Raw genomic sequence first — 129,233 nt, 5'->3', positions numbered from 1 at the left:
TGAGGGGTTGTGCGGTGGGTTTGTGAGTAGGCAAAGGGGTAGAGCCGGTTTTACTGATGCCGCCTTTGACACTCCAGTGTCGCAACAACGTAAGAAATTGTGGACCACAATCACACGAGGGTTGCAAATGGGGCGGGCAGAAGAGCCCACAGTGTACACTGTACACTACCAACGAAACGACGTCACCAACTGCTGAAGCCAGCATAATGCGCCTCCAGCCCAGTACGCTGCGTTCGAAACGGGCTGCGAACGGTTTGATTTGTGGTACCTTCACGTTGGGCAACTACCCACGCGCATCGTACTGCAATGCAAAGCGATCGGGGACACTCCCGGCGTACACGTGTATGGGTGCAGGCCTCATTCTCCAATTCGGTTGTTCGGTGTGCTCAGTTTCTTTCCCTTTTACTGCAGCGAAAACCACTTGACCGCCAACGGACAAACACACACCGTTCGAGTCCCGTTCCATTCATGCGCAAGGGCAGGTCAAAGTGGTGCTTATTTTCTTCATGGTTTCGCTCTTCGTTTCTACCCCCTGTTTTCAGTTCTTTTTGTTTTATTATTCGATATAGTTCCATACGAACTATCCCCACCGACTGCACGCATGCATGCATGTGCATGGGGGAAATCGAAACGTTTTTGAGCCTGCCATGGCGCGCACTTAATTCATCTGTTTTGTTTTTACGCTCAGTAGCAGCAAACCGTATCGGTCCACTGTAACGTGTTCGTAACGGACGATATTGAAGAAAAAAACCAACTGCACCACAGAAATCACCTGAAGCAACCGAACTTTTGTTCCTCCAGGCAGTGTGTTCTGTTTGGAGGTGAATTTCGCTTTAAAGTTTTCAATTTAACTGCGAAAACCCATCTCGCATGCAAGGACGCCTCACGCAAGGTCCACAGTTGTTGTTTTTTTCTCTCTGGGTGGGCGTTGTCCAGGTCGCCGTCTGGACCGGTCTAAACGATGTCTAAACAGCCGATAGGAAATTCAAAAACTAGGAAAACCCTCAACGGCACCCCTTCGGCGTGTCGCATCGGAATTGAATGTCCGGGGGCCCGCATTCTGTACGGGTGTGCTGGTAATTTAAAACACTGGTCTCATGCGGAACGCAGCGGTCGCAGGGTGCGGCAGGAGGCTAATGTTTTCGTCGCAACATTGATTAGAAGGTCGGTTACATGAGGGAAGGTAGTAGCAGCACGTTAACATGGTCGTTACTCGGTTGTTCCAAAGATACAGAAGGTTGAAGGGTGCGCTATTGCTTTGACTGATAACTTTTCGTTTAAAGTCTTTTTGGTGAAGGTTAACAACGACAGTTAAATTGTGACGCTATTCTAAAGTTTTTTTTTGCCAAGAGAACCAAAAACGACCCTAGAAATAGATCGGGAGTGTACTATGTAAATTAACAAATGAAAATGAAAGTTTCTCAATAGTAGAAGTAATATTTAAATTCACTGATAAAGAGTTTCCTAATATGCTGGTATAGATTCTATATCTATAGTGGCTTTGTAACGTCGTGTAAATGACACATCGCTAGGATGTTTATGTATCTTTCTGGTCATAGTGCTCGGCACTATGACAGTAATGTACAAAACCGCTTTTAGATATTAACCTTTTTAGATATTTTTAAATTTGAAAAAAGATCCATGGTTTTACGGAAGTCCTAGTTGTCTGCTTCCCTTTTTTTAAGGTTACAACCACTTAAACTTTTGAGACTTGGCTTTATTCAGATTAGTGTCGTGTGAAGATCAGAGCTACTAAGATTGTCAGTATCGGGCAGGTGATGATCACCAAACTGCTTTTGATGTTACGGTGTTTCAAATCTGACTCTCATCTCTTCTTAACTTAACGACCTTCTAAAGTCATGCCTGTCTTTTATGGCTTACTAGCCTTAATTTTATCACTTAGCCGGATAGTCAGTCCTTGCTACGGAGGATTGTTCCGGATGGGATTTTCGAACGGTCCTATCGTAAGAAGACCAATACCCATACACCACCGGCCGCACTTACAATATTCTTATATTCCATACGCTGACCAAGAGAAAGATCCCTTCAATGGGCTGGTTAGCTCCTGTTGGTTTATCATGTCATGAGAATGACACTGGACGATTATTAAACTACTCAAAATTCTGCCATTGAATGCGGTATTGCCATTTAGCAGAGAATCAACTTTGTGCTTGCCTGAAGCTAAGCTAAGCGACGAACTCGGAACCTTCATGCATTGGACCCATTGAGACTCTGCTTCACCAACCCGTTTAGATGACACTTTCTCACGGCCAGCTTCATCCACTTTGAAAAGTGAGCCTCATTGAACGTTACAAAGTCATTCGAGCTGCCTTTGATGAAGCTTTCGAACATCCGAGACCGAGTGTAAAATGACACCCGTTGGCATAGTTTATTACTGCCAACAAACGCGTCTCTGCCACAGCCAATTGTGACCCAACGTGCTAATGCCCCTCATGTACGGCGAACGTGAGCCTAAGCGCAAACAGTAACAAGCGGCCAGTGCGGCGATAGAGGTCTTCGAGCCGAAGCTTACAATGTTGTTCAAATCGGATCAGTACGTTCGTACGTTAAAGATAAGCCGTTTGTGATACGTTTCCTAAACGGTCCCGGCATTGCCAGGGCTGAGGCACTAGATCGTGGTGTGAAGACTCCTACTTTTTTTGTTGTTGTATTTTGAACACGGAACTTAACCCAAAACTGTGTACCCCATCGTGCCGGGGGTAAAGGGATGCTGATAAGGTTTCGCCCGAGAAGACCTAGGCCGAAAGAAGCCTAGCCCTCGCATCGTAAAATCCCGTAGTTTGGGTTATGGAAATGTAAATAAGCTGCCCCGTACGCCCGAGATAATAGGAACAAGCCAGCACAAGGTAGCGAAAAGATGACGCTTTCGGATGATTATGGTGATTCTGAACTGTTTAACCTTCGTTTGCTGTGGCCGGAGAAGATTCGGAACCAATAGGTGAAGAGACATACCAACTCACCATTTTATGTGAATAGGAAGATTAGTTTTGCCTGCTCACAAAACTACACGCACTGTGGGCAGGTCAGGTGTCGGGTTTCACCACTGTGTGAAGACACTCTCTCACGCCTTCGGGATGCACATTGCGGCACCAGCGTGCCGACCTGCTGTGGCTGTCAGAGGGCTTCAGAGTCAGGGGGAAAATCCCATGCACCGCTGCTTTTATTATATATCACCCTTGAACCACCCCTACCTGGTGACCTTCTCGACGTCTTACCTGGCAATCTCTTTTATGATCGACCCTACAACACCACCATAATTCACATAACCCGGACATCCGGGCATACGGCAATACCCTGTAGCGGAAGTGTGAATCCGTCCTCCTTCGCCTGCTCGAAAGTCATCCGACAACAATAAAACACCCCCCAAAAAAAAAAAGGATCGACACTCACACACACACACCACCGAAAGCTTCAACCAAGCAAACATGTTTATTCAGCTAAATATTGTAAATACGCATCATTACAAAGACGATGTACGTGTGTATGTGTATTTTGGCGTGTGATGTATTGCGTGAGCTCTTGCGTGTGTGTGTTTGAAGGAAGAAAGGAAACATTTTGTGTGTGTTTTTTATGCTTTCAAAAATACAACCCAAAAACACATATCGCGGCACGATTTCCGATATTAAGTGCCGATCGAAAAATTACACGAAATGTACGCGAGAATCTTTTTCCCATTCTGTTTTCCACTGTCTGTTCCATTCCTGCTTGATTTGGCCTTCCTGCGGTATTATTGCACTCTTTCCTCGTTTCCTCCGTTTGCTACTACCTCTGTTTCTGTATTCTCTACTGCTGTTTTGTTTGCTTTCTTTCCCTAGACTTTTCTTTGTTTTTGTTTTGTTTCGTCTTCGGCATGGCATGGGAATAGAAGAGTATTATTATTATCATAATTATTATTATTATTATTAGATGATGATAGGAATTTGATGGGCGGCATTTGGTAAAACCGTGTTACACTGTTTCTGTCTCTCTTTCCAATTGTGGTTCGGTTGTGGTTTATCTCAATTTGTTTCATGTTTTGTTTTAAAGGTAGTTCTTGTTCACATTTTGTTTGGCGCACTGTTTCTTTTCGAAGTTCCTGTGTTATTTTTTTGTTCCCTCCCAAACTGTGGAGCGGGAAAACAAATGTTCTTTTACAAATTTTCCAGTACTATTTTGCACCTTATTTGTTATTTTTTCTTCCCCTCTCTGTTCGCTCGTGATCGTGATCGTACGCGGGGGTGTATGTGTTGGTGGGGATGTTGGTAAAAGGGTTTCCCTTTGCTGCGTGCTGTCCATTTCTGTATGATTGTACTGAGCAGTCTGAGATTGTTTTATTCGTTTTAATTTTTTTTTGTTTCATTCTTGAGCGAATCATTCTTTGTTCTGCAGGTGGGAAAGATAGATAGATGGGTGGGTTTTAGCGCTCGGGACAGTTTGATGGAGTTTGTTTTGCCAAAAATAGTTGCACCAGCCAACTCGAGTCGAAAGCGCATTGAATACACTTTCGGGAACAAACACAGTGGCATTGTGAGACATTAGTTGGTAACAGGAAACAAACGCTCAAGTTTGCTAATGTGCGTGATTTACATGTGTGAATGAGATCGTCAAAAAAACGGACAAGTAAACAGGAAAATATCTCACTCGCTTTCACTGTAGAATGTAACAAATGGTAATAAACAAAATCCTTCCTAACATAAAACTACAATCAAGCATGAAGAGCTGCTAGCACTGCAACGTGCTTCACGTTTGCCTTCATTATTACACACAATAACAAGCTTTCCAAGAATTTCGATTGTGTTCCACATTTGAACTGCTTCCTTCCGGTTCCGAGGGCGCATCAGCCTGTCAAGTGATTAGTCCTCACGCGTTTCTCACATTGTCACGGTGCATTTTCAAGTGTTTTCATCCGCTTTTTCTTCACCTATTCTCTTCCTATTCCTCGTTTAAAGTTGTGCATGTGTGATTGGTTTTCCTTGCTCTCACCATTACCGTTTGTAGCGCCACACATCATCGATAAGATCGATACGCGTAAAGCTGATTTCACGGTTCAGCCAACATGGTTTTAGTGCTGTGTTTTGTGTTTCTTTGTATGTTTTCCTTGTTTTTTTTTCTTCTTCTTGGGATTACTGCAGTGTATTACTTGTTCGGTCGTTTGTGTTAGTGTAGATTGTGATGCATCGTTCGTTTGCACGTTTCCTAGTGGCAACTTTATCACATTTCTATGTTTTTACTTTGGCTTGACTCAGCAAGGGAGAAAACGTGTCGAAAAACGAAAAAAAATTATATTAATTTGTGCGAAAAACCACATGAGCACCTTGCGCAACATGGTACTCAATAACTGACGCATTAGCGTTATCTTTAGCAGAAATAATGCGCACTCGTTTTGAAGTTTTCGACTGAGGTGCGGGTGTGTAGGTGTGTGTGTGTCTGTGTGTGTGTTTATGTATTTTCGAGCTATGGTAAGAGTTTGTACGAACCAACCATTGATCGTACTGATCCAAGCTTCTTATCTGCTGGTCGCATTTTCCACCGTCCTTAGGACGACGAACCGCACACCCTTAGAGCACACAATTTGTTTCGGTGGGTATGAGCATGATATGGGGGGAGTCCGTGGCCGAACGGTGGGAGGGTGCTCCAGACACTCGCACAGCGTTTCCCGTCATTTATTTACGCAGGAAGGAAATTTTCGCAAACCCAACAGAGAGAGATAGAGAGAGAAAGAGACACACACACAACAACAAACCCTCAACGGTAAGAAAACGGTAACCTAAAACCAACACAAAAACGGAAGTACTCTGTTGTTCCTGTCACGTTTAACGGCTGCAGTCCCGCGGTTTGTTCATTCATGCCGTGCCAATATAATAATCAATATTAAATAATAATATGTATATATATATATATGTATATTGTATGTGTATATATATAAATATGCCCATCCGGCTCTTCGGCGGCTTGACAATTGCTACGACAATGTTATAATATGAAGCACGGGTTTGTTTTTCCCATTCCGCTCGTGTTGATTTTTGTTTGTTTGGGTTTTTCTTAATAGCCTTGCTTTGCAGTGTTTGCTTTAGAAACGTTATCATTTTCCGTTCTTTTCTGTTCTGTTCTTTGTTTTTATGTTCAACTGTCTCGCTATACTAAACTGCTCTTCCGGGCTAATGCACTAGCATTTTGCGCGCGTGTATAATATAATATTGGTTGATTTCTTCGCCAGTTGTGCCGGTCTCTTGAATGCTTTTCCTGTTTTATTTTGCTCTTTTCTCTTTTGTTTGTTTTGTTTGACTTTGTCTTTTAACTGTTTTGTTTCTTTGTGTCGCTTTGAGTTCGTGTCTTGGTTGTTTTTTTTTCTTCAAATTTTCATTGCATCTTTCACACTAAGCCAAACTTAAGCACAACTATACAACAATTGCTGCGTATGTACAAGTTCTGAATGCAACACTTCTAAATGCTCTAGTTTCCTGCCCGGAGAAAACCTAAGTGAAGCGAGCCTTAGGGGGGATTAGTGATTAAGGATTGGATTATCGTTTAAATGGCGTGCTAGCGTGAGTGAGTGTGTGTGTGTGGGTGAGTGTTTGTTGGTTGGGAGCCCGGTTCGAAACGTTCAAACTCAACTCAATTCTATTGCAGTACGAACAGTGTTCCGAAGCAAAAAACCGATCGGCCGCTAGGTATTTTGTTTTTAAATGTATTCGCTTGCATTTCTAGTGCAGGGAATCGGAAACTATGGCCTCAAATGTGCGTTTTACTTGTACAGTAATGCTGACGGGCACTTGGCTACTTGAAAGTGTAACGCAAACGTAATGCGAAAGCAAGGTCTAAACGACTATTAACATGGGAAAGATGGCTCTCATACGTGGTAGTGTGTGTCTGTGTATGTGTATGGGTGCGTCTTTGTTTCATGTCCTTGCACCTGTCTACTTACGGTTTCATTTGACCTCGACTGTTTGATTGCATAAATGCAGGGGCTTGCGACCCGATACCGTACGAGTGCCGATTGTTCGTAACCTATAAATTGGTCGCATTCTCGTCACTTCGACCGAGATATCTTGAGGAACTAATGACAGTTCCAATTACGCTACCGGAATTGGTGTTAAAAATGAGTCACTTATGAATGATGTAAACAGAATCCAGAAAGGTTTCTTATTTTTGTTACTTGTTACGTTTGGCTTGGAAGGATTGGTATACAGAGTTATTTCAACTCTGGCTACTAAGATAGGTGGAGTCACTTTTGGATTGTCAGAGGAGAGAATCTTTATAGAGAATTCACTTCCTAACCGATTGTTCGATCCGGGAACCGGGAATTGTTCAATCAGGCGAAGTGCCTACGGACTAACAACTGCTCAAGTCTCAGTAGGTATGTGAGTACTTAAGTGAATGATAAATGAGTGTTTAAGTAGTAGCTTTAATGCAAGCAACCTTTCGCACTTGGATATTCGTAATACCTTTCCAAGATGGCGGATACATCAAATAACTAAATGTGAATCTTTCAAAGATCCATTTCCATGTAAGATAAAGTTCAAAGTATCACTAGCAAGCACTATCCCGGTAAGTAGCCATGTGATTAGCTAATGAAAGCACACACACACGCGCACATACACACACCAAGGTGACAAATGCCATTAGCACGATTCGAGTTTGCTTGCCCCAGTTCCGTAACTACATACAATCTTGTTGTGCGTGTGTTGCTTTGTTGGTCACTTTTTGCCGAGCCGGTTGTAACATTCCTGCTGTTGATAAGCTGCACAATAGGTGTAGAGGTTCAGTGTAGTGGGAATGTTCCTTACGCCTGGGTTTTTGTCCGTACCTTTACCTGTTCCGTCTACCATAGTTTCCTACCGGTTCCGCATTTGCCCCCCTTTTCAAGAGGTTTAACGTTTTATGTGTTGTCTTTTTGTTGCTGTTGTTGCTGTTACATGCCATACCACGTTTTACATCACTATTATTGATTTCTATCTACGTTATTGTTATCCACGAATATTTGTCTGTTGGGTCGGGTCGGGTCCCTCCGCCACAACTCCACACAAATGGCCGCCACCTAACAACACAGCTAATGTTTTGCATATATTCTTACTTCAGCGTTTACTATTTTCCTGCGCTTTGGTTGCACTGTTTTGTTTGCGTGGTTTGGTTTGGTTGTGCTAGTTTTCTGTTGCTGCTTTTTTTTCTTGTTTTGTTTGCCACTGCCGTCTGTCACATAATACCACAATTTCTAATCATCACTACCGTTTGGCTGTCTGTTGTATTTTTTAGGTTCGCACTTTTGTCCTACGCTTGCAAGTTTTCCATCAATCGTTTTTGTGTGTTTGTGTGTAAAAAGGCGAGAAGCTCCAGCTCTTGTGAGTTTCCTTTATAGTTTTTTTTCAATGAGTGTGTGATGTTTTTGTTTTTTTTTGCTGTTATAATTCCATTGTTTTGTGTCTTTATGTATTTTGTTACAATTCTTTTACCGTCTACTTGCCCACAATCGTCGGACCGCGTGTACTGTTTGTTAATGTTCATTTTTTTGTTTACTTTAGTCGTTTTGTATCAAATTTGTTATCCATCTTTTCTAAGTAGGCCAACCACCAGCGTCCTTTTTGGTGGGAGACCGGGAAAAAAGAGCTTGAAACACTTACACATAAAACGGCTGGGAAAACTGAAAGCAACTGTTTCCTCGAGGGGTCACTTGTTCTCCTCTGTCACTGAATGTTTCTACTTGCTTTGTTTTCCAAATGTTTTCTAATGTTTTCATTCGTTAAATTGATTATGGTAGTTGTTTCCCTAGTTTTTTGCGTTTTATTTTCTCGTTCGAGTTTTTTCTCTGTTTTTTTATCTGTTCTGTCTTCTTCTTCCAACTTGTGTGCTTGAACATTGAAAATTGATGCCTAAGGTGTCAGCAATGTTTTTGCATTGTCTTTTACTTTACGACTTGACTTTATTTCAGCTTCGCCTCCCTCAACTACTTTGTCGCTAACGTTGTATAGTGATGAGTTTTGTATTATTGAATTGGTCTTTTGCTTTAGTTAATGTTTAGATTTTTACGTTTCCTAATGTAGTGTTTCTTCCCTTTTCTTCTTTGACTTGTTGTTTTTTTTCTCAACTAATTTGTTCGCTTTGCTTTTCGCTTTTGCTGTTGTGCCACAAATTTGGTTCCACGTGTTTGGCGTGTCCTACGTTGTGTAAGTGTCCTTAGTTTTTGTTTTGTCTACGTTGGATGATTGATTGTGTAGTACGATGATTTTGTGTGATGTGTGATGTGTTTTTGTGTGTGTGTGTGCCTAGTTGTGATCCAAAGGAATAACAAAGAAAATCGATTGAATATGTAAATACTATCTGTGCAAAAATAGTTGTGTTCTTTTATCATCCCTATTTGTTTTGTTTCTTTTCTTTTTGTTGTTGTTGTATTGAATACATTGTTCGTGTAGAGATAGGTGGGTCATTTCATCAATGTTTGTTTTTTTTTTGTTTTGTTCTTGTTTCAATAACTTTTGTAAGTATCCGTTCTACCTTCATTTTCTCATTTATTCTGCTACTACTTTTGCTTAGATAAAAGAACTCCCCATTGGAATTTGTGGGGATTTCTGGAATTTTCTTAAAGGGGCAAACAAATTAACCCAATCCGCCGTTACGATCGTGCATGGAGCTCGCAAAGCTTAGCTACTTACGACTGCATTTAAGCATCTGCGTCCATAAACAATGAAAACAAGCCTTTGCGCTCAGTGCATTGTCCATAGATGCAAATTCTTATACAATAAGCGGCTGTTAACGGACGGTAGTCAACAGAACAAACCAAGCGAAGCCTCTCGTCTAAAGTCACCCATTACTGGAGATTGCCCAAAAAAAAAAAGATGGCGACGGGAAAAGGTAAAAACACATGGAAAGGACATCCTGCAGGAGGGGAGAAGAGCCTGATATTCGAGATACTTCCGTGTGACACCATCACGGATGTGCGTGTGTGTGTCGTTGTTCCCCTCCCTAAGGCCCTTGATTGATTGTTGATTCACACTTCAAACGAACGTCATCACCTATTCCCCAAAAAACAGACGCCAATAACTGTTAAACCAGAGTCAGTGTAAAGCCAGCACCGATGATGATGATGTTGTGTACCGGAGAAGGGTGGGTGATCCTTGTCCACAGCTCTACCAAGCGAACTAATGATATGGACTGTGTATTGCAGCGTCGAAGATATGGCGCAGGGTTTTCCTCCTTTGTTTTTGTACAGCCTGATATTAGGGATGCGGAAATACCGATTTTCCACACCGTCCGTTTCCGATATATAGGTTCTCCGAAAGTGAAGACAAAACAAATAAAACGCGCAGCGAGGTATCGTCGCGCAGAGCCTATAAAACTCGCCCTTCATCGCAATGAGTGTCTACGGTTAGACGTTCGATTCGATGACGAGCGGGTTTTATTTCTGGTGATTTCAGTTGTCCACCTCGTGGCAAACCTCCATATAGTCCGGATCGTGCATAATGTCCTTGATCATATCCTTCAGCATCGTGTACCGGGGGAAGATTGGGTAGATTTTGGAGTTGCCATACTCGGACTGTAACAAAGGTAGAGGTTTATTACAGGGACATCTCACAAAGGGCCGTAGCCTCGGCCTACCTTCAGCTCTCGAATCAAGTTCCTTAGACCGGTGTACTTTTTCAGCAGACGATACAAATCGTTTATCATCTGCGTGTTTTCCTGCTCGATCTGTGCCGTGGTCATAGCTGTAACGACGTGTGAAACAAGTGTTAGTGAGGGGTTTTCCGACTTCACCCTGCTGCTGGCGCACTGGTTCCTACTTTCGAGTCGCTCCATTCGTTCGCGCCGTTCGGCCGCCTCCTCTGCCAGCTTGGCGGACGTCTTCACACCTTCGCCCGATTTTTGCGATTTCTCCATAATGCTACAGGCACGCAGTACGAAGGCCGGAACAGTTTCTAGCTTTTCCTGCTTCGGGATCTCGACCAGGGTCCAGTACTGCGTTTCCAACCGGATCACATCCTGTACGAGAGCAATAGTCAACAGATGCCACAACACACCGGAGAATGCCCTAGACCTGGACGGGACCTTACCTTAATCATGAGCTTCAGCATCGGATAACGATTGAAGATGTTACGCTGGCTCTTGGAGTCGCCGTATTTGTTCATCAGGTTGACCAGTGCCTTCTTGGCGGTATCGTACGATTCCTCCAATCGGATACGGACCGCTCGGAGCCGTTCGTTCGTCTCGATCAGTTCTTCACGGCTCATACCACCTGGATTGGGTTGATGCGTATGACATTGCACAGAAGAGGCACGATTAGTAGATTCTTGACCATATGAAAATCTATTCACCGACCGATACTTACTCGGCGAACCTTCATCCTTCACATCTTGCACTATTCGTCTGACGCTTTGTGTAAATTTGCCAACTAAATTTGTTGAAGCTACGAATGATCAATGAATATTTACGCTATCAATTGGAATACTATACACACGTACAACTACATCAAACGCTAGTGAGGTTCCTTAAACCCGTTCCTACATTTACACCCTACTCTATAAAGCTACAAATAGTTGAGGATACTTCTCTAATCCACTACCGCTTCGTCACTAAACAACCACTCTTTACCCGAAACGTTTACTCACCATAATGCTTGGGAGATTCTGGAAAGATAAGTACAAAGTCGGTTAGTAAAGTGTGGTACACATGTGTCAGATGCAGCTGTCAAAACAACAGCACACGTCGCTACTAAGCGACAGCTACTAGATGGGTCAATCAGCATGGGGACACAAAGTTGACATGAAATGAAAGTACAACGGCTACGAAACGATACAAAAGGGCTACAGGGCAACTTACAGAGTGTGGTTGTGTAACTTTCGGTATTGTCAATTGTTCGGCCTAACAGAGTGACTGTGAGAAAAAAGGTGGGTGGAGTGGTGTGTCTTGTTGAGTGGATCGGAGTGGAGTGTGTCCGAGTGTGTGGTGTGTGCTGCGAAAAAATAGAAGAACGCTGGAAGAAGAGAAGCTAACCCGCCCCGGGGAAACCCATGCCGGAATGAACGCTTTCGGCTCGTCTGCGACCGAGAACACCGCGCAGGTCGTATGTAAATGGCATATCTGTTTCGGTGGTACATTGTAGAACAGTGGTACAACGACCCACATATCACTTTATGGCAGAGATAGTCACGAGTTCTGAGGCTTCGTGTTGGCCGCTCTGTCTCTGAGGCTGTGTGCCATAGCGAACCTTTCTCAGCGTAGGTCAGTATCTTGGTGCCAGCAAAGACGTTGTGTCTGTCGCCGGTGGTTCCACCACCACCACCGTGTTCGGAACCGGCCGGTGGTTTGCTTTTCGTGCGCTGCTTTGCATTCTGGCCGGTGGCCGACGGTTGCGGTTGTTGAAGGTTGGCACGCTCGGTGGCGCTGTCCGGCCCGCGGAAGAACGCATCCACAAAGTCCCCGGTAAGGTCGGAGGATAGATTAGCGGTGAGATAACGCCGGTAGTAGTGCTCCTCGGCGTACGTGTTCCCGATGTTGATCTTGTTGCCGTAGATGCGATCGAATGCTTCGAAGACGAGTTCGTTGTTGAAGTGCTTGGTTAGGCGGGGACGCTCCCGGAGGCCCAGTTTGTGCAGGATCTGATGTTTGATCGTTTGCAGCAGTATCACCTCGATCGGAGGGTTGCTCTTGGACGAGCCCGATTCGGACCCCGGCCCACCGGGCCGTCCGGTGTCGTAGAAGAGCCCGTTGGCGTTTGCGGCGATGCGACGGTTGTAGAACTCCGACAGCACATCCGTCACCAGGAAGATGGTACTGAGCACGATCTGTGACGTGGGCTTCAAACCTTCGTGCTCCAGCCCGAACTCGTACACCTTCCGGTTGGTGGATAGCAGATTGTTGAGGCTGCAGCCGGTCGGATGGAAGTCGCGCTTGGTGCGCTGCGTGGACAACCGCTCCAGCCGGCGCAATTCCGTCTCCTTCCGCAGCTTGCATAGCTCCAACAGGACGTTCGGATCGAAGCAGTAGAACGTCTGCTCGATCGCGTCCGCTTCATGGTGCGTTGTGCCGGTGCGCATGCAGCGCCCTTCCAGCTGCTCGTCGTACAGTGCGTACAGATCGCTTGCCAGCCCACCGGCATGGCTCCAGGAACAGGTCACGTTGGGGGGAAACATTGGCTGCACCACCACGGACAGCTCGGTCGGTGCGTGTACCGAAAGGCCACGATCGCTGCTCGCTTCTACCGTTAGCTCGTACGGGTGCTCGTGTTCCTCCACGATCAGGAAACACTCCAGACATTCGTCCACCGTTGTGCGAGCACCCGTATCAGCTCGACAGGCTCCGATTACCCCGATTGTGACCAGTAGCAGCAAGCCGCCGGTGTAGCAGGTGACAGCAGAAAGCAGTCGTAACCATTTTTGGCGCACAAGGTCCCAATATGGAAGTTGCCTTCGGAACGGTGCTCCAGAAGCCCAGTCGCAACCTAACCGTGTGTTCCGTGTGAGTGTGTGCGTGCGTGTGTGTTCGTATGTGTGTGTAGGTGCGTAGAAGTGTGGTTGGCATGTTTACCAATGGGGCAAACAGCGACCAACGCAAACGGAAGACCGAACAGGGAACCAAGAAAAGAAGGGGAAGAGAAAGAAACTCATGAAAAACATACACACACACGCACACTGATACAGCAGCCAGGTTGGGCACATTTGTTGCGTCCCGTAGGAAATTAAGCGAAAATAAATAAACACACACACTCATACACATACACATTCGCGAATCAATGTGAAACCATACGAAAAAGCATTTCCCCGGCTTTTCCTGCCGCCTTCTCCCTGCCGTGGGGGAGAAGGGGAGGCGGATGGAGGTCATCGACATAAACGACACGGCAACACGGTGATAGACAACTCACCACCGGCATCCGAGGATCGCTGGGAAATGCCGCGCTTCATGTCGTGCTTGCCCATCTTGGCGGCCAGCTCGTCGCGTTGCAGTTGCTTCGAGTTGCGTCGACCTGCGGCCCGCGGTTCGCCGGACGTGGAGTAGGAGGTGGTGGGTACCAGCGACGACGACGACGACGACGACGGTGGCTGATGTGGCCGGCGGGAGGACTGCGAGGTGCTGGAATGCGGTGCGTCTGCTTGATGCTGCTGCTGATGCTGATGTTGCTGCTGATGCTGTTGCGGTGAGGGTTTGGAGGATGTTGGTTGCGGTTGTTGTGGGCAATGTGGCGGCTGTTTGCTAACTTTCCTCGGATAGCGTAGTTTTCTTCCGAACCCTTTATTAGGGTAGGTTCTATACTATCGGTTAGCTTTGCGGACCCAATCTAGGTTAGACTCATTGTTGTACCAGATGCCTGGAAGGGAACCGGGGGGAAACAGAACAGTTGTTACTGGTTGCATGCAAACAAACCCCGGCCTGGGCACAGGGCACACCGGGAAGGGCATGGTGAGTGACAGCGAGTGAGAAGTGGAAAAGCGCTACGCACTACGAGAATGATGGTTTGTGACCAAGCTATTCTAAAGGATTATTGATTCGTCGTCTACTACCATCTTTGTGTATCCAAAGTTGGTCTATCGCTAGCGCAGCTCTACACTAGCTGCCAGTTTGTGGAAATTTTATATTAATTGTTACGCAACTATTTCAGTATTGCCTAAGGGAAAATGGAATGTTATTATCTAATCTATTCCCGCATCACACTCCTGAAGGTGTTCGAACTTCAAAAACCCCTTCGTTGCTACAACGCGGCACTGGTAACGTGGAACTACACGGGTTTTACTCAGTTCTTAAGTGGTTCTAACGAAAAGTAATGCATTCATGCTTCAAAATTGCTTGAGTAACGAACATTGGGAATGATTTTGATTAACATATTCCAATCCTCTGAGCACACCTTCAACGTATTGCTTCTAAAAAGCGGATCACATTTGTCTAACAATTGTTTTGCGATGGTGTCACTAATCTTCACGCACCTCGGCTATTGGTTGGCAATTCTTTATCTATTTGACTAAATGCTAGATTGTTGATAACTATAGTAATGTATTTTAAGCTATATTATCCAGATAGTTAACTCGAGGTTCTCGATATTGAGAAGTGATTCACGACCCTCGGTGTTGTATTGGACCTCATGACGAAGTACATAGACCATGGGATATCTTCATTGGTGGACTGTCTAATAGTTGATGACTTCGACTCACAGTTGGATAGTCAATTCCAGGTAATCTTCAATAGATCTTTGGAATGTTTACTTAGTTTTAAAATTGGTGATTTCAGAGAAGTCTTTCAAACCTAAAGACTCTAAAGACCTTAAGATAGGGAATGAGTCAATAAAGTAACAAATAAGTATAGCTCATAGTCGTATATTCAATTATTGAGTAATCTTGAATACATGTCTGGAATGTTCAGCTAGTTTTAAATTGGCGATTTCAGGGAAGTCTTCCAAACCTAACAACAGTAGCTCAAGAGTCAATAAAGTAACAAGTAATATGTAAAACATATTGTCATGAGAACCCGTTTTACCGTTGTGCTTGATGAATCTTTAGCGTAGAGTCATTCATATGATTTTTTTAACGAGGAGTCATTCAAATCAGGATCGAATCTCAAAAGATTCATAAATCCTCAGAGATTCGGTAACATAATTTTGGATTGATGTTTTATTATTTTTACGTCCAAAATAAGAAAGTTTATATTAATGAACTTATTATTAGCATTGCTAGCATCCATAAATAAAGCTAGATAGTTTCAACTAATCGAGTTGAATTGTATTGTCTTCTAAAAGAACTGCAGTAACTACTTTGAGCTTGTTGTGCCATTTCTATACACAATATTACACCCTTGAAATAATCGTATTATAAATTTAGCATCCTAATTTCGATTGTTGTAGTACATTGTTCTAAAGGGCAACGTATGCAGATGAAACCCTTCCTGCACGTGCAACGTACACTGAGCAAGATTTGTGTTCCAAAAGTGTGACCCAACATCATCATCATCATCGTTATCATCATGATTGTGAAGTGCAGAATAGACAGAAAAGAAAACTTTTCCTATTACTGACACTTCATCAAACATTTAAAGCACAAACAAGGCACAAACTTTGCGCATACACACTCACACACGTGGTATTTTTACGGAAGCTTTCCATCGAACGTCACCTCATCATATTCCATTTTTGAGGCGAGGTGATTGGGGGGGAGTGAGTGTGCTTATCGAAGTTGTTCGCTCTCTAGCACACGGCAAACAATAATATTAACACTAACACTAATAACCAACAAACCTCCTGGCGGCACCTTTCTGCCTCTGGAGGATATGCAAGTTTTTTTTTATCCAGGATATCCCAAGCATCCCAAGCCCCTAGAAGAGAGGGGGGAGGGAGTGATAAACACGAGCCCCATTTCCACTTGATTTGATGTCCACTTGTTCCGATCAATATAAGGGTTGTTGAAAGCGAGGACGTCTTGTTCTCGCACAAAAACATCTCGACATCGCGTTGCTTTGGCGAAGGGACTTCGTACGTACGGTGACGGCGGTGTGTGAGGCACGTTGAGTGGCCCGGGGCCAACCGGTGGCCTGTTATTGTTGGGTGAAGCCACAAAAACCACGGCCAACAATTTTCTCCCGAAGCCAGAAGGTAAGTAAAAGTACTCTTAAGTCATAATGGGTGTACAACAAGGGTGTGGGTGTGTATTTATAAATAGTAGAAGAGAAGAGGCCATAACCGCGGATACCAGGGACGCGGAACCCCGAAGAACGGGGAAGGGATTTAGGGTAAGGAAAATCTTTGTCGTATTCAAGAGGTGACCTAAAAAAACGTCCCCACCCTCCGCCTCCCCCCCTTCCGGATAGTATCCTTCGCTTAGGAAACACCTAAGTAGGCCGGTTCTGTTAATGGTGTGATGTCATTTGTTTGCAAGTTTTCTCCCCACTACGAGACCCATCGCACGCCTGCCGTTGCAAAATTTAATGTTTTATAACATTTTACGGACAAAACGAGAGAACGAAGGAAAGAAGGAAAAAACACGAAAATGTAGCATGGAAATTTTCATCACAATTTTCCCGCTCGTCCTCTCCGCGTGCTTCTTCAGCATCTTGCACACCGCGGGAAGGCACTAATCCCGACTCTAAACTAATCCGACGGAGCCCGCTCGATCGATCTGTCATCCGGTGTTTCCCCTTTATCTTTTGTTCCCACAGCAACCGACCCCACCACCACCCCTACTAGCGCGCTCCCTCCCCCCACCCCCCTCGTGTTTTTCCTAAACCTGTCAGAAAGCATTTCCCAGCAATATGCCATAGGCTGCTGCGAACTCTGGGCAGAGCAAAAAGGGCTGTCTGGAATGTCAACCCTGGGAACATTTCGCAAAATGAGCGCACACACACACAGAGAGACAGCACAGATATACAGTCTTGAGCTTCACACAAATAAAAAACCGGTACGTGCCTCCACTTTGGTTTGGTGTCTCTCGTTAAACTCCCATTCCTGTCCTTCGCCATTCCACCCCCGGGACGTTCATCCGCAAGAAAAACCACACCGCACAATTCGATTGAAAGCAAACTCTCTCTCTCCCTGCAGGCCTACCGCAGCAGCTATGGGCGCACTACTAGGACTGAAAGCGGCAGATGAAAAACCGATGAAGAATTGAACGGAACGATGGCTTTGGTAGCCAGGCAGAGGGTGCAATCGTTTTTCGTGGGGGGAAACGGAGCCGCGCAACCGGTACGCGGTGTCAACGGCTACGAAAAGACCGAGCAAAGGCGACACACCGAACGCCTGCCGAACCGAGATGCGATACGGCAGATATAAAACAAAACGAAGCGCACACACTAAACGGCCAACACAAATGCCATTGACAGCCATTTCTTCAAGCTCTTTAGCTTCGGTACGGCTCAGGCGGGCTCAGGCGGTTGAATAGTCTAGCCTTTTGCTGTTGCTTGTGTGGTGCTGGGTGTGTGTGTTTTTTTTTGTTGGTGTCCTCTTCTGCGTCCATACTGTACAAACGGAAAGCTTACGATGAACTTCAAGGACTGTCGGAATTGGAAAACCTTCATGTCGGGAGTGCAAGCGTGCGGTAGGACATTATTTCTTGTTTGGGATTTTGCTCCCACACTGCTCCCTTTTGTGAAGCACGGCAAACATCCAGCCAAGCAACATGCACACACACACACACATACAGAGAGCACCATAGCAATCGGCGTCGACAGCGTTGTCCTTTGGAGTAGGGTTGCTTCCCTTCAGCCGAGCCGTATTCGTGTCCATCCAGCAATGGGCTGCAGTCATCGTGGCAGTCTCCGGTAAGCAAGCGGTTGCTTTTACGCTTCCAATGTCTTTTTGCTAATGCTACTACTGTGCTTTTATTCCAGCAGGAAAACGGTCATCCTTTCCACCACGCAGTCTCGGGAGGCGCCGCGCGGGTGATGCTTTCGTCAAATTGCATGACGAGAACAACAAGAGCCTTTTTGTGCTGCGCCCAATTAGGAAAAGCAGATGTACAATGTTTGTGCCCCCGCCGGTGAAGTAAGGACAGCACGATGGGGGAAGCACTTGGCACTCGTTTGTCTGGCCGTGTCCGATGTCGGGGATGAGCGTTGTTACCGGGTTCCCACCCGTTGGATGCTACCGCTTGGAGTCGTTGGCGAGAAACAATGATACACGCGCACAGACAACAGCGCACAGGACATGGTTGCATTGAGCGCCCAGGTTGACAGCACCGCACCGGAATGAGTGAAGTGTGTGAGGATATTAAAAGCAGTATCACATACTGTGGAAACCGGAGATAGTGCTCGCATAGAGCGGCTGGGATGTGCCGGTGTGGGCGACAGGCATCCAGGCTCGTTTGCTGCCAAGCGGGCTAAGCGCACACATGGTGTCACAGGTGTCAATATTTCATAAATTCCTTCACCGAAGCGATACAGCACGCGTTGACACTTAGCTCTTTGTGTGGTAGGTCGCCCGAAGAGTGCAATGGAAGAGCACGTGCGCGGTGTATGATTAAAGAATTATCAAAGACACACTCCCAGGGGCAAAGACACCCACCCACCCCGGGTTTGGTGTGTTCCATCGGGGCTCTATGCTCACGTTCTAATATAATTCACACACACACACACACACACACACTGTATATAGAGCCAAACTCTGGCAGCGAGATAACAGCCCATTTCCACGAGAGCGAACGGCGAAACATGCCGGAATAATTATTCCAACCTCGCCAAAAGAAACTCCAGCGGGCACGGCAAGTGCGCCGGAATGCGAAACCGCCCCCATATTGCATTGCGTTTTTCGGTCTTCGGCCCTGCAACACCCGTAACCGATTGAAGGTACAGCAGCAGCAGCGGCGCCGTAATGCAAATTCAACCCCGGAACGTCAGACTTGGTGATGTGGTGATGGAATGAGGCTCCTGGAAGCGGATTAAATTAATTAAATCTCACACCTTCTTCCGGGTGGATGGGAGAGGGTGATATTGTTCCGTGCCTGTAGTATTGCATCCAGAATCTCGCCTGCACGGATGGAGGATTGAACTAAAAAAAAAATAACGCAAGAACAAATGAACCGTTAACAGAGTTTTCTTCTTCTGTTTTTTTAGGGCTACCAACTTGTGTGTCTCTACTACTCTACTTAAACCACCTGTCTGATGGGGCTATATAGAACTGACATAGTTCCAGTGCTCACGTACGTCTATGAGACACGATCTTTTTCCAAAACTGATGAAACCCTCTTAGCTGCTTGCGAGAGGAAGATGCTCAGAAGAATGTTTGGTCTGGTATGTGTTGGAAGAACAATGGAAGGAGCCGCTGCAATGTCGAACTCTGTGAGCTTTACGACGCACTCATTGTTGTACAGCAAATAAGTCTCGCCATAGAGTAGAAAAGATTATCCTATGGGCTGATTACGTCATGAAAATAACACCGAACGACCCAGGCCCGTATAGTCCTTTTAGGTCCTCCACATGAATAGAGAAAGTGTGGTAGACCCACTTTGAGATGGAGTCCAGAGTTGGCAGACGACGGCACTCGACCGCGAACGGTTTAAAAGACTTCAGCAGCAGGTCAAGACCGCGATGCGACCAGTAGGTAAGTAAATGCATGCGTATGACTTCAGCTGCTACGGTAAGGAGGACTCATTCGCGCTTTTACAATGAACAAGCACCCGGCCGTAGAAAAATAAATATTCCTTTTGCAAGCAGCTTCCAGATTGCCAGATTTGCTCATAAATCCATCGGCCACCTCGGAGATAATGGTACCTTTGGGGTATAAATAGACCCCGCCGGGCAAGGCATTAAAATCTGACCACGGGCTTCAAATCGCACGCGTGATCGAGATCAAAGCGGTGGCTGCCGTGTGCTGCACGGCGGAGGGTATCCAGGGATCAACTTTTATTGATGTCCTTCCCTTTTCTGTGGCGTTTATATTGCCTTCCGGGCTCTGTGGGATGGGGCAGGAGTTGCAACATGCCGTGTGTGTATGTATGTAGGCTTTGATTATGATCCTTTATGAGCGGCCCCTTCGGAAACAGTAACGTAGCAGAAACAGGAAGCAACCAACAGGACGGACGATTTACTGTCCGGTCACTCGTCAAATTCCACGACCCATCATATGGGGTTGGTTGGTGCTTTTAATATTGCACTGCACCACGTCCATATTTGTCAGCGCTTACATAACGGACGCCTGTGTTTGTGTGTGGGTGGACTTTCTGGTATTGCCTGTCCGGGGAGACTAGGTGGACATCACCACCATCATCCGAAGCAGCGGTTGCTAATTCAAGCACTAGATCGCCCGTTTGCATGCTGTTACCTCGTCGCAACTAATGAACTTTATCGGTTGGAACAGGCCGGCCCCAAAATGGTCATGGAATGTCAATATGCATGTGTGTGTGTGTGAGTGTGTGTGTTGTGCATGAGAAAGTAAAGGAGGAGCAGCACCAATAAAAGCTCTGCCACATCAAGGGCCGACACATCGTAACGACGCCTCCAGGCCATGGACCACACAAAACGAAGCTATTTGGAGGTTATGTAATATTCGATCCTTTTAATATGCCCGCGCTTCCTACTTTTATCCATTCTCATCTTTCCCAACCGTTTGGTTCGTTTCAGAATTCACGAGCACACGGCTCATTACTTTCGGCGGGCTATAGCTGTGATGTGGGACGGGTCGCGGTGGGGGGTGGTGCGTGGGCCAAAAACGGGATGAGAAGCTCGCGCCGCCGGCCTGGGAGGTACCGAAATCCTCCATCCCACTCAAAAGGGGAAAAAACCTCCCCCGGCCATGACGGAAAAGTGCAAAGAAATCAATACTTCAACACCACCGGGTCTCTGCTGGCAGTGAGTCCTGGTTTTGAGTGATCCGTTTTTATTCTCGTTTCTTCTCTTTTTTTTTTAGCCAGAAGAACATGATAACCTCATTTCCGGCTAATTACGGCAACCGTGCGACGAAACGGAAAGTTTCCACGAATCACCGGGTTTTCCTGCACTTGGCTCGGAGGCCTTTGGTTATTCCAGCCTTGCTGAAGAGCGCAAAGAGATGGAGACCTGGGTGGGGTAGTCGGGCGGAAAATCGGTACGATGAAAATGGCGCAAGGTGCGAAAATTATAAACACGATTTCCCCTTGTCGGTCAGACGCTGATGACAGGCTAATGGGGTGGTTTGGGCTTGTTTTTTTTTCAAGGCCCGGTTTTGTGGATTCGGACCGTGTTGTTGGTTTGCCCCAAAATCGATAACTAATTCAAGCGGAACTGAGCATTTCATCCCGCTGGTGGTCGAGGTGGGTGAAGAAGGGAGCGGGAGGGTGAAAATGAATTAACCACAAGATGGATTTGGGGTGGAGCCGGGTGGCATGTAGGCTTGAGGGGGGGGGGGGGGGGGGGGGAGAGATATTCGTTTAAAATTCTGGTCGTAACGGTTGTCGACAACAACGCGGCTACACACACACACACAGACAAACCTCGAACTCGGTCACTACACTGTTGCACCGAAACCATCGTCCTTTCGTCGGCAATTCCGAAGCGTTGACATTTACGGGAACCATTCGGACAACGTGACGGCCGATGTGCCTTCGAGCAACAGTTTAATGAACAAGTTCGTGTTCCTGTCCCGGTTTAGCTGTCCCGGCCAAAACCCGTTCCTCCCACCCCGCATTGCAACCATGGTAACCGTGCGGAAGTGTCAGTTTTGCTATCTGATGGCTGTGCGAAACTTTGTACGGAACGGAACCGGAACCCGAACGCTTGTACATGGACACAGTGGCCGTTACGGCGGAGTGCTCAGTAATAACTTCGTTACCATGTTTGGTGTACAAGCATCCGGGGGCCGACCATTGGTTCTGTGCCCGAAGCGGACTAATCAGATGATAGATGAAGTGAACATCAACTGATAAAGCGCCTAGTGAAGTGAGGTAGATACGGTGCAATCTAGGGCGACCCGAAAGGGAAAAAGGACACCCCAGCGAGTTGGAAGGAAACGGTGAGCCGGGAAACAAAATATGGATAAGGTTAGATGAAACGGAATGGAAATGAATTTTGATCAGGCTCGGCAGTGAGAGCACGAAAAAGAATCCCACCGGTGATACGGCTGAACAGAACGCCGTCAAAGAGGATCTGTAAATTGAATGAAAGCTCCCGCATACTAAGTACACGAGTGTGTGTGCGTGTCCCGCTCACGGGTTGCTTCGTTTTTCTTCCGCGTGTGGGAAGCAGACAAATTGCAACCAGGAGCCAAACCGTCCAACTAAATTCGTGGCCACTGTCACTCGTCCGTGTTGCTGTGTGTGTGTGTGTGTGTGTGTGTGTGTGTGTGTGTGTGTGTCGGTGTACCGGGTCTTTATAGAGCACGGTTCGAGGGCGTGCTAGTAGCATATTCATGTATTCATTTCCATCCAAATGGATGGTGGCGCGCAACGTGTACGCGGGAGGGCGAGGCCGGCCATCGGAGCCTCCACCCCGTTCCCCGGGGGACGAGATTGTGATGTGAGATTTTTCGTCTCAGTCTATTACACTTTTTTGCCGCGAACGTACAACCCCAGCATCCCCCCTGCATCCCTTGGGGACCATTAGGTAGGCTTTCGTCATTCAATTTCGGCACCTCTTGGTTGTGTTTGCGTTTTTTTTTGTCGAGTGTTCGGGCAGGGATGAGCAACTTGCGTAATTGTTTGAGGTTTTGCAAGGTGGGTTTACCTGTTTCTTTGTTTATGGGGGTTTGGGAAGTATTTTCTTAGCGTTAAAGTGGGTAAAATGGGTAAGGATTCAATAATGTCTGGAAACACGTCAATAGAACACGAGCTGTAATTAAGTCATATGAGGGAATATTCGTGGGGTAACGAACTCTTTAGTAGGTGATTGTTTTGTTAGACATTTTATACAGGGGTTACAGGTCCAGACAACAATTTAATTCACTACATTTGGTGTATTTGACAAAAGTTCAAAGTCAAAGACCATGCATGGAACTCCACCTCTATGAAAATTCGTGAAAAATTTCAACTATCTGTTAAACATTAGATCCTTCTACGGTTATGAGGTTAATTTGAATTTACTATATGAAAATGCATTCTTTGATATCATCGATAATATTTGAAATATTCATGTTTGGGAACTTCGGAGCTTAAGCACTAAACATCTGTTGTTTTCTACCGAAGACCATGGGACTCCATCGCCATGAAGGCAGGACAGTTCTGGACATATTTTAAGATTAATTGAAAATTTATATTGATGGGTTTAACTGCAGCATCAACAAAGAATGAAGGTTTAGAACATTTGCGTATAATTTCCACAAATTACGCTGATGTTTTAGCATTACATACTTGTGGTTTTCTACCGAAGACCATGGGACTCCACCACCATAAAGGCAGAGCATTTCTAGGCAAATTTTTAGATTTTTTTTTTATAAGAAATGGTAACTATGCGATTAGTAATGGTTCCTAGAAAAGGCATTAATTACATTTGCAATACTGATCGGTAATTTGTGCTGCAGAATACCTTTTTTTATATTTGTTAAAGTGATATTTTTCCGAGTACTGAGGTTTTTGAATTCAATGCGATATTAAATTCATTAAATTTAGTTTAATAAATAAATAGTCACTAAAAGCATTTTGCTTTATGTAAGCAAAAGAAGTAATTTCCATCCCCTACCTTCAGTTATCCATAAAATGGTCTACGTAAATATATGTTTAAGCAGCATTAATTAGTCTTTATCAACCAAATAACTTTAATAGCAATGGCAATATTTTATTTGGAATTACAGCGAAAGAGAGTCCCTTTCATTGGCGATTAAATCAATTTTATCAAACATTTAGCCTCTCAAGATGATCTGGAAGATAGACAAAACTCTAAACAACTGTAAGAACACACAAAAAGTTCCGAGATAAGATAGTGGATTAATAGCGCAGTACAACGATAACACAATGTCTTCAAGATAAAGATCTGAACATTCCACTGGTAGCCGGTTGAACATCCCTGGCAAAGAGGCACCATATTCTACCCTTTTTTTTTTTCTTTTGCAGCAAGATCTGCGTATCGTGCACGGTACACACCGCTCCTCGATACAAGGATAACGCACTGCACTGCACAGATAAGCATAAGTACCAAGGCTGTGGCCTTTTGCGCTCATTCCCCCGTGTCGCTCTGCCGCACCGCACCGAAGCGTATTAACCGTGTGTCGGTAGCAACGCACGTGAAACTATTACCTCGCAGTGCGCTAAATTTTGGGCTACCACGTCGCGTAACCTCGGGCCCGGTCTTGAACCAGCATGCATTATGAAGCAGCATGTGGGCCGGTACGGTACGCGCAAAAAGGGATAAAGAGATCTTTTTCAGAAGGTTGCGATGGGGTTTTTCCTTCTGCTGCTCCTTCTTCGCCTTTCACCTGCGCTTCGCTTGACGAAGGTGGAAAGCTTTTCGACGCGCTCTCACCATCCGGCGTGGCATTTGAGGCTGGCGGCCTGGATTTGATGGCCTTTGTAACGTCCCTTTAGATCTTTCAGTTCATGTACAATCATCATCACGGTCGTCATCATCAGCATTACGAGCGCTGAGTTATCGTACCCTTTGGCCATGCAGTCGGTCCAAATGCGACTGTACGAAAACCGCAAGCTGTTCTCCTTTACGGAGGGGCTGGGAAGGTTGCCTACCCCCGGAACGGTGAGTAGGATGGAGTGCGGAAACCTCTTTGCATGAGATTATTGGATGCAATGAATTAACGTCTTTTTAACTGCCCGTTTCATTTTAGATCACCGTACACTGAAATGCGTTTTAATAGATAACATTGGCAGGAAATGGGAGGATTACATATTGCGATGAATGATGAGTGATGAACGAGAAGAAAAACAGGAAAATGCGGATGGAAAAACACAACATATCGGTGCTCTTTTTCGGTGTACGTGTGTGCTAGGCGTGTAGGCACACATACACCAGCACGGCAGCGCGTGACATGGCGTGCGCCCGTAAGCGAACCATGGTACAGGACGGACAACAGAGACAGACAGGACAGAGGGCACACATAGAGAGACAGGGAAAGTCACGGCAAGCGCGCCACTGAGACTTACTAATCATTATGGTGAAGGCGCTTGTCAAATGTCTTCGTACGCTGCACTTGTTGGTACGATCGGTACGGAAGGAGGTTGCGTGCGTAGTAGTAGTGGTAGTAGTGGTAGTACAAGTACTAGCAGTAGTAGTAGAAACAGTAGTAGAAATTGTAGTTGACCGTGTGTTTTGCGGCTGCCTTTCCGACGCGCTTTATGTGCCCTTTACCTTTCACACTCACACTCACACACACACATACGCGCACATACAGACGAACTTTCTTTCTCTCGCTCGCTCTCTCTCTCTCTTTCGCACGGGCTCTCGCACTCACTCGCTCACTCGCTTTCACCTTTGCTGGTAGTTCTTGCTAAAACCGGACGATCTTTGGATGCAAGGACCAGGCACACACTGGGCACAACGCGTACGCGTACGTACAAGCACACTCACTCACAGGCACCACAACTCACACTCGCGCACGCACGTAGATCCTGTGCACTTGACAACTCTATTTGAAATGGAGACGAGACCGAGAAGTTTAGTGGAAAATTTTGCAAGCTCCCTTTTTGTGCACGCCACGATTAACCAAGGTGAAAATCGCGAGGTGGGTGGGGGGTGGTGGGTGCGATGGGTGGTTCACGTTCGCCTTTGCGATGGCGGTTGTTATGTAAAGCAGCGAGACTAGCAGCAGCGAATCTTTCACCACGTTTTGTGGAGCACGCATTCACACACACACACACACATACATACACACACACTCGCACGCCCCTAAGAGCGTTAAACACCTTCAGTTCAGCTTTAGTGTGATTCCGTGCCGTGAAGCAGAATCTCTCTAGTGCGAGATCAGCCAGCCGACGGGAAATTAACCTTGCTCTGCCGTTTTCCTATTGTATTCCTTTCAGTGTTCAGCGTGTTTAAACCGCACGGGATCGAGAGGTTGGCAAATGGAGTATGCTCCTTTTTATTAATTGTGCGAAGGACGAAAAACACGTTCTCACATACAGCCACAAAGGGTGGTTGGACTGTTTGTTAGAGAAGATGCTGCGAAAAGAAAGGAACCACCACCCTAAACTGGCCTGCTGCTGCGCACGTATATGTGTGTAGATGTGTGTGTGTGTGTGCGTATGTATGCACTACACGACGTTTAGTGAACACACAAGGGTCGAAGAGGGTCGAGCCTACAAACGCGTGTAGTGTGTAGGCATGGCAGGTGGAGTCTGCGACTCTATGGTAACGGGGATAGATTTTTCCTATTTGCTTTCACGCGTTCCCACCGTACACATCACCGCAACAAAGGACTCGCAGGGCTTTTTTCGGTTTTTCCAGCCCTTCCAAAAAAGTAGGCTGGTAGAGTTGAAAATCTTCAAGCTCTACCTACTCTACATGGGATGAGGTGACAATAAGGGTGGAATGAAGGGGGGGGGGGGGAGGAGGGATAGAGAGAGCTGACTTTTTTGTTGGGGATGGAAGGATGATGCTGGGCGAAATGGCCAACAAAGCAGCGGGTGGGATTTTTCACCCAACATCCTGGTCCCGTACCCTCACACACTCACAAGCACTTTGCTTTGCTCGCTACAACGTGATTGCTTGATTTGCCCTCCCCCCTCCACCAGCCTGTCCGCACACATGCACACTCACACGCATACACACGCACCGTGGAATAAAAAAAACGAGGGAAAGCACACATACGACGGCTAGAAAAAGCACACGTCCTTAGTCGACCGTGGTGACTGAACTGGAAATGGGATCTGCGTTTTGCACGCGCGATTTTGCGAGCGGCGGGTTTCCGCTGCGCTCGGGAAAAAAGCCGATCCTGCCGAACCGGTACGCGGGAGCGTGGAGTTTTTCCCTTGTTTGGCTGGCCGTGTTCTCTCGGTCTGGCCCCCGGTAGCGGCGGGAGATGCAAACAGCCACGATGAATCTCCGCTCACGACGATGAGATGAGATGTGTGTGTGTGTGTGTATGTGAAAAGCGGAAGAGATTTCACTCGTCTCCATCACCAATGGGGCAGCATCCTTGCGCTGTAGAGCTTTGGGCAGTGTTGCCAGCTGCGCATGTTGTGAATGACGTTAGAAGGAGAGTGATTTTATGTTTGTTTCACTGTGTAGCATTAGTGTCATTGTATTTATAGCTTTTAATTAATAACCGAATTCTACATGAAAGAAATGGCGATATAATAAACTTTATTCGTAGTTTGGGCAGATTAATCAGCATAAAGCGCATGCTGCAAGATGAAAACTTTCATACGTTTGAAAGCGTCGCACGCGAGCGCCATCTGTCGTCAAGTGTTTTTGAAATTGTGAACTTTCATGAAAGTTTTCATAATTTCAAACTCTGCCGTTATGAATTGAGAGAGCACATGCTAATGTTGTACCCATGTGTTTTGAGTCGGAATCGGAAAGATTTTACATGGTTATCTGAATAGTTTTAGCTTGAGTTAATTTATTTTATTTCTTTAAATCAGTTATCGGGTACTTTTCTTCACTTTAAAATATTGTTATCGATTGAAACAGTACCAACTTTAGTATTTTTCAAAACACCCCCTCCTGCATCACTACATGTCTGGGGATGCATCTTTAAGTCGTGCAAGCGTTATCATAGTCTTTTGGAAGGATTAGTGATTTGCATTCCGAAACAGAACGAATGTGTGAGTTAAATTTTGTTGAAGTCACAAAGAGTCAGTTAGTTTTGGGTGTGAATTAATTTGAATCGATACGCGGATTTTTCCCGGGTAATAGCGATCCGCTAGAATAGCGAATTTCGGGGACTGTCTGTATACATTTTGCCCGAGATGTTCAATCTGTCTGGCAAGGCCAAAAACTCCGATCTTAAATGATACTGTGTAGCGAAAGTTAGTTCAACAAATGTGCAGCAAAACGCAGTGGAGGGGGATCAATCCTCTTGGAGGCCCAGGGCGGAATTATAAATGGGGCCTCTAATTTTAAAAACGATGAATTGGGGGGGGCATTGGAGCCCTTGAAATGAGGCAAAGCTAAAGGCGCAGTAAGAAGGGGCTCCTGTGTTAGCAAAGAAAGACACGTGTTGACGGGATTCAGGATAGAAGGAGAAAGAGAGTTTTATTTGCTTCGCGTTCGTTCTTATATACATCGCACTTATTCGAACAATTCTGACATTTGACATTAGTGACAATATATTCAAGCCAGGTTGGATCATTTCTCACATCCTGAACTCACTTTGAATCATCATCTTTGGAGGAGGGGGGGGGGGGGGGGGGGGGCTATGTATACACCTTTTACTACTACAATCATTTTTTGGGGCCTCCAAAACGGCGAGACCCTAGGCAATTACCTTCTTCGTCTACCGTTTGATCCACCGTTGATCCCTTTTCTCAACTTAACCACGAATCCGAAGATCAAACTATTAAATAAACTTTTATTAAACACACAAAAATAGTTAAAAATACGTAAAAGCGTTTACAAGAAAGCGTCGCCACCAGCAGATGCTGATCGCGCCTCATAATTGCATGCTGTTTTATGCTGAGGTATATAGTTTGCATGAATATACCGACGAGCTGAGCAGTGCCGGTGCCCGAAGGACGTGAACACCGCTCAGCATACGACGATACGGATAAAGAGCAGTACAATAGATGTTAATATCACATATCACATATATCAGCAGATTGACTCGCGGTACTGTTTGCCTCCCACATTCCCACATGGTTATGCTTCTTCTTGATGACAATCTTTGTTGAGGGGGGGGGGGGGGGGGGGGGGCAAAAGAGAGCAAAGTGGAAAGAATTAATCACCGTTAGTGTTTAGTGTCCAGCTTACAAGAGCTAGAGAAGCGCACGGTCTCTCAGTCGTTATTGCATATTATTTGTAAGCGATTTTCCTTTCGTCGAAGTCTCCGCGCATGCGATCGGAGCCACCAAAAAGCGACCGGTTTTGTGATTTCTAACACCAAGAGAGCATCCACGAAAGGAGATAACATCAATCTGATATGCACAAGGATCCGCCATGTTTGTACATAACATATTGGTATCGCATACCCACGTTATCATTCGCTTTGATGGTATTGATCAATGATCACAATGAGAGATCTTCTGCTATTGGCTATTAGTTACACATAATATCAAACTAGCGAGAGCCATCGATAGAGTAAATAGCTCAGCTACTGTGGGGAGAATCCTCCGTCTCATTTTATCCATCCAGTTCCTACAGTGCGTCTCAAAGCTGTACAGCAGGTAAGTTTTTAATCATTAGGAGTAGGAAACATGGAGTGCCACTATTTCCGAAGACATTATGTATTGTTTATTGTTCGGTTATTTCGCAATATTTATATCTCTTGTCGTCATGGAATGTCCGGGGGTTTGCAAGGATTCCATATGTAAATATATTCCATAAATATTCCACATTGTTATTTCCATAAAAATAAACATGTGCACAGTTATGGTACGCACTGTGCTGTTTGGACGAACGGAAAGAGATGAAAGATCAGTTGACGGATCAAGCGCTATGATCAGTAGAGGGAAGGGTACAGCTATATGAAATGCTGCCTGCTGGTACGGAAATTTGTGCTATCTCTTCGTTGATCATGCTCTCTTGGTGTCAGAAACCAAAAATTCCATCGTTTTTGAAGCATTTTCGACGGACGGATCGGCGCAAAATACGAAAGAGATGCAGGATCCGTTTTGCCTTTTCCCCCACACTCTTAATGCGTTCGATAGGAATGTGAAAGGAATGTTCTTTTATAAACCTCAATTCTCACATTCCGGTCACCAAAGAAATTAAATTTATGGGTATTTATGGGTATGTGCGTTGCCTTGTTATCACTGATAACTAACTATGAAAGTAAATAAACGTAAACATGGTTTGTTGCTGCATGCTATTCAGTACCAGTGCCAATCTTCTTATCCAAATTGCTGAGCACATTTGGATTGGGTGTTTACCGGATGCTGTGCGCAGCGTCACAATCACCGTCGTTCAATCTGTCTGGCAAGGCCAAAAACTCCGATCTTAAATGATGCTACATAGCGAAAATTAGTTCAAAAAATGTGCAACAAAACGAATACGACCCTGGTAAGCAAAAACGAAGAATGCGGTATGACTGGGCGCCTCCATTCTGTCTCTGGTCAAATATGCACTCGAAGAAAGTTCGCGGAAAGTCTCTTCCTGTGTCGAGACGAGTCGAGTGCGCTCAGAGCCGGCTAACATTCGATGCGCATTAGTGCATATCCCCCCCAAACATCTGCTCCAATCGGTAGATCGCCCCATAAATCAATTAAAGTGTGCGAAAAAATGAGGCTCATTACTTTTGGTACATTCTCAATACCTGTTATTTCATTACTCATCTCCTGCCATTCGTTGAAATCTCCGTTCGTTGAGGCAAAATCATCCCGATATGGTCTGTTGAATTATTTCGGACATTACGACGAGTTAGCTTCCTCTACCTAGCGAAACTCTACGTAAACCGTAACTGTTTTCGGAATTTTCCCGCACACTGTTCCAATACATAAAAACTCGCACACATACAAACACGCCATTTTAAAGTAATAAGTATTTCTAGTTTATTTCAACATTTGTCTCGCTCATTCCTCCTCACAAACCTGTTCCCTGCTCTTCGGCCGACCGGAAATCACACCTCCGCTCCTACAATGCGCTATTCTACACACACAAGAGGGTTGATAGGTTTTGTTTTTGTGTGTTGCTTCTATTGAACTCCACCTCGATAACATTTGTTTGTCACACATTGAAAGGTTCCGTGTGTATGAACGGTGTGCCATACTCTACTCTACCCTTATTACATTTCCCGCGCCAGCCTTACATACGTACCTAATTTGCAGCTAATTCGACGCAAAACATTTACCAAATTATAGTAATTTGTACAAAATGGCGATAATAGTAAATTAAAAAAAAAACACAACTATAACGCGGATTTCGAAAGCAAACGGAACCGAACACAAACAAAAAAACAATCAAACGCGCATAAACACATAAAATGGGAAACAAGACAAGCGGTCGTCACATAGGGGAGCGGGAGACGGGGCTAATTGTTTTATGTCGTACCGCCTTGTAGCACCGCTTTTAATCAATGCGCTATATTTTCTGTGCCGCACTTATCATTGAATCACCTTGCTTTTTTCTTTTTTTTTTTTTGTAAAGCCTTTCCCGCCTTATCGTGGCTTCCCTCTGAACACATACGGGGTTTTGTTTGTTACTTTCCTTCTGTTTCTGCGACAATCGTTCACTCACAGCTCGGTATCTTTAGTTTTATTTCGTCAAGCCCTCACGTAATCCTTAAAAGAAAAACACGTTCCGTTTCGAAACCGATTTCGGCATTTCCGTGTGTTTCACTACTCAAATGGCATTGCTTTTAGTTGTTTGCGGTATGCTCTTGTGTTTGTGCTTTCCCGTTCGATGCTTCCCACAGAAGTGTTTATGTGTGTCCGTGTTCGTGTGTGTGTGTGTGTGTGTGACTATATATATGTATGAACTAAATTGCACATCAATTTATAGGTTGTTGCAATTTGCATTGTACAATTTATCATCGTTCCCTGCCGCCAATTCAAACAAAACGGTACGCGTTGTATAATTGGAGCTGTTTGCTTTTTCTTCACTCATTCGTTACTACTTATTAGATGCCTTAGATATTAGCTGACGATTCTTTTTACAAGTTTCTTCCCGATTTGTTTAACAATATCTTGCAGCTTATCCCGTGTTCCTTAAGCGTTCGCTAGAGTTTATGCTACCGAATAGAACTTTTATAGTTACTGTACAGAGGATTTTGCTTTGCTCTTTGTTAAAACGATAACAACGAACATTTATTATTGACGGTTGCGAAAACAAAAACAAACATCCTTTGGTTGATCGGGTGTAATCTCTCGGATAACGGTTGTCAACAGTGCAACAAAAACGGGACCCAATTCATGTTTTTTTTTTTATATATAAAAACGTACCGGTTCGACAAAAAAAATTACAAGCTTCCAAAACAAATGTTTAAATTTTGTGTGTATTTAAAGCACTTCAACGAATCGGATTTTATTTTACTGTGAGCGTTTCAATTTTGTTTTATTTTTGCCAAACAGTTGCATAAAGATTTTTTTTTGTTGTTGCCTAATTTTGAAACTAATTTTAATTTAAATTTTTAAATTTTGTTCCTTGTTTGAAACTGCCTAAAGCCCATGCAGTTACGACGCCACTTTTTAAAACGATTGCGCTTTCGATCTTGTGTTATACACGCTGTTAATTTGGGTGTTTTTTTATGTAGCTGCAAGTTGCAATTTTTGTAATTGATGGTTATTTAAATTATTACCATGCGCACGCACAATCACACATGCTCTCACATACACACCCCACCCCGCCATGTCGGTTTGCTATGATTATTTTGCTCGGCTTAATTAGTACCATCATCGTATTTCGCCTATATCGATCACACTAGCGGATCCTGATCGAATCGATGTTTCCTAGTTACGGGAAGTATGTATAACTATCTGCGTTACTTATTATTCACTAGATTCGCCTTCACCACACAAACAGCCATTTGTATATAGATATATGTGCGTGCGAGTGCGCGCGTGTGTGTTTCCTGCTCGATTCGATCCTGCACCTCCAAAGTGTTTGCGGGCAGCAGCACTATAGTAGCCGTTGCATCTAGCGCGTTTATCAGTAAGGGTTCTTTTCTGCTTATAGTAATTTCATAGTTATGTACTCTAGTATACTAGCGAGAAAGAGTAACCGAAACGTGAGGTCGGTACTATACAATTTTCCCATTGCTGAGTGTGGACAAAGGGATAGAGAAAATGAAAAAAAAAAAAACAAAAACTGGTGACAGTTACTTGGACAAACTACTTGGGTGTTTGTAACCACTTTCCCACTGCGGCATGTGTTCCCACTACGCTACTCCCTAATGGCACTGCGATTGCGATTGGATTAGAAAAAAAAAACACTAGAAGCGTAACTACTAAGGTGCACACTTATGTATGATACACTAACGTAAACAGAACTACCACGTTCGCTGATAGAGTACGCTGCAGAAAATTTGGCAACCATTGTGCTGTGCTTTTGTAGTGTAGTGGAGTGATGAAAGAAGGCGAAGAATTGTTACAAATAACTTTAAATGCCTTGTCACATATACGAGGGGCTTTTAATGGAGCGTACGAGTGTGATTCATACCATGCCCCGACAGAACACGCTGATCTAACCAATCCAAAGAAAGGATCGTTTTCGACCGTCTTGTAACCACAACAGTACTCTCTTTTATCTCATTGCTACATCGTCCATCGTTAAAACCGATTAAAAGCTTTTTTTTTTCAAGGTGTTCATTTGATGCTGAACATTGTCTGATGCAGTTCCGTAAGTCCGTTGTTCACGATTACGCTTTCCTTACTGTTTGTGGAGTGTGTACTCTGTCCTGATAAATAGCAAGGCTTACCGCACTAGTCATACAACTGCTGAGTTTCCTTTTCCTTTAAAGAACATCCAAATGACGCTCCTGGGAAGATGGGAAACGATGGTGTTCAGTAAGCAGTAGAATGATGCGACTATTTCTTGTATGATTTTTTTTTTGTGGAAGAAGATAAACTCAAAAACAACAAACGAATCGATACTCTAGCGACACTTATCCGTACTGTACCAAACTGTACCAAACCTTAAACGCCTATATTGTCGTCACTTATGTACATTTTCATTCTCTTAACTAATTACACGCGTGTGTGGAGGATTTGTCTACAGTAGTATGTTAGTATATGTGGTTGGTTTCCATTAAGCCTAATCATGCTCAAACATGTGTCTATCAATTACTGTACACACGGGTGTCGCTTTCCGTAGCATACAAGCATTAAATTCAAGAAAAAAGAGCTGTACAAAACAGAAATTAAATAGGAGTTGGAAGCAAATAGTCGTTTATAAGTTGAATTATTGTAAAATTTAACGAAGAGCGAAACAGTTTGGTACTAACAATGTGGAAGCAACGTTGTTGATACGCGCTTTCATTAACGCACCCAAACAAAGCTCAAAATGGTCCGAAACGATGGGTAGAAGGGAAGTAAAAGTTAAGATAAAATAACAAACACTTTAACAATGATGATGTACACCACCTAACAAACAAAACGAACCATCCATTAAGGTGATTTTGAAAAAAAAAAACAAACAATTCCTTAATCTCTCTCTTCTCTTAATCTTTTTCGATCTGTTTCACTTACGTGTACGTGTGCGTGTGGTTTAATTTGCGCTCATAAAGCCCTAAACTCTTCAACCCTGCTCTTCATGCTTAGCTTACTTAGCTCCTAATCCTAAGGATAGTGACGGATATACTAGTTTAGTGCTAACGCTACTACTGGTTCTATTACCTATTACCACTATATAACTTGTCAGTCAGTATGCTATGCTTTCTCTTTTACTGACCACTCATTCACTCACACATACACGCACACACGCGCACGCACGTTAGCTATGTACACTGAAAACGAAAACAAACAAAAGCTTTGCTTCTATTTCTTTTCAATTGGTTTGTGTTTTTTTTTTGTTTTAGTTGTATGAGCGTTTTTCGTAATACGAAATCGTACGATCGCACACCGCAGCAGCAGGCAGCCACAAAATCTGGCTGTTCGGCTGAACGTCTATGAAGCGTTGTTGGCATAACTTCACGGGCATAACTCCACTCCAGGTTGGATCGTTGATTCGCGGTCCTTCCCACCAAAAGCTGAGCTTTCGAGGGGTGGTTATATTCTAAAAAGAAAGAAAGGTAGGAATTTATTAAATAAGTTAGAGATAAATGCACAGTGCGAGTATATAGTAAAGAAATAAATTAAAATAATGACTATATACCCGAACCTTGTTGTGTTCGGTGAAATTTATTATTCATCTGAATTAATACGATCGTCAGTTTTCGTATCATACTGACGTATAGTTTCATTCTAGTTCCTTAAGAAGAAAGTCCGCATAACTCGGTATGCTTGCTGTGAAGTGTTCACTTGTGTGCTTCGAGTGCCGATTACCGGGAGGATGCCTTTTATCGTTCAATACATACACACACACAGCTCGGAAGGGATTCCAATCACGCCCACTACACCGAGGTTCGAGTAAGCTTAGCAGAAGCGGACGCCTAATCCCTTGTTCGACACTTGACACAGGTCAAAGAGTGCAACACTGTAACACTCTCTCACTTCCACCCCATCGTCATCGATGCATCGTCTCATTGAATCGTTTCATTCATTGCGGATTATAGCTTCTTCCCAAGATGCACTTCACGCTCGCCGATACTGGGGGGTGGTGGTACTGCAGCAAATAAAAAAAAACGACCCTGACATCCTGGTGTCGTGCGCTTAATCGCAAGACAACAAGTACTTCCCAATCCCCCTTCCGCTGTGTGAACCGATTGGTACCCTGTTATCCTTCGCCCCCAAATCCCCACAGCATGTCAACTAGCTGTATCTTACACCGGTTCTCCCAAAAAGGTGATTCACTATCGGGGGATCTCGGAACAGCTCGCGTTCGCTTCGAAAATCAACTGTCAAGTGATGATGATGATGATGATGATGATAATGATGATGAACGAAGTTGCGTCAAATATTCATCTCCGTGTCGATCACCATCAGCGTCTCGTTTAAGTACGGATGCTGATATCTGACAGTTACGACAGCGTTGAACGGGCGGGCGCGCACTTTAAACGAGTGCGATTCCGATTTGGGTAAAACAAAACAAAAAACTCCCCCGATGGGTCATAATGAACAACTGAGGCAGTAATAAAGGCGAACAGTTTTTTTTTTTTCGCTTCCCAAACGCTACAGACCAACCACAAAAATAAGAAGGGCACACCAGGAGAAGTTAGGATGTTTTGTCATTTCGGTGTTCGTTCGTTACGTCCCCGTCATCTACTCACTATTGCCATCGGATTGCCACCCTCCTGATGTCCCCACGAACCCAACAGATGCTTGCCGCGATCGGGGTGACAGGAATAAGTTTCGATTATGGAATGATTAAATATTCATTCACCTTTCACCAAGATTCGCTCGCGGGAGGATGAGTGAATGTGTTCGTCTTCTTTCGCTCATCTATACTTTTTCCTAAGTAATGGCACTGGATTTCCTCATCGTGGCCGCTTCATCAGGTCTTAAGAATGGAAAAGTTTTCATCTTTAGCGCGTGTGTGTGTGTGTGTGTGTGTGTAGCTTCTCCCGGGTGTTTTTTTTCCCAACCCACTTGACTTGACTACAACTTGACACGGGTTTGATTTTGTTACAGCAGTTCTCCACTCTCATGCTGATAACAGCCCTCCCACTCCCCCATCACAGGGTTGGCTTTAGGTACCATACGATACAGGCAAAGCAAAACGACAAGAGGAGAGAAAATCTTTGCGGTTTAATGAAAGCGGTGTGATAATATTACGTTACGTGGGACATTTTTGCCCGTTCGTTTTTTATTTTTCTTCTTTGTACTACAAAACTTATTGGATTTCGCGCAATCGCTCGTGAAGATTTAATTTGATAGGATTTTTGGTGAATTTGATAGGAAGTTTGGGGCCTAACTTGCGCTCACCCGACGGTAGGTAGGGGGCAAACAAACCGATGATGGTTTATAAAAATAGATTAAAATTGGGGTTTGGGGCTAACACGTGGATCGTTCGGTGCACGAGATTCAGTGAAGTTCTGTTGCGAACGGATTCATGCAAAATTGTTCAACCAGGCGGCATGCGGGGTGCGGTTTTTATCACCTTCACTTCTGAATAATCTACTTGTTGTTAGTTTTAATTTTTTATCGATTTGTAACGTTATATTTTAAATGGGAAGGTAGAATATTTCTTCACATTAAAATCTAACGGTCTGAATTCAAACATTTGAAATTTTTCTGAAATTTTTAGATTTAGAGGTACAATTTTTCTATTGCATTAAAGAAAATAATAAAGCGATAATGTGATCAAAAACACAATACAAGAAAATGTACTAAAAATATGTCCAGTCCAGCTGTCTAATTAGGATTACTATGTTTGCTACTAACAAGTGACTGAAATCTGTATCCATCAGGAAAAAGTGAACAAGTGAATCAGAAATATGGCAAAATTAGCAGTTGATATCACAATCACGAGGAGCTATTAATCTTTATAGTTGTCAAAATTATCAAAAAGGAGTTTTTATCATTATTTTTTAATGCGTCTTGTTACATGGAGAACTAAATTTGCATTGTAGAAAATTTAGAAGAATCATAATTTATTATGAATTAAAAAAAAATCATCCAACATATCGTAACAAAATAGGAAAAGTATATTTTACATATTCCTATAACGGAAAAGAATGCACCACTGCGACACTAACACTATCCTTAAATGTAACGACCGTACGTCATTACATGCATTCATGGAGGGAAATAGCAAAAAAAAAACCCCATGGTACGACACCATTATGCTTATGCTTATGCTCGTTTGCTCGTCTTTGTGTGCGCGACACAACGCCCTTTATGGCACGACAACAAAAAAAGGCCACTTTGACCGAAAGAAATTGGCCTCTTCATTACACTAATCGGTCGCATCCATAAAGTGTCGGCAGGACACACACATGTCTCAGCAAGCCTTGCACAGCGAGCAAAACCAGAGAAACTACAACAGACAGCACGATGAAGCGCACCATCGTACTACCGCACCGCGTTAAGCCACACGGATATGCACACGGTACAAATGACCATCATTTCGATTGCTGACGTCCGACAGAAGCCGGCGAAGCGTACAAAATGACCGCCCGGAAGTGTTTCAAGGCGGCGGACAGAGGGGGGGGATGGGCGAATGCGAATGAAAGTGAAACGACTCCCGGGGACTTTTTCATTCATTGCAAGTACGATCCACTCGGTCGTACGGTTGGGAAAGGAAAAAAACGAACCATCGCGGATTCACAAGCCCTCCCTCGACAGAAGAGATGAAACGTCCCCAATTGATACAATAGGAAACGTATACAATTATTTATCCTTCCAACCAGCACACCACGCCATTCACACCAGAGGCCAGTTCGCAAGCTTCCTGACGTCCTTGTGCACATCCCTTGTGGTTTTGTGTATGTGTGTGTGTGTGTGTGTGCAAGACCGAGGTGGAGTGCTAAGTTGAGCATCTGATTTCCGCCCGATTTACGCCCCTGAACCTTGCGTGAATGGGCATCCTGCTAACTGCAAACATTTATATTAGATCCAATTGATTCTTGGCGTCCCCTCGCGCTTGGCCACAATTATCCTTGGGCATCGTTGTCGGGGTACTGCACGGTACAGTACTTGAAGTGGTGGTGTTTGCCAGTGTGAAACGACCCGTCTGCTCGGGAAGTCCGTTCGTCCGTCCGTCTGTCTGTCTGTCGGAACGTTCATCCTCCTTCACGCGAGATGCTGTTGGGCCTGGGCACTGGCATACGATGATGTTCTTCGGTACGTTCGATGAAGCAAATTACCGTCAACCGTTTGTCGATTCAATTCCGATGGAGGCGGGGGGATACTCTCTACTACTACTACTACTACGACTAGTACTCCTGCTGGACGTGTAGCTTTCTTTCCCTTTAGCACACTGTGAAGACATTCCTTCTGAGGACGACCACAGCAAAAAGATGGTGGGAACACAGCGCTTAACACGCTTCCACGCAAGGGTGGAACGCTGGTGGAAGGAAAAGCAAATTGGTCATTGAGTAGGAGAAACAGCATCGATTTCGTTGTTCCATCCTCGATGGCATCATTGAGTGGCTTATCTCTTATTGTGAGACTCGAAAGAGGGTTTTTTCTTGTGTGTGTGTTTTGTTATGTCTGTCGGTTGTACCAAAAGTTTGGTGATCTTTTCAAGTGCAACTCCTAGATTAGTTAGTTGTGCGAGTTAAAGCAATGGTGTTCATTTGAAGAAAAAAGAAACAGCATAAAATAATTAAAACCACAGCAAACATAGCTTTTCTGCTGATATCACACAGAAAAAAATCACCACGAAGAAATTCAAACTAAAACGTTTAATCACAGTAGGCAAAGGAGCTGCGCGAGTATTTTTTACTAATACAACTAGCTTAGTCCTTTTTATTGGGGCCCACTTCGAGTAGCAACATAAAGCAGGCCATACTGAACAAATTCATGCTGCTCAATATATCACACCCAGATACGATCGGTTTAACGCTCTAATTCGTGAAACCACACCAATGAAACTATTCATCGGAATACTTCCTTCCAGCTAGTGGCTCGAACAGGGAAGCATACCGACATGCTTAACCATCGTTGTTCACAAGCACTCTTTGCACCGCGGCAAGAAGGATGGTCAAAGTGTTTGGATGGAGAAGGGGAGCAACAGCACACAACAACCAAAAAAAGCGTAAAGATGCCTTAGGATGGCGTGAGGTGCAGCAGACGCTGAAAAGCATAATTTATATCATCACACTTTCACGCGCTGCTCGTCGCCACACATCGGTTCACCCATCGGTTGCTGCGATCGGTTGGAGTAAAAAGGAACTATTTCGTACCAAATCGTTTTCCTTTCATGTCGCATTTAATGGTCGCTTTTTTTGCGCACATCCTTTCAAGAGTACAAGTACACTAACAACAATCTATACCCACTTCAAGTTTTGTTGCTCTCTCCAGGGAAACGGGGCACCACCACCATCACAGCCAATATTACGCGTGGCCGACACGGCACGGTAATTGGGTATAGCAGGACCACCATGCATGGAGCAGCAATTCAATGCATCATTTTGAATTTTCCACTCGGACTGCTGGTGGTTGAAGGATCGAACACGGAATGGGACTTTTATTTCCTTCGGCTTCACGCTCGTTTCGAATTTCAATCTTGTATTGAAATTTTGTACCGCAGAAAGGACGGTAGCGATGCAACAAGTAAATGGGTGAACGGTTTGTTGGTTTCCTGCCACGGTTCTGTTGCGCTGTGTTGGTGTTAGTTTTGGAGCGACAGCAAACGATGATTCGATACATCGCCCAAAGAAGGACACCAATAAAGTGCTGAGATATTTGGGTCGTGTACTGTGCTTTGTAATAGGTTTGACGGAAACCAAGACGGAAAAATAAGTGGTTGCGATAAAAGCTGTGTTGCGGGGTAATGGTCGTGATGGAGAAAGTTCCCCGCAGTGCTTGGAATTGTATACCCATTGTGTCTATCTGCATGCAATAATTGTTGCACATTTTCAATTAAATAGACGTCGGATCAATTGGACGATAAATTCACACCATCTAGATCACATGATCAGCTTCTAGATCACATGAGCTTAGTCTGGTTGTTTGGTGTCATTCTCATAACGAGGAATCAGGATTGTTTGCCTTATTCAATGCGTTTAATTTGAGAAATAGGAGGACATCGTTCAACTGAGTTGAACTGTAAAGGTATTCTCTGTAATCACGAATTTCAGAAGAGGTTTACTAAAACAAGCGAATAATCTAAACTTATTGCACATATATCGAAACATCTAAAATATCACTTGAATTATTGGCATATAGTCGAATACTCAATGGATGAAAGTAATAATATTTGATTCTAAACCAAATTAGATATTGTTGAGCAAAAGGGATAATAATTCCAGACGCACTCGTTCAACATTTTAAATTATATCTAATTAATGTGTATCCTGGTGGACTATGTATTTAATAAATATCAAATCAAATATCAAATATTATGTACGCTACGATTCTACAATTGCATGAGCTTAAAATTCATAGTAGATTAATAGTTAAGTCCTGTCGATTGGAGGAAAATTAGATTGAATAACTTACAAAGTTAGTTAGGCTGAAATTCCCTGCATTAGATATATCTTCATAAATTACGCAATAGCACAAACAGTCGCCATGACTGTCAGCATCAGAATCACATCAAAACACCAACCATTCCATCTTCACTATTGCACCATAAAAAAATACATTCAACCAAATCTGAAACTGTTGCTCCAATAAAACTGAAACTGAAACATTCTATTCCCTGTCCCGGAGTCGTCAAAAATCTACCCTACAGCGTTGTTGTCAGCCCGTCCCCAAGGTACATTAAACTTTACTACTTTTGCTCGCGGCCAAACCAGCTAGTTTCACTGTCAGCACACACATTATGCTTATGGGCGGAATATGTCAACCGGAAAAGAATGTCTGTCTTTATAGGCGATCGCGCGGGTAGGCGCCAATCCAAATTTCAACTCTTTCGCACCACCGGGTCGGGATGGCAAAGATGATTGGAAAATAAAAATCCACCATCCTCCAATGCATGCATGGCATAGAAAGCGAACGTTAAGCAGGATCTCTATATCATCCATCAACGAATTTCGGCAGCTTAAACGAGGTCCTTACAGTTTGTCTCGTTTAGACGAGACAAGTCGCGGCATAGGTTCCTGAGGCTTGAGGAGTTCTTAGTGTCCGTAGGCGCTTCGGCGAAACGGGCAGTTTCCTGCATGTGGTGCCTTCTGTTCTCTATGAAGGTTCTCTCCTCTAACAATCCACAAGAAAGACGAAACGGACCGGAAGGTTATGTACTCTCTCAGCACCGATCATCACCGGGGACAAACATTTGGTGTGTGAAAGTCAGCTTAGTGAAGCGCGTTTTATTGAATAAAAAGTGATTTAAACTTTTCTTCCGTTTTTTTTTCCCCTAAGAGGCGTCGGCCTTTTTCCTTTGCCGTTCACGTGGTGGTGACAGCCGGCAGGCCTTAAATCTCGTCGCCCATCCCTGCGCTCAAAATTCGACTTTTTATTGACTTCGTTATCATCATCAGTCGTTTTTCGTTTGCTTGGTTTTCGCAAGAATTGTCCTGCTGCGGGATTAGGAAAGCCGGTCCATCCTCTCAGGCATAACTTCACCTAAGTATGTCTTTGAGAAGAATTGTTACTGGCACCGCCAGCTATCGTCGATCACAAGTGAAGCAATTTTACCTCCGCATGCCTCTGCTACCAATCCTGCAATCAAACAGGGGACCGAAAGATCAAGCAAAAGTACTTCTTCAATTTGAATTTGAAATTTCTCTTTTTTTGTGGCAACATTATTCTTCAAAACGGCCTGCGGCCACTGGCCCTGGGTCTATGTCTTACGTCTTCCTTCCAGCATACCACGGGAACCGGTCTCCATAACGTGCATTAAGTTTTTTGACTAATTTGATAAATGTTCCCGCTTACCGGTGACAGATTGTCCTCCTTGTGGTGATTTAATTATTCGGAACCGACTTATCACGACATCTCGCCGACCGTCCGGATGCCAAGGTAAGGCAGCGAATGTGTCACAAACAATTCGTGGTTGGGCGAAACAAAACCACTCACTGCATGGAGGAGAAGGGAGTTTCTTGGTGTAGGAGTTTATTAGCAGTGCAGGCTTGACATTTTGCATACAAATTTGTGGCCCCTCCGGTTCTAGTACTCTGGCCGATGGACCGGGTGGCGGGTGAACCAGAAAATAGAAGAAAAGAATTTCATAAAACTCCCACGACCTTTTCCCTGCACGGGAGAGATGCTGATAACGGAGGCGGATGATTAGGGTGGGCAAAGCAAAGAAGAAGCGGTCTTTTAGCGCGGGGCACGCGAACGGTGATGATTGTTCACGTTATGTCAATCAAATTATTCCATTATTTCTGTGCCCTGTCGAACCGTCTTGCGGAGCACGGTTGGACTTGTACAAGGAAGAATTAATTTAACGTCCAATTTGGCAGATGAATTGATCGTTTTGATGTACATATTGTAAAGCAATTCAGCACAATCGTTACGTATCGCTCCAACTGCAGAATGTAACAATCTCAGTGAGTACCTTCAATGTGTCATGCAGGTGGTGATGAGATATGTGTTTTCTAAAAATAAAACAAACAAAATTAATTGCTCAAAAAAATCACATTTAAATTAAACAAAATTGATGTTGCGTCTACATCATTTATAAACATAATTAGCTAAAGTCGTTACATTCAAGCGATTGTTTTCTAAAGAATAGCTATTAACTGCTATCTAAGAAATGTTTCCTGTAAACAAACGACTTTATATCATTATTCGAGAGAGAGAGAAGAACGCTCAAGATTCTTAAGAATTGAAAGATTAAAACATATCATTTTTGTGCTTTTTTGCCAAATCGAACAGAACATGAGCAGCTTGCTGTGCAACAAATAACCAGCTCATATCAAATCGCTTGTTTTAGACGCTATTTTTCAAGAAAATGCGGTCGAAACTTGTTCATAAATCATAGAAATATTCGCCCAAATGCATTATCATTGCAGATAGAATACGAATGCGCATTTGGTGGGAGGTATCCAACCACGACCACAAGACAACTGATTTGAGGTGGTTACCCACAACATTCCCCATCTCCACCGTCGTATTTTGCTGACCTATACTATAACTATCCTATCCAACTACAGGTGAATAATGTTAAGAAAAGTCAGATCTTTAACAAAACAAAATATCTTAAAGTAGAAATTCAAAAAAAAAAATGAAAAGGCAATATTTTACAAATCTTTCGCATCAAGGATTGGACACTGGATTAACCAAGCGTGTTAAACGTTTTTTTCATTGATGGTTACTTTGTATAGGTCCGTGTCCGATGTATAAGTTGTGCCATTAGAATTAGAATTGTATGTCCTAAAGCTTAACATATTGGCTAGGCCGATGATATAAACAGAGGTAGGTTAGTAAGTCCTAATTGAGATGGAACGATTAGTGAAATTATTTGGAAACTTTAAAAGTATAGATTAACAACCGAATAACGATTTGCATTATTCAAATAGTTGTTAGTTCCCTACACATCGGAACAAAAAATAATCAAAGCGATAGAGTATCTCAAGTGTACGATACGAAAGCATCATACACTTTATTACACGGTTTCAGTGGCGCAAGATTAACAAATTAACAAACAATCAAAAACATTCCACATCTGCTTCCTGTTGCACATTTTCTTGCCTTTTTACAGCTCACAATATATCATCTGACACCATCACATCATAATATAAAGCATCGTTTAAAGCCCGCTCTTATGTTTCGCCATCAATTCTCGGACATTCAAAGTAATAGCCCTGTCAAAGAGGCAGTAACCATTCCGAACCCCCCCCTCGCACCCACATTCATAGTGGTGTTGTATTTTAATAATATGTACACGCTGTACGCTAGTAAAACATAACCTATAAAACCAGGACTTTCATCGTGTACGATCACTTTCATCGCTAGCAATTGGAAGGAGTTACCGCACACAATTCCGTTCAATTCATTGCATGATTTCCGAACCATGCATGGTTACCGGCCATGTGAATGTTTTTTAAGTGCTTGTCATCACCCATCAGTTCTGTACGGGGATGAAATATTTGAGGGAAGAAAAACAACAACATCATGTAAAAAAAAAACGATAGAACCACATACCGATCACACAGCCATGCATCCTAGGACCTAGGAACAAACGTTCGAAACTCGTTCTTTTACTGCTTTTGCGTAATGGTAAAGTTCGTTATTGTACCCACTTAACGGTTGACTTATTGCTCGGGAAAGAGGAACAAGTTCGACACACACACACACAAGAGTTCGGTTTTATCTTGTTGTGGCCGTCTGATCTGATCATTTCATGCTTCATCTTGCAAAAACCGTTCGCTTGGGTTTTCGGAGGGCGCCACAGCTCGGTGAGTCGCCGGGGGGGAGTCGTAAAGTTTACGAGCATGATTTTATCGGTGAACAAATTTAAAATGAATAAAAAACGAAGAAAAAAAAAACCCCCCCGCCACCTTTTGGGCATAGGCGGGGTTGGGTGGCGTCTTAGCAAACGGATTGTGAAGGTTGCAATGCTTTCATTTTTCGCATTCCCGTGTGCGCCGCCCTGTTGCTTGTGAATAGGTCAACGGTTCAAACGACTCGTGATAAATGCAAAAGAACAGGTGTTAAGCTTCCCTACTACTTCGTCGTTGTGTCCAAGGGAAAGAAAAAAAGCAACCTTAAGCCGTTTGTTCGTACAAGCTCGTACAAATAGCGATCTAGTAGTCTCTCTAACCTTGCTTTATTCAACCATATTATTGTCCACCGTGCGCGAGGAAAGCTGTCACCGAAACAGAACACTCCGACACTTCCGACATGGAGCAAATCGTTCCTGACACAAATTTGCCACTAACAGAAGCGGATCGGCTTATGTGTGGGGTCGCACAATAGAAGCAGTGTGAACACACACATCACCTCGCCGTGAAAGAATGAAAACTCAAATGGTGGAGGCGGTTGGTGTTTCTCGAGTAAAAAAAACAACAGATTCATCCACAAAGGATGGATATTATGACGTGCTTACAGGATACTTAACTCTTATTGCGTTGTTTTCCTTGTTTTTTTTTTCTTTTGATTCACTCTTCTCTCCTACGTTATTCGCACTATTTTGTTCTTTTCCCTCGTATGGAGGGAGAGTAAAGGATGCCTCCAACTCCCGGCGTTTTTTTGTGTATTTCCTATTTCAATCTTTTCCCACGTTGCGCATAGCAACTGCTTGCTATCATCTCGATAAAATAAAGAGCGCGCAATCCTTCGCAACCTCCACCGCCACCGACAGTCCTTTGATTCCACACATTGAAAAGGGGTGAAAGGACGACAGATGAATTGATAGTCAACACGATGGAGGGAGTAAGGAATGAATTATTCGCTTCTAGGGCACTGATAAAATGGGCAGAAAATTGGGAACATTCTGCTAGTACATATGAAGCAGCGCATGTTGTCATGTTTTTAATGTTCTTCTAGGCGCACTCTGAAGAAGAACGGGGAGAGTTTGAACAACAAGCTTTTAAAATTGTTAAGATACACAATCCGATAAGATTAGAAATATATTTTTGACCATCGTGCATACCCCAAATGGACTGTTTTAAAATAAATGCTCTGATTTTATATTCATTTGTTTGTTAAAAAGCATTCAAAATAAAAAAATTAAATTAAAAAAAAATGTGTAAAAATGTCAGCAACCAGAATTCAGTTTCGAAATTACAGCAAAGCCGACAGAACAGTTGGCAATTTTAGATAAATAAGCAGATCCGCACTTGTTGCAGCAAAACAGAAAAGGAACTCGCTCGCCATAGGCATACACAGGCAAGCATGGGCACAAAAGGATACAAATAAAATGCGAGAACCGGTTATCAGTGCGGAGGAAACAATCTGTAAACAAACATTAATTTTGTTGTCATGCCGTACATCTTCCTTATCCCTCGCATTTCCAACCCTTATTGGGGGCCGCGCATGGAACAAGCGCAACAAGTAGCATCCACAAAACAGTACTCCTGGTGTAAAACAGCAGCAGCAGCAGCATATAAAAATCCTTTTTTCCGTACACACGAAACATAACCTGAACCAAAGCAAATAACCAGCGCCATGCGGCAAACAATTGGGAAACAAAGGGACGACCCCCCGGGTGCGGGTGTAGCGCGTTTTGATTACCTCCTTCTTCACGCAGTTGCATTCGCGAGTTGCAACAAATGGGTTAATTTTGGTATGCAAAAAAGGGGTTTTTGATTGGTGCGAATCGATGCCAAAAAGGTGCCAAGTTCGGTGGCGCGTATGTTATGAATAAATTGTGTGTTAGTTTCTATTTTTAAAGTTAGTTTATTCATATTCGACTTTCGAGGGACGGTTGCGTGCGGTTGCGGTTGTGCCACAAGCGTACGCGTACGTGCAAAATATTAATTTTAGACACATGGATACATTTGGCTGGACACTGCATTAGTTGCTTTTAGAATGGTGGGAATTTTATCGGGGGTTTCTATTCCGAACGGAAGTTTATCAACGTGCAAAAAACATAAAATAGTCTAAAAACTCCTTTTTAACGTTTCATAATAAATAAATACTATATTTAAACTGCCGGTTTGCTAAGGGCCATCTTCGCCAAAAAAAGCTTCCCTTCCAGCGCGTGCTGCTCGCATGGAAACATTGTTCCGAAAGCAAGCCCAAAACATGCCCACCTTTCTTCCCCGTACCCCCCAAGTTCCCACTGTACTGTTTAATTAAAATATCAAAGTACTTCGGTGCGTTACCTCCGGATAAAAAGAAGCACCTGAAGCAATGCTTCGCTCGTTTGCACGTAATTGAGTCTTTTTTAATTAATCTCTTTAGCACGGGGATTCGCGCACCGCCGAGATGATTTGCCCGCCCCGGGTTTGCGTGGCAACATAAAAATAGTACACATCGCTAATGTGTGCCCGCTTCTAATGGCCGGAAAAATTGGCACACACATGCGATACATATTACAAAACCACACCCAGGCCTCGCACACACAAATCAAAGCACACGAAGGCTCACCTTTCAAAGCATCCTGAAGCGTAAAGAATTATCTGGTGCCGCGCTTGGGAAGGCATTTTTCCCGGCAGCGTAATTTGGTTTGGGCGTCTTAAGATGTGCAGAAAGAAATAGAGCCGAACATTTCGGGGCCTCATGCGCAAAGGTGAAGAAGCATTACCGGGCGCCGACGGCAGCGTATACGATGCGGAAGAAAGCAGATTATTCAAAGTGACAGGGAACCGCTTTACATACCGGTTCATTATTAAGGGAGGGTCTACCGCCGTTTCCATCGCGTCCTAGCCAGCCAGAATTAGATGATACTCTTGACGTTTTTAAAAGTCTTCTCGGAAATATAAACCAAAGAGCACTTGTTGTAAATTCAATTGGCTTCATTGGTAGCGTTGCACAGTGACGGTTGCGGCTCGGTCACGGCAAGTTCCTAATGGCGATGGACTTAAGAAGCTGCTGCAAGCAACATAAAAAGCACCAGTGTTGCTGCCGGTACTAGGAAAACAGGTCCTTTGTAGGAAAAAAAAAGTTCGAATTCCGTCATTTTATGAACTAAAGTGACATTCATATAGTTGAATAATCGCTGAATGAAGTGGCTATTTAACGTTCAAAACAATATTTTTGTTCTCGTTCAAGCAAGTAAAGTATAGATAAACAATTCTTTGTGAAATGTTTAAGAGGTTTTCAAAAGTTTGAAGGACAACTCAAGCATTATAATGTAGCACTTGAAGGACAGATATGCCCTAAACTCCGTAGATAGAAAAATATCCTGATTTAATAATATGACAACTTCCTCAATTAAAGGATTCAGATTCTTTTCACGAAAAAGTGCCTACTTTCAAGAAAATGTGATAATAGAATTATTAAAATGATTAAACTAAAGCATTTGATTTAAAAAAATCTCGATACTTAGACATATTTTATCAGGAAAGTTTGAAAAGTACTTAGCTAAAAGATTTGCACGTTTTTCAAATTTTTTTTTCGTGAAACATGCTTTGAAACTATTAAAGCCGTGTTTTCAAGTTGCGATGAACATTCCTATTTGTTGGAGTGTTCGTTCAGGACCTTAAAAGTTTTCAAAAAAGTCAAATAGTTCATTTTGTTTGCCTAAAGTTCTTGAATGTTGTGAATTTATATCACCATGAGACGATCTCCAGGAACAATGGCAACAAGAAAACTAACGGACGCATAAAATTCAGAATACAAACAGAACAGAACATGAAAAAACAAAACTCCAAAAAATTATGGATGGATAAACTAATTCCTTGTAAAGAAGACAGCAGGTCTTCTTCCTTACAAACCGGGCAACACATTTCATCGCAACAAATGCACTAAGAGGAAAAGAAACTTCAATTCAAGCATAACCACATTCGCGAAGTCTTATATTATGCATATAGATGCACATCATGTTTTTGCTACAGCGTGCGATACGTGCCCTGTACCGTGCAAGATTCATACCGAAACGAAAAAACGGAAAGAAGCAGAAAACATATTCCATAATCTTGTTCGCAGCACTCCGAACGAACCGTATGCTTTCTTAGCGCCACGGTTATTACAACCTCTAGCAGTATAGAGCTTCCATCATCCATCTCTCACCCTTGTGCAACCGCTCACACCAACATACGGAGCCCTATTCCTTGGGTATCGAAACTCAGCCCCATATTTCGCTTTCTTCGCCCTCGGTATGCAGTGTGGGTTTGATGAAACATAATTTCTTGCATAATTTATACTAATCGCCAATCCGTATCCTTCCAGCTCACTTGTTCACGGCTCGCCCGACTCGTTCGCACTTGAGTCTCGCTGAAAAAGATCAATCAGCGCACAGCGGGCGGGAATGCTTCTAGCCGGCCGGAACCATTTCCTCTCCGATGCGCTTTCAGCGTGCGCTCAACACCACCCCGCTGTTACCAGCCGGGCGAGTAATGAGATGCCGGTCTGTCGGAATGACTAGCGCGTAGACGCGGGCCCGGACTTTTGGCAGCTTTCGAACAGTTTCCGAGAAGTGGCGGTTCGGCGGTGGCTTCTGTGGCAATCGTTCATCTTCGGTGCCGCCGTGCTTGACTGGCGCGTTTGCACGCGGCCAACCCGAAGGACATTCGATCATCTTGACGTTGGTTGCGGTGAGTGGAACGGTTTAGTTGTTTAGCTGCCAGCACATAATTAAAGAACAAGTCAGGGGTTGGCTAGAACCGGTAGCAGCATCGATACCGGAGGCCTGATGAGAAAACCACAAACATCGGCGCATTGGTGGTTGTACCACTGGGGGAAGCACGAGGTGCACGATGGACGTGATTTTCATTTCCGTCCGCGCGGTTTCTAGCGCTGTAAAACACATCATCAGGAATCATATACCCCGAGCAAAGGGATGGGAAAAAAGCAAACCTTAACAGACCGTAAGGATAAGGAAGGCCTTGGCCGGACACAGGCAAGGTCGATTGGATGATAGGCAGCATAAGTTACAGCTCAATCAACTTTTCACACCGTCTGACCGTCGTCAAGACGTCGACCACGTGCGTCAGCACGAGATTGGATTGGACTTGCTTCCAAAACGTCCCGGCAAACGATGCATGGCGCGGAACCACCACCAAATCTCGGCAACAAAATCTTCACCCAGCTTAACACCCCTTTGGCCATTGGGAGCACACGCATGGTGAACGCAGGGCGCACTAGATGGGACAAACTACACTCCTGACGCCAGAAAGTCAATCAGCAAATTATGCCTTAACTTTTACCTTCCACCACCAGTTGAGAGGTTATGATTCGCTTCTTGTTCTCTGTTCTGTTCAAGGGGCGAACACACAAAAAACGAAAGAATCCTTGCAACAACTCATAGCAGCAAACTTGTTCGCAACTTCTTTCTGACAGTTTTAGTGTCCCGCAGGGCAAGTGGATGCTGGCAATGTATACGTTATCCGGGGGTTTGCCTGTGCACGGGGACACTAGCTTTAGTGTTACAAGAGTAACTTTTTTTGGTACGCTCCCTCGTACGTTCTGACCTTTGCTGACGCTTGTTACCCAATTTCTACCATTTCTACCCAATTTATACCATGGTTTCAACGAACGGAAGGTTTTTTTGTGGGTGTAAAGAAGCGCTCCGGTGTATGAGAAAAAGTGATAAATCACAGTGCGACTACTTTTATGTCACGAGACACTGGTGATAGTTTTTCGTTTCGAGACTAATCAGAACCACGTCTAATATTTTCCACATCGTAAAAAGAGCGCTATAAAGTGTTATATTACTTTTACAGAGGATCGTTAGATGAAAAAAACAACAGAAAAAATACGATTTTTAAATATTGCTACTATAAAATATACGATACTTAATTAAGTAAGCAAAAGCGTTTGCTCACCTCACAGCACTGGGCACTGGTCGTTTGAGGGTAAAGCGATCACGTATCACTTTCACCACATACACACACACACTCTCGACACACCCGGTACGTCCTTAGTGCACCCAGGACGGTGGTGTTACGCTTGTCCGGGCCGCGTACTGGCCGTGGTTGTGTGCGGCGGCCTGCTGGTTCGTTGACGGTGCGGTCATCGCACTGATCCCGGACGACGAGTCGGACGAGTTGGAATTGTTTGGTGCCGCGTAGCTGTTGTGGATCGAGAGCGGCAGGTTCGAGAAATCGAGCGATCCCTCCAAGCTGAGCTCGTGCTTTAGCACCTACAAAATACGCACACAGATACAGGGAAAGGTTAGCAAAGATAGATGTAACGAACCCGAAAATGGGATTGCGGCGGGAGGATCCCAACTTACCTCGTCCACGCAGGGAAACGATTCTACGTTGATGTTGATGTCGTCGATGTTTGTTTGGCTGTTTAAAGCTTCCATCACTTGACCCATTAGCGTCTGCGGTGTTGGATCTGTAATGTTTCGAAGATTCGAGTGAACCAGTGGGAAAGACGTTACCGATTAGCTAAAAGGGGGTTTGAACGGGAATCATCTCCCGTCCCATATCACTTACCTTGCTGCGGTGGTGGTGCTATCAATCCGCAGATCGTGTTTGGCGTTAGCGGAGGACTAGACGAGGGCGTTCTTTGTATTACGCGAGATCCAATTAGCATGGCGTAGTCAGGTGACGGTTCGCTGTGCGGATATGAGGGCGACATGCCAGTTCCGGACGCCGGTGAGATGCTCTGCGGATAAGGGACAAGGGAGGAGGAGAGAAAAAAAGAAGCAAGTGTGATTAGACGATGGCGTTATTAGCGTTGGTGAGATGAATCGATCAAAAAAGAAAAGACCACCATTTAGTGTGGACGATAGTTACAGTAATTGATAGGCGCATTTTAAGCACACGATGTTCATCATTTTTGCCATCGGATGACCAGTTGAATAAACATTCTGTTTCCCGTGTAAACGAGGAAGTGTCTGCCATCTGTATAAACCTTTTTTGTTTCAAGGTAATGAAGTGGCAATTGGTTTCTATTTTGACATTCATCACAACACCCCTGAAAAACGTGTACATGCTAAAATACATTGGTTTTTTGTTGTTGAGAAACAGATTTCGAAGCCAAAAATGTTATTTGTATTGTGTTTCTGAACGGTCGATAAATTGTTTACACATCTTCAGCAACAGCAGGTTCGGTAGCTACAAAGGCGAAAAGATGTAATTGTTTGTTCAAGTTGCATGCTACTGTACTGGAAAATCCAGTTTAAGTAATGTTCTAGAACACTAGAATGTTCCGTAAAAACAGCTATTCGTTTTCAAAATGCGGAGTGTTGTCACATTATACCAGAACCAAATAGTCACCAGAATTGGCAACCTGATATAAATGATCGCGAAGGACGTCACACCATATGCAAATTAGAAAATATTAAAAGGCTGTCACATTTAATGATGGAAATATTTGAGAAAACCCTGAGAATTTCGCCTTAAATTGTTTCAACAATAGATAATGCGATATTTGATGTATAATACTTCCTAAGTGCTTCGGAAGTTTACAAGCATCATGAAGAAAACTCCCGAAGAAAAGTGTTACCTGTAGCAACAAATACACATACAAACATTAATTCAGTGGTTGCGATTCCAGGTGCCAAGCAGGGAAGACTTAGAGCCTCAACTTCCACAAGTAAAACGTGAAAGGATTAAGCTTGTTTGTCGGATGATTTGCCACAGCTACGAATTGTGTCGTACAGCAATTTTCAACACAATAGGGCACACTTTTCCACACCGAGAAAATGGTTGCGGGGCGGGAACTGGACACGAACGTTCACAGGATCGTTTCGTTTCTTCCATGATTTCCGACTTACCTCACGGGCATTATTCTGTAGCATGCAGGTACAATGTTGTATGCGATGAATCGGACACTGATTCGGTTGCTGCGGGAGACTGTACGATGGGGCGACCGAGGCCATCAGTGTGTAGGGTGCGGGCGGTTGGTACGGTGGCGGTGGCGGCTGATTGTGCATCGCCGTCGACTGGGTGAACCTGCTCCAGTAGTGCGGCCCATTGGTTGGAAGAAGGAAAGCAAAGAAATACCCATTGATAATAGCGATTTCCGGTGAGTGGTGGTCGGGATTGAGGGAGGGTGTTTGGACGATGGGCGATGGAAGAATTGAGTCCCTGAGCGGGCTTCACTTCCGGGGTAGGATCGGATTAGGTGCCGGGTGCAGGAGTGATGGAGAGAAAGATTGGTGGTAATAATAGGCGATAAGACGGACAAAATGCTATCACGCGCTCTACAACGCGTTGCAACGAGATCGCAACACAAATAAAGAGTTATAAAGAGTAAAGGCTGTTTGGTGGTGCGGCTAAACAACATTCACTAGCATAAAGAAGAGAAGCATGCACATAACGGGACGACCTGTGTATCGAACTATCGTCGAACGGCTAACCGCTAAGATAGAGTTTTCGTCGGACTATTTTCGCCGGCTCGCATTATTACAGTGGACGATGAAGCATGGGGTGAGTTGTGGCAGCATGAATGTGATGCAATGAGGTTAACGTGAGACATGAGAGCAACAAAAGAAGATGTTTGCGCCGTCGGTTCGGCGATGGAGATGATGAAACCATACTGACCCGGTGAAGAAATCGTTCTGATGCAGTGTCAGATCATCGGCCAACGACCCGGCCAGCTGATCGAGTGCACCGATATCTATCTCCAGCTCCTCACCCTGTGCCTGGTCCGCGTTATCGGCCAGGTCGGCCACATCCTCCGTCGTGTAGTTCCACACATTATCAACACACACGATCGACTGGATCGGGCTCAACCTACCGCACGAGCTCGCATTTGAGGAGGCACGCTGGCGGAAGTCGGGCGACAGCTGGAAGTTACCACTGGTGGGGACGACGACAACGGTGGGCATTATTGTTCCGTTTCCGGTCATCATTTCACATCATCAATGTGGCGCCGAGAGCGAGGTGTTTTTGTGGTGTTTTAAATGTAAAAATTTTCATAAAGTTGTTAACGAAACGAAAATCAAGAACAAAGAAGAAAAAGAAACAAAACATAAAATAAGAATGTAAACAATGATAAAAATAAATCGCAGTATAAATGTTAAATAATTTATCAGGAATACGTAAAACAAGAGCTTTGTTCTTGATGTTGTACAAAAAGAGTTGACTAGACAAATAAAAGCTGTGGACTGTTTGGTAGTAAATCTACTAAAGACCGGTATAAATATGAAACAAATTTAAAAGTTATCTAGAATCACTACTAAAATTGAGAAAAAACACGCTACTAAGTGAGCAACTACGTATACTTTAGACATTAAAAGCAAATGTTGTAACATGATCACTATATATAGAATCGAACGAGGCATAAAAAGCTAAACCGTCTAATAAGAAAATCCAACATTCTACACAAAGTTGATACTACAACTGTTGATAAAATTGTTGTGTTTAAAATAGAAAAACTTGAAGAGTCAAAACAGTAGCAAAAGAATTGTTCTAAAAAAAGGAGAGCATAAACATTACAACATCCAAATCGGCTATTCCCTTATCCCAAAAAAAACCTCCCAGGATGGTCTGGGAGCTCAGCTTAGGGCCATACCTATGCAGTGGACTCTCTGGAAACAGATCTAATCCTTCACTAACACTACTGCTCGGTGACGGGGTGGCATCGTTGAGAGGGTTGGCTGTTGGAGGAGAGAAGAAACAGGATGTTTTAAAAACTGGACAACAATCGCAACGCCTTACGCATAATACTTACTGGCCAGACCGAGGGCAGCCTGCTGCCGTATCGCTTCGACGCGCTTTTTCGCCCGGCCCCGGCGCTTCTCGTACTTGGACGTTTCCATCGAGGCGGCCCGCCGGCGCACCGATTTGCCCGGTTTTGCGTCCGGGTTCAGCATCCACCAGGACGATTTGCCCGTACCCTCGTTCTGTACTCGCATGAAGCGATTGTGCAGCGATAAATTGTGCCGGATCGAGTTCTGTGGATGGTAAGTAGAAAGCAGCGAGAAATTAGACGCAAAAGAATCACACACACCCCACAGCAACCGGGAACGATTGCCCAAAAGAAAGTGGAACGCACAGCGAAGAAGACAGCGCCCCAAAAAACGGTCTGCCGCACACCGTTTGCCGAACGTGTCAGTAGTAGATGCTCTCTGGGAAAGCACACAGCAGGACGGAATGAAATCGAAATGTGAAAAAAAGCAGCAACGAACGAAAATTTATTGCACCCGTGGAAGGAAATAAATTTTAGTCAAATAATTGATGGTCAACTGGCGCGCCTTGGTCGCCCGATGGCGAAATGCCCGGAAGCTTCGACTTCGAGAGCTGCTCAATTACCCGGCGACACCAGAACCACCACGGTAGGGAGAGTTCAAATTTGCACCCCATCGTTTGAGGTCCTCGAAAGGTGACGTGTTCCTTCGGCAGATATCTCGGAAAATGCGCCGCATGGGTCCGTCGCCATCTTTCCACTTCCCATCGCTGATGGCATCAAAGCATTAGAAACAGTGGAAGAAATTGGGCGCTAAATTCGACTGCCAATGTGAATTGTACGGCAGCATAACTCAACCCATTGGCAACATAAATCGTACGGATTGAGGATACAGAATTTTTCCCCGAACGGATGCGACTGATGCTGTAAGTATGGGTATGAGCACGAGTAGACAAGCAAATTTAATTCTCTGTTAAAAGAAAATGAATTAAATTTGATCGGACGTTGATTTTATCTCCATTGTTTTTTAGAAAAAGATTTGTAAAAATAATTAAAAAATATTGTTTTACGTTCCTTTTACATTTTATTTTCTATATTATATCCAGTTTTTGCTTTAATTCTGTAAGCGTTCGAACATAATTGTTCTTCATTGAATCTTTAATATATTTCACATAAAATATTTGAACATTAAATAAACCGTTTTAAATTCTTTGCTTTGAATATTAAACACTTTTCCAAATGAAATGGAAAGCCCTGTGTAACTGAATGTTTCAATTACTATGTTTTATATTATTCGTTTCTAACGAACACAATCATCGCATTTAATCAAGCAAATAAACAACAGATAGACAAAAACCTTCAATTCAATTCTCGCAGCATTTGACACATGTGAAGTATCACAGTGCGATCGTGAACATCGTGTGTGTACAATGTAAACTGGTTTAGAAATTAATAATAAATTTCCGATGTGCATCATAAAATATGAAAGCAATAAATAACAACGATCAACTTTTGTGCTGAAAGCCAACCAAATCAATTTCTTCATATCGGCCACCAACACGAACGTTTTATCTTGTTTTGTATCAATCGTTGTCCGTTTGCGCGTTATTAATTTTGAAACGTCGATGAAAAGTTTGCTGCCTTATCTACTGCCCGGTACGGAGTTTCCGTGCGTGCAAGAAAACTTACACTTTTCTTGGAAAATATAAAGCCAAAAAAAAGTATACAACTAAGAAAGCTGTTTTTTCTTCTACTTTTCATAAAAAACAGACATGCTGATGAAAGGATAAAAGTTAAGACGATGAGTCTGAGCGAGGAGAGTAATGTTCCGGCTAATAGAAATGTTGTACAATCGAAGCGGATCCATGTTGCCATGGAAGTGCAGAAACATATTTAACAGAACGCTGTAATTTTCTAGCCAAATGGAAAGGCAACGCTAAAACAAGAAGCAAACACTAGGGAGAAAGCAAGATTTGGAAAAAAGTCATCACCATGCTGCAGCACTCTATCCGCGTCTGTCCAACTCAGCGACGATGACCACCACCACATGCCGTAAGTGAATTGAGGATGAGCAACAACAGCAAACGACGAAAAAAGTTCGTCTCATTTCAAGATAAGAGCAAAATGAAAAGTGGAAAAATTGGAAAACTTGTAAAACTCCCAATAGCAAAAGCGATCCTGTCGCAGCGCCCGAGAAAATAGACCGCTGGAAGCTTGCAGCGTGGCGCAAAAGCTTTCAGAACAATTCTTTTCAATTATCAGCCAAGGGCATTAATCAGACTATATTAAAAGGATATAACTTCATTAAATCGCACTTTAATGCTGTCTCTATCGCTCCGACCCCAAAAGCAGACCGTGTGAAGCTGGGATTATGTAAGCCGTTAGGCAGCCGGATCGAAAAAGGGAGAAGAAAGAAAAGCGTTCGCGCGCGCAAATGTGAATTTCTCTGCGATATATCCTTTCATCGTTGCGGTGGTGGCGGCCATTGGGTGGTTTCCCGAAAAAAACGGGGGTTATTTGAAAACAGACATTATTTCCCGTCATCTTCTTCTCGGAATCGCGCTGGAAAGGGTTTTGCTTAAGTGCTCAGACGGTTTTCCGTACAACTGATACGACGGTGCCGTTTAGCAGAAAGCGTTAAGAAGTATTGTAGCACAATTTGGAAATGCTAAAAAAACACACAAACATACACGAAAGAAAAAAGATTTCTAATCGAAAGATGCGTCGCACAGTGGGAAACGTGCGGTAAGGGATGGTCTTAACATTTTGCTATATTCCAAAAGATCCCAATTGTATCATGATGCTTATTTACTTTTAGAGAAAACCATAACAACATTTAATGTTATCTCTTGGTTGATTTACACTAGTTAAGGACTGGTCCCTAAGCACATGCATACAGTTTGTATGACTTGAGACCTTCAAATACATCGAATGCTGGTAAGTGTCGCTCATTATTCATTAAAGTTATAATACAATAATTTAATAAATCCAAATAAACATGAAATTGCAGAAACAAAACAACTAATGTCTAGTAATATCTTAAGGAATAATATTAAAGGAAAGGGTTCTTAGTATTAAAAAGTATTAAAGAAAAGGGGATAATAAAGGGAAAGGGGAAAGTTCTAAAACATCTAATAATTTTTAATAGTTTTGTTGGCATCTTTTGCTAGAAGTGAAGTTTCCTATTCCTTTTTAAGCAGACAGAACTAAAAAAATAGGAAACAGGACTGAAGGATTTTTTTTTACATTATAAACATTAGTAACAAGTATTCGTATACAACCCAGCAGAAACAATTGAATATTGGAATAATAATAAAAAATATTGCAAGTACAAAACCTCCCTTTATATGCTTAATATTATTGTTGAAAAGTATACATACGAATTACAGCGTGTTTCTATAAATCAATAACATCATAAAAAATAATCATTACACAGAAAAAAAAAATATTAAAAAAGAGAGAAAGAAACATTAAATATTGGGAACTACATCTTTTGTCAAACACTTTTCACATAATGCATTTAAGTAAAGATTTTCGAGCACATGAGAATGAATTAATGAACCAAGCAAACGGTGTAATACAATAATATCGAAATTACATTTTCTTTACTTGCTAATTAGTTTCCATGATGAATTCCTGCTTATATGTCCACCTTCTTTTTCCCATTGTTCGCATCCTCTGTCCAAGTTTTTTTTTCAGGAACTTCAAATCTCAATTTCCATTTTCCCTTCGCTTGGTAAAAGTGATCCGAAAAGTTGAGCAAAAGATTGGCGCACTACACGCTATATGCTCGAACCACTATCGCAGCATATCGGCGATTTTTTCCATCCCACTCCTCCCGTCACATCGCGCCGTTGCTGTCCTACCCCGTACGGTGTTCGGCAAAGAATCTCGCGACTAGTGCACACCTTACACCGTATCCTAACCGATCCACTTCCGCCAGGGAACGGGTTAGTGATGGCGCCTTTTTGGCGCACCGTCTCTGATTTAAAAGAAGTCAGCACTCCCCCTTTCGACGTCACACCACCACCACCAGCACCAACCCCGCGCTCTCTGGCCAATATCGCATTCTGCATAAAACTTTTTAATCGAACACGAGTTGTGTAAGGATATGCGCGGGCCTGCGTGCGGGGTACGCCAGAGAGAAAGTATGTTGTCGCCGTCGACTACTTCGCAGTGGAGTGAGTTGGCGAAGCAGTGAAAGGGACAACACAGGACGGTGGGGATGAACCCGCGAAACGGAAACCCCTTTTCGCCACAACTTTGCGAAGATCGATGCAGACTTCGCACCGGCCTGTGTGACTCAACGTAACGCAGCTTTATTACAATGCAAGCCTTCTGTCGGTCCGCAGGAATTAATTCCATTAGTCTCGATGCCAATCTAACACCCCTTCACCGGGGCACGGACGTCCCGGATCTGGGACTCTTGTACAGCAAGCGGCAATAATTGTTACATTATCAAGGATTTTTGCGCTTTTCATTTACAAACTCACTCCAAAAAAAAGCCGGCCATTGGACGGATCGTCACAAATCATATCTTCTCCATTCTTCCTTTCTCGGATTGCTCTAATGAATATAAAGTACAGCCGCAATTGGCATCGGGTAAAACCTTCTTTGCAGCACTGCTCTGCATGAAGTTCGGAATCTCAGCATGACAAGCAAGCTCCCCAGCTCCTAACGAACCATGGCCGCAGAGTTTCTCTTTTGGGGATAGAGTACGCAGCAGTACTTCCTACCGTGTGGTTGCCTTTTCGCAAAGCGAAGTTCTATTTATCATTTGCGCCCAGTGGTTTGCTCTTTCGAATGTGTCTCATTTTTATTTTTTGCTCATTTGCCATCCCTTGGTGCAATTGAGCACAACTAATGAGCATAATGTGGTACCGTGACTACTCCCCTTATCAACCTTGCTGCCTTCTGTTAGCCATTCCTGCTGAGGGGAAATCCCGATCGTTTGAGGTTGATACACATTTAATGACTCGAATAATATGGGTGTAACGAGATGAGAGCAAGACCAAAAAAAAAAACAGGGAGCTGGCTCACGTCCGAACCGACAAAGCGCTTTCAATTGGCTGAAATTAGAAGGCAAAATTTTTGAATGGAAAATAATTAAACTTATGACACGAACACTCTCGAACGAATTTTGGCGTATATGATGATGCGAGCATATTGAACCATCATTAAAATATCACAGTTAAGCGACTCAGTTATTGCTTTATTACTGTTATTGCCACACATTTTGTATGGTAAAATTGTTTCAAATAATTTGGTAATATTAAGATATCACTTTCGAAGCGCTCGTCCAAAATAATCCATAAAGATAGAAAACAACTATCGGAAGCAGCCGAGAACAAGCCGAAAAAGCAGCGTTTAGATTGTGTTTAGATGTGATTTGATCCAAAATATAAAATAAATAATAACGATTGTCAAAGCACAAATATCCAGATGTACCGTACACTACTTCTAAGATCGTTTGATTATGATTCTATGTTCTTGTTTCTTAATACCAATCCTAACTTACGCAGGAATGACGTAACTTTCGGTATCATCAAAAATATCATCTAGCCTGGTTCAAAAATCAGCACCGACAATAACATTGATGTTGAGATACGTCCGATGTTGAGATACGTACAGGTCACAGCCTGAGGAATCTTCTCTACTCAAACCACCTGCCGCGACGAACAAAGCTGGGACTATATAGAACTAACATAGTTCCAGTACTCAGACATGGGCTTTGTGAAAAACTGACGAAACACTCTTAGCTGCGTTCGACAGGAAGATGCTCAGAAGGATTTTTGGCCCCGTGAGCTCTATGAGCTCACTCTCGACGAACTCACTATCGTACAGCGGATTAGACTAACCAGACTCCACCACCCCAGTGGGTCAGTCACGTCATGAGAAAGACACCGGACGACCCAGTCCGTAAAGTCCTTTTAGCTCGTCCACGTGGACAGCGGAAGCCCTTATTGAGATGGAGTGACGGTGTTAATGTGTCCGCCAGAAAGGCCGGAATTATGGATTGGCAGAGGAGAGGAGTCCTACAGTACGCCAAAACCGGGAAGCGGTTGTAACGCCAGTAAGTAAAAGTATACTGGTTTGGATTAATTCTTTTCATACAATCCGTTAATGTTCAAACCGACCTACCTATCTCAAGAGATTTTGTTCCCAAAACTCATACAAAAATGTCTAATCATGGCAGGTAGTATTTCCGCTTACATTTGCAGCACAATTAATAAAGCTACATCACAAAGCGTTATCAAGATTGGTAGATAATCTTTAACGGGGCATAAAATACAGCTCATTTGTGTTTTTGGCGACGATACATTTATTTATATCGTCGACCGGCTGCATTTACGATTTACCTCGATTCGATGCAAAATATCTCACCAAACATCAAGATAACGTTTCTATCGCATATCGTAAAAGCATATCCCACCCCCGGAGCGCTGGCAAAAATAGCAATGGAAAACTAAACACGTTACATTAAATATCCGCTTTTATGTCGACTCACTTCAATTGGAGCGTGGTAATGGTGGTAGCAAAAATGGTTCGCCCGCTCTCCCATCATCTTCCCAGCTGCAACGCAACTCGTGCGCACACACGAGCATTAATCAAATCGGAACATTAGAAACAGCCCAACGGTTAAGTGTCCAATTCCTGCCTCCGATAGGCTGATGCTCAATTATCCTTGCTGAGGTAGTACCGAAGGATGGTATACAGATCTCGAATGTGATCGTTTCGTATGTGTGGAAAAAATCAATGTAAACGAAAAAAATAACCCAGTAACACAGGCTCCATCGAGTCAGCCCAAACCAAACGTCCCCAAAAAAAAAAGGATAAAAAGGAAGTTCCAAGCGTGAGCGAAAAAAAAAGCGCTTAGAAGAAGTTTAACATTCGTGTCAACTTTTTTAGTGACACTGATTAGGTTTTATGACTGTGTGGAATGTGGATGCGGCTTGATACATACATATCGAACATAGCTACACCGAGAATGGGGCAAAAAAGTTTGTCTTCCACCCGTTCTTCGCCCTTTGGAGGGATGGTTGATGGTTGTAGACACCAGGGACACCGCGTGGCCATCCATAAAGAAAGTCAATCTCTTTCCGATAACGTACTGTCATCGTAAGCGCTTTTTTCATGGCTCGTGTGTTCTTTATTATTATTATTATTTTGTGCTTGTTTTTTTCTTCTTGTCCTTCCTTTAGTTCCGCTTCCTGGTCTGAAAAATGATTGGACCGACTAACGAATGCTTTATGCACCGAAATTTGGGAAGTGAATTAGCAAGCAGGACGAACGAGCTGCTCGAAGAAGAAATATGCCGTGGATGTAATATTTGGGAACTTTTGCCAATAATCGTTTGCTCGAATCGGGTGAGAGCGGGACACACGCATTGCACTGATATACTACGCACGCTTGTACGCACGTAAATATAGATTAAATAAGCCGATAGGAATTTGGGCTCCACGTTGGGAGCAAAGTTGGATCACCACTTTTGCAAACGGACATTCCGGACGAAACTTTGGGCCACGAAAAGGAATTATGAGTAGTACATCTACTTATACCCCCCTTCCTTTCCAGCGCACTGCACACAACCAAAAGCGATGACCGACCTAGATCGATTGGGCGCAAGATTTTATTCCACTTCGCCTAACTAGTTTCGCGCGAAATGAGCATCCTGTCTAAGTGGGGGTTTGCCGAAGGAGTAGGAATAAGTTGACAAGAGATGCTTCATTTATCCAATTTACGTTTATATCCCGGCCCATTCAGGGGCCGACACTACGCTGCCCGGCAACTGAGCTGCACCAACCCGGCGGCAAGCAGAACATTTCCCAGTGGTTTCTTCGCTGTGCCACCTTCCACGGATGCCGAAGAATGCTTCAAATTACATAACATTTTTATCTGGCATCAAAACTTCACGTTTCCTTCGTTCGCCGAACGAGCGCGAATATAATGGGCAAATGAAATGGAAAAGCAACAGTATGGAGAGTTATAAAACTATCTGCGATCGAACTACACACGCAGGGAGGGACAGCCTTATAAATTTGCCTCACTATCGCAACCCAGGCAATGCCTTAGCCTTGTTGCCTTGGATAGTCGATGGTCTCTGAGGAACTTATAATTTGTGTCATTCCGTGCGCACTGTGGGCGCCTCATATCTCGACCGATCGCGATTTTTATTTATGAATATACGCCAGGAGATGGCAGCTGTTGAAATTCCCATCGCGCGAGGCGCCGCCACGCGTTCCGGGGCACAAAGCAGCAGAAGGGTCGGGCGTTGGAGTACGGCCACCGACCGATGACAAACTAGAGATAGCCACATTAATGAGGACTGGCGTGGCGGGGATAGCGGGAGTTGCCGCCAGGATGAAGGATGGTGGGTTACCGATTTTCCCTTCCATTTCCCAGCAACATGTAGCACTTGGGGAGGTGGAAATGATAGAAATCACTAGCAAATCCTTTGATTATTCTAACTCACCCAACCTTCAGGAAAAAAAGCTGCCCGGTTACGAACACGCGGGGTGTGTTGTCCTTGAGCAAGGGACATACATTTCCGGGTGAGCGAGAAAAAAAGGTCACCTTCATCGTTTAAATTGTTCGATTCGATTTTTTCCCTTCCGTCTAACAGGTGACGCCCTTCAACTTTGCTACATTTAAAATGAGACAAAAAAGCGGAGATACAACTTCAGTTGTATCGGGGCATTTTTTTTGCCACTAGCCACCAAACAAAAAAATCGGGCCACATTCTGTCATTTTTTGTTTGTTTGTTGAGCCACTCTGAGTCGCAGTATTCGGGCCCGTTTTCCGGAGCAAATCGTTAGGCATGAACAGACACCGGAATGACATACTGGCGACACCTACGCGACGACGTACACTCTGCCTCCACCATTACAAGGATGTATGTGTTCCGACGCGATGGGAAGGTATTCCCAAAGGATAACGAGTGTGACAGTGGGTGGAACCAAATCTCTTCTAACAAGAGCAAGCGAAAAAGAGCGAGAGGCTCGAGAGTTTAATGCGTTTTCCAGTCGTTTTAGCCGTTATGTCGAATAGCGTTTAGCATAAAAACGAAGGTGCATGGTAATAGGTTGTTAGATCTGCACTCTTTACTATGTTAAGACTAATTTTATGAAAAAATTGTTGAAAAAAGTATTACATTAAATTCATCAACATTCATTGCAAAGTAAAATTATTCTGTTTCACACAGGACTCTCGTAAATATGAAATATAATAACGTGTTAAATAATTGTTTAATAACACTTCTTGGCTTCGTTTGTGTGTTCCCAACACGAAAAATGGGGTTTTATACATTGCTGCTACAATGCACAATAATGCACAACATTATCTCACAATCAAACACGCTGCAAAACAACTTGTTTACCTCTACTATTCTCTTCATTACCACCTTATATTGTGGGCTTTAAGCAATAATTTCACGGAATAATTTCACATATTATACCTGTATTTTAGATGTTTACAACAAAAAATAATTTAATGAGCGGCCACAAAAGATGGAATTTTATTTTATTTTAATTTGATCACAAACGCCTTCTCCATGGAGTCAACGTATGGCATTGTGCTTCAATGTTTGCTCCAATAACACCGAGGATTGTGGATCAAACCTCACCTGGATCTTATTCCGTTCGTATAAAAATTGGTCTTTTTCTCGGCTACTTATATGATAAAAATCAATTATTAGGCTAACTGACAGGCTCAATAAAGCAATCCACTAAGATGGTAAGAAACATAAAAATATAACTATTCAATGGTAAAACCTTTTATCACAAAATTGTTCAAATAATGTTTAAAATAAAAATGCATTTTATCAATACAGCACGATGCTTCATTCCTCCTACTTTTACTTACTTTGCTCTTTTTTTAAAAATAAAACAATTCATTAAATCAGCCACTTAAACAGTGAGCTAAGACCACTCACTAAATACAATGGTCCGGCCCCCATTGCAATATTCCACCTTGTCCGGAGAAAAAACGCGCTTCGGTAGCGGTAAGCAAAAACGGAACAATTTATCGATATATCTATAAATTTATTCCCCACCGCTTCCAAGTGCCATACGCATCGGAACACGGAGGAACACCCTACCGAGCAGGGGAAGGAAATAAGCCAGGGAAAAAACACAACCAACCGCATGGAATTGTGGAAATGGCCACGGGCAAAACGAGAGATTGAATTGCCACTATCGAAAACTTTCCCTGTCGCACAACGAGAAGAAGTTATTTCAACCAGAGCAGATACGGGCGACAGGCGACGAAGGTTCCCATTTAGAGGTAGGAATGATGCTGACGCCAGCGGCAACCACCAGTGCCGGTATGTGTCCTCCCACCTCCTACACAACATACCTCCACTGCTAGCTTCATCTTTTTATTCTTGCAGATTTTTTCTTCCCTCGGTCTTTCTTTTAGTCTCTCAAGCAAAACCGGAAGCCGGCCCTGACGCAACGGAGAACCGCAAAAAAGGGGACACTTTCTCACGTATATCAACCCGGCGCGGGTGAGATTGTGTGGCGCGGGGTTGGTGAAAATCTTTAGACTCCCTCCTCCTCCTCCTCCCTCTAGCTCCTTGCCCTGCATTTGCCGAATAAAGGGAAGGAGGTAGACACATAGTTTCAAACGGCGCGCTAAACCCAGTAGTTGATCGAAGGCGAAAAAGTTCGATGTTCCACACCCGCGTACGCCACACGCGCACACACGTCGCAAAAGAAAAAAACATAACGGGAATAAAAAGTAGAAAGAATGCTCCCCACAGGCACCGGATCGTGACGACCGACCGAGGGTGGGTGGGTGAGAAAATTCTTGGGGCAGGAGTGTGGAGAAGAAAAATGATCCATTAATCTGAAACTCAACGTCTAGGTGGCGCCTCCAATCTTCAATCTCTCCCGGGTGGGTGGCCACAGCTAGGTTTCCCCCTGAGGGGGTGGAAATTTGAGGACAGCGAGGGGAAAAAAGTAGCATCCTTTGGGCAGAACGAAAGGAACACGGAGGCGGAACTCGAGCGAAAAAAAAACCCCTACGAGTGAAAGGTACTCCTGTGGAGCGAATCGGAATGAGACATACAGACCACGCGCTATCTCTGCTCTGAGTTCCAATTCCTTTCCTCCCACAAAAAAAAAAATCTACGGATATTGGCAAATTCAAAACTGCTGCTGATGATTCGCAAGTGCCAGTGCCCCGTTGCGTTTCGTTTGTCCACACGCACACACCAACACCAAACCACCAGGGAAAGGGGAGGGCGGAAGGAAAACTATAGACGGGAAAGGACCGCACCACAGGACGACTTCCGCCTTCATGTGGAACATATAGCATTCTGTGCAAAACGGAAGGGAAGGAAAACTGAATTCGATACGCTTGTGTCGACACACTGTCGCATTCCGGGCATTCCACGCGCGCCACAACCACGTGTTGTACTGTGGCGCGAAGTCTTTTGCGTGAGCTTTTTTTTTGCTTCTTTGGAATTTCTTTGCAAATATCGTGGAGATTTTTAACGATTAACCCAAGAAGTTTTGCATTCTGCTGGTTTTGCCTGGGACGCTCTCTTTCTCTCTCGGAGGGGTTTGACTTCCCTCTAGAATTCACACGGCGCAAAAGGGAAATGTTTTACAGTCCATTTTTTACACCACCCCCACCACACCCGGGAAGCTTATCAGCGTTCTCAGTGGTCGAGATTTTACATTCTTTCTCCTATTCTATTCTTCAGTTCCTAAGAAACGGAGCACCGTAAACATTCCTTCTCTTTGTAAAAGAATCGTTAGAAACCGGCACCATTCGTTACGCAGGATCATTCCCATTTTTATTCAAGATCAAACGGCAAACGAGATGACAGCGCGGTGCTGTTCGGTGCGAGTGCTTCATTACAACCCATAAACACTTCTCCAGCAAAACTCTACACAATTGTCACAACTTAGCGGATTGGCGGATTTACACAATCGGATCAAAGGCCACACCAGCGCCTACCGGGTTGGACACGAAGGTCATCGACGCGACAGGAGGAAAACGCGGGAATGGTGCAGTTCCCCCTGTCACGCCCCTGTGCCGTTGCGACCTCCTCGTACAGTAATGAAGTTATCAGGGCAAACGCTGACAAGCCGTCAGCGGACAGTTACATACCAAGCATAGCGTGGCGTAAAAACCGCCATAGCTTTGCGGTTTATGGAAGCATGATTAATTTTCCGCGAATCGTATCATCATCATCATCTTGATCGCCACAGAGCATCCACCAGGCCGCAGCAACCACCAACCAGCGCGTGGGAAGTAGTTGCAAAAGGTTTAATATTTTTTCAACCACTTTGCTAAGCTCAAGATTGCTTTAAAAAAGATTATTCACTTCGGTGGAACACAGAGGACGAAAAGGACATATTTCTCTGGTGATATGCATCAGTAAGTATGGTTTTTGTTGGTGTGTGGAAATCGCCTTCGCAACCTCTAGGCCCCAGGGCCCCAGGATTGCTGGTGATGACATTCCAGTTTTGTGTTTTTTTTTGTTATGCTAAACCTGTAAAATAACTTTCTTTTGAATGAAATTATGAATAATCACTTGCATAAAATCGATACTTCGACGGAAAAATGTATGCTTCCCCATTAACATGACATGGTATTTTGGGCAAACGGTACGGAAGTGGCTTTGGCATGAAATGAATTCTAATTATAATGGCACACTGAACAAAAATGCCAAACAAAATATCGAGGGGAACATTATTTTTCTATCCTGGTCATGGCACCAAATTCATGATTTTTTTTTACATCCACGATTTGAAACATAAAATAATTATAAAAAAAAACTTTACAACGCAAAAACTTTTAACCATAATATTCTAAACTAAAAAAATCATTATATGCTTGCACATTTGCCGATTTCAAAAGAATTAGACATAAAATATCATATATTTGTAAACGAAAATACAGCTTTATCCTGGTCACGGCACCAAAACCTTATAAGCCGAATATTTGCTATTAAACTCGCATGCTGATCAGAACACCAACATTTTCATTTTTTAAGAACCACCTAAAGAATATTATGTGCGTTAATTTTTATAACCACAAATGTTATACTAACGGTGCTATAGTTCGAAAGAAACTTAATTCTTCCACCGAAAAAAAACCCACATAATTGTCCTGCCTGTTTCATTGTTCCAGCATCGATCGTCCGGAAGTGAATTTCTCTTGTGCTTCGTCTTAAAAAAAAAACAGCAACCTATTATAAATGCGGTTACCAAGCCGACGGATACTGACGATTGACTGACCGATGACGTGATGATGATAGGCGTCGTGGCACTGTTGGGGTGGTCAGATGTTTCCCCTTGTATGCCTTCGATACACATTTTTCAACACCAGCTTCTTACTTTAATGGGTGTTCAAAAGTGGAGTTTACTTACGGTCTCCACTACAGTGTCGAGGCAATAAATCGCATCGATCCAAACGATAGCCCGTATAAAGTTATTCTACATTCTGCTTAAACATGAGCAGGAATGAGAAAAGGCCGTGGACAGTTCTGAACTTGATGGTATTGACGTACGTATCGGACAGTGTTTGATGACGGTGCACGAATAAGTATGTTCCGTACACCATCGATCGATGGCAAAGATCAACCACATCTCGGCTAAAACACAGCCAGAAGTACCACAGACATTACAGAAATTGTAACAGCTTCCTGCAGCTGACCAACCCTTCACAGTTGCCCTTGGACCAATAGCATTCAGACATTTTTATTTACTTTTCGCTTCCCGTATCCCGCGATGATATCTTGATATCCACAACGAATCCCTCATTTGAACATTCGGACAAGAATAAACACACCGAAATCATCCATGGAGTGCAACAAAAATTGACTTCATCTCGGAAGCGGTCGCTGAAAGCATCCCCAACCAAACCAGGTATGCCACTCCACTCCACAGCAGCACACACAAACACGCGTGCAAACGAACGATTTTACATTTGAAATATCAAATTATCATATGCATGAGCAGCGTACACAGTCGCACTGTGCCGGGGTAGCCTTCACCTCTGCTCGGTGAGTGCAGCATCAAACGACATCACAGTCCCGGGACCAAATGCAGCAGTGCCGCCTCGGTAAAACTTACCCAATATTGAATTAGTTTATGCTGTGCCTTTTTTGCCGGCTCCGTCGCACAACTTCGGCACATCTCATCCCTCCCCGGGGGAAATATAGTTCACGTTTGCATTTGTGTCGTAAAAAAAAAAAACTAATCCCAACCCGGTGGTAGATATAGTTGCCAGCACTGGCCGTATAAAGTGTGGATTCGTATTTGAAGCAAAAGTTTGCGAAGAAAGTTCCCCCACCAAGGGTAGCGCGCTGGGCCGGAAGCAGAGATAAAGGTTTACCTTTGAATGCACAAGACTTGCGGCAAAAAAGCTAGAAAAGGGTTCACTAAAACTGCACTAAAACTGTAGGTGTCAACTGGACTGGGGACTTCGGAAAATATGAGGGCAGATGGGTCTGCAGGTTGAATTTATGGAATTTACAAAATTAATAATCAAGCAATGCGCTGATCAAAGTGCGAAGTTATCTTACATTTATTATTTTTACACCCAATGAGTTGGAAAAGGATGTTTAAAGAACGTGTGCAGAACAATTTTATAGAGCTGGTTTAATTAATAACTTTGCATAACTCCACAACCCACTGAAAATAACATCCTTTCGAGGGATTTAATCCTGGTCACGGCACCAAAGCAGCATCGATCTATAGCAAGTTCCCCGCGTTTTCATCGTTGTTAAAAAAACACAGATAGATAATCGTTGAAAAATCGAATCAAACTTCCCATATTGCATCATGGCCCGGTGCCTGCATGATATACCGAAACCTATCTTCTCGCTATCCTTCACCGATCGATTAGCGAACCGAGAACCGGTTAGCTATCTCGCGTCAGGAATAGCGGGGTCGGTCGGCGATTACATTATAATTCAATTTTTACCATCCTACTTGCATTCCCTCACATGAACGGATTACACCATTGAAACATGCACAAGTTCTTGTCGACTCACGGACGGACGGCCCCGTGGACGATCAAAAAAAAAAATCTCGTAATAAGCACCACAGCGTGGTTCGTTGCGTCGTCGTTCCTTGCGTGGACACACAGGAGTTTGTGGGTCGAAAATTCGATTAAAAGACTTAACCGATTTTTTTCGCTTCAATTTCCACCATCTAGGATAAAGCGGTAGTACCTAGTCCAGTAATACCGATCCAGCTATCCAGCAGCCTGCAAAGTGTGCAAATAAAATCAGATTGCCGCTGCCTCTCCTGGTGTCTCGGTCGGAAGCGAATGTGTTTGTGGTAATTGTTTACCTTTTTTTTAGCACGCAATACCCTCCAGCACGGCCGCAAGAAACGGCAGCGTAGGAGAATGAGCTGCCGGACCTGTCAGCCAGCTATCTGTCAAATCTGTCCCGAGCTGTCGATAATGTCATACCATCAACGACACATTAAAGTGGATCGACAACGACTACCGTGTCATTATCGTGTTAAAGTGCGCACCGCACCGTGGCGCAAAGAAGCAGCGTGGTTCTGGAGGGTTTTAATGTTTGCCGTCCCGGGGGTTACCTTCCCCCATTCATGTCCAGTTGACTCACAGTTTCACCTTCTTCGCCCGGCAGTACTTATCAGTTTCTTTTGTTGTCATCTATTGACAGATGAAATAATGATATGTTGTGACAGATTGGAGGTTTCCTGTGCACTCCCGCCGGGATGATGATGATACGCACGCACAGAGAGGCTGCTGGGGGGATTCTTTTGCCAATTTTTTTTATTACCCAGGAGCAGGCTTATAGAGAGCGCGGTGCTGCTTTCTTTCAGCAATGGTCGCCTTTCATCCTGCCCGGACGGAATGGGTCGGATGGTGATGTATGATGTTGTAAGGCCAGGTTTTCGTAATCGAAGACGAAGAGCGTTCGATGACACTTCACCGCGATGACACGGCGGAAGTGGAGCGTCGTTTCCCCTATTGTAGCGTGCTTTTTTGTGCTCTTATCTGTACACCACACATCCCCCCAACCATTACGGAAGCACCCGGGAACACGGCAAAGAATGCGCACACCCCTGAGCGCTAGCCGAGGGAGGGACCGAAGCGGGACGTGTAAATCCCTGTCAAAAATTAATGAGTGATAAACTGTTCCGAGGGATTTAGCACGGCTCAGCGTTTGATGTGCCGTGGCGAATCGCTTCTTAATAACGCTCTGTCTATGCCTGTAGCCGTATGTCTTTATGCTATTTTATATCTTCTATTTTTTCGCCGTTCCGTTTCAATTATCTCGCACAGCTTCTCACTGCCTCCACATCCACCCCACAGCGGGATTACTACATTCATTTGGTGAAATTAGGAAAGCAATCGGCGAGTACAAAAAAAAACCTCGCACACCAATTCCTGAAGGATCCATAAGTCGGAAGTTAATAAATTTTGTTTCACGTTTCAGCGGGCATCTGTTTTGTCGGTGCATCCCCACGGGGAAAAGGGCGCAAATGGAAGGAAGCAAACGCCCAAAACCCTGGTGCTTGCGGGTCACTGTAGGGACGGATCGTAATGTGAATTCTAATAAAACGTCAAGTTGTCAGTAATTTTTTTTTTCTTTTACGACGATCATTTGTTGCCGTATTGGTGTCGTCGATGGTCCGCAAAACTGTCCACCGAGCGAGAACCACATCGAGGACACAATTGAATATGCAAATGCGCGCAGCGAACCAACCCGCGCTTCCCAACAGCACCGCAAAACCGGTACGCCACAAATCCATTTATGCGTGATGGCGGTGCTGCGGATGGCGTCTTGCACGATCGGGCACAAGATGATTGGTCGCTTTATGGGTGGTTTTATGAAGGTTTTGAGTGCGAAAAGAACCACTTCTCTAAGAACGTGTAGAAGATTTCGAAAAAAAAATGCGAGTTCATAAAATGTGCTATTGAAAAACCCCCCCTACAGCCACAAAAAAGGGATGAAGAATTCGCCTTTGGATACTCGGTCGGTTGGTAACACCTTTTTTTTTGCACGAACACAATAAGCGAGATAAAACTAGAGCAAATCGTTTTGCAACAAAGCCAGATGGTGATCTCGGGTACTCTAAGTGGGTAGGTAGCTTATCAGATGACGACTTCGGTTGGGTGGAAGGTGCTAATTGACACAGCCCTCAAACAAACAAACAAACCAAAATCCTACAGGTGATTCGACAAAAGGTTTATTTGTTGCTTTCATGAGCATGTCGCTGTTTGGATGACAACCGGAAGAAAAGACACATAACCTGCTGATATACGTACATCTCACCAGTGTGCAAATTTATCAACACAAAGGAGTATTTGGTGAGCAAGGGTACTTCGTGCTAGATGATTTCTCTTATCGATTTTACTATTGCAAGGCTTATGAAAAAAAACGGTGTGGCATCTCCAATCTTTTATGAACATATGAACATTAATTATTTATAGCAGATAACAACTTACAACTTTTAGTGTACGATAGTTCTGATCAGATAGCTCTAGCTACTAATTTACATGACCGGTACAATAGCCGGTCTTTACAAAACATGACACGGGCCAACATCCCATCCATACAACGGACTGACTACATGGCTACGGGGTAAATCGATCGATCGATAAACGATTTCCCGCCCAGATTCGACATGCGTGGATCCTTCGTGGATTATAGCGGGCCGCGTATGTCGAATCCCGGTGCAATGTGGTATCTACTTACAATGTTACATAGTCGATCTTCTTATTTTTATCAACAATATCAACAAAAAGTAGACGGAAAGAAGACATTTTCAACCAACCATTACCTTCCTATTCCTGAATCCTGTGCTATAAACTTCCAAATTTTTAAGAATTTCCAAAACCGCGTGTTAGTAACACTGCTTGTAAGAGGTACTGTGTATCTCGGACACTGCCTGTAAAATTGCGTTGGTGTCAATCCCAAATTATACTTAAAAAATTGCTCACCTTCCTGTAGTAAGTGCAGTATGTCACATCAACCACTTTGTTGCCCTAAAACATTGTTTATTTTGCTATAATAAATGCAACATTGTTATGTAATGCAAACAAATGCACAGAATATATGACAAAGCATCACAGAAAGGAACGTTGGCATTCCAAAACTGTTACAAAGGTCTAATTGGTCCATTCTACAAAACACAAAACTGGTGACGCACTCATGCTGCTCAAAATTTGAATTTACAAATGTCCTTCTTCTGGGCGCATCTTTTACCAATGCAAATCGCACACACACACGCAAACGTACCACTTAAAAGCGGAAACCGCTTCTAACGGTGCTTAGGTTTAGCTAGCACCGAAGTTAAACCAACAAACCACTGACCATGAACTAACCACAGTTCAAACGTTGGACTTCATTTGTTCAGACCCTATCAGACGCTGCTAGTGTCCTTCCCGGTCGACCGGAGAGAGTTAACGGTAACCGTTTCGTTCGGTCGAAAAAAGCACACTTCAAACGCATCTATACGTCCCCGAGCTGCGCTGATGGGCGGTAAAGGTTCGAGATTTGAGCTTCCGTGTTTCGGACGTAGAACAAATAAATTTATCCACCGAGCAAACGGAGCAGAATCATGCAGCGCAGTACGTCGCCCTGGTGGGACCGTCACACAAGCATATGATGATTTTTGTTGCTTCCTTTGCCGCTTGCTACTACCGTGTCACGTTTACGAACGATAAAATTGCCAACGAGTCGAGTTATTGAGTGTGCCAGAATTTCAAAAAGACAACAAGCAATAAGGTCGCAGCATCAAAGGTACACGAGCGATTCTGATTGGGGCTCGATGACACCCCGAAAAGGCTCTCCTCTTGCTTGGTGTGCTACAAACTTCACATTTTGGTCGGTACCAAATCAAACAGTTGCATTGCAACCTAAATACGGAAACAAACAAAAAATACACACATCAATCCACGCCACCAAAGACACACACCGAAACGGAGCGGGTTGGATGAGAAAATCAAATTCCTGCACGACCACAATCGAATTTGCCATCCATCCAGGGGTTTACCGTTAGCAAATCAACCCTCCAAAAGGGCAACATATTTCGTTGCAGCGTGGAAAAAAAAAATCCCGAAACCGGGAAAGCGACCAACAAAAAATGCCACCCTTAAAGCCATTCTAATCGAATTTGGAACCCGACGCGGACTATGCCCAACGATTGACCGGGAACGGACACCATCGCCGGCTTCTGGAATGAATTTGACTTATTTGCTTTAATATATACGATTTAGTGTTTGCTTATCCGAGAGATTCCCACCTCGTCCTTCGATCGTCGGCCCCCCGTTTTACGTGCCCGGTACGTACGAAAAGTCACACCAAAACCCCTGGACCGCTGGGATCCCGTGGTTCATCTGGTAATACTCGTGTCCTCTGCTATGAGACGTGCGATACAACAGCTACAGGCATGCAGTGGTCTTTCTCGCGCGAGCTTTATTTTTATTGAAACAAATGGCTTTCGGATGAATTGTCTCCCTGGAACGGACTGGAACGGATGCATAAGGGTAGGGGTGTCCCCACTCCATCCCCGTGTACTTGCTTCTCGGTCTCAGCCGTGTCTCGAACCGTGTCGTACGATAAGTCATTGAATATTGATTGATTTAGATTTAGCCCATCCGTCGGTCAAATGGAATCGGGGGAACGATTTGCCGGTCACACACGGTACCCGCCGGGCGGACCCCCTCGAAAGACCGGGAAACGGGTGTCTCAATGTCCGATGAGGTGACAAATGGAGGCGCAACAAAGTAAGGAAAAAAAAGGAAAACCTGGGCCCATTTCCAAACGAAACACGAATCGTTTTTTTTTGTTGTCGCCTCACCAATACCGCCCAACTGGCGGTGTTACTACTATTTAATTAAGGAATTTACTCTAACAACCTCATCGTTGGCTCTCGGTACCATCCGTACGGTTTTAGCCCTTTTCACTGTGCCGTCGAACGTGTTAAACCGGGCGGCAGGCAGGACATCGCTATCCGGCGTAATCGAGCGATATAACTAATGACAGCGGATCGGTACGGTGATAGATTTTACTTAATCAAATGGTTTGCGTAGGTCACCGGTTACCAACACACCGAGCGAAAAAGTGTCCCTAAATGTGGCCTAAGGCAATGTGCGAGCGGTAGAAGGGAGAGTGAGGACGGATGGTGTGTGTAATGGTGGATTTGGTTGACTTTTTCCAGCCTGCCTGTTGAAACGTGTACTACTAGGTTTTACACACTGGCTTTTTTTTGGGGGGTAAATTTAAAAGGTCATGCTCCAGATTGCAGACAGGCCAATGTCGAGCAGAACCTTTAATGTTAAGAGCCACGACATTTAAATATACATTTACGTGTATTTATAATAAAAAGAGCAACATTTACTGTTACCGAATTTAAGGATGACTTCCTTGACTACTCCTTTACTACTAGATCTTTAAAAGAATGCCTTTAATTTATCTTGTTTTTTCTTACACTATTGACATATCGAGAGCAGCGATTATTAGCAACCGTTTTGGTTCGAATTACAGACATTTTAGGTTTGTTTTGAATATTTAATTACATAGTAAATACAAATAAAATTGGTCACCCCTCAACACATCCCAGTTTAATACAGCAAAACCTTCTAATTTGAGAAACAAATGAGAATTTCCAAGAAAATTACTCGAAGTATTTGAAAAAATCATGAAATTGTAACGTTATCATCGAATTGCGAACAAAAGTAAACAAGAAATTTTGTAGAAATTAGAGTGTAAAGTGAAAACCTCCCATGATTTTCTCGCTGATAATTGATTCCTTACTACTCCAATGCATCTTGGCCAGAATAAAGGGAATTAATGATGAATTTACACTGGAATCGCTTTGAAGCAATACACTTAAGAAAGTCACCGGTAGTGAGCGGGAAGGTGGCGACATATGGAAAATATTTACTTATTGCAAAATTAGGTCCTAACAGGTAACAGTTACTTTATTAATTGGTTCTAGTAAACCATGGCAATCATGTAAAATTAGTATGGTAATAGACTAGATATCAAGAAACTGCAGTATTAGGAGTTGAAATTCGAATGGGAAGTGTATAGTTATTATTTATTTAAATATAAACTGAATTAAAATTTAACGCGCCTCGCAAAGAATTGGAGTTTGTAGCTTTGCTAAATGAACTAGTGGAATTTTTAATCTTATGACTCTCCATAAGTCCTTCGAGTCAAAATGGTGGGCAGTGTTTGACTTCAAGCGCAATCCGATCCCCTAGCACTGATGTCTCAATCTCTTCATATACTCTATTATGTCTCGTATCGTGACTTTAAGTACAAAGATGTTCATCTTTATCTCAACACTTAAAGGAACATTCGGCGTCCGAAACGAATGCAACCCGTGTGCTATAAAAAGGACCTTTCCAACCCAAAAACACACCGAAAGAAGGTGAAATTAGAGCAAATCGTTCTTGTTCCTGCCTTGGACCAACAATGTAGCCAGCATGGCGGGTGGTACTCCACGTGGTTCTTCCATCAAACAAACGAATGCACACCGCAAAGCATGTGTGTCGTACAATAAGTCATCGATACACACGGTCCGGCTAGTGTGAAATTGGATCCAACCGGCCAAGACGATCCCCCGAGCAACGCAGCAGAGTGCGCGTGTCGTCCTTGTGGAATTTGCTAGTGGCAAATACTATTCCCAACCCGTCTTGCTTCACTTCCGGGCAGCCATCACGTTCCCGCACGTTCATCCGAACGACCCAGCCAGCCAACCGTAAATGGGTACGATTTACACCGATATAAACCCTTAATTGATCGGCAACGACAACGGCAGCAGCAGCAGCAGCAGCAAAGGACCATCATCGTCGGTTTCCGTAGCACAGCTAAAACGACCCGATTTTGATAGGTAAGTGCGCACAATATTTTACCATCTAACGAGATAATTCTCGGTCACGGTTTGTCGTTTGCCACCCTCAGTCCCCGTGCAGCGCTTTTTTATGGCTCATTCGTTCCCTGTGCCGGGTGGATTTCGATACAACCGGAAGCTACGAACCATGGGAACGAGGGTGCGACCGTCTCCAAGACACTAGCCAGAAGCCATCTTCATCTTGAATTGCCATGTTTCAATTTTTCGCCCAATTTTGTGTCACTTTAATGATCTGTTGAGCCGGCTTTTCGGACACGGCGCCACTGCTTACGCCGTTCATTTGCATCTACGGATCCCTTTGCCTGTCCAACCCCTGGAGAAGAATTTCCACAAAAAGTATCACTTTCCTGCACTTTCTCCAGCTTTTAAGTGCGCAAGTTTGTTTGCTTTCGCCGCTACTTCACTGCTAAAACAGCCTCCGGCCATTCCGAAGGGAGTGGTGCTATTAAAAACAACTGTAAGAAATTCGAAGATTAAAATAATGCCCCGCGTATTCCTCTGCTGTTGATGCCAAAAGTCTCGCAGAAGATATACACACGCTTCAGCGGCACCTTTTCGATACGTATTCCAAAGTTTCCAGTGCCACCGATTGGGCCAATTAGTGGGAATGCTCTGGTTATATTGCACGCTAATACAGCCACATTAGTCGATGCGCTCCCTTCTACCAATCCGGCACACTTTTCGATATCGCGAGACGAAAGCCACTGATAGCTGACTAGTCAAACCCTCCCCCCAGCAAGGGTGGCAAGCATCAGCAAGGTGTAGCGACCTAAGCAACAGACTTCTCATCAGTGTCACGTGGTCGGCAGAAGTCACGGAGTTTCCCAGACAGGGGTTGAAATGCGACCGAGCATACGGAAACCATTCGCTAATTATCATTATCCGATTAGCGTGAAACAGATTTCTTGCCATTACGCTGGTGGCAACACCGTCATGTTTCCCCAGCCACGGTGGCTCGTGCTCCTCCCCAGGGAGAATGCTGTCTTCACCTAATTCCGATTGAGATCCTGCTTCATGTTTTTTTTTTCGTTTGGTTTTCCCTTTATTTTTTTGTTTCGCTCTCTTTGCCATCTTGTTTCCTCTTTTTTTTACGCAGCAGAAATGGCAACCAGTTCCGCTTCAAACTGCGTTCAAACGAAGCGTAAGAAGGTGTTGCTTTTAATGCTTTGCATCATACCAAATCGTCGGTGCTGTATCATAGCGCTGGTGTTAAAAAGACTTCCCATTGGTATGCAATGTGAGAATTATTGGGTTGAAGCAAAAGTTGGTTGAATTACTCGTACTACATCAAATTTATAATATGAAACAACTTTTCACTCAAAAAATTCACGTGAATATCTATATTAACATCTTTAACATATGTATTTCACATCCATTTTTTATTTTGCTTATGCAATTTGTATTAGTATTGCTTAATTTTAATAAAAAAATGACGTCTTCTTAACAAGCATTATCTGGAATACCAGAGTCTTCTTTTGGGGTTTAAAACCTCAAGAGATCTTAAAATTATGTGTAAAAATAATTTTTTCCTTATATTGGCTGACAGAATAACGATCAGCTTACGCATAAAATACCTTGAAACCAATAAGATCGTGAAAAAGACCACCTGAATTACTTTAAGTTTGATCCAAAACTATGCGGACAATCATAAATTAAAATTAAAATCCTACTAACAAATTGTTAAACAAACCAACACCTAATGCTTCCTGTTCCTGAGTTGAAGTTTGCATCAAATTAACTCAAGACTACGCATAAAGTAACCATTACCAAATCACGGCTACATTTGAGTCATTGAATTCCGTTTGTGGAAAGCACTCCTAAAGGCTTTTGTTTCATTTTATTCTCCAAGAAACGTGTTACTTTCCGGACAACTCAGCACCATGCCATTGAACATCTTGTTCATTTTTCCCCTCCAAATCGGAAGTTAACAACACCATCAGCTTCGGACTGTTACTTCATCCCGCAGGGAGCATGTTTCCGGATGTTAACATACAAACACACATACACACACACACCCACCTAAGTAGGGATCCTGTACCATATGGTCGGAAACATCGCCACATGCAACAGGCAGAGTGCTGCTGCCACCGAACGAGCGCACCGACCATGCTCGTTACGGTTCATCATATTGTGGGATCGTAAAGGTACGGGTGCGGTTGTTGTACTGAGTTATTTGCTTTGCCAACGGGTATCGGGGCAGGCGTGAGGTTTATTGCAGTCGATTTGTAACGAGCAGTATCTTTGCTGCATTCCACTGCTGAGAAGATGTTAAAGCGTTGCCCCAGTGTAAGTGTACAATTCTTCCCTCTTACAGCTCACCGATCCCAACGAAAGCAGATGATCAGTCTTGTTATTTGTTTCACTCAAAATTTAGTCTTACTTTAGCCACGCACACACACAATTGCACGACTTCGGTGGAAACTGCTTTTCCTCAACAACACACTTGAGGTATTTGTGTACTACTTGCTGCAAGGTTTTACTACAAGTGCTTTTATTTCCACTAACTCAGACGAATTTGACGCTAACGATACTTAGTGCTTGCTATAGCGTTGAAAAAGATGTGAAGATATATAAAAAAAGAACCAATCCTACCAGCACTTTAAAGCAGTTCACTACACAACGCACAACGCGGCTATTCGTAGGAAACCTAATAAAAAGCCATTGTTGGTGTGCAATTTTGGATTTCCAGCTCCAGTAACAACTCAATTAGTCGCCACTGATAGGACTTCTTTTAAATTTATTACGTGAAAAAAGGGAAGAAAAAAATCTCGTTTACAAATTGTGCCTTTTTGCCATGAAATGTTCAGTTCGCCGTATCGCGTGCAGAATGGAGACGCCTAATCATTTTTAATTCAACGTAATAAAAACATTCCTAAAATATTGCAATTTATGCGAAAATGATAGCTTGAAATAATAGCTTGATTAAATTATAAAGTAAATCAATTAACCATAGAACGCACAGGAAAGCAATTTCAAACAGAATGATTAAGAGCATTCAGACTCTTTGCGATTGAATCGTACCAACGGAAGCACTCTCAATGATGTCAATACAATCGAAGCGATATCGAAAGGCTGATATACCCTGAACTGGGCATTATATCGCAAACAGGTAATGCACTTCCACTTACATCTATCCCTATACTACTAGTTGGCCTTCCAACACTCCCAAACAAAAGGATTGCCTAGCTGTAATACAAACCACAAAGGAGGAAAAAGCACGCGAACCAAAACGAACTCCTAATCAATCGATGCTCGCCCTTTTTTTTGGTGAGCTAACCTTCAAACTGAATGTTTCATAAGAGAGCACATACATATTATGCCTTCAGGCAGCATTACTTAATATAATGAATCCAAACTTCGCTTCCTTCCTTCCCAAAACCCACACCCACAGCATATGCTTCAGCAGATTTTCTATTCCACCTGCTGTCGCCTGTGTACACCAGCACCATCATGTACAGCAAAGGGATGGGGGGATGTATTATCATATGGTTTTTGTTTTGTTTCAACCCTGCTCGATCGCTTCTTTTGGCAATCAGTCATCGCTCGACGCTAAAAAAGAAGCAAAGTGTTGGGTTCCAACCACGTTTCCCATAGCTCAAACATTACTTCAAGGTGTGGTTTTGAGTGGCCCATGTTTGTTTGCCGAAGACGACCGAGCAGTACCACCGAGAGAGACATGAACCGTGATTCTTCATCTTTGCAATGGTTTCTACCGAGAAGAGGAAAAAAAAACCACTCCCAGCCCATCTTGAACGAAATCTCCATATCGTAGCGCACGGTAGCGCAGTAACGCTCCTTAGAAATGCAAACTTCTCGACACACCTTTTAACCGTCAGTGCCGAAAATCGCTACTGAGTCCGGGGTTTAGAGAGGATAACTCAATTTACCCGTTATGCCACACGGTCCGCCCCGATGGGTGGATGTACGAACATTGCTACCATGGGGGCTGTAACCGGATACCGTGCTTGTTTTCTATCCAGGCATCAGTCTAATAAGCGAAACGGGCAATGCGACGGCGACGGCAATCCTATCCTAGAGCAGCGCTGACATCAGGTCTGCTGGTCGTAGGAGCTTTCTTCTGAATTAAATGTGCCTCAAGGAGCACGCAACGGATCGGGGGGAGGGAAAAACGAATCGCGAAGAATATCAGCGCGCCACGGATGTCCTTTTTAGGGCTGGTGAAGGGTTCGTTGAAGTGGCACACAGTACGCAAAGGAGCAGCCAGAGAACCATCTCCACATTCCTCACTGTGTCCTGGGCGTTTTTTTTTTGTTCGGCCCCTGTGTTCACGCCACATGCACAGATTGATTGAAGGCGTATAACGTTTCCCATGGATGTGTATTATTGAATCAACTACGCTGTTCACAAATCCTTCTACATGCCGCCGTTCCGATATCTCCGTACTGCAAACATGTGGAAAACGGCGCATCAAGAATCAATCTGGATGGGTGTATTATTTCTTTCTCTTTTACTTTCTTCCCGCCAAACCATCGCCGACCACAAAACGCTACAGAGCACGATGATGATTTCACGAAAAATTGAATTGATTTATCCAAAGGCTTCCCCCACGTTCGACAACAGTGGAGCACAAACAGGGAAGGATGGGAACCGCTTGATTGTTGCAATAAGAGGACGAATCAATCACACCGGTACAAGGGTGTATCTGTTTGAAGCAAGAAATAATAAAAGAAATATGGAAATGTGCTTAGCAAAAAAAGAAACGTTTAAACCAACGGATGCAGTGGGCGCCTGCTGCAGCTAGGAGTGGACATTGAAAGTATTTTGTTTTGGTAAGTTGGGTTTTTTTATTGAATAGTTCACGTATCTTCGGTGTAAACTAATATATTAGAACCATCTGTTGCTTCATTGGATGCGATATTGCTTAAAGAGTATTTCAAGACTCGGCATAGACGATGCGCACTAGACTAGTAAGGGATTTATCGTAAATGTTTCTGTCAAACAGCTTCAATTTGAACATTCTTTCTGTCCCCCGGTGCCCATTACATTGTGTTTAAAAATTGCTAAAATGTGGCTTTTATGTTTTAAAGTTTAATAACTTTCCTTTTTGCATGCATGCGTTTGTCTCGACTACACTACATACATTTTGTGTAGGGTGATTATTTTTAGAAACAGTATTTCTTAAATTCAAGAATTTTAAATAAGTGTTAACACTTGCTCTCAAAAGCTCGGCTGTCAAGTATCGCTCGTTTAGTCAAAAAGTGAGATTTCACATCTTTCAAACTGTAATGGAGACCGCTACGCCTAAACTGCGGCCCGCTATTGCTAAAATGTAGAACATATTCGAATAGAAACTATATCCTTGGTACTATATATATTGAAGGTTAACTAAACTGTATATTGCCCCTCGACGTGGAAGAATCATTTTGACGTTATTTTGGATTTATTTAATAAAATTAATTACAATAAACTGGGTAAATCAATTGGTGAGAACAAGAAACTCAAATCCTCGCGTAAATCAAATCCTGATGTAATATTTTTTTTACTTCATAGTTACAGAGTCGAATGCCTTTGCTGCTGTTTATTTCAGGCGACTGTTTAAAAAGAAACATTGCCAAAAATTAAAAAATAATCTGTTATATGTCAATAAAAGACATTTTCAACTAAATTTTTACTTTTGTACATAAATTTAGTGCTCCACTGACTGATTTTTGCGTATCGCCGCATTAAAACGAACCCTATGTTACGGATACTGCGATTCCTGTGCAGTAAAACATCGTTTATATGGACAGAAATTACGAAGATCTCGAATTATCTGTGTGTCATTTTGCGAGTGTCATTTTGAGTTGCATTTTTTATGAAGAAGATACGATTATTGATACTAGCTATTGAACTTCCAAATTTTGACTTTGAACTTTGAGCATTAAAATAACATAGCTCCATTATTGATTCAGCTTAATTTACTTGCCTCTACATCATTCCCCCAACAAGAATTCTTTTGAGCAAAAACCAAATTAAATTAAAATAGAACGAAACAGCCTCTCATTGTCTCGTTATCTAACCGGCTATTTGTGTGCCTAATTCCGAATGGCTTTAATTTCGATCCATCGGCGAGACTACCTAATGCCTCGCCTCATCCTAAGTGTGCATCACGTTGCATCTCGTATCGCGCCTAATGCCGTTTGACGCGCCATAAACACGAGCCGGTTGGCGTCAACCCGATGCAATGAAAACTGTTTGTGAATTGTTTAGGTGTATGAGTGTTTTTTTAATTCTTTCAAATGCATACACTCACTTACAAACGAAGGGCTACCAACGATCGGTTGATAAGAGCCAGAGTTGCTTTCGTTTGTTTGCATCACCCCACCGTCCCTTTCCAAGGCGACCGACGAGAGAATCTAAACGATGAGCGAGCAAACTTTCCAATGCCAATGCCTTAAAGATGCATTTTATTGTTGCGCCGTAAAAACGATGTCGTCAGCGTACTTCAACATCGTCAGGTCTACGAAAGCACCCTTTATCGTTTGAAGCACTAGTGACACACTATTCCGCCACCAGGAGAGACACGGCACAGACAGACAGTGAAACCCACCCGAGGGGAGGAAATAATTATGTCCGACAGTCCGGCCACGCTTACGGTACTGCGGGTACGAAGTTCAAAGGGTTTGTTTGGGTGCTTCCGTTTAGGGCAATTTGCAAGACTAGCGGCACCATTCCATTTTTAGGATTTCACCAAGCTGGCCAGGATGCTTGGGTGTGAAAAGAGGATGTACGGACACTTAGCTGGGGAATCAGAAAGCACCGTAAAATGATCCCGAATAGGTGATAGGTGATGATGAGAGCAATCTCGTGGTGTAATGTTGCGAGAATAGGGTGAATTATGCTATTTGTACGTGTAGGCGAAACACATGTACATGTATATAACCGAAAGCGAATACTGCTCGCATCGTTAGGACGAATAAAATGTAGACTTCGATTTAAGTTTAGTCTATATCACAATAATGATATACGAAATTTCTATGACGTTTCAATCGTTTCAGCATTATCACAAAAAATCCTTTTTGCTATACAAAAAGATCCAGTAGCGCAGACAAATTATTAAGCAACATAAGATATATCACATTTTTAATATTAAAAATTGGTGTTACACAATATTCTAACCAACAAATATTAGCCAAATTTTACTTAAAAAAGAGCATATTGATGTGTCGTAGTTACATCTATTTATTTATTTATATGTTATTTATTACTTCGTTTTGCATTCCTGAGTTAACCATAAATGTCATTTGGAAATTTGCATTGCTCATAATCTCAATTGCTCATAATTTCATATTTCGCTAAATTATTAAACAATTCAATCGCTACAAAAGCGAAAAATCATCATCAAACAAATAAAAACATTGCTAAATTTAATGCAAAATTCAAACAAAAATATAAGCAAATTAATATAAGCTTACTCCCACCTGCTGCTGGTTGGTTCGAATTTTCATTTTACGATTCTAATTGCACCGATGTGGCAGAATGCAGCACGTGTCTACAACACTTCGTTAATGGAAAAGTTCTCTAATTATCTTGCCTGCCCGTACAACGATAGAAGAAAAAAATAATACATACACATTAAACGCATGTCAAACGTGATATGACACTTGATACGGTCGGTACGTGTAATAGACCATTTTCCAGCGCAGCGTATGCAGCAGTAACAATAATGCTTGAAGGCATTGTTGACCTACCATAAATTTTCGCTTGCAGTAACGAATTTGATTTTTATGTGCGTTTCACACACCGCCACGAGCTGGCAGGTCAGCATAAAGACCCCGACACCCGGGACCGCATAAAGGCTGCCCAGGGTAGAGGCGAAACCGATGATGATGGTTTAAAATTCTATTGGCGTGATTTAAATTTTAATACAATAATTTCGTCTCAATTTTCTCACCACATGAAACGTGAACGGAGGCAGCCGGTGGGTCATTTTCCCTTTGCTAGATTGCCACCGTTCCGATCACCCGAACCGGTGGTGTACCATTGTGCGAATGTACGTGCCTGCTCTGCACGCATCACAGGTTCATTGGCTACCCTGTAGTTTCGTTTGCATCTGCTCGTGCCAATGCTGGCGGCAATGCTGGATGAGTTTTGCAAATAAATTCATGTATGCATTCGATTTGATATTTTCACCACAAATCATTTCCCCCACCCGTCAGACGTTCACCTTCCCGCGCACTCGATTTCGATTGGGAAATATCCATGCCCGTGTGCTTCCTCGTTCCTTGGTCAAGTAAGGTCATTTGTGGCATCGCAATGTCACACCACCAACCAACGTAGAATTAGTGTGGGAGGTGGCTGTACACATTCATTTTCCCATTGTTGAGGACAACCGGCGGGGTTGCCCTGGCTATGCGTGTCACTCGATCAGAGCATTGGTCAATGTGGCGGATTATCATCATCATGCTTGTGGCCGCCCCACATATGCTCCACATCAACATTGGGAATGATCTCAATCAACATTTCGTACCCACGTGCCACCACAACTCGAAACAGACACGTTGCGTGTCGTGTTCGATGAGCCTAATCATGCGTGTTTCACTTCATGCCGAATGATGCCGTTCACATACCCTCCCTCACCACGGAACATCCGGGTATGGCATTAACCTTAATGAAGATTAGCCATCCCGGAAACTGCTTTGCGAAGGATTCGGGGATTCCTTTTTCGCACAAACCCCCCCGTGTGGCCCCCGAGGAGCCCAGTGGGAAATGTACGAAAGCCAACGAGAATGATGCAGCATTGAATCGGATATCAATTGAAGAACACGGACCGGAACACGGACAAGGCAATTTTTGGTGTGTGGCTGCTAAATCGGTCTCTTTATTTGCTGCTTGCTCGCAGCAGGCACTGCGCGATGTGAGGTGACACCTTCCCGGTGATAAAAGTGGCATGACGCACGCATCGAACCGGACCGGGGCCGCGACCATACTCAATGGGTACACGGTTCTAATCAAATTATGTGAAATTGTGGCAATTCGTGGAAGAATTTTTGCGGCCCCGAAGAACGATGAAATGTAGACCAGATGGTTGCAAGTTCCACAAGATGGACCCGTTCTGGTGGATGGTGTAGATTTTTTGTTATCAATATTCAAATAATAAATTTGAAAAGCCCCTGAAGTACGCTTTTTGTCCGAGTTTTCCATTATCATTATTGAATGTGATAAACGTATAAATATTTGATTTAAAAGAAGGAAGAATAAAAAATATTTGATGTAAATATTGCTCTTCTTCTGGGTTTATCGCGCTAGTGGATATTCTTGGCATTGTCAAATAGTAGCATGTTTCTTCCAGGAAGTCACTGTACTCCTTGCTAGAAAGGTACAGCCTAGATGCGATTTAGTAGCTGTTCTGTTGTGCGAAGATCCACAATACTATCTCCAAAAAACCGGACATCTCAACACAACATCATAGTCATTGAGATACACCCCGGTATGGAGCTGTTGTACTTTTACTGGAGATGCGTTAATATTCCGAAATCATTAGTCCTATGTAGGGACATTATTTGAATGAATCGGGAAGCGTACCTCATGTTTTCAAGGTTACAGTAGTCCAGATATTGTATACATCTTTTCTTATTTTTTTTCTTATTTGTCTGAATATTTTTTTTTAAATAAACCATAAATTGGAAGAGTTCTGAATTCTTAAAGAATTGTAACAAACCACCATAAGTTACCAAATATTTTAATCAAAGTGCTTGAAAATTGAGCATCGATTTGAGAATCAGCATTTCAACAAAGTGATGTTAACTCTATACCCTGTAACTATATGAAACTTAGCTGAAAAACCTGATGGTTCACAAGGTCTTTTCGTTGAAGCGCTTCAAACGCACATTGAATGCGAGATTAACGTACATCCCTTCCACAGTCCGGATGCAAAAGGTTTCGTGCGACTAATCGTGCCTTCCCATCTTGGGTCAAACTACAAGGTTAGCCCTTTTTTTTCGAGCGTTCCAATACGGAAGCGCGAATTGAAGGGAGCTGTACACCAACAGAGAGAGGGAATGAAAACAATCGTCCCAACTCACACCGCTAAACATCCCCAAAACATACCTTCCAACCGGCGCTGCTGGTCGAGTCGCCCTTATCCTTGAAGTACGGCACATTCTGCACCATCCACTCGTAGATCTGGCTGAGCGTGAGCCGGTTATCGGTGGCTGAGCTGATGGCTTGTGTGATGAGGTCGGCGTACGACAGATTGCCCCAAGCGTTACGCCGTGATGAGTTTTTCTTCGACGAGGACGAGGCGGCCGCCTGCAACTGTGTATTGCTGGATCCTGCAAAAAAAGGAGGAGATCCGTAGTAGGAGTTATTAGAGTTAAGCATAATGATTCAATAATCATTCAAACAAGTGACAGTGCAAACTTAAAAAATGGGACGGGATGTAATCACGTTTGCCCAATTTGCCAACTGTTCATATCAATTGGAACTGCCTTCTATCGAGCTCCATTTGCCGTGTGAAGCCTTTCAGGTGCACTTCATAATCAAACATATGCTACGTGAAGATTGTAATGGGAACGGATAGCAAGAACCACATGTTGCTACCTGCAAACCCACAGCAAAACACAGTGACCCATCTCCGAATACCGAATCACGAGATAAAGGCTAAAGGAGGCCAAATATAGCACATCAACCTTGAACCACCTAGTAAACTCAATCATCCCTCATCAAGCAAAAAAAAGAAAACAAGCAAAAGAAAAATCCCACCCTGTAACGGATCGCTAATTGAAAGGATCAAATTAAAAAGGTACAGCTCGTCCGCTGGACGAACTTGTCGCCACCGCTGCAACGCATATACCAACTGCCGCCTGACACCGTGCAACCTTGGGTGGTAAAAGTTGTCAGACTTTCCAAAAATACCTGATCCCTCCGGAGCATGCGGAACAAGTTTGAGGCAATCAAGCAGATTTGGATATTTTTTTTTTTACGTTTGCGTTTCTCTCGCAAGAGTTTGCCTGCAATGGCCTTTCCGAACACCAACGGAAATTGGGCGCTACGCTGGACAACCGAAACGTGGAACCGCGTGCGTTGACTGCGATTAATAATGGTGACCTCGACCAATAAAACAACAACAACAACAAAAAACCTTGCGCGACTCACTCAAGAATTTAGAACTTAATGGTAGCACACCATCGGAGCAACCGGCAAGGTCCATTCTCTTGCCGGTTACGGACCAACCGAAATGGACAGTTCTAAATATAGCGACACACCACACGCGCTTGTGAAGGAGGTGTCCATTTCGTCCACCACCTGCCCACAACCCAATATCGCACTCTTTGCACACACCCCTCCATTGCATTGGCCAAAGCAGATCGCCAAAGCACACGGAAAAGATACGAAACAGATCGTAAAATTTTAAAGTTTTTTTTTATGGCGATCGCGCCTCCACTTCATATTGCACGTTTGCTAGGAGGACAAAAAAATGGCAATCTGATGGAAACCGGGTGAAGTGTGAAAACGCAATCCTAATGAACAAAAAAAAATGAGATGCAAAACAAGAAACCATTCCTATCCTGTCCGAAAACCGGTAAAAACCAGTTCATTAGCTAATTCGGACCGGGTCCACAGCGTGTCCTTTTTTTTCCTTTAGCCTGATTGAAAAACTAACAGCAGATTGAGATAAAACACATTGCTTAAATATGTTTTCCAAATGGGTTTTTGTACACTTGCCTTACTGCTTTACTTTTTTTTTGCTTGGTCGTACTGCTATATTTTCCATCTTGATCACACACTCATCAGTTTACTACGATCTTTACAATAAAAAAAAAGGAATCGAATCATCCACGTGGCCTCTTTAGTGGTGATTTTCAAAGTCCGAAAATAGTATACCCGCATCACTATGGTGGGATTTGTTACGTACGATCACCCTTTATCACACTACATTGCCACTTGTAGCCACACATACAAAGGCAAGGATTGGGTAAAAATATAAAAAAGGAAACTTTTGTTTATATTTATCGCACACACCCGTCTCGTGATCCTCCTCCTCGTGCATGCCAGTTTTACTTTGGTCACGCTATCGTTTGGTCGAACGTAGCTAGTTTATCCTTGCTTACGTAACACCGTACGCCCTCACCGAACGGGGCACGATCGCTAGAATAGATCGACCAGTGCAAGGTGCCAAACGAGCGGACGCAGATATTTAATGTATTTAGGTGAACCAATAAGTTTCGATTAGTTGTCCGAAAGGAATAGTTTGGCAATATATTTTAGTTTAAACCGCTTATTACATGAAACAACACGTATAACAAATTGTTCACCAACTTTTGTGGTTAAACGTGCTAGAATGTTAACAACCTCCATCACCTCCGATTTGAGATTACCCAGGATTTCTACGTCTTTCTTGGACGACTTTCAAGAACTTGAAGGATTTGATAGTCTCCAGAGTTGGACGAGCAAACTAGTGTTGGGAAAATTTTATTTATATAGGAATAAGACCCTCGATCTCTCCTCTTAAGTTTTATGTGTTCTGAGAATTCATTATTTGCTTGGGGTCGAATTATAGATATTATACAATCGGCATGTATAGCGAGTTAATCACTTGGTGAGTCCGGATCTTGGTGAGCAATGTTGTCAATTATGTTAATTATTTCAGAATATTAATGATCCACTCAGGAGAAGAGAATGGTAGTTATAATTTCCTAAACCGATTTGATAGCTAGAATATATTTCCTTGGACAGACTAGATATATTGAGTGATACTAGGCATGCTGAGTAAGAATGAAAGAATGAGTTAAATCTTACTACTCGGCGAGTTATTCCGAATCTCAACAAAGACCTCATCTTTGTCCTTTTCTCTCCTCATTTAGACTTGAGCCTTTACTTCACCTGATATTGGTGAGCTGTTTTCGTTAAGCATCTCACATAGGATGAGTTATTCAACTCAGAGGTTGAAACTCTTCCCGGTGACTACCAACTCGCAGTGAATGGAAACAACAAAACCTAGAATAAACTCTAAAATTTCAAAGAGAATTGCAAATATTTAAGCAATGTTGCATCTTTTTCACTTTCCGAGCAAAATAAATGTTGCCATACTGCAAACGCTAATGCAACTTTACTATCCACCCAACAGCAGTGGGTAAAATGCGGTGATCATATGCACAACCCAGGGTAAAGTATGAAGAAGCTACTGCTTCTTTTAGATCACAAGCAGACAAGCGGAGTGCATTCAATATTTTAATTGGTGCGCACACTAGGGCCACACGATCGTCGTTCGATTAATGGCGCGATAGTCAGACCTGTCTTTTGCCTTTTGCCTATCGACTACGCTCGAACGAATGGGCAAGTGAACTTAGCAAGTACAGCACCCGAAGAATCAAACAAAAAAAAAATCAAACACGGCAATTAAGGAAAACACTCACCACCCCCTCATACCCAGAGGGAATTTCCATCAACAGTGTGTATCACGCAAACACCGATACGCGTACGGCTTGTAGTAGTGGACGATTTCAGTGTCATCGAAACGATTTACCCCGTGTCGTTATCATTTCAACACGGCCACTACCACTGCGCGCTAGCGGGGACCATTTTATCTATTTTTATGTTCAACCCACCCTCTTTTCACCATTCATGTCCCTGTACACTTCTTTCTTGTTAATCTCGACATCCTCGCACCCGAACGCCACCTCTCCCGCCGAAATGGCACGCACCGGGGGCTTTCGCCGGTGTACACGGTTCTTTTTTTTCCGCGGAAGTGTAGTACGCTCATAATCATTCACTACGTATCTGGGCGCTTACGTGTTTGTGTCTTTTATAGTTGCTGTTGATTGTTTGTGAATGGGCAGTGGGCAACACAACAACGCTGTCCCAGCCGCGTATATGTCCTCCTTTCTTTAGGTTCTGCCTTTGCTGCCCGCCCATATGCCACCGTGCAGCACACCCTACGGACACACCCTCCCACCTCCGGCACCCTCCGGCGCGATCGGTCACCGTCGTAGCAATTGCGTCTTGTTTTTGTTTTGATATTTCATTCGCGCCCGCGAACGCATTGCGCACTGCACCGAGCGCGCCCGTGTTCCGGTTTTGTTTTGTGTCTTACGCGTCCTTCTGGATGTGGCGGCGGCCGCTTCCGTCATCTGACTTTTTGCCGCTTTGCTATAGTTTTGCGTGATAAGCCGCCGAACAAATCCGGCAAAACAAAATTAACGACGATCGCCCGTAACAGAAGCTTCACTTTCGCTTTCCAGTTGTTTCGGTTTTTTTTTTGTTGCTGCCCTGACTTATTGAATTCGTTACCCGTTGGGGTGGAATCATTAACATAAGGGTTGCACATTTGGGCAGCCACATTGGTGGTGGGCTGCAGCAGAAAGGTGCACTGCAGGTTGATCAATACAAACCCGTCACACCGTATGTTCAAGTGCACATGCACTCGTGTGGTGATGGTGGTGGGAATACGAACAGGGAGGCTCGTCTGACAAGCTGTAAGTTGATCGATTTTACCCTTCCTTCGCGCTCTGCTTGTCCTCCTGCCTTTCCCGCACTTGTCGTTAGCGCAACTTTTCTAGTGGCGCTTCGCAAAGTTCACGGTAGGGAGAAGGTTAGCCAAGGTGTTGGGCGAAGTAATAGCAGCTGGTTGAACGGTGACGGTATGAGCAAATAAACAGTACCCGTTAAACAAGTTCTACAAATCAAACGAGCGTAGGAATGTGGTATGCAAATCATGGAATACAAATACACAGAACACATGTTTTTTTTTTTCTTTCTGTCTGATTCTTGGTGCATTTCATGATGCAGTTGCAATTACCTCTAGGCACACATAAATCGCAATACATCACAAAGACAGGTTTTTGATATACTACAGTTTATAATGAAATTATAATTACTCTGATTTACCAAACGGCTTACAATACATTTAAAAATATTACACTTTGATCCATTTTTTTTATTTCGATAGAACGGCCTGGCCGTATCGACTTATTTTACCACGAAGCCGGATAATCAATCCTTGCTACGGGGGATTGGTCCGGATGGGATTTTGGTCGGGTCCGTTCGTGTGAGGACCGGCTCCGCTACCATCATGCCACCGGGCCGCCCCCCAATTGATCCATTTTTTATTTAATTTCCATTTAATCATACTCAAACACAATATTACCAATGCTCGTTAATGGTAAGCATGATTGGGAATGACTTATTGGAAAAGCCACTAGTATTTACTCGAAGCAAATGATATCAATTATCAACGCTGAAGAATTATCGAATTAGACGATTCAAGTAAATAAAGGCAACATTAGCCATACATGGTAGATCAACATCTTCCGAGAGTTTGCAATTTTAACAAACAAAACGAAAAATACTCATTCTAACTCACCGACTCTTCAGATTTTGTTTTCTATTCTGAAAATTGTTTGTTCTAACCACAAAGATTCTTCAACCGTCAAGGATCCTAAAATTTCCAAAAAATTTCTAGAAGATTCCCAAATCATCAAAGCGCCATAAAATGCTAATTTTAGGTAGTGTTCTATTTTTAATCTTTTCAAACAAGAATTTGTACATTAATGAAATAATCCAAGCTTGGGATTCGATTGCGTAGACCAGTGTTCATCGAACTTTTGGGAGCAAATATGAAAGTTGCTACTAAAATTTTAATATTAGGTAGCAAATCTTCAGAGTATATTGTACATTACATGTGAAGATGTTCACTAAGTCAGTAACTGAGCCAACCGAACGCAATCTCATTGTTCTCAGGGATAATTTCTTCTCGCTAAGATTTCTTAGAATATTCTCATTAATCAGCAATAAGGTTCATATTCAGCCACAATATTTGGTAAATTGAATGCATGGTTTGTATGGGATGGATCATCTTCCACGAAGAGCCGCAAGCGAAAGAATTGTCAAAGAGCCGCAAGCGGTTCGTTATATAGTATTATATATACTATAAAGAATAATTTGGATATTGGAATATTGGACTTATTTTTACCACGGGGCTGGATAGTTAGTCCTTGCTACGTAGGAACTAATCGGATGTAATTTTGTACTGATCTTGTCGTCAGTAACTGGCACCACTACGAAATACACATGCTCTCGCATACATTAGGCCGCCCTAACAGGTGGGCTGATAATTGTTTGGCCTATGACAGTAAAACACTTTTTTTTTGCCAAATTATTTTTTTGTATTCAACATACGTCCCTTCAAGGGCGATACACCAATTATAGCGGTCTTTAAATTTTTCGATACCCTTTTTGTAGTAGTATTTGTCCTTTGCCTCAAAAAAGGCCTCAGTTTCGGCGAACACCTCTTTATCCGACGAAAATTTCTTCTCAGAGGACATTTTTTTTGGGATCTGAGAAATGGATTTAGTCACTGGAAGCCAGATCTACGAAATACGGTGGGTAGCGAAGCTATTCAGAGCCTGATTCATGAATTTTTGCCATTGGTTTCACTGATTTGTGGCACGGTGGTTTTTTTTCTTCCAATGTGGCCGTTTTTTGGCGATTTCGTCCCTCAATCGCTCCAAAAATTTGATGTAATAGTCGCTGTTAATGGTTTTTCCTTTCTCAAGATAGTCGATGAAGATTATTCCTCGCAAATCCCAAAAACCTGACGCCATAACCTTGCCAACTGATTGTTGCGTTTTCCCCGCTTTGGAGCAGGTTCATCGCGTCCTGTCCACTCGAATGACCGTCTATTGGACTTTGGAGTGAAGTGGAGAAGCCAACACTTATCCACAGTAACATGCTGACGCAAAAACTCGGATTTATTTCGCTTAAACAGCTCCAAACTCTGCTCCGAATCATCAATTCGTTGTTGTTTTTGGTCAAATGTGAGCTCGCGCGGCAGCCATTTTGTACAGAGCTTACTCATATCCAAATACTCGTGAACGATATGTCCAACACGTTCCTTAGACATCTTCAGGGTGTCAGCTATCTCGATCAGCTTCACATTATGGGTGTTCTTAATAATTTGGTGTATTTTTTAATGTTTTCGTCAGTAATCACCTCTTTTGGGCGTTCACTGTGTTCACCATCTTCAGTGCTCATTTTACCACTTTAAAATTTAGCATACCAATATCTGATGGTTGATTTTGGTAGAGCAGTGTCCAAAGACTCTTCATCAAGCCAATTTTTGGCTTTAACTATATGTTTCCCCTTCAAAAACTAATATTTTATCATCACGCGAAATTCCTTCTTTTCCATGATTACTCAAAACACAAAAGTTGCGTCACACAAAATGCTCTAGCTCATTAGGTTGTGGCCCGAGTGCTGTCAAATTTGGACAGAATTCCTTTGAAGGTTGGTACAAACGAAATATGATATGGATAAAAATCTTCTAGCGCGATAAATGTGTTAGGCCAAACAATTATCAGCCCACCTGTTACATCGGCCCCGGAAATTACACTTAGTTACACTTTGTGTACAAAATTGAATTTCACAAGCAAAGCATTGAATCAATAGTTATTCTGTTATATGCCGTACATGGACTGAAAAGGGTATGATTACAGGGCGGTATACAGGGCCTTATCGGTTGAAAACCCATTAAAATTTTATTGTTCAGGTGGAAAAATTAAAATTATTATTTTGTTAAATCATCACATGTTTTAAGAAGACACTCCACTGCATTAAAAATAATCGAACATGCATCGAATTTTTCACATAATTTAATTCTGATTTTTCTGCTACGAGCCAAAACAAAAACTCCCCAAACAATAATAGACATATCCGAACGCGTCTCAATCGCGTTTCGACCGTGTCTCGTCTAAGTATCTAATAATCGTCTAGCCATACGGGGTTAAATAAAAAAAATCATTAAACCCAACGAAAGGAAACCCCCGAAACCGGTTCATTCCGAACCGACCAAATCCGGTTTGCCAAAAGCCAATCTTCTGGGTGCGATAAATGTGTTCCCCTCCCCCCCCCCCCCTGCTCTCCCCACTTCCCTTCCCTTCCTTTCTTCCTTCCTCCCCGTCTAATGTAGTGGCCACTTTTCCGGTTCTCCGATAGAAAGAGCTGATGTATGGGTGATTTTTTTTTTGCGCACCTCTTGCGGTCACGGTCTACGGCATTTCAGTGGAGATGAATACAGACGGTTCATTTCAACATTTCTGATCCACCTAACCCGTTTTGATTAGCACACCGAATTATCGTTTAACTTTAATGTACTGAATTTTAATGCGGAACGTGCGGAAGGTATTTCCCGGTTCTAGGATTATCAAATATGAGTAAAGCTCTCAATGCAATCAAAAATCTAAATTCATCTCATCGGATATATTTGGCGGAATCAAAGATTTTGAATTGGCTAAAAATCGACCCATAATGTCAAGGGAACAGAAATAACGAGCCTGTTAAAATATTTGCATTCCAAATCGCTCCGAACTTCAGGCGAAGAAAGCAGAACCGTCTGAGAGGCTAGTCGTGAGGATCGCGAGATATTGTAAAGTATCTTCAGAAACGCACTCAAATCAGCCAAATCACCCAAAAAAGAAAAAGACGATCGAGGACAATCTGCGACGCCTTTCGTCGTCTGATTACCACTTCAAGCACTTCAACAAGTTAAGCAATCTAATGGACGACTCGAGTTAGGTGAGTCAGGCAGCGCAAGAAACGGCGTAGCTTAAAATTAAAGCACTTCCTCATTATGAACATGATGAGTGTTTTGTTTCGTTTCCTTTTTTATTTTGTGTGCTACTAGTCTGAACGCTAGGAAGTCAAGAACGTAACATTGTAATGCTAGGGGTAGGTTTTCTTTCCTGTTTCGCCCTCTTCTTTGCGCGGACTTTGTGTTCTAAAACAACAGAACTCGACCGCAACGCAATGCTGATTACGAAGCAACGATGATCTACCACCAGCCCGGGCTAGACAGACAAACGAAGCCGAAATTGTACCGCAGAAGAAGAAAAAAATACCCCCCAACCTAGACATTAAGCCGAAGTCTAGTCGAAATAAAAAAAAGAGAAGGTGAGCCTGTCTACTGTAACGCCTGGGCTAATCAAAGCGATCTCCACTCCACTCCAATCAGGTGGGTTATGATCGGTTCGACGTGATCGGGTCGTGGGCTGCGAGACAACCATGCAAGCAGCGGGGTAGGAAGAGGAACTGGATTTGGGGTGGCAATTTTTTTGGTGCGCCAGGTGGCAGTCAGCGCTAAATGTGTTCTCCCGCACCTTTCCCTTTACCTCCCCCATGTGCTTCCTCAAATATATAATGCCCCAACACCAGCATACGGCCATCGGTGGATCGAGAAATTCGGCGCGTCTAGAATCTACCCTAACACACTCATACACACACATCCCATCATCAACGGCCCGCGAAGGTCAGATTCTTGCGCCGCAGAACCAGTTGTGCGCTGTGTGTCCAGTCGCGATAGATACCTTCCTACATCTTCGTTGCTCGCGCCGCGCTGGAGGCTCCACAAACTGGACGACTAGACATAGTTGGCAACATTAACAAAAAAAAATCTATGCCCAAGAAGTTTACGGGGTTAACTGAGTTTGTGCCTCTCGGAACTCGATTTTTTAGAGATCCCATATAGATTGACTACACTCTCTTCTATAACTTTACGTTAAACTTGATATCGAAACGGGGGTGATTGGAGGTGCTCATGGGACGCATAGGCGAATATCAATTCCAACCCCCCCCTTTCCAGTCTTACCCCTAACACCCTCACATGTAGACAAATTCACCCTTGGTACGAGCCATCATCACGCAGCCGATCGATCATGCGGGTTGCGGTATGCGAGAGCATCAGAGAGATAAGAATAGGCCAGCAGACATACATAAACGCGCGGACGGGCGCACTCCCGGTACGTACACAACCACATGGACGCGTATGGCCAATTAAAAATGTAAACATTGAAGCAGGAACTCTCGCGAACACGGGCCACCTTTCAATGACACACATACACGCAGATCGACGACTAGGTGGTGGTAGGCCGCGACCACGACCGCGTGTTGTGAATGTGCGCACGGCCAAACACCGCCTCCCCCAACATACGCACGGGCGGTACACACGGGAAGGCTCGTTCGCGTGTCTTGCTCGCGAACAAATAGTGTGCGGATTTTGGGTGTTTGTGTGTGCGTTCGGGTGTTCGGGAATTACAGGACCAACTAACAGGCCACGCACGCGGAATTCACACCGCGGGAAATGAGACTGTGCCCGGAATGCGAGTAACATTTGCGCTTGATTGAACACCGTGTTATCGGGTTTAGGTATATGCCAATTGAGCAAACCGAATGCAGAGGGTACGTTCTACAATGTTTATGCCTGGCTGCCTAGTGATCGTATCGTTGATCAAACACTTCGCTCAAACGACTATAACAAAAACCTATTAAAGTACATAATAGTCATAGTATAGTGCTCAACAAATTTCTCGACCAAAAATACAGATGAGATGACCATTCATTCTAGCATATCAACTCTGACATACTGAGATGATATCATCAAATGTTCAAAATGTCACTAATTAGACCACCTTTTCGAAGACGTTTTTGTTGGTTGTTTCAACATTACCGCTCCAACAAAAACAGTCGGTCCAACAAAAAACCCACAAAACCTTGACTTTGAATTCAATCCATTCCAATGAATCAACGTCGAATGAATTCGTCGTATAAGATGTATCTTGTCAGCCAACATAAAGGTCTGTTCTAGAGTAGATCGTTATAGCAGATCAAACAAATTGTTGAACATATCGTTGAATTTTGATCGTTGCAATTCTACACACTATGGCACTATGTCTTGGGGGTCCGAGAAAAGTCCTTATGCGATCTATTCTGTTAGGCATCTTCCTAGCAATAACGAGTTTGAATTTGAAAAATTGTTTGTTCAAAGTCCGTGACCCACAGGCGTATCTGGGTATGGGAATCAAGAATGTTCTGCATAGTCTCAGACTTAACCATTAATGGTCGGGGAAGAACTGTTCCTAAGCGGTACTCTTGTGCAATAAAAGGTTTTGACACGGTAGAATGATGTGTGATAATGTATTAGCAGGACGGTGAACAACTGCACATTTAAATTGTCCGTATCATTATGTGTAACGATAGCCCTACAATAATGATTCACCCATGACATCGCTTGCCAGCAAGATTGACCAAGCCGAGAGTCTTTTAAATGATGATTGTTGCAATTACTTGGATCATGCCCGAGCGGAACTGCATGCTAAAAGTAAGAAGAACGTTGCACTTCTAACGTTACGCTTGTTAGTGCACTATTCAGAAATTATTCGAGTTACTGATCCCATCTCTCCAGAGCGTCCCTTTCGATGTGGAGCATTTTGAAAGCCTACTTACCGGTATTGGCCAGCTGCTGATTACTGCACTTATTGCTGTCCGGTTCCGTTTCCGGCTCGACAAAATTCTCTGGCCTCGGCAGCGGCCAGGTGTTGGAGCGTGCCCTGGTCTGCGGCTCAAATCCCGTATCCTGCAGCTCGGCCAGCGCATCCATCGGTATGCCATCGTTCGAGATGTTGTCATACATGCCGCCACCGCCTCCACCACCAGCACGCAACGGTGAAGCCGGCCAGCCTCCACCGTACGGATCCATGGCCGTGTTCGATCGACTTGTACGCTGCGACGGATTGGTTTTATGCGCGGCTAGGTCGTACGCTTACTCTGGAACTTCTTTCGACGCTAGGCGATTGCTTACGGATTACAGATCCACGCACACACTGGAGAGTATTATTACTTTTGTCCACGCAGCAAATATACGCGGAATGTTAGACACTGCACGTGGCAGAAAAAAACACACACGCACACCGATGACACTTGCGGCTTTACGGTAGTTTGCGTAATAATGTGCGTCGATTTGTTTTTTTTTGGGCTATTTGCGCTAAACGTTTGCTTTACAACCGGTGCTCACCAGCTGTCATCGCACGTATGGACATTTCCCTACCCAGATACCGTCGGTACTGGGGATGGGAGGGAGATACACTTCAAACACTTCGCTCCCGCAACACCAACCTGCTGGAGCTTCTCGTTGTTTCCAACGGGTACGCACACTAACACTTTCCAGCACACACAAACACACGAATTCAAGGTTAGTCTATCGACACGACACCACCAAGCGGAACTGAAGAGTTGCTGCAATGATTACTATTAATTCCCTTGTCAGACGTTCAGAGGCTCCTGGGCAACAAAACAAAATAAAAACGAACAAAAAAACACCAACAAATCACTAAACCATACACCATACGGAATGGGAACGGATGGGTTACTATGTGTGTTTTAAAAAAAAAAGTTTCTGTAGGGGGATGATAGTTGGCCCCCGGTCGTAATGGCCTTGATTCGGCTGAACAAACGTCACTAGACTGCCACTATCACTCACTACACACTTGGCAGCTTGTATTGTATAGCGCCGATTCGCGGGAGGCAATCGAATTGATTTTCGAAGCAATCGCGCTCGCGTCCAAGTGTACTCACATTCTTCCCACACACGCACGCACACGCACCCGTTCGACATAAAACATGTTTCCTTTGCTAGCACATCATCAGTAAAACGGTGTCCGATAGGAATAATTGTGTCACGCTGACATTTGAACTACGTCACTTTACGCTAGAAGAAACGCGTGTGTAGAAATGGAAACAAAAAAACGCACTACGGACAAAAAACCCCAGATGACAACTCCACGCATACTGAGATGAGGTACGAACACAACGTGAGCAATCTTAGTAGGAGGATACTTTGGCAGCTTTCATGTGTGTGTTGACGTTTCATAACCATTTTTGTTAATCAAACCGAACCAATTAATTCTTTCGCACGTGTGTAGGGAAACAGCGCAGGTTTTGTATTGTCGTATGCCATAAACCGCAATTCTGTATCTACGACGTATCGGAATTGTGTTATCATTCAGAGCACGAATTGCTGAGAAAAGAAGAGATACTCCGATAAGAGTGTGCGGGACCCTTTCGAAGGGAAAGTGCGTACGCGGGCCAAATCGAGTACTCAGGAAAACATTCGCCGAACGTTAGCAATGTCCGAAATTCGGGGATGGACAAACACTACACCTCACGCATATCACATCATGCACTGCTGTTCGTCCTCTGCCAGCTAATCTAGTGCCCTGTTCTCGCTCACTGTTACGCGTACCTCAGCCAAGATTCGGTCAGTATACGTACCGTATCTTGAGGCCAAGAACTGCGGAAAAAATTGCTCTAAATATATACATTTCAACTCGTTGATAAGTTGTGGTCGGGCATTCGTTGTAGGACGGCGAGTTTTGGACCTGCTCCAGACGGGAAGGAGTCTAGGTGGGGAAACATTGTGATTACGCACACACCAATGCCGACCCCCCCTGGCCGGTCTGCCCGATGAGAGAAGCCGCACCGTCAGCCTTCATCATCATGCACGGATTTCGCTAGTTAATTTCCCGACGGTCTGCGTGCCGCTCAGCTGTGTTCGATTTGTACACACGTAAACGCGCACGTACACATCGGACAGCGACCCACGCGATTTATCAAGCGGTCCGCGGCGTGGAATCAACCCTTCCGATTGGTAGATAAAATGCGTATTAGCTCACCGGTTCGCGAGCGAATCTCACCAATACACACACACACACATACCAAAGCGCGCTCGTGTTTGTGCAAGCGTTAAGAAGAAGACGATAGTAAGAAGCGGCCGCTATAATCATCCCCATTTGGCCGCAATGGGGCTATCTCACAACCCCACACACACTTATGGAGCCACCACGCACACAGTCGCGTGTACGCGCGCGCGCATGCAAATCTGGCTGCACACATAACGCGAATTGCTTTTACGCATACAACTAGCGGCGTCGTTGATCGTACATCGGCGTTGCGAGAATATCATCAATTTCTTGGCAAAGCCGTACTATCGCGAACTATCGCGGTGACGACGTGGACAAGTAGTGTAAAGAGTGTAGCGTTTGATGTTAATGTTTTCACTCTCTCTCTCTCTCTCCCTCTTTTTCAAAAAAATGGACTCACGATCGGCCCAAGAGAGGGAAGGAAAGGGAACAACATTTTAAATATAATTTGACAATTAATGGCACCTTGCCATCTCTCTTTCGCTCCCTCGCTAGCTGACCGGATTGCGTGTGTCTTTACCACGCGTGGACTAAAAATGCGTCCATTGCTCGCAATCACACGCATGATCAGGTGTTTAGTTTTTTTCCCTTCTCTCTTGCTCTCTCTCGATCACTCGTACACACTCGACTTGCCCATGAAATGGAGTAACAATAGCACCAACGAAAAAAAAAAACATCCAACAAAGAAGTCGAATCGTCTTCACATCACTAGATCGGCCACTTATCAGCGCACAGCAACTTTACGGCCACTATCGCGCCTGACCTCGCCACTCTCTATCGCGAACGTCTCCTCCCTTCGTCTTTCGTGCACACTCTCTGCCCCTCATCCATTCTGCTCTCCTTTCAGGATGGGACCATCTCTTTCTCGATTGCCCTTGCTCCGCTCCACACACAAACACACAGCCGCTGTTACGCACCGCGCGGTTGCGCGATACACTTTTGCGTTTTGTGCGCTTCCTCAAATTCGCGGTTTGCGGTGTCCGTCCTTTCTTGTGTGTGCGCAACACACGTCAGGGAAGAAGAGATACATTTTTTCACACATCACTGCGCGCACACACACAGAAACAATTCCTCGATTTCTGTCCCGCCATTCCTCGCTTGCCTTCTGCTGATCAATCAACATTCACGCTTGGTGTTCGCGTACACACGTGTGATCTCGTTTTTTTTCCTCCTCTTCCACGTACAAGATCGACCAAACTTTGGTCTCGATCGCTCCCCGCGTGACTCGGATCGCTCCATGCTCTTCTAAACCCCTTCTCTCCTTCTCTCTCGCGTACACACGCGCATCGTGATTCTGATGCGCATAAAAGAGGACGGGTTTCCTGGTCGACTTCCCTGCCAAACGCACACTCTTACCAAACCAGGAACAAAACCGGGTATCCTTCGCAACAGAACTCATCTGGGCACGGCATTCCGTGGTGTGATAAAATTACGACGATGCTCCAAAATGTCATTCAGAACGATTGAACGATGTCCCGGTCCTGGAGCGGCGGGAAATCAGCGTGGCGCACATACACACACACAAGCGCGCGCGCACGCAAGGCCACTGGTGGTCCGATCTCCGGCACACAAGCGGGCCTCACCCCCTAGGTAGTCCAACCGTTGACTTGAAGTTCAGATAATTATCAATTCAGTTTTTTTTTCATCGTCCCGCGTAAGCCGTTTTCCCACATACCGTGAGAGAGTGTGTGTGTTTTCTTCCTCTTTTAGTTGCGCTATTATCCCCACCCGACCCCAAACCAACCCCTCATTCTCGTGTTGTTCTACACATGGAACTGGACCTATTATCACTCCCACACCGCTAAATGACGAGCCTTTCGTATCGTCCAGACAGGCCCACCAGCCATTACCTGATGCGGCATGCGTTCCAGAAATATCGGCGATACACATGCACGATTTGCGCGAACTTGGCGGAACGAAACGAAATGTCACACCTGCGTGTCTCTAGGTGGGATCGGAACCGTTCCCAGGCATCAAATTCCATCACACGCACACACAGCAACCCGGTGTCCGGTGATAACCGACCATTTCCAATCATTCAGCCTTCTTTCAATGCCCGTGTACGCAGATTTCGTTCCTCCAGCGACACAGTGCGAAAATGCGTCCATGTACCCGTACAGAAGCTGGAAAAGCGTCCACTTTCTTCCTTCAAACCTTCAGCTACACTCTAACCTTGGCATCCGGTTTCAGCTTTTTTTCTCTCTTCCTGTGCACGAGGATCGGGAGATCCAAAGTTGTAATTCCCGTTTCCAAAGGGCCCTCCTTGGACTGGGCAACAAACAAACATAAAAAAAAATCATGAACAGTGGAAAATTACCAACTCTTCAAGGTGATAGGGAGCGAGATAGAGAGAGATAGATTTATCCGTCGGAAAAGTGGTCCATATCACGATAAACGCACTGCACAACCGATGAAAAGGAAGGAGATGGAAAAAATGGAGAAAAAAGAAAGGGAGAAGAAGCAACATACACAAAAAAGTGCATTCGTTGCATCGTGTTGCACCTTCCACGCGGACGGGAAATGGGCAAAGCATGGCTGGGGCTTGCTGGTATAACTTATAATTTTAATCGATCGAACCTATCAAGATCGCCGTTCCGGCACGCTGAGAAATGATGGGAGGGAGACACGATCAACGCCCTACAATTGCAGGATATGTGCTGTTCCCGATCTTCATCCTCTCCCTTTTTGGCGCCCACGAACTTGAGTTCTGCAGTGCATTTTCCCCCTTTTTCGCATGCCAATTTGAGCGATTGGGAAGCATTTCAATCAACCACGATCACGTCCGTGATTGATCGAAGGCCCTTTTTGCTGTGGAACATATTTCCAAACACAGGATGTGAAGCAAAAATGCTCTTTTGGTGCATCTTTAACGGGAGTGTTCGATACATGCAAAGACATTACTGCCGGGTTTCATGGTAAAAAAAGCACAAAATGATTTTTTGATATGCTAATTATTTCTTCTTACGAAGAACTGGATGGCACACAACTTCGAGGGAAACACCGGGCATGGGACGACACCAGGTGATGTGATGAGACTCGCGTTGGGTGAGTCTGATTCAGAATCATCATTCTGAATGAATCGATCTGAATCTCTATTCCAAAGATTCATGAATCTTAGGAGCTTGTCCACTATGGATCCCTCCTTCACCGCCGGTCATCGGTTGTCAAACTACCATTTTTGATCCACCACTGCACTGATTATTCATTAATATTCTCAGAGTCGATTGGTGATTTGAATGTCTCCTAGCTAAAGGTTGATAAGAATAACTCTTCTTAAAAGATTAATTAAACGCAACACAAGATGAGACGCGTAACGTGACGTAAATCTCTCAAAAAAACATACACACACAGAAAGGATACACGGGAAACAGGGAGCTAGGGAGCCAGGTAGCAGAAAACTGGATAAAATGGTCAACGGAGAAAGGTAAACCGACCCATTCGCCGGGAAAGTGCAAATTAGTAATTAGCGAAGGGAAACGGTGACCAGGTGTCTGTCAGCCAATTCCCGCATCAGCAACCAAATCGGATCTTTACGATCGATTTTGGAGAAACCGATCGCATCACTTAACCGGGCTAGGATCAAAAACCCATCCGAGTGGCCCGTGTGTCCGGGGTTGCGGCTACTTTTTTCTCCAACCAATGCACCCATTAAAACAGCGGCGACTGGATAGACACGCCGGAGTATCGTCCGGAGATTAGAGGAAGAGCCGAGAGGGACAATAATTTATTCCGATGCAAAAGTAGGCTGGCACAACCGGCCACCGTCGCCGGTTCGATAGCGATCCGATCGCTTCGTTCGGCAGGAGGAGGGCGATAGAGGAAGGGAGGGTTGGAGTTGGAGGGGTAGGTTGTGCTTGCTGCCTGCGCTTTCTTGGACCTTGGGCATTCGACACGCGCACGGGGCTCTCTTATCGAACCGCGTAATCAAGTCGGACGGTGTGTGCGTGTGTGTGTGAGAGAGGAAGAGAGAAGAAGCAAAAGAGACGCAAGCAAAACTCGTTCGCCTTTGCGTCGGATGAAAGGCACACAGCTAACTTGTGATGTGCGATGGTATTTTGGGGGTATCATTTTTTTTTTGCGGTCGTCTGCCCATCATCGATGGGCAGTATGAAATACGTACTTTCAAAATCACATATACTTGGGCACAAGTTAAATGACCACAGAGAAGATCGCATTGATCACCTCGCAGATTGGGCGCGGAGACACAAGGGTGTGCAACAACAAAAAAAAACCAGCCAACTTGATTGAATTCAAACCACAAAACAAACGTGTGAGAACCTTTGCGCCCGCAATCACACACACACCACACATTCACTGCCCATTTTGATAGTAGAAGGTCCTGGCAGGTGATCTTTCGACCGATGGACCGAAAGATACTCGATTATTGGTAGGAAAGGCAACAGAACCGCAGCCACAGCCAAATACCGATAAGCCATCCCTATCGACTGTTGGGGAGCTGGGAGTGATCCCGTGGTCAAGTGCAAGATGTTAACCACGCGCGCAAACATATCCACTGTGTGTCCCTTCTTTGCGGCCCGAACCGGGGTGTCTTTTTCGTGGCGAATTCTATCAGCTGTTCTAATTCTGCTCACCACTTTATACACGGCACAAAAACTTTTCTACCCACCACAGCCACACTGACTGGAAGCGATCCTTGCAGCGCTAGGGTTACGGAAACCCGCGCGAAATGTGGTACAACAATCGGTTTAACAACGCGACGGCGTAAATGACGACTAGTGTACACACGGTGATAAAAAAAATGCCACGGCACGGAGCGACTTAGGCGACAGCAGATGAAGCATCCGAGCCGGATGTATGTAAACGGGCTACTAGCGCGCGCGACGAGAACCAGGTCCGAACTCGAATCTCGCAGCTGCCGCTGAATAGTTGTGGATCCACCACCTCAACCCACACCCTCCCATGGCTGCTGGTCGGGTTTTCCCTTCCCGAATACACGCACATCGACATCATCCGCGCGAACCAGGCGCTTTCTGGTTCGGGCACGCACACACGCGCATAAACACACCTACCAACACACGCAGCGGTACGGTTACGCAAATCGTTGCCTACTGTTCGCACCGTGCAGCGAACTGTGGGAAGAAGCTATCTTGCTCTGTTGCTCTTGCCGCGGAGCGGGTGAACCATGCCCCGTGTGCTAACTCGCCACACACACACACACACACCCACACACTCGCACACGCGGCCCGAACAAAACCCGAGCACAGCGAGCCGAACGTTTCCCCCCTTCCCACCGGCACACAGCACGAACGAAGCAACAGAAAAAATGCCACCCTTCGTTTACCGCCCTCAGCAACCCCTAGCCCTTGCAGCGTAACCATGTGCAACGCGAAATATTGTGGGGAGCACCGCGGTGCTTGCCCACAGTTGGCTCCGTTCAGCTGTTGCTGTGTGTACGCGAAAAAAAGCTACGAATACGTAGCTCTCTCATTTGGTGTGTGCTACACAACGTTTTAGCTCTCTGCCCGATGCACGTGTCATCCGCCGGTGGATGATTTGGGCGGATGGACGGGATGCGACGTAACTTACCGCCCCAAGCCAAGGGCGAAAGAAGGAACCATAAGTTGAGAACGTTGCGCACGGTTAGGCTCAATGCGAACGAGACGAGCGTTTGGGGAAGACATATATACCAAAAAAATCTTTGGACAACACAAAAAAATGATCTACTCCAGCAGCCAGCAGCAATTCAGCAATATCAGTTCAGGAATGGTTTGCCCATCATCAGGGGTTGGATCATCAGTGGGGGAGGCAGGCATGGGCGCTAAACATTAGCTTCCGTGTGCGTTACCACACGGACCACTCACTCAGCCAGGCTTGGTTCTATCCATCTACGAAATGGACGCGACGGTAGCTGAATTCGATGAAGAATCGAAACCAATCGTAATATAATTAGTCTGCATTTGCATGCAGATTCGTTGTACATAAACGGGAAAAGATAGAACGCTCGACCGAGCACACCTCACGCAAGAGCTTTTACTTGGCACACGTTCGGGGGGTGGATCTGTGGATGATAAAGCGTATTGTCGATTAAGAACATTGCATTCGTCTTGTTAAAAATTCTTGTTTTCGTCTGCGCACCTGACTGCATCGAGGTCGATCGACGGCTTACTGCTTCCCGCTAATGCCCAATATGGTCTAGATCAGTAATCAGAGCAAGTATTGTTGTTTCGAACGATCTCTAGACGAGGGACATATCTCTAGTTTCATTCTGTATAATTTTGTTGTCTGATTCAGTATCATGAATTTGAATGAACTGAATGAAGGAATCTGAAACTCTAACTCTAGCAGTTGCCAATAAACATTACATCCATCCAGATGTTCCTGCAATTGCTGAACTGTAGACACAATATCCGCCTGATGTCGTTTGACTGGACTGCTGACACGAAATAGGGCGAAAGTCTGCTACAAAGACTCTTAAATTTGTTCCGAAACCATTGCTGACACCAACCTTTGCTTGGTATGGTCAAAGGAGGCCTTCAAATTTGGTGCATTTGGGCCAATTGTTGGCGCCAGTAATTTACAACACGATGACTTAATACTGGGCTCCTAGAGTTGCGGTCCGATGCAAATGAAGCGTTTTTCAATTAATATAAAACCTCTTAGTTCAACGTATTTTTTTTTTTTGTGCAAAACCCGGAACTCAACCCGTACATTGCATCTGGAGCATTTTTTTTTTTTGTTTGTGGTGGGTCAGAAACGGTGAGTGCATTATTTGCAGTAGATGTTGCCTTGTGCCCTTAGGGACGTGGAGTGTTATGAGTGGACATAGTCCGTGTTAATTTGGTACGCCTCGAGCCTAAATTTATTTACAATTTTTATCACCAATTCTTTACATATACCACTATATGGTCATAAATGAGTTATCTTTGTCGCGTAAATTCTCTATTAATGCCTACCGCAACATCGACCTTCGATCCCAACACCATAGTGCGTGCGGCACAACCGACTGGTCGAAAAAGGGCACCGGATTTAAAAATAAAGCTCCCTCCCCTCTCCGTACCGGGATCGATCAAGTTAATAAAGTCTGCCCATCATTGATATTCACACACACGCATAGAAAGGGCTGGCCCATTAAGGGGTACGGTTTGGCCAAAAGGTATTGTATTCAAATGGGGCTCTAGCTAAACTGTCCGTCCGTCTGCCAGCTTTATATTTGCCCTTCAACATTGGAAACCAATCTGTCATACTGAGTGTGTGGGGAGAATTTTTGGGTTTTTTTTTGTAGTTGGTCGCCCTTCGCCTAGCGCGAACACGGAAGAACCGCATTAGGCGTCATCGTCCCTGAAAGGTTCAAGAGAGTCACGAGCGTGGAACAGGTTCTAGTTAAAAATTTTGTTAGTGCGACTATTAGTATCTATCATATGAAAGATGATTCGCAAGACTATTAGCAATGGTGCCTCAGAGACTCTTATATGTGATTAAACATGTGAGATTCGAGTGAAATGAACTGATGCACTAATAATCAAGAATTCTGAGATGCATTAAAATATGTACTATTTTTAGCTCAATATCCAACCAATAAAAAAACTCACCGGAATGCAAGAACTCAAGTCAAGAAAGTTTTCGTATCCTAGGAACTCCAACAGCAGCTCGCCAAAAATTCCAACATACGTCAAGTCACACAGCGCAACAGGTGGCACAGTCCGAAGAAATCCGAGTTGAAATTCGTCTACCGACGAGTCAGTATCACAATCGGGCGTCTCGGATATACTTGTGCCGAATGTCCGCACGAAACTGTGTCAGCGTTCGTCCTGATAAAAACTTCTACCCTGCCGTCGCACAACGGCAACAGCCTGCTCCCCACACTCCACACAGTAGAAAGAGGCAAGTGATAAAGCGAAACAAGGACCAAACTGTGAGCTTTCCGTGGAGCATCCTGGCGCCCGGATTGGTGGTTCGCTTCCGGTTGGTTGTAGCGCACGGTACACTGCGCAAGCACGGTCTATGTACAGCACCGTTACCATCCTTAGCCGTCCTTGTCGGGGGTCGCACACTTATCATACCACATGTTCGATTATGTACCATCGAAAGGCAGGCTTTACGCGATATGCTTATCAACCAACGGCCGACTGCGCCAACCGAAGTTGCAGACCGGTCAATCGAATCAACAAAAGGGATAGAAAAGCTCCCGAGTCGTTTGGGATTGGGAGACACACAGCCGGCATGATTCTTTGCTTTTGGGGATCTTGGGTGTACATTTTGGCCACCTCCTTTCATGCCACTATTGGCAAACCACTCGCGAGGGGCTACATGGTCGTCTTTGTCCTGCAGATATGGAGATATATTAATAAACGTACTCCAAACCAGTCGCGGCCCAATGCTATCGGTTAAAGCTTTTTTTTTTTGTTTTTTATGTCTCCGGGAACGCTTTTACCCCCAATTCAATCTGTTCGGGCAACTTCTTCCAATGTGCTTCCGGTGAGAGTTATGCCCGATATCCTGATCGTGTCAGGCGGCGCAGCTAGGGGGAAAGTTGTGCCCCCCAATTCCGAGAATATTTGTTCGGGCGTACTGATGCAGCAACAAGCACACAGCAAACCGTCCGTAGTCAAATGGACTTTCATCGAACGGATCAGCAAACTTTGCAAATGTGTTCGGTGCCGGATACCGGGGGAAATAAAAAGAAAGAATCTCCGATTGCGTAATAATGGGCCAAACCGTAACGGGAAAGTTCCAACAGCTCGGTGGGTATGAGGATTTGTGCAAGGATGATGATAACCTTGGAGGATTATCCTGATCGAATGGAAACTAATTCCACGTTTATCCGCATACGAACCAGAGAACCGGTTGCGTAGGATGAACACCACGTGCTTTATTGAACAATAGTGAGGTTAGGTTTCGATGACACAGTTTCTCCTGTTGCTCGGATTAAGTTCGCGTATGAAAAGTGTATTGAACGGTCAGGTTAAAACAAATTAGAAAAGTGGAATGTCCATTCAACTAGAAGAAAGAATTCTAGAACAAGTTAACCTATTCTTCAGTCACACGGGCTATTTTCCTCATAATTTAATTGGCACATTTGATGGTGATTCAAAGTCACAACCATTCTCAAAGCTCTGATGAGCGCCTGATTGAGAAACTAATATTTTATAAGTATTTCAACAGGATAATCCCCAAACAATAGTTTGTCAAATGAAAGAAAACAATCCTACCAACATTAAGAAACATTGTTCTAGACACTCTATATAGTTCTCGTCCGGCAAATTCCCGGCACCCAATATCGATTCCGCAACGTGGCGAAGTATTGCACATCGATGACAGCTCGCAAAAATTATTTTCCCATAAATTACCCGTCTCGTTGAATTCGCTTCCGTACGCATGGGAACCGTGTCGACACAGCAGAAGACACATTGCTGCAGACCATTCTTGCTTCCGAACTTCCCCAAAATAGTGTACGGGATGCGTTCTTTGCCGGACGTTCGCCGAATCACTTGCTTGAGTGTTTGGTCTACGAATTGGGGAGGATGTATGCTGGGGCCAGGAATAACTTTCGAGGATTTTTATTTTATTTTTGCAGTTTCTTCGTTCCGACAACTGATGCTCGTTTTAACAGCTTTAGTAGCACCGTGTTCGCTGACTCAAAACTTTGTACTTGCTGATGAGTTTAGTAGAAATTTCACAGTCGAAAACTTTCGCTGCTGGTTCTGGGCAGACAGTAATGAAGAATTTCCGACATTTACGGATAGTTTGTAACACGCGTTTGTTATAGCCCGTTCTCTCCTACCTCATCCCTGACCTTATACCGAAAGCACTAAATGGAAATTCACTTCCCATACATTCCAGAGGGATTGCCAAGCGGAGTGCAAGTGAAAGTATTGGCAAATCCCGTAAGCAATAAATCTTTCATTTTTGTGTGGTGCGGTGAGCAAATTTGTCGCACTTTTGCTGTGCACTGCGAAATATTATGTTTGGTGCGTTTAATCAGTTTAAGTAACTAGCCGAACTGCTGACATGAAGTTAAATAGGGATTAAAGCAAAATGTCTTCTGCGATTCATGTATAAGTGGTACTCACCGGATGTTTGTTGAATAGTTGTACGTTTTAAGAGGGCAGCATAAAGCACTAGCTCATCCGAAGAAAGAAAATGAAGAATAATATGTAATTGCTTAAATTCATCATAATATTTCTGTAACAAACGAATACTTTATCCACATTGCGAACGGGAGCTATTGTTTATAAACTGTACCATACAATGTTGCACGAAACTTGGCAATAACTTTGAAAGCTCTGAGCGGAATGAAAATCAGCGTTACCCTGTTCTGAGATGTTGCCAACGTATTTCAAGAGTTGGCTATATTGAATCCGCATAAGTTACACCACATTTTTATAATATTTACACAAAATACATTGCACGTATGTTCTTGCGAAAACAACACAGGTATTGTATGGAATACTGAACAGGTATTGTGTGGAGTACTGAACTATTTGGTTTATACGGAGCGCCCTACCGGGCGTCCATTAGTTTTGACGTTTCGACCAGAACTGTTCAGTGCAGGGCTCTTCAAGTGTTATTGTAACATAAAACAGCGCAAAATAGCGACATAAACTGTTATGATATTGCAGTTTTTATCAGATTGTTCTCGCGAATATATTAAATATATACAAATACTACATTGATTACAAAAAGCCAAATAATGTAATTTTTGAAAAAGGAAACTATTTCATCAATCAACCAATGCGTACGGAAGACCCCTGTATTATGTCCAGCGGAGATTTTTGTGATTTTTTCTTCCCACGAGAAGAAAGATATGCTGTTGTGTAGCTGCAGCGAAAGTAAATGAAAATTTGAACATTTTCCAAGTGCACAAAGCGGAGCTGCGTTTTTCGTTTTTCCTCCCGTGCGTGTGTGTGTTTCGTGTGCGGTATATTTGTTCTAGGTGTTCGAGTTTTATTTGATAGTGTTACCAGTTTGTTTTAGGCTCACAAAAGGTAGGCGCAACGAGGGGGTGAATTGTTGCGATTGGGCCACAAAATGCGAGGACAGGCGTTGTCCCATGCTCGGTGTTTTTCCTTTTTTGCCTGTAGTTGGCCAAGTTTTGCTCAGGGGCTTGTCGGTATATTGTTATTTTCCACCGGTTCAGTCAACGTGTAGAATTGTACGTAATGTGAAGATTGGGAAAACCCGTTCATGCGTGACAGTGCAGTTGCGGTGTCGGAAAATCGTTCTTCCGGTTCCAGCTAAGCGCCGCGCTCTTTGGCTCACTTTCCGCTTGTCGCCACATGTAGTGGGCGCACATGCGTGTGTGTGTGTGAACGTGTGTTTAGGAGTAGTACGGCCGGAGGAATTAATTTACCCATTTTCTTGAACCTATTACATCGCCCCTATGGTCACATTTTCCATCCAGATGTCATCGGGAAGACCTATCAAATGTGTGGTGGTCGGTGACGGCACGGTGGGGAAAACATGCATGCTGATCAGCTATACGACCGACAGCTTTCCCGGCGAATACGTACCCACGGTGTAAGTGAACGATGTGTCATCATCGCCGTCTGTAAAGATGAAACACGCTTGAAAACATACACTTCGTAGTCGACGGCACATTGATAAGCTTGCTTTCTCTTCATACTCTTTCCTCATGGACCTAGCTTTGACAATTATTCCGCCCCAATGGTGGTGGATGGCGTGCAAGTATCGCTCGGACTGTGGGATACGGCTGGACAGGAAGATTACGACCGGCTAAGGCCACTGTCCTACCCACAGACGGACGTGTTCCTCATATGCTACAGTGTGGCCAGCCCGTCTTCGTTCGAAAATGTTACCTCCAAGTGGTATCCCGAAATCAAACACCACTGCCCGGATGCGCCTATTATTTTAGTTGGTAAGTGTTCCGGAGTGCTTCTCACCGAACCAATCGTAATGATCATTTCTTTAACCGTAGGTACCAAAATCGATCTGCGGGAGGATCGCGAAACAATTAGCGTACTGGCCGAGCAGGGTCTTTCCGCGTTGAAACGCGAACAGGGTCAAAAACTAGCGAATAAGATACGAGCGGTAAAGTATATGGAATGTTCGGCACTAACCCAGCGAGGCCTAAAGCAAGTCTTTGACGAAGCGGTACGGGCTGTGCTCAGACCGGAGCCTTTGAAACGACGCCAACGAAAATGTGTTGTGATGTAGTGTGTGTCCGTGTCCGTGTTTGGAGCCGCGGGCAAATCATTACTAGTAGCTGGTAGATGGACGAAGAGGACGAATACCGGTTAAACAACTCAAACAAAGAAACAGGAAAATGCAAAACGAGCATACATTTAGAGAAAAATAGTGTACATAAGTTTAGATGGCCGCGGTAGCGTGCTGCGAGATGGAATGAAGGAAAATCGACAAAAGCAATTGAAAACAAAAAGAAAAAAAAACAAGAGTGCAAAAACTGACAAGACCCCACAAAGGCGGTTCGAGAGCAAAGTGTGAACAACGATTGCCGCAACGAGTGTGTATGGATGGAATGGCAAATCGAAATCGTAAAACGGTTGATGAATCAAACACCAAACCACACAACAAACCGTAGGAGCAAAAAGCAAAAGGGAGAAAGGGATTCATGCATCGGAAAATCTGATCGATCCGCGTATCGATCCGGTAACGCGAGGTCGATCGTTTCGAAGCGAGCAGTGCGTGTGTGCCATTTTCATTAAACGGTAAATTGAGCTACCTAAAGCGATAACGAATGAATGGAAGTGGGGAAAAAAGAATCAACGAAACAAAAACAACCTACTAAAAGAGATTGAACAGCTACAAAGATGTGACGACCGGTTTGTAGGACACCATTAACGAAACGAAAAAAAAAACAGTGTAGGACGCGATAAGCAATCGCACAAGCAATGAAACAGGGCGGATGAAGGGATAAGGAAGAATGAAGCAACTTCCTTCTACGTTAATGCTTATGACGAAGAAGCAGGAGAAATTTCCACTACCCTGAACCAACCAGCCGAAAATACCTCACGTCAAGTTTTTTTTAAATTTTTTTCCCAATACGGTTCCCTAAATAGTTGAACTCGAGAGAATGGCAGAGAGAGAGAGAGAGAGAGAGAGAGAGAGAGAGAGAGAGAGAGAGAGAGAGAGAGAGAGAGAAGAGGATTGACAAAATCAAAACACAAACAAAAAAGAACCTCGATTGCTATTGAAGGGAATGCGACACAGCATCACGGAGCAGTGTCAAGTAGTAGTTCAAAGATTAGGATCGCTTTTCTAATGATCCCGTTTGTTGTTGAGCAGTTTACCGGGGTTTTTTTTTCTTTTGTCGAGGGAAATGCTTACTTTTTGTTTTTCCTTCGATAGCCTGCAGCAGTAACCAGCAGCAGTGGCGGCAGCAGCAAAATTGGTCACACGACCTGGACAGATTATTTTTGCAATATTAATCTTTACACGCCACAAGCAATCAAAAGAGCATTTTTCAAGGCAATGGACACAAACAGAATAGTGTAGAAAGGAGGAAAGGGGAGACATTTGTATTTAAACAGTGCATCAGCCTTGCACCATCTTCCCAACCGGCGGGTTTTGTGTGTGAGGTTTTTGTTTTTATTCTCCTTACGAAACACCCGTTCCGATTTGTAGCTCCCATCACGCTACTGATGTAGGAATGATCGGGAGGGGAAAAAGGTGAAGGTAACCGAAAGGCACAACATCTCATGAGTAAATCTCATTCCACATCCACATCCATGATATCTACAGAATCGAAAGTATATATATATTTTTTTTAAATTACTAAACGCTGCCTCAAAATGTCTACGAACGCTTCTGTTGTGTAGCTGCGCTTCACGAGAAGTTGAGGGACAAATGGGGATGAAAAGTCATATAGAGCCGGGAGCAGAGTGAGCCAAAGTGTTTTTACTATTTTTACTCGTTTTAGAAATTAAGTGTACGCGCGGAATCTGACCATAGTTTCTTTGTGCCGGTGTTTCGATTTTTTTTAATACTATACATTTTTTTATATACATTTTCTTCCCCTGCGAAACCTACCCACTTGCTCCCCTGTTCGTGTTGGTTACGGGGGCTGCAACTGTGGCGTAGCTTCTGCGACCAGTCCGACGATAGGGAAAACTACCCTACTAACGCAACATAGCCTCTATAGTAGATGAAACCGTAGTGTCTAGTCGCAGGACTCTTGTAGGGATAGGGCTTGAGAGATGAACGAAAGGGGATATGTTTGTCAATATAATACTGCCAGGTATGAAACACCCTTCCCTAAATCGATCCAAACAAAACAAGGGTTTGTGTTTGAACATAGTGTCAATTATTTGCAAATTTTAAAACGCCAAGGAACGTACCACTAAACCAGATCCTCGGTTCAATCGTGTTCGTTCTGCACGGAGAATAGAGGCGAAAGAATCACCATCATATCCTAGTCCTTTGCTAATACACGCATGCACACAATGGCCGATCGGTGTTCCGGTGCCGGTGTCGGTTACGAACACCGATTCGGAAAATCGCGATAAGCCGGAGTGCGGCCGGGGCTGCCATATTGAGTTTTTTTTTATTCTTTTTAAATAATTTTATATTTAAAACAAACGCAAGCGAATGATTTACACTGTATTACTATTACGATTAGGTTGTTAGGATGGATTCCTGAAACGAATAATCTCTCCCCCGCAAAGATGCATTTATCGCCGTGATTTCGGATGTGTTGTAATTTTCGAAAGAGGAGAGAGAGTGCGAGACAAAAACAAAAAAAGTGTAAACATAAACGTGTGATGTAGGGAAATGAAAAGAGAAAGGGAGAGGGAAAGAGAGTTGGCTGGAGAGAGAGAGAGAGAGAGAGAGAGAGAGAGAGAGAAAAAAAAAAGAAACAATAGATTACGCGTGTTCTGAATACAATTCGTTTTGTATTTGATATTTATTTTGCTTTTGATTATAGAAAAGAAAAACAAAACCGAAAGTCTAATCAAATGCCAACGCGACAACAACATTGAACTATCGGGGAGTAAAGAAACAAAAGAAGAAGAACAGAACAATAGATGCGTGCGCGCGCGTCATGATGAGAACAACAAAAGAAAGGAAGGAACAAACAAACGGACGAAACAACGTACTAACATCTTGCATCGCTATACAATAAAAAAAACTAATCCTCGTGTTCTAGTTTCCATTAACCTTTTTGCCGTATCGTGAGGTGTGCAGTTTTGCTTGGCTCTGTGAAAGAATCCCTAATAGATGGCGTTCGAAGAGGAATGCATTCCTGCACTATGGTGGGGGAGAGTATTATGTAGAGTTTTAAGTGTTTCACTGGTTAAATGTGACTTTTGCTTGTCGAAAACCGTTGCCTGCAGATGTTACACAATGTAGGGAGAGTATGTAAAACAAATTTACTAACAACCGTACCATAGGGAGGGTCCTAGTGCTACTCTACCTCTCGTACGCTATTGAGTGCCCAACTGTGCCTCGTCCTTTCGATTGTTTCTCGATTGGATTATTTGTTTCTTTTCTTATGCCCTTAAGGCATAACGATTTAAATCTGACTGTTAGTTTTGTCGTTGTGATCGAGATTGAAACTCGTCAGAGTATCAATTACCGATGTCGTTTCCTTTTACTTATCGCCCTGTTTTCAGTTACCGAAAACAGTGGCGAAGTAATGGTTTGTCTAATCTGTTTGTGTGTTTCTTTTTTTTTAATTCCGTTTCACTCATCTCCGGTTCTGATTTCAAATTTTCTCTCAACTGGGAAAAGATGTTCAGGATGTCGTTTGTGGTTTTGGTCCGATTTTCGTTTGTACACTATCTTCAGGGCAAGTGCTAGAATTCGGAACTAGATTTTGTTCAGTGGGAAGATCCTGGCGGTGTTTGCTTATGGAAGTAACGCTACAAATAGCACAGTTTTTTTGTCTAAACTACAGACGTTTGCACACATGCAAACAAAGCATAACAAATGGGATATCCGTTGTCTATGACGCTAAACTAACTACTGAGAGACTTGGTAACCCTATATGGTCTGCTTAATGGAATGGTTTTGCGAGCCATGGCAATTGGCGCTGGAGCGTGGAAGAGAAGGTTTTAGGTGTTTAGTTTGTACACTGTTTCGGTAAACATCGATTCGCCTTTCGAGATATGTTTCGATTTGTAATAAGCATCCTATGGCGGTTGAGTGAGTTTTCTTACGCGTAATATGGTTTCCAATGTCGTGACTGTTTAATTTTGTAAAGTTTCCCCCACATTCACGCGCTAACCTTCCTTAATAAGTGCGGAATGGTTTCGGGTGTATGGCGCGACCATCCTTTCGTATGAAACATGGGGCCGATTCTAGCTTCTGCACCTTCCGCTCGGGACTCGGTTCATTGGCCACGGACAGTACGATACACTCGGACGGAATCGACAGCGAGGCGGTGAGTGATGCGGTCGCTAATGGAGGTGCTCGTACCGGCTCGTAGTCAATGCTGCGACACAGATCCACCCCGGACACGCTCGCCGTCATCCGGCGCATCGACGAGGAACGCTTATGGTGGCCATGCAAGTGGAAAGGGAAACGCTTGGCGTTAGTTAAACCAAACACACGCAACCTCCACCGATTTTCGGTGTGTCGGTGAGTTGGATGAAACCTCTTCATGAATGTGCTGTTCTTAACATCCTTTTATTTCTCCCTCTAGGCGAGGCAGTTACAAGCTGAATATGCAAAATGGCAGTAATAGGGTGAATGGTGCTGATCGAATGAACTACTTACTCAATACGCTCACAACCGCTACACTTACTGGGGACGTACCGGTTCGATCGGAATACAACATGCACTTACGGGAGCCATCTTTGCAAATGAAAGCCAGAAGGAATTACGGTATTACGGAGCCGTCGGAACTGCCTTGCGCGCGGGTGTATGTGCGTCGGGTATACGTGCGTGGTACCTAGTACCGTCAAACGCAATACTGAGGGGGTTTCCACGTTTGGAGTGGATTTTTCCGGCGCTATAGTGCGAACGCAGTTAGCTCGACAACCGGGCACAACAACTCTACACACTACGGCCTTTGCGTTACTTTGCGTTAGTGCACTGGGGAAGACGACGCAATAAAGGAACTCGATGTACGGAACTGAAACGACTATCAGCAACTTGAAGTGAAGGCAGCACTACATTTCGGCAATTAGAACCCCCAAAAAAACACGCAATTCGGTCGCAACAATCCCCCGCAGGAGCAGGGAGGTGAGAGCGTTCAAACGATTCACACAGACGATTATCAGTTTTCCGATCGATACACGTTTATTACCCAATTGGAATATTCATTTTGATTTAATCTTTTTTTTTTGGTTTTGTTTTACTTCATTTGTATTGTTTTTCCTTTATGTATCATAGTAATATATCAAGTTTGGTTTTTGTTTTTCTACTCCATCAGGTAAACTTTTATAGTTTTGTTTTTGTTTGTCTCTAATTCGCCTTAGAACACGTTCAGCTTTCCGTTGACCATCATTTATCCATTAGGATTTTCACTGTTTTTTGTTGTTGTTGTGGTTGTTGTTTTCATTAACTGTATTAATGCTGTGTTTTTGTTTTTTTTTTAGCATTGCTGACATGAATCGGATACTTTCATATATGGTTTAACTGCAACCCATCGAAACCCGGTTGTCAACGGGACACGTGCTAGTTGCGCTGTCTATCGTTCGTTTCTTGCAGTTACGTATGTTTGAACTGAAATCGACAATTGTAATATCCCATTGTTCTAACAATTTGATAGAATTACGGTAATGGTAAACATTAGTCTTCGCTATGCGCTATAATGGCACCGAAAGCAGCAACGCGAAGCATAGCAAACGATTAAAAGCGAAACGTGTGCGAAAATCAGATTCAATAATCTTTTAAGCCAAAGCACTGGGACTTAAGCGTTAGAGTTTTATATACTCTTGGCAAATGAGCCTTATTGCCTTGATTTTCGCTCACGCTTCGTTTTTAACCGTGCCGTGGTTACCATTTCGTTAAGCTATTGCGTGAACGCGAGCGAATCAGTGTAGAAAAAAAAGGTTGAGATTATATGAACGTTACACTAATACTTGATATATGCGAATGGTTTTACATTGTAAGGTGTATAATTTAAGATAATGTTACAAAACGAAACCGATAACTGTATGATCATTTAGCACATTTGTTTGTGATTCCGTATTGAAGCTATTTTGCAAAATGGTACTCAAACATTACACTGCAGTTCGTACGTTTCTGTGTCTATGGTTTACTATTTCTTGTAATACTACCGGGTGTTTTTTTAGTATACATATCGGTTCCAGTGTCTACTGTGCTCTTTGTTTGTAACGCCTTTTCCCACGCTTATACTGGGAAGGGAAAAGGTTTCGAATGTTTTTTTTTTTGTTAATGTGGTGATGTTTTATGTAAATATTAAATGGCTTTTGCTCGTGCCTATTGCGCTACAGAATGTGCTTAACGAAAGTAAGAGGAACGCACTGCTTTACGATACAAATTAAATAACACATTATTGAACAATGATTGGCCAATGAACTAGATAACAAACAACAGTAGCAAGGTGTAAAACGAAGTTATATAATTTTTTTCGCCGCACAGCTGTCAATATCGATGCTTGGCTTGCTCATATGTGGAACATATGGCTAAACATAATGCTTAAGTCAAGTCTTCACAAACATAACGCAACCGTGTCCATAACGTACAACGAAACAAACAGAAACGTTTTTTTCCAATTTAGAACGGGATAGGAGTGGTTGGCTGCAATTAGAAAATAGAAGAAACAAATGTGAAAAGATAAAATTAAAATAATATTGAAAAAGACAAAATAGAGTGTAAACGAAACCAAAACAAAGGAGCAAACGAGTTAGGCAAAGAGAGGGTGTCAATTTTGTAGAAAGGAGCTCAAAAACACATAAAAACGCGCATTGCCGCACACTTTCATTCAGTAAACTAACAGTTGAGCAAAATAGAGAGGAAAAAACCAAAAGAAACACAAATGGAACAGGAAAAATCGCCGCCGCCCACACGCCGGTGTAGGAGGTTGGGCATGTGCAGCAAGAGCGACCGAATAGTGCCTACTGGGCTACTACTACTACTGCGTTTAACCCGCCCATGATCGGAATCCGGGCGACAGTCTAATGCCCGTGCGGCGCAAAAGCAGCAGTAGCTGTGCGTGCGCGGATAGGCTGCGGGTGGGCACAGTGCATTTGCAAAGCATCTACTCCAGCTCGGCTTCGGTGTTGCTACTGTAGCTGCATTCTTCCGTTCCATCGGGCTGTGAAATTGATCCAAAACACATTCACGGTTGATCGCATTAGTAACACTCGCACGGCAAAACAAAACAACTACACGGGACGGAAATTCGTGGTAGGGGATCTGGATATGGCATAACGTTACCGACGGAAGGAAGACGACTACGGACGAGAGTACGATCGTTCTATGTATAAATATATATATGCGAGTAGGAATGTATCTATCGTTACAACATTGCTCAAGGTGAATGATCACACTGTTACACTTCAAAAATCCAAACCAAACCACCAAACTCTAAACACGCGTGGAAAAAAAACAATGCTCGTTCAGAGAGATAACTTACGGCGACGCACGCCTCACGCTAAGGCCCTTCAGCTAGAAGTTAAACAGAGCTCAGGAAGGAAACGGTAGCGCTCACCGGGGTAGCCTACATCAGGCCATGCTAGAGCTGTGTGTTCTGTGTCTGTGTGTATGTGTGTGGAGAGCTATGGAGGGCTATGCAGGGCTTTGGAAGGCGATGCTGCTTGTACGGCCGTGGACAAGAGTTCAGCTTAATACTAATAGAATTTGTACAGATAGTCCTACGGGGCGTGATCGGTGTGCGATCGTTGGAAAAGAGTAGAAACAGATTGGAACAAACATTTAGAATTGAGTCGCAAAACCAACCTTACAATTAAACGCGAAAGAGATTGCTTAAAGTGAAGTTGCTTTGTGCCAATTGCGTTCTAACTATGGGAATTTTCACACTACCTACACGCGTGAGGAAGTTGCACACGAGTCCCTACAAAGGTCCCGACATTGGCATATACACGCAGCGGTCAAGAAAATCGCGATAAAGGCAAGGATAAAATGCGCACTACAACCAAGGCTACCATAAACCATAACGTGGACGGAAGGATACGAAAGTAACACAACGGTACAAATATATATATATTTAGCAAGTATCGCGGCAAGTCGAAACCAAACTACCAGGCATTGTTGGGCATTGTTTTGTGTGGAGCTTTTGCTTTGCGCTTTGCACCGAACAGGCCGCGCGGAACGGTTTGCGACGTCCGCTTAGCGCGATCAGGAGAGAGCACATAGAGCGCGCATGTGCAGCGGAGACGACGTAGCGTACGCCTGTGTGTGTGTGTGGAACCCTTGATTTTTTTTTTGGTACAGGAACCATCACACCACGCGGCGCCACCGTCTTACTCGAGCAAGTTTTCCGATGAGCCCGTGCCAGACTTTACCTGTGTGGAAGGACTTGGCGTGATCGGATGCTCGATGTTCTTCAGATACTCCTTGTCGTCGAATATTTTCTTATCGCCACCGCCCGGCTTATGTTTAAGGTTGTCCAGCGAACCGATCTTACTTTCCGCCTTGATGTCTAGCTTCTGGTGTACGATCTGTTTTGCGGTGCGAAATCAAACAAATCGAACGGGAAGGTTATTCTGTGTACCGTCGGGCAATTGAAGGTACCATTACCGGAGACCCTACCTTTATGTCACCGCCACCCGGTTTGTACGTAATGTTGTCCTTGGAACCAATTTTGGGCTTTGCCCTCTCCTTGAAGTCGGTCTTGATCGACTCGATACGCTTGTCGCCACCGCCCGGCTTGTGACTCGCATTGTCCATCGAACCGATCTTCGGCTTTGCGTTCCACTGCAGCTTTGTGCTTATAATCTGCACGCGAAGAAAAGAATCGTGTTGAAACGGACACCCATTTGCAAGGTTGCAGGACATTGCAGTGCACGTACCTTCTTATCGCCACCCTTCGGCACGTACGCATCATTTTTCGCCTCAATCCGTGGTGCCGCCTTTATGTCGACTTTCTTCGTTTCGATCTTCACATGGCCACCGCCCGGTTTGTGGCTGGCGTTTTCCAGCGACCCAATCTTCGACTTGACGACCTTCAGATTCGGAGATGGTGTCCCACCGACTTGTATTTTGTTCATTGGTACTTCTGTGCGGCACGAAACAAAACAAAAAACGGCAAGAAAGTGGCCACAGCACATTAGCATTTCAACGGCAACAAACACACGGACACACTGCACACGGTGCTTACTTTTAATTAGCGGCTGCTCGGAGGGCGTTTCCGGTGTTTTCGCGTTGGCGCGCTGCTTCGAGGTGCTCCGCGATCGGGTTTCGGACGAAATGTTCTCCGGTCTTCTGGCTAGTCCCGGTATCTTGCTCGGTGACTTCAGTGGCGACGCTGGCGATGCTAGCGCATTGGGACGATCCTGTCAAATGGTCGCGAAAAGATTAGTGACACACTCGTTACGGTACGGGACCACCACTCCCACCCTCCCACATCCCCCATTACCCGTCCCATACCAATCCTCCCCGTCCCTGTTCATCACGTGCCGTTTACTACCATCTTACTACCTTTTAAAGCGATATATTGATTGATCGCGTTTCAATTTCGCGCACTGGGAAATAAAAACGTTTCGGAAGCCGAGAGCGCTACGACAAAATGTATTAAAACAAACTCAACCCACGCTCGAGCATCCGCACCAGTGTGTATCGCACCAGAAGCATCAGAGGAAAGAAAATGTATGTTTGTGCGCCCCCATTTATGGAACCTACCAGCGGCTTCTGCAGCGGCATCGCAATGGTATGATCACGGCTACGAATCGAATGTTCGTTCGTCACCTTCGGCCAAATGGTTTAGGGGGGGTCGCGTGTTGTGGTTGTGCCGCGACAAAACTTCCTAAACGGTTCGGCAAACAGTTACCGGAGCGTTCCGGGCCAAACGATCCATTCATCTGGGAAGTCTTGCGAATGAGTCGCGCGCATAAGGGGTAGCTCACCGGTCGCCTTATAACTGACTAGCGGTGCGTAACTTGTGGATGCGATCGATCGTTGTTAGCGGATCGATTCTACACTCTACACGGCATCTGCCGTCTGCACTGGGGGAAACCTTCTTGAACCTTCTTTCCCTCAGCGAATGGTAAGCCGAAGACATCGCTCTGTTTTTGGCAACTTTTAACATCATAATCTACCGCCCGGTTGGCACACCCGGCTGCGCTTTTTTATGGTATCGTTTTCGACATCCACCATCCCGAAGGTCTATGTCGTGCCCTCGACAAAAACTAATGTATCCAACATTCGCTCCCCTGGGTTGCTGGAAATTAGTTCAAGGCGAGCTTCTTCGGCTAGCAAGTAGTTATTGCGTGCGCTACTACCGGAAAATGCATGGGACGAACGATCATCATTTTTCCCCGAACTGATCGTTGTTTATTTTTACACATCACGTATTATTGGCTGGGTAATTGTGGTGTTAGTGGCAATGGCAAGTATCTATTCTAGTCAATCGCGGACTACCGTATAATCATAAATGGTATAGACTAGAATTTACTAATCCATGACTCATAAGAGATTAATGGACTTTGAAGAAGAATCTTTAAAAGAACGACCTTCTAGACATCGAGTCATTAATACTATTGAGTAATAATAAGATAGATAAAAGCAATTCAAATGAAAGATAGCCACTCTCAGGGCCCTGCGCAATTCTCATGACATGTTTGCCACCAGTTTACCTGAACTTGGTCAAACTGAAAGTCTGCAAAAAGGTGAATAAATTTACAATCAACAAAACTCTTCTGTGTACCTATCTACTTCTAGTTTTCTCGAGGTGTACTCTACTAAGTTAATAGTCAGATAAACTTCAGATAACTTTTTATAATCACTTCCAATGATGATCAAGTTCTTTAACCAGGACTTGTCCCACTTTATCAACCTGCATCAAGGTCTAGGTTGAGTTCGATATCAGCAAGTTCGATAAGGAGACCTACGAACGAACTTATGCCAGAACATCAAGAGAATTTGTGGAGTTGGTACAATGCCCTTAGGTGCATACAGTATATGTTAACTAAAACAATTTCTCCCAAAACAGAAAAAAGTGAAACTAAATCGAACATTTCTAGCTCCAGCACCTAAACAGACTCGTGAAAACTTTACAGGGTGTTCAGTAAGCTCGAATCGAAATTTGCATCGTCAAGAACAAGTAATTATTGTTGTGCCATGCTTATGTTCTGTTCTGGTATTTTTGTCTTAAACGTGTACATATTAGCTTTAAAATGTGCAAGAAGTTGAATTTCTGTCCGTTATTGTTCTTTTGGAGGGATCAGCACAAAGAGGTTGAGTCGAGTATAGAGTTACCTCTTTTAGAACGGTGATCAAGAATTCCTATTTTCGAACTGTTAATGTTCGTGGTGCAGCAGCCACATGAAGTGCAACATAACCAAGGGTAGACTCCAATGTGTATCGTCCGAAGTGCAGTCTCCTAACATGAACACAACGGAGATGAGCGCTACGTGTTCCAGCAGGATGGTGCACCCGAATTAGCGGGATTTTGGTGAAAAACCTGTGATCGATGAACGATTTAATCGACTTTCTGGACACAACTTTTTGGACTTCAAGCTTCTCGGATTTGCATTCTATTGACATATTGTTTGGTTCTGTATGATATCGATTCTCAACTCTCATACAAGGACAACGATTTGGACCTGTTCTAGGTGGTAATTCTCAAATTTCGGACAAAAATCCTATGTAAGCCGTGCGAATCACTAATTTCTGGTTCGAGTAACATGTGAAGCTTCTGAAATATTATGAAGTACCGGGTTTTCCCTAAAGCTATGTTGTAAACGTTCTGTATAAACCTAGCTTCCAGCAGAATAAACCAGAAACAGCAAATATCAAATCTACTTTTTGAATCAAATTTTGAAAATGAACTTGAAGTTGAACGCCCTTTTAAATATTTGAACATTCATATTGAACACCCTGTATATTACCACACGGACTATATATTCTCTGAACCGACTCGTGAAATCTGTACTTACAGACAGATAAGGTGGTACGCAAACCAAGCCCGAGCTTCAAGGATTCCCAAAGAACCTAGTTGAAGAGCCTCCAAGAATCGCTTTGAGTTTATGCAAACAAACTCCATTGATTTTCCAGCAAATGCGGTGGAGTAAAATCAGTCTTTCGAGTATAAAGACTAAAGCAGTTTTGAAATATTCCGACAACGACTTAACTAGCTTCCAAATCCAAGCCCAAATAAATAGACATCATCTGCAGAACGGAAAGCTCCACCAAGTCTTCAACAAGTCGCGTGAGATCTCCGGTGATTGCTGCACACTAATTTTACTCAAAATTGCGGCAACTTGCTGTACGCTGACAATTCCTTACATTTCTTAACCGCTTTCGCAAATGAATTCAACAATGTTCATTGCAGCTCGTAAAGTAACATTACTGTTCCACGTTGCAGAGCAACATGATAGCAGCGGAAATTGAGTATGACCATATCCGCAAGGTGAACATTTCAGCGAGCCAAACATTTCCCCGTGACTTTGCCGTGCTTACGTGAAAACAAACCCTCGACAAACTTTGTCCCGAGGCGCAAGATACACGCGCGGCAAACAAAGTAAGCGCTGCTTGCCCAGGAGGAACACGCAATTTGTGCGGGAAATTAAAAAGAAATTGCTTTCTCCATTTTCTTGTACAATCCTTTGCACGAAGCTTAGCATAAGGTAGTGGTTACGCCCGGTGGTCCTATGTTGCGTGCCCGGTTTGGTATGCCGATGCCGATGTAAAAACTTACCTTTTCCTGAGTGTACTCGTCAACGCCGCTATCGTTGTCACCTTCTAGAGCGCGATTCGCCAATTAGCAAACGGGGCGGAATGAAAATGAGAAGGAAAAGGACATTAGTAACGGAAGCGTTGTGCGGTGGCTAATAGTGGACTTTGGCCTAGAAAGGATGTTCTTGAATGAAATCGATAAATGGGTTGGGTATGATCTGGTCGGGGGCTTACTGTGATCGGCCGTTAAAGATTTCGGTCCAGTCCGGACCATGTGCTGCTGTGGCGGTCTCGATCGTGAGTTCCACTCCTGGGACCCTTCTCTGGCACCGCCGTTCGGTATCTGGAAGGTAACTTTGTCCCCCTCGGAACGACCACCCGGACCGGTCGCCGAAGGGCTTTGCACGTTGGGACGGGTTCCAGGTGGTGGTTGCAGCTTGTACTGTGGTTGACCGGAAGCTGGCTTTGGCCCGGGCCGATAGCTGAAGTTCTCGTCCGTGTTCGCTGGCGACAGGGACTGTTGACTGCCGGGCGAAGGTGATTGGGTGGGCGATTGACCCGGCCGGGAAGGATCCTTGTTGATAAAGTCCTTCAGCGCATGAAGCGGCCTGCCAGATGCACTGTCGAGCTCAAACTCGTTCGAACCGGGCTTACCGTAGTTGCCTGCGACGGATGGCGGTCGGGACGGAATCGACTTCTCCCGCTCCACTCCCGTCGCCGACGGTGGCCCGGGCATGTTAAAGTTACGCGAAGGAGCTCTCGCGGGATTGGGACTGTTCAGCGCCGAAGAGCTGTCCGCTGAAACTCGCCCAATCACAACGTCCTCATCATCGTCGACCGACGGAGTCGCAGATGATGGAGGTCCTCCAGCTATTCCACCCCCTGGTCCACCCATGTCAATGCCGGACGGTGGCCTGCTCGGATCTCCCGGCCCCATGGGACGGTTGTAGAAGTTCGGTCTCATACCCTGTGGAGGTCCAGCGGGGCCACCCACTCCTCCGCCGCCCTGCATGGGCATCGGTGGTCTGGGTCCTCCCATACCCGGCAGCATTCCTCCGCCGAGGTTCGAATTTTGGGGCGAAATGGTTGGCCGTGGGCCTCCCATCGGGTTGGGCGGCCGGATTGGAGGCGGCTGCCCCATCATGGGTGGACGTTGCATGCCCTGGGCCGACGGAGGTCGCGGTTGCATGCCTGGCTGCATCCCAGGAACACCAGCGCCCGGTGGCATTTGTGGCCGCATGGGCATGGGGACGCCTGGTGGTTGATGTGGACCGGTGTACATACCCCCCGGGCGGGGTGGCTGTGGTTGTGTGGGTGTTCCCGTCCGCGGTGGACCAACGTTGACCGGGGGCCGCATCATCTGTGCCCCGGGGGGCATACCGGGATTGGGTCGTACAGGGTCCATTGCGTAAGGGGCCTGCTGGAGGACGATGGGCTGGCGGAGTGTAATCGGTGCCGGATGGACGGCGGCAGGTGCTGCTAGGTCGCGTGGATGTTGCTGAAGCTGTGGTTGCTGTGCCGGTAGCAAGGGACGCACGAGTGGAGTCTTTAGCGGTGCCGCTGGGGCAAACTTAACCTCGGCACGGGGTTCAGAAGTAAAGCGGACCTGCTGCGGAGGTTGGGATGAACGTGCCGGAGGTATAGAAACGGGAACAGGCACGGGGACAGGTGCCGGCGTCGGTACAGTCGCGACGGGCTGTGGACGCAGCTGAGAGCTAACCACACTGGGCGCATAAAGGTTTGGCCCACCGGTTGCTGACGGTTGCTTTGAAGGTTCGGAGCCAGAGATACTCTGTGACATAAGACATAGAACAGGCTGGTAAGCATTATACAAGACAGTAATAGACCATCGATGCTGCTCGAAATTGCAGACGCCTAAAGGGTGTTTAACCTACCACCCTTTTCGTGTAAAGAGTTTATAGAAAATAAAAATGAAAAGGTTTTATAGAAAACAAAAAAGTCGTCCAAAAACGCCCTCTCTTACGCCCAGGTACGGTTGTTGTAACTCACGCGTTCGCTTCGCCCACCCGCCTGCTTCGTTTGCAGGTGGCTTAACTCCATCGCTTGCTCAACTCCATCTGACACGTAGCTTACCGTACGCACGTCCATCTTTGACGCGAACAACCCAGTGTACACAGACTACAAGTACACCCAGCCACTCAGCGGCTCAGACAATCAGATCGCTTCGTACTGCGGACTGAAAGGACATAAAAAGGACCTGGCTGTGGTTTCCGGTTCGATTGTCACAAATCCTACCCTAGAAGCGTGTTGCCCTTGAGTTTCTTTATACACACGTCCTGTACACAACGCATCAAATATGCTCATGCACTTCACACATGATGTGCCTATTGGGCTTTGGTAAATTATTTGGTGGCCCTGATGTCCGGTCCGTGGGACAGATTTGGCCGCTAGGTTTGGTGAGGTGGGATGGAACGATCAGGCTTTTTTTGTGTTCGTACCCGGAATTATTGTTTTCCACGTGTTCCACCCATCGGCATCCATTCCGTTTTGTATAGCTACGGGAAGGTGGTGGCAAGCGGTAAGGGACTGCATTTTATGTACAATGCCTACAACAGGGCAGGGTGTCTAGAGTGTCTTGAGTGGGTATAATCCGTGATCCACCCATCCCGTGAGGTGGTTTGTTCTTTTGAGCGGTGAAACTTCCTCAATATCGTATGCTCGCTGAACAGCAGAACGCATTGGAGCTAGAGGAGCTAACCTAGAGTACTAGCTGCGGTGTATAACAGTTTCGTGTTATACACTAAAGTTGGTGTAGTAAAAAGGAGGCTCATGTTACAGAGAAAAATGAGATAGTTCTAGTTTCCGAAACAATCTACATGTGAAGAGTAATTAATTACTGGAGTAGTTGTCTACTAATGAAATGTACAATAAGTTGTATAACAGATAGAAGGGAGTTTGTACAAGTACACGAGTTGTCCGCCTGTAATGCTTCAACAAAGTTAAAAATCAAGCAAGTCAATATAGTACAACCTAATGCAACACAATTATTTACACCTACAGAGATCTTTACACAATCTAGGGAAAATAGTATCGCCGGTGTGTCACTTTCTTACTCCGAAAAACTGTTATACGCATGTGATTTGAAATGTCTGTTTTGCGTCACAAGTATATTGGCAAGTTTTCATGGCAAGCCTACATTATGCCTCGACAAAGAAGGATCGTTAGTATGTTTCCTAGTAGTTTCCTACATTATTGACAACGCAATGAGGAAACATTCTGGCTAGAGTGGATTAAAACCGATAAAAAGAGACGCTTAATGCCTCTATTTGCAGTAACATATATTTCGACGCCCCACCTAATACGATGTTTGGCGCATCGTATCGCAACGCACGTGATCCTAATCGAGAAATAATGGAAATATCAATCACATCCTCAGCAAATATTCAACCAAACCGGGGCCGGTTGATAGCCCTGTCCTGGGTGTTGAAATATTTAACGATAAGACCGCAATAAGACGGCAGGCGCACACACACCGCAACCGATGTTCCAGCCACCGTATTGACGTTTTGATCATTAGTTCTTACGGCGGGCGTCACGCCACCGGACCGGAGCGTGGAACCGTAACCGATGTACCGATGTACACCGTGTCCCATGCGCTTCGTTTGGGTTTGGTTTCGTCGACCTGGTTGGCACCTGCCCGCAAACATATATATCATCTCGCATCCACCTGCCACCCAGGCAGATCCAATCCGGACTGGTGGAACGTGCATCGACATTGCTTTTTGTTTTTTTTTTTTGGGGGGAATTAGGGGACACGATGGCATGCAATCCCAAACCGAAGACACAGTATAGGTGGCCCTAAAGTTTGTCACTTTTTGCTCCGTTTGTTGGCCCACCTACCCCCGACGAATCGTACTACAATCGCGAATGATATTCGCGAAAAAAGTATATGGATGGATATTGTTTCCTTCGAAGGACAGCGGAATCGACGAACGTTCGCTCGTATCTTCGGGAGCGTCTCAAGAACCACCACCAATCGACCCGGATACCCGGGTTGCGGTCGTCCCCATCGTCCCCCCGTGGGGTCCGTGACTGGTGTATGTTTGATCAATTGAATATACATAAAATTTATGCAAAGTGGAAGTCATATTTCTATGCGAGATAATAAATGCTCACCGGCATTCGATTTCGGCCCCATCTAGGGCCGGCCTTCACGATGGTGGGCGTAGAACACTTTTGCCAAATAATAGTACCCGGTGACACGCCACCCTGCCTTATGGTGGTGCTTTCTAGGGGTGGTGGTGGGGTGTGTGTGTTGGGAGGGAACCGTCACTGTTCCACTCCAGAACATAAAGTAAATACTTCTTTTACGAGGAAACACACGAAGGGGGCCACCCTCGTGTTTCGCAATGTGATCTTGCCCGATAGATCCTTCCACCCCTTTTGCATTACTATCCTTGCTGGCCCGTGCTGTCCGTGGGGATGGTAAAAGTAAACAAACAAACAAAAAAGACCAACATGTCCCGAAATATGATGAGCGACCTCAT

At 44.2% G+C, this 129,233-nt stretch overlaps 4 protein-coding genes across 5 annotated transcripts; 1 reads left to right on the top strand and 3 right to left on the bottom strand.

Annotated features, from left to right (window-relative positions):
• Nucleotides 1-6,110: 6,110 nt before the first annotated feature.
• On the bottom strand, nt 6,111-25,895 carry LOC128299352 (uncharacterized). Of its 2 annotated transcripts, XM_053035289.1 has the most exons (8): nt 25,458-25,895; nt 13,850-14,293; nt 11,598-11,615; nt 11,318-11,395; nt 11,043-11,224; nt 10,773-10,971; nt 10,591-10,697; nt 6,111-10,528 (listed from the first exon to the last, which is right to left on the bottom strand). In XM_053035289.1, the coding sequence occupies exons 2-8, from the start codon at nt 13,902-13,904 to the stop codon at nt 10,406-10,408; spliced, it is 762 nt and encodes a 253-aa protein (XP_052891249.1). In that variant the 5' UTR covers nt 13,905-14,293; nt 25,458-25,895; the 3' UTR covers nt 6,111-10,405. The 2 variants fall into 2 exon arrangements, with proteins under 2 accessions (XP_052891249.1, XP_052891250.1); XM_053035290.1 differs by lacking the exons at nt 11,598-11,615; nt 25,458-25,895 and having other exon boundaries at nt 13,850-13,904.
• A 9,001-nt stretch (nt 25,896-34,896) lies between these two features.
• On the bottom strand, nt 34,897-104,792 carry LOC128299111 (forkhead box protein O). The gene is made up of 11 exons (XM_053034976.1): nt 104,648-104,792; nt 97,769-98,602; nt 86,603-86,826; nt 54,732-54,954; nt 54,573-54,657; nt 53,600-53,857; nt 52,831-53,008; nt 51,545-51,716; nt 51,337-51,443; nt 50,927-51,243; nt 34,897-35,118 (listed from the first exon to the last, which is right to left on the bottom strand). Exons 2-10 carry the CDS (start codon nt 98,019-98,021, stop codon nt 51,022-51,024), a joined length of 1,722 nt encoding a protein of 573 aa, XP_052890936.1. The 5' UTR covers nt 98,022-98,602; nt 104,648-104,792; the 3' UTR covers nt 34,897-35,118; nt 50,927-51,021.
• A 5,984-nt stretch (nt 104,793-110,776) lies between these two features.
• LOC128298588 (ras-related C3 botulinum toxin substrate 1) lies at nt 110,777-114,792 on the top strand. Its single transcript, XM_053034357.1, has 4 exons — nt 110,777-110,966; nt 111,383-111,498; nt 111,624-111,856; nt 111,917-114,792. The coding sequence occupies exons 2-4, from the start codon at nt 111,383-111,385 to the stop codon at nt 112,153-112,155; spliced, it is 588 nt and encodes a 195-aa protein (XP_052890317.1). The 5' UTR covers nt 110,777-110,966; the 3' UTR covers nt 112,156-114,792.
• Nucleotides 114,793-114,794: 2 nt separating this feature from the next.
• Nucleotides 114,795-126,834, bottom strand: LOC128298587 (microtubule-associated protein tau). The gene is made up of 8 exons (XM_053034356.1): nt 126,736-126,834; nt 124,960-126,517; nt 124,748-124,791; nt 121,211-121,385; nt 120,903-121,108; nt 120,643-120,828; nt 120,396-120,551; nt 114,795-116,451 (listed from the first exon to the last, which is right to left on the bottom strand). The coding sequence occupies exons 1-8, from the start codon at nt 126,832-126,834 to the stop codon at nt 116,191-116,193; spliced, it is 2,685 nt and encodes an 894-aa protein (XP_052890316.1). The 3' UTR covers nt 114,795-116,190.
• Nucleotides 126,835-129,233: the final 2,399 nt, after the last annotated feature.

Source organism: Anopheles moucheti, chromosome 2 (genome assembly GCF_943734755.1).
Source record: "Anopheles moucheti chromosome 2, idAnoMoucSN_F20_07, whole genome shotgun sequence".
Taxonomy (NCBI): Eukaryota; Metazoa; Arthropoda; class Insecta; order Diptera; family Culicidae; genus Anopheles; species Anopheles moucheti.
Note: the sequence above shows the minus strand (reverse complement) of the source record. Positions and strands in the feature narration are given on the sequence as shown.

Bases quoted from the DNA above. Each gene is read 5' to 3' on its own strand.
- LOC128299111 (XM_053034976.1), bottom strand. From the start codon at position 98,021: ATGGATCCGTACGGTGGAGGCTGGCCGGCTTCACCGTTGCGTGCTGGT. The intron at 54,658-54,731 runs GTAAGTATTATG...CTCCTCCAACAG, and splicing joins GGCTGCCCTCGGTCTGGCCA to CCAACCCTCTCAACGATGCC. The intron at 53,009-53,599 runs GTCAGTATGGTT...CTACTGGAGCAG, and splicing joins CAGAACGATTTCTTCACCGG to GTTCACCCAGTCGACGGCGA.
- LOC128298587 (XM_053034356.1), bottom strand. From the start codon at position 126,834: ATGGACGTGCGTACGGTAAGCTACGTGTCAGATGGAGTTGAGCAAGCG. The intron at 121,386-124,747 runs GTAAGTTTTTAC...ACCATTTGACAG, and splicing joins ACGAGTACACTCAGGAAAAG to GATCGTCCCAATGCGCTAGC. The intron at 120,829-120,902 runs GTACGTGCACTG...CTTCGCGTGCAG, and splicing joins CGAAGGGTGGCGATAAGAAG to ATTATAAGCACAAAGCTGCA.
- LOC128299352 (XM_053035289.1), bottom strand. From the start codon at position 13,904: ATGGGCAAGCACGACATGAAGCGCGGCATTTCCCAGCGATCCTCGGAT. The intron at 10,972-11,042 runs GTAAGGTCCCGT...GCTCTCGTACAG, and splicing joins TGCTGAAGCTCATGATTAAG to GATGTGATCCGGTTGGAAAC. The intron at 10,698-10,772 runs GTAGGAACCAGT...ACGTCGTTACAG, and splicing joins ACGAATGGAGCGACTCGAAA to CTATGACCACGGCACAGATC.
- LOC128298588 (XM_053034357.1), top strand. From the start codon at position 111,383: ATGTCATCGGGAAGACCTATCAAATGTGTGGTGGTCGGTGACGGCACG. The intron at 111,499-111,623 runs GTAAGTGAACGA...TCATGGACCTAG, and splicing joins GGCGAATACGTACCCACGGT to CTTTGACAATTATTCCGCCC. The intron at 111,857-111,916 runs GTAAGTGTTCCG...CTTTAACCGTAG, and splicing joins TGCGCCTATTATTTTAGTTG to GTACCAAAATCGATCTGCGG.